At 36.8% G+C, this 144,179-nt stretch overlaps 2 protein-coding genes across 3 annotated transcripts in view; one reads left to right on the plus strand and one right to left on the minus strand.

Annotated features, from left to right (window-relative positions):
* The first annotated feature begins 54,622 nt into the window (after nt 1-54,622).
* ALDH1A1 (aldehyde dehydrogenase 1 family, member A1) lies at nt 54,623-110,688 on the plus strand. Of its 2 annotated transcripts, XM_010568593.1 has the most exons (15): nt 54,623-55,758; nt 74,174-74,245; nt 74,546-74,664; nt 84,444-84,548; nt 88,472-88,612; nt 92,026-92,155; nt 93,222-93,283; nt 95,297-95,425; nt 98,224-98,337; nt 100,008-100,110; nt 100,677-100,861; nt 104,026-104,190; nt 106,101-106,258; nt 107,783-107,857; nt 110,191-110,688. In XM_010568593.1, the coding sequence occupies exons 3-15, from the start codon at nt 74,575-74,577 to the stop codon at nt 110,261-110,263; spliced, it is 1,530 nt and encodes a 509-aa protein (XP_010566895.1). In that variant the 5' UTR covers nt 54,623-55,758; nt 74,174-74,245; nt 74,546-74,574; the 3' UTR covers nt 110,264-110,688. The 2 variants fall into 2 exon arrangements, with proteins under 2 accessions (XP_010566895.1, XP_010566894.1); XM_010568592.1 differs by lacking the exons at nt 54,623-55,758; nt 74,174-74,245 and having other exon boundaries at nt 74,497-74,664.
* A 25,772-nt stretch (nt 110,689-136,460) lies between these two features.
* Nucleotides 136,461-144,179, minus strand: part of TMC1 (transmembrane channel-like 1) — a 69,115-nt gene continuing 61,396 nt past the window's right edge. The window contains 5 exon segments of the mRNA XM_010568729.1: nt 136,461-136,489; nt 136,587-136,663; nt 138,338-138,463; nt 141,040-141,279; nt 144,097-144,164. Of these exon segments, the coding sequence (XP_010567031.1) occupies nt 136,461-136,489; nt 136,587-136,663; nt 138,338-138,463; nt 141,040-141,279; nt 144,097-144,164 (540 nt within the window).

Consider the following 144,179-nt stretch of genomic DNA (forward strand, 5'->3'; position numbering starts at 1 on the left):
ATTTCGTACTCTGATATAAATTGGGTCTACCAAACAACTTGTAAAAGGTAGTTTTGAAAGACGCTTTAACGTGCCTTCTTCTTATCTGTCATAAACCCCAGTTTTCTTAAGAGGCAGCACATTTCTGCATGATTTTTTTTAACCTCAGTTTTCATTTTTAGATTTAATGAAAAAAATATATGTAAGTAATTAACATCAGAGTAATCACGGACAAGTAATTGTCAAACCACACAACTATGTGTGATGGTGTCCACAGATCAAAGCTGACAAGTCAGAGTTGTTAAAATTCTTCTCCCAAAGGTCCATTTTCTTTGTTATCAGAAAAAAGGTATGTTTTAAAACTATACATGATGTCTCTAATAAAAACTTTAAAAATTCAGTATGTACATCTGGAGTTGCTGTGCATTTTAGTTCTATACTTCAAGTTGATAAATTAATTTTTGTTATACAGTATGTCATCTGAACACATCTGGAGTTTGTTCTGATTCTGATCACAAAACAACTGAGCTGGAGGAAAGTACAACCAAAGAAGGAGTGCCATATATTCCATACAAGCTAGCTACATTATATATCACCAAGGTAAAAAAAAACAAAAAAACAAACAACAAAAAAACCCGCAAACAACTAACACCCCCCCCCCCCCCAAAAAAAAAGCCCCAGCTTGAATAAATAATTTGCAATACAAAAAATTGCCAACTGAACTAAGTGTCTCTTTTTGGAGGGTATACTAAATGAATTGTGATAATCGTTTTTATGATATGAATTCAATTCACGCAATCTTATTGCTTAGTAGATTTCTTCTTCACATTTGGAAGCCTGCACTTAAATTTTGAATATTGACATAAAAATAAAAACATTAAAATGAAAATGCCATCTTAAGTTAAGATCAGATATCAAATTGTCTAAATTTATGCGTTTCAGGTAGGTGTCTAAAGATAAAAAACTCCCTTGTAACTGTATATGGAGAAAACCCTTGCGATCCCATGTATTTCTCATCATGTTTCTTGATTGTTGGAAGTGGCGTTTGACTTGCAGTGTGAGATTTTGTTGCTATTGCAATATTTCTGGTACCAGTAACTAGCATAATTTTGGATTTTCTGCTTAGCCAGTTTATTTTATATTATGCAGTATCTGTGTGTGTATATTGTTGTGGTTTAACACCGGGCAGTAACTAAGCACCATTACCCACTCACTCACTGTCCTCCACCCAGTGGGATGGGGGAGAAAATCAGAAGTAAAAAGTAAAACTCGTGGGTTGAGATGAGATTGTTTAACAGAACAGAAATGAAGAAAATAATAATAATAATAAAATTGCAAAAATAATAAAAGGATTGGAATATACAAAAAAAAGTGATACACAAGGCAATTGCTCACCGCTTGCCAACTACTGCCCAGTTACTTCCCCAGCAATGATCCCCCCAGGCCAAGTGCCCCCAGTTTATACACTGGGAGTGACGTCACATGGTATGGAATACGCCATTGGCCACTTGGTGTCAGCTGCCCTGGCTCTGTCCTGTGCCAACTTCTTGTGCCCCTCCAGCCTTCTTTCTGGCTGGGCATGAGAAGCTGAAAAATCCTTGACTTAGTCTAAACACTACTTAGCAACAACTGAAAACATCAGTGTTATCAACATTCTTCTCATACTGAACCCAAAACACAACACCACACCAGCTACTAGGTAGAAACTTTACCCCAGCTGAAACCAGGACATATATATATCCTGGTTTATTGGTTTCATTGGTTTATTTATTCCATTAAATATGCTCCTGTACTCCTGTTCTTTTATTATGCATCAAAAAAGTTCTAAGATGACTTCTGTGGTACAGGCTACAGACCCCTGAACTAGCTGTAAGAAACAAGTTCAAATACCTGAAGCAATCTAATTAAGACTCAGAGCTCTGTGGGTGATAAGAGGGATAAACCCATCTGGATCATTTCAGTCTTCTCCTAGAAGAAGCTTTTCTTGTGTCTTAGCCTTTTAATTTTGTCTCTTTAAAATTCCTCTACTTCTACAATAGTGTTTCTGATGGGGGGTAGATAGGACAGTATATTTCAATACTGCTTTGCTGCTTTTATAAAATTTGAACTGTGACAGTGTCAGATGGTAATTTTTCACTCACAAATTAACTGCTTGTAAATACTTACAAAGATTTAATCTGTCATTGTAGAACAATGCTAACAACCACAACTATTTAAAAATAATGCATCAGCCACACAAAAAGATCTGAGATTTTTTCTTTTTTCAGATTTATTTCAGCTGAGGTGCTCACTGTCAGCAGAATCTGCATCATATTAAGCTTAAATGAAGAAATGAAACCAAGGAAATCTCTGAAAAATCTCTAGATTTTTATAATTTACATATGATCATGTTCATTATTGCTACAATTCATCCAGCAGTATCTGTTAGCCTCATTTAAGATGACCAAGTATCAGTGTTTTGTAATTTGTCATTGCACCTACCAGACAAGTAAGGCAAAAGAAAAGCAGGCAGCAGAAGCTGGGATAGGAGATAGTGGAATTTTCCTTCTGTGACTATTACAAATTGGATTAGAAACTAAATGAATAAAACTGAGTCACTAAGGATCCTGATGCAATTTTAAGCTTAAATGACTCATTTTCAAACAGGAAAAAGATCACTTTGCCAGTTCTTTATGTATACATCTGTTTTTATTAGTCATGAATAACGCCTGTAGTACACCTTAAAGTTATATCAATTTTGCAGTTTTTTTAATTATTTTAATGGAATACAAAATAAAATTGAGTGTATTCTGTAACCAATTTGTGTTATCTGACTCTTAAATGCAAAAATGCAATCTTTTCCGCTGCTTTTCTTTTTAAAAAAAAAAACAACCAAACAAACAACAAAACTTTTTTTCTCAGTAATGATCTTATCAGGGCTCTTCTTCTTTTTCAAGAACTTTAGAATAATTGTAATGACTCTGTCTTCTGTATCCAATTCAGATCACTACAGTAAAAAGGAAGAGGTGGAGATGCAATACTAGGACCAGAAAAGAAAATCCATTTCAAGTCATATATAGTTTTTTATTCAATAGCATAATATATTTTCTAGTTGTTGAAGCCTGAAAGCTTTGGCTGGCAGTCCTGTTGGCTATTTATCTGTTTTCAAGATTAAACTCTTCACTGTACTATATCTGTAATTTTTGAGAAATGTACCTCAAAATTGTTTAATGGTTCATTGTAACTGGAGCTGCTAGTGCTCTGAGTTGATAATTTCCTTCATCCTCTACAGATTGTAAAAGACATGCAGGAAATGAAAAACAAACACATGAAGATAATCAGACAACTAGACAATATAAGGAAAGAAAACCAGGTAATTATTCTGGACTAGTAGCACTGTTGTGTCATACCATTAGTCAAAACAACACAGAGGGATAAAATCTACTTCGTTCACATTTACTTCTGCTTTCAGGTACCCATCCTAAGTCTCCAAAAATACAGTCAATGTATCTTTAAGTGTATTTGATCTTACAGCTTTGTGAAATCTGGTTTTACTTTTTTGTCTGGCACAGTTGCAGAGATTTTTCTAAACTTTATTTGTTACTAAACTTTTCTCTTAAATGACACCTTCCTCTAACGATTGACAGCATTGTTAGAATGTTTGCGTTTATGTAGGTTGTGCGTCTCAAGAATAATCTTATTGTAAAGGGCTGTGCGAAGTTCTACTGCCTTCCCTCATTGCCAAAGTGGAAAGTTTTATGGCCTCTTCCTCTGTGGGTACTTTCTCCTCTACTTTGCACTTAGGTTTGCTTTAGCCTTGCAATATTTTGTCAGTATGGTTTACAGAATGGCAGAATCCCTCCACCTGTAAACCCCTGCAAGGTTACAATGAAGATCCAGAGGTGCCAGTCCTGTGACCATAACCACACAGTGCCTCACTTTCCTTAGTTGAAGGATTTCTGCATTGTTAGTCAGTAATTCTCCCAACATGCAAAATCATGCAGTTCATTTTTGGCTACACTGTTCTGAAACCTTTTCTTGCAGCCACTGCTTCATCTTTCTGCTTATTTGTCATGTCATGCTCCTTTTCTGACCCAGAGTAAGACAGACACTCAGTTCCGATGAAGATGTATGTTTTCCATACAATAAAGTTTACTCTGGGTGCACAGAGAGAAGAGATTCAGAAATTTGTCTGGAACCTCCAAGGGGAAGTGAACAAACTCTTCAGACTGTCAAGCAAACTTGAGAGAGTTCCCTCTATGTGGTTGCAAAGGCTTAGTATCCTTTGGTAGGGAACAGGACTTATCTTATTCTCAGGTTATCACATCTGGACAAGCATTGCAATACCTGTGTAAATCCATTTCTATGCTTCAGTAGGAAGGTAACCCTTCCACAGTCACATCTTACACTTTCAATTGACTCTGTAGATTACTAGGGGAAGAGAAAGAGAGAAACAGAAGAACACAAATGCATAATAAGAAAGAATTGCCTGCTGGACACAGATGCAAACACAGGGACTATAATGATCTTTCTTCACAGAACCTCTTTCATTTTGGCTGCTGTAATGTGTTATTAATTAAAATCTCTGAAATAAAAGTAATTCCTGGAAGCACTAGAAATATCTGTGCTTTTTAAAGTTTCTGATTTGTTGTATTTCTCATAAAATTTTATTGCCTTATTTAGACGTTTCCTGGTGCTAAGAGTTTTTTGTGCTACCTATACTTCCAAGCTTTTGTTTTCTGAGAAAGTTTGATTTTTTTAAAATTGTTTGCCTATGCTTAGAGTGAATTCATTCTGGTCTGCCCTCAGAAAGACTTTCATATTTGCTTCTGCAGAAAAGAGAGAAAAGATAAATTACTTTAGCGGTAAGTTTTGCTCAAAGTCTGCAGTAGGTGAAAATACAAACCTCCTGTGATCAATAAGAAATGTCTGCAGACAATAAAAAGCACTGAAGAAAGAGAACCAAGCATTACCTGTTCTGGAAACTATTCTCTTTTTCATGCTTGACTTTTGTGTTTTCACTCACTATTCATTTTCACAATAATCTTTCGTAATACAGGAACAGACTATAACTACTATAAAGAAACAGTATGGGGAGAAAATGAGGAGTCTGAAATCCCAGTTAGAAGCTTACCAAGAGCTGTTAAATAAGAGCAACACACACTGGCAAGCTACAGTTAAGGTAACCAAGAGTACAATTTTTACATAGGGACAAGAATAGCAGGTACTGGCAGAGGTTGCAGGAACAGACTGTGTAAGTAATATTTTCTTGTTAGGGACAGACAGTCATATGAAGATGCACAGTCTGTGAAATTAATACAAAACTATGTCTGTCTCCTTCTGGAGATGAATAAAGCCTTACACAGTATGTTTCCAAAACAATTTTCATAGCTTGACCTACCTTCATGCCCCTGATGAAAACTCAGTGTGGGCTTCTCCCATACAGTCTGTGCTTATGCACTTTGAAATAGCTTTGGTTTTATGAAAAGAAAGTGTAAAATATTCACAGAATACATAGGATGTGTAATGCTTTTCTGGTGATAAACACATATTAAGGTTTATCCTGTTCCTCCTTCTGTTGTGCTACCAAGGAGAAGGTTCAGCACATTCACAGCCTTCAGGGTGGGTCTTTAGAATCAGACCACCTCTGGTCACATGTGGTTATTGTAAATCAGTCAATTTTTATTATTTTTGTGCAAAAGCCCCAGGACTTAGCAGCCTTGTTCAAACATTATGACTTCTCAACCTGTGTGGAACAAAAAAAGCCCAGACTATAGGCCTTTTTGAAAAAATGAAGCACTGGTGTAGAAACTGTAATCCCTTCTGCCTTGTTCTACTGCCTTCAGAGCCTGAGGGAAAGAAACAGACAACTGGTCCAGGAGAGGGAAGATCTTCTTCACCAAATGAAGCAACAAGCAGAGAAATGGGAAGAAGAAAAGGTAAATGAAGCTAGTTTGGGGGTTTTTTTTGGAGTTAGACAGTGTTCTCATTACCATTTCCAGTGTGTGCTGTTTCCAGGAGTTTAAGGGATGTGGAAACCACACTGTCTGTCTTTGGATATGTACATCTAAATCAGCTAAGATTGAATGGCTATGCACCTGCCTTCCTTTTTTTTCAGAGCACCCAAGTAGTTTTTTGGCCTTTAAACATCAATGAAGATGATGTATATATTTTTTGTCATACTATATTACTCTTTCCACTAAAAGTTATTAGACTGTAATTTCTCTCTCATTTCACATTTCATGTCTTTTAAAGAATTTTAAAATCATAGTAGAGTACATTGGTTATTTTTTATTTGGCAATAGCATTAAAAATCAACAAAAAAGTCACCTCATCTAAGCTACTATAACAATGCAATGCAACTAGTTGACCTAGCTGCAAAACTACCTCACTTGGTAATTCCCAGGAAAAAGGGATGTGCTTAAAATTCCTCAGTTTTTCCAAATTTCTCTGTAATAATGCAACTTCAGTTTGCTAAAGATCTGAGATGGCTGCAGGGGTGGAAAAAGAAAGAAATTTGTTGGGTTTTTATAGATAGCAACTGTGAGCATGGTCTGCTAATTGTTATTTCCTGCATAGTGTTCTGTTCCACGTAATATGTGCAAGTCTTTCTGTAATTTTGCAAATTTCCAATGTTGCTTTATAACACCCAATTTTCATTGCACTACTCCAAGACATGTATTCAGGGACATCTTAGCTAACCTTGTGCCAGATTCTCTTTTGCATTTATGAAACTGCAGATTTCTGTAGGATTTCTGAGTGAAAGTCTGAGGAAAGGTTTGGGGGTTCTTTGGGGTTTGTTTTGTTTTGTTTTGTTTTATTTTCCAAATGAGATAGCACCACCTTCCGATTAAATTTTGTATAGCACCAGTATTTAAAATTAAGGTTTTCTTTCTTCAAACACTTTCAACAAAGTCTACCACAATAATACCCTATTCCTGATTGGTAAACTGTGAAATATAACAGGTTTTACAAATCCTTTGACCTATTATTATATATGAAGGAAATGTGGCAAAAATACTATAATAAAGAGTAAGAAGTGATGAGGATACAATGTTCTAAGGCTTGTAGGAAGAAGGAATAACTTCTATTAGACCAACAATGCAGGTGAGATTTGATGCACACAACCTTTTCTTCAGGGCTGCCTTAGGACTATGCTTCCAAAAGCTTTTGTTCTTCAACTGTTTCAGGAGTCTCTGTGTGGACAAATGCTGAAGAAAATATAAGCATAGGACATCTTGGTACAGGCCTTTGTGAAAACACTAGAGTCTGAGCAGTCTCTGGTTTATTTTCTTTTCTAGTAACAGCCAATTACTGCACAACAGCATGTTTTTGTAGACTGTGCCTGTAAGTGGCAGCAATATTAATTCACTATTGTTGATTATTCTCCTGAAGTAAATATAATGAAAACTGGTAACATTGATTTCCTGCTATCTTCTTTTCTTGTCTTGCAGGTGTGGCTTCTAGAAAATTTGTGTAAAAACCTAGATTATCTTTACACCCAGCACACACTGAGTGAGTTTTGTATTTCAGACACAGAGTTTCTTGATCTCTCTATTTTCTTTCCTGTTTGTTTTTCTGTATACACTGAGGTGCATACCAGCTGAAGTCAATATAACCTTTTCCATTGCAATACTGTGTTGCAGATGGAATGATAAAGGAATGTTGAAGCTACAAATAATGTTTGTCATGACTCCTAACTCCTTAGCATAACTGGTACATTACAGTCAGCATTGGTTTTGAGTAGGTTTATTTCAGCACTTGTAGCTTTCTCTTTGGAACTTTAAAACAAAACAAAGCATGGCCCCTTTAAAATTCTTTGAGTTTTAACAAATAAACTGAATTCTTGATTATTAAAATTTATTAGTTCATTATAAAATCTTGATTTCTGAAGAGACATAATTTGGCCTGCCTACACAATATTCTAGGAAATGCAAATTTGAAATACTTAACTTGTTCTTACCTGTTTTTCCTGTTGTTTTCAATTCAGCTTTGCAGGAACTTCACAACATCAGCCTACATGTGGAAAGAGTGCATGACCTCATGAATTTCCAGATAAAAATTCTTCAGCAAAAGTCTGAAAAGACAGAAGGAGATAAAGCAGATGTCTCAGAGGTTTTAGAATTAAAAGCAGAACAAGTGAGCACAAAAATCAAGCTGACTGTAGCAAAGGCTGAAGTAAACCATGGGACTAACTGGTAGTAAAAACTGTGTGCAAATAGATACATCACTTGAGAATGATAAATTTGTGATGATTAAAACACCACAGTAATGAAATTAATTCTTATTCTCCTGGAATCACTGATAGTGTGCTATTGTTCTCACTATAATAACAGATAGTATAAACTTTGCTACAAAATCCTTTAAAGTTCTACTTTGAATTATAAAAACTATATTCTGAATGTTGGAACCAAGCAGCCCTTCTTATTCAATATTTCTTTTGCTTTTCTCCATTTTTGCTCTACCTTGCTCATTAAAATCCTGGCAATTTCATATGAAAGAAATGAAAATCTAGATCCTGGCTTAGTGTATAAGAGTTATCTTTGTTGCCCCCCAGGCAGCTAATGGAGAAGAGAATCTTGAATGGTCAATGGAAAAGGCATACCTTTGGCAAGCACACATCATGCTGCAAAAGATACAGGAATCGTTACAGAAACGAGAGAGAGAAGTCACTGAGCTCCTACAAAGTGAAAGACGATATAACAAGGCAATGAAACCTCAAATCACAGGGCTAATATTCTTGAAAACTCTTGTCAAGAAGGTAAGAACTCAATTACTGCAAAGATGAATAATGATTTACTGGGCTTTCAAAAAAGTTTGGTAAGGAAAAATATGCAGTTTTATTTATTATTGTTTTAAAAAATTGGAAAAGTTTTTTTGTATACATTGATTTAAAGGCTACAGAGAACAACACATTGAATTAAAGAACCATGAATACACAGTAAAAGTCAGCCTACAGAAAACTGGTTAGACCAACTTGCACACTCCTTAATTGACATTGTTTTAAAAGATAAATTAGTGAAACATGAGAATGACATCATGGAAAAAACATGTTTTTCTATCCTTCCAGTTACGTGAACTACGTGAATTGCAAATAGATGTGCCAGATTTATAGGAAATATGATCTAATTTTTGATCCATGGTAGGTTCATACCATGTATTGTGATGTCCCTGGGATACAACAGTACATCAGCCAGCTTATCAGGAAGAACAAGGATGAAAGGGCTGATCGGAAAGAAGCCTTTAATGATGCTCAGGCTGACATTCTGTCCTATGAAGTATTTTATGGAAATGAACCTATGGATGACAAAAGGTATATTGGATAGTTAATAAAGCAAAGATAGAAATAATGCAGAAAAATAATAAGCTGTTTTCACAGAGAGAAAATACATTTTAAAGAATGCTATTATAATTTCCATGCATAGTTATAAGGGAAAAAAAAAAATCAAAGTAGAGTCTAAATATATATTAAGAAAGAAATCAGGGAACGTAGAAACACCAGCTACAAAAAGCAGGAAAATATTTCCACTTAACTGGCTTATGCAAGTTTTATCCAGTGCATTATAAAATATGCTGAAATAAGCTTATTTGGCAAGTCTGTTCTACATCAACATCTTTTTCTTCCTACATTTTTACAGGATGTTTCTTCCTCATATTCTGGGTAATCGCATCTTTCTTGTGGTTTAAGTAACCAGTTCCTTACAAACTCTTTTTGTTTGTTTGTGTGTTTGTTTGTTTTTACAATGACAGGACACAGCTCTCAATGAAGCTTTTCAGAAATCTTGGGAAAGCAAAGTCTGATTTAGAATACGTTGAAACAGAGAAAATTGTATTTGATTGTATCCAGACAGGGGAAGTCCCCAATTGGATTAAAAGGGATTGTCTTTATGTAGCCTTGACAGGTGAGAAATCCTCTTGTCAATTCAGAGAAGCCTAATTATCCTCAGCCAACTTATTTCTGAACATAGGAAAACACAGTACAGCACTAAAAGGCATTTAGATTCATGCTGCTGCCATGCCATAAGGTATCCCATGAAACATCTTCAGTTATGTGCATTTTAATGAATTACTATATGAATTTTAATACTGGGTCATGGCTTGTAAACATATGGTTTCCACATTTATATCCCACTGTTCATCTTTTCTTTGGTATCCTTGTTGTTTTGAAAATCAGGTGTCTTTTGTATATTTGTCTAAATATCTCAGTGGGTGTCCAAGGTTAACACACCCAGAATCACCCCGGATTTGGCAGCCATGCACTGAATGCAATAGCAAATGCAGAATTCAGCAGGAAGTAACCCCTTTTGAAGAAAACTTCAAAATATCCATTGCATGAATTTAACACGTTGTCGTGGTTTAACCCCAGCTAGCAACTAAGCACCACGCGGCCACTCAGTTACTCCCCCCGCCCCCCAGTGGGATGGGGGAGAAAATTGGGAAAAGAAGTAAAACTCTTCGGTTGAGATAAGAAAGGTTTAATAGAACAGAAAAGAAGAAACTAATAATGATGCTGGTAACACTACTAAAATGACAACAGCAATAATGAAAGGATTGGAATGTACAAATGATGCACAGTGCAATTGCCCACCCCCCCACCAATCAACACCCCGCTAGTCCCCGAGCAACGATTCCCCCCGCCCCAACTCCCCCTGGTTCCTATACTGGATGTGACGTCCCATGGTATGGAATACACTGTTGGCCAGTTTGGGTCAGGTGCCCTGGCTGTGTCCTGTGCCAACTTCTTGTGCTCCTCCAGCTTTCTCGCTGGCTGGGCTTGAGAAGCTGAAAAATCCTTGACTTTAGACTAAATGTTACTTAGCAACAACTGAAAACATCCATATGTTATCAACATTCTTCTCATACTGAACTCAAAACATAGCACTGTACCAGCTACTAGGAAGACAACTAGCTCTATCCCAGCTGAAACCAGGACACACATTGTGTTCTTCTGAGGACTAGTAGAAAACCTTTCTCAAATATTTAGCTTGCTTTCTCTATGATTCTGCAACACAAAACATAGTTTGGGTGGTTTAGGTAGGGAAACGAAGGTGATTGCGAACTTCTGCTTGAGAAAATTACTATTTCTAATTTACAAGATTTGCTGGGCTATATGTTTATTATACATAACTATTTAATTACTGGAACTCTCCAGAAGACCCTGCAACATGCTTTGAGGAGACAGAGCTACCATCCAGAAGAGCTCATGCAGAACTTTAAAATGGAAATTAAGGTAATGTATTACAATGAATCATCCCACATGGTTTGAAAGAATGTATTTAAAAAATGCCCTCCTTTTCCTAAATATTCTTAAGTGATTTGAGATTTGCTCTCGTTTGTATCCTGTGATGTCTGTATGTGCACCTTTTCCCAAAGAGGCAATCTCAATGGGAATTACATACAGAGATCTGCAGTTATACACTTATAGCCCCTAAGCACATTTACATTAAAGGATAACATAGCTTTGCTGACTAGTGAATTATATGGTCACACCTTTCTGTGTGTGAAAGGATACCCAGGTTTTATTTTTATATATGTATATGCATTTTACTATTTACATACATGTCTATTTACACATCTTGATGGCCCTTGATATCTGATACAAGTAGAGGTACATTAGAATCACAGAAGTATTTAGGTTAGGAAAGACACTTGAAATCATCAAGTCCAACTGTAAACTTAACACTGCCAAGTCCACCACTAAACCATATCCCTAAGCACCACATCTATGTGTCTTTTAAATATCTCCAGGGACGGTCACTCCACCACTTCCCTGGGCAGCCTGTTCCCATGCTTGACAACCCTTTCAGTGAAGGAATGTTTCCTAACAACCAATCTAAACCTCCTCTGGCACAACTTGAGGCCATTTCGTCTCATCCTATATCCAGCCACCTGGGAGAAAAGACCAACACCCACCTCACTACAACCTCCTTTCAGGTAGTTGTAGAGAGCAATAAGGTCTCCCCTCAGCCTCCCTTTCTTCAGGCTACACAACCCCAGTTCTTTCAGCCGCTCTTCATAAGACTTGTGCTCTAGACCCTTCACCAGCTTCGTTGCTCTGCTTTGGACACTCTCCAGCACCTCAATGTGTTCATACATTTAATGATTTGGGATGCACAGATTTCCTGTTTAATAGTAGGTTACAAATGAAATACTGTCTCACCTGCATTTACATCAGAGTAAATAACTGATAGAAATAACTGTTAGAATTGAGTTTTTCTCTGCTGAAAGTCACCCAAACACATACTTTAATGATGCATCAAAATCAGAGTGCAATAGTGCGTTTACCTTATTGATGCTGTTGGATGTCAAAGCCAATAGCCCCAAAATTGCCTGAAATCATTATCTCCCCTACATAAACATTAACACAACAACGATCATGCCAAGTTAATGTGCAGAAATTCCTCATTGGTAAGTAATGAACACAAACTGTAGAGTATTTATGTTGGTAATTATTAATTATACAATTGGTTGCAGTTTTTTGTTTGGTGTGGTTTGGATTTTTTAAGTTTACTAAAGAACAAAGAAACACTAAGAAAGATACCAACACTGGAACAACATCCCCATTTTAGAGAGGGACACTGGAGAAAAAGCATGAAGCAGAAAAGCACTTTCTGCAGTATCTCTGGAGTGGAAAATTAATTAGAAGAATTAAAAGCCCATGGTTCATGAAATATCAGAAAACTTATGCAGGCATTTAAGTGTTTTGAAAATTGTATCCCTTTTAAGAAATATTTTTAAGAAATCTTAAAAAAAACCAAGCAAACAAAAAAAAACCCCCACCACACCAACCATTATGATAACCTGAAAGAGTCTGTGACTGAATGAAGTCTTTCAGTCAAACAGGTATAGATCTGCTTGCAAGTAGATGGGATGCATCTCACTAAGCTTTTGCTGTCTGAAATGGGGTATATAATATGTCTCTACAAGCAATATATGCAGAAAGGTGGCTCCAAAAGGTAGTTTTCCTCTGTGAAGCACAAGCCTCCAAAATTAACCTCACTCTGTCCCACTTCAAAATACTATTCAGTGGTTGTTTTAAAGTGCTGGCTCCTGTACCATAGTAAGTGTTTTAACTCTTCACCCTCTTTTTTTCTCCCAATAAAAAATGAAATTGAAGAAATCATAAATATGAAAAAAGACTAAAAATATAAACTTTGAAATCATATTTCTAATCAATCAAAGAAAAAATGAAGGTGAGGATTACTGTTCTTGTTATTGAAGACAATCACTTGTTGTTTCTAACAAATGATTGTTGAAGACAATAATACTTAGTTCCTGGAAGAAAACACACACTGTGAATTTAGGTACTGAATGTGCACTCTTAGAGTTGGGGTTTTTTTCTGCTGCAAAGCATAGGTACCTGGGGTTATGAGTGGTTTGTTTGCACTAGTTAACTTAGTCAAGTCCCTAATGTTACTGCCTACATGCTAAGTTGAAAACACGTTTTATTCTAGCACTGACCCTGGCATTCAGAAAGTAACATCCACAACCTTTAACTTTTTTTAACTGCATGTCTGTTCATTACATACTTCTTCTAGGTTTGAATTACCTATCCAGAAAAAGCACTCTCTACAGAAGAAATATACCTATGAACATGCTTTTATGCAAACAAATTGATAAGTGTATTGTAAATATGTACTCCTGAGAACATAATGTCTGTTCCCAAGTGCCATTAATGTATTTATGGCCTGTTTCAATTGAGCTGTTAGTCCACTTTTCTGCAGTAAGACCATTGGAAGGGAACGCAAGAGAAAAGAAACAAGAACATAGATGTCACTAAAATGTAGATGCATTATGATGATGATGCTCAAGAGAAAAACAACTAGAATGGTAAAGAAGAGGGTGATTGTGAGTGTTTAGTGATAAACATACCACTTCAGGATGCAGCACCATTAATGATAAGTCCAAGCATTAGACAGGACTGGACCAGTGCCAGTTGACCCCAGGGAGGAAAAAAAACCCTAAATATTTGTAAAAACTACATACAAACTATATGGAGAATGTACACATGGGCCACCAATTGATTTTCTGCTGCAGTTAGAATTTTGATGTATTTGGTGATGAGACAGTTAAGGGCAATTTTAAATCAACTTTAAAGAATGGAAGTCATGTAACAAGCCAGAGCTCTGTTATAAGTAAAAGGAGATTTTTGAACTGTGGTGCAGCTATCAATCTGTCTAGTGTAAAGCAACTGAATATTTTATGTATAGTAGTGTAAAATAAAATAAACTGTCCAAAAAGAAGTAACTTCTTTATTAACTTTACTGGTTAGCTTTGTAAACAAAGTCCTCGTGAAAAGATTGTATCTGTGAAGAAGGTTTGACACCATTTTTACTATTCTTTTTCTAAGCTTTCTGAATGTCTGACTCTAAAGCTTACAGTTTAGCTCCTTCACTTAATCTCATGTCTATGCAAATTTACTGAAGTTATTTCATAGCTTCATATGCAATTTTTCAAATTGCTAGCTTTTATATATGCTTTTAATTCTGCAACAGATAGAAAAGGATTAATTTCTTTACTAGATAATTTATTTTTACTAACTGTTAATGTCAATATTAAGGCTGGGAATTAAATTTAATTAAAATGATTCACAAATCAGCATTCAAAATACCAGCTGTTACCTACTTTAAACTTAATTAAATTAACCAATATACCATAAGTGACAAAATTTAGAATAAGAATATAATGTCATTTTGATAAGAATAGTTCAGGTAAAGGAAGTACTAACTGAGATTAGTGAATTGACAATTTGTCAATTTGTTTCTCTTCCCCTTGGGACAGATATTTAATTGTATTTCTGAAGCTCAAAATGCAAAAACATGTCTCTGACTGAGACAGCTGAGATATCTAGATCCTATTGAAAGAACTGAAAAATGAAAATTCTACTAAGTGCAGTAATCTTTAGTTCCTAATGTCTTAGAGAACAGGTAACTAATTGTTTGGGGTATTTTTCAGTAGTTCTCATACTTTACATTTTATTATACACTTCATTTTTGTTTTTAAACTGAAAAGAAAACCAGTCTTTCTCCCTTATCAGCTTCCAAACTACTTCCTAGTTTGGAAGGGACTAATGCATTTTAGTGCATTTTTACACACACATAAAGAAAGAACTTTAGTTTAAGCAAGATCAAAATTGGGACTTAATTACCAAAGCTGGAAAAAGGGTACTTATATTATCCTCAGCTGATAAAAGTGAAAATAAGGCCACTTTATTTCCAAGGAATTCTGGCTGTTTCTATCATGTGCAAATTTTCTCCTGGTTTGCCCTTCTAAAAGATGCTTATGGTACATCACAGCAGTATTATAAATCCTTGATTATTTTATTTTACCATCCCTGTGGTACATGGAAACAAACAAACAAAAATTAAAAAATAATATAATCAAATTAAAGGCTGGTATACCAAAAGCACAAATAATAATAATTTAGAAAAATTACACTATCCAGAAACTTCATTTAAAAATGCATTTCTCTCACCAGGGAAGAATCTTTGCTGTAGAATTCAAGTACTCTTTGTGAACACTATATAATATAACTCTTATTTAGCACATCTAAACTTTCGACCTGCAAACAATCAAATGGAAATATTTAATCTAGTTCATAAAATAGTGATTTTTTTTTTTTTAATAAAACATGATCATATCAATTTCTTATTGAAATTTTATTTGACTGTCCTTTAAAGATTCACTGCAGCTACTGTACTAAAAAAAAAAAGATCCTGGAGAAAGGAAAAAAAAACAAACCCAAACCACTAAAAAAATTAGCAATAAAATGTAAGATAAAACTCTCAGAATGTAGATATATGGGTTGTCTAATATCTTCCAGGAAGACAGTGAGGTTGAATTACAAAACACTGGCATATATGAAAAAAGAAGTAGGCCTGGGATAATTTTCAACCCCTTATTCTAAAATACTTTGAAACTTCTCATGAAGACCAATTAAAAACTTAGAATGACTTTATTAATACCGACCAGCTCAAAAGATGTCATTACTGGTACTTATTATATTATCATTTGATAAGTCTGGAGCTTTTCTACCAGTTCTTTTTTGTATTGCTTATACTCAGAGCATTAGAAATGTCTCTGCAATTATTTCAAAATGAAACAAAAAAAATGGGATAAAATTTAATCAAAAAATCTTTTGCATGATATTGTAAGTATCATAAGTAGTAGGCTTGACTCTAAACTCAGATATATGAAATCTATGGCTGCAAGTACCTTAGACATTCCTGCTAAAATTATTCTTGCAAGTGCAATTAATATTTACTTAAAGATATATCCTGACTTATGGTAAATAGTGTAAGGAGAGAATAAATCTCGGTACATTTCTACAAAAGCAATGATGATATCCTTCAGAAAAACTCTGAGACTGATGACCTAGGGATTGATCTCATTTGTGTTTCATGACTAGACAGTAAAGCCATTGACTCCTGAGTAACAATTACATATTACAATATTACAAATATATATACAAATAAATAAGTATATTACAAATCAGAACTAAGCATCTCTGTCAAATATTTTCTGCAATGCTTTTCACTAACAGAGGCAAAATGGTTCTGCCATTTCATCACAACTGAAAGGTAAAAGCACAGGCAATTTAATCTGTCTGAAAATTTGTTTAATATGTTGTTTCATGCAGATTTTATGATACAAAGCTACAAAGTACTTGTGGAAATGAGAAACAGCCACACAATTTTTCCAGGTTTACTTTAGCAAATTTCCTGAAAAAATATGTTCTTTCCTTGCTCAGGAAGGAACACAACCTTTTTAATTTGGGCAGGTTTGCAGACACACAAATGGATGTTATGAGTTTATTACCTTTTGAATATTCATAGAATAAAATGGACCCAGCTGGGGTTTTCACACCTTTGAAAACTTCTAGTTTGAAAGTCATAAAGGCAAACCTGTGCATTTCCAATGTGTGCATCTCTTGTTTGCCAGTGTGGAAGCAGGAAAAGGTGTAACAAAAGGAGAGGACATAGGTAGGAGATCTGGGAGCAAAACTGATGAGTACTGATTCTGCAAGGAGTAAGCAGAATAATATGTCAGTATCAAAACAGTGTTGTTGGAATACAGAACAGTATTTCCACAGACAATAGCCCAAATGAGTAAATATTCAATTTGTTCCTTATGTTCTTCTCAAGATAGTAGGTAAGGAATATTTGGTTTCCTGAGGCAAATACCTCAAGTCATCTTCCATTTTTACATATAGTGTTTTTACCAGTCTTCAGAAATCTGGACCTCATCTAAAACCAGTGTGAAAGGCAGAAGAAACAGCTCTCACAGTTACAAGCATGAAGCCTTCATAACATAAAATTTGACCAAAAAAAAAGAATTCTGTCTTTTCAGAAGGGAAGACTATTAGGAAAAAATTGGCAAAACATTTTTATTATTGATATTTTGGATTATGACACTAGTTGTATGGAGAAAAAATGAACCAGAAAAGCATCAGTTCCCAAACACATTTGCATTTTACATCAGCTTAGTTATGAAATTTAAAGTCTGTAATTAACTTATACAGGTAATAGACAAATTCATTTTTTGGTTACATGATTTGTTAACTAGTTGTGTACAAAGAACACATGAGCTTCATTACCATAGCATAGCATTTGTAATTTAGCTTTCTTACTAGGAAAAAAAGCTGAAAGAAATGAAATGTTAAGTTTGGCTCTTACCAGAACCTTTCTGCCCTGTTCTAACCTGCGAGGCACAGCATTTCTGATCTAGGTTGTGTTCAGGGGCTGCTCCTTAGCTTTCCAGGACACCTGACCTGAAATGCACCAGTTCCTAGGATGGTTAGCTTGTCTACCTTGGTAATGGCTTTCTCATTACCTTAGACAGTGATAAAGTTCTGGTATTACTTTACATATCTTTTTTGATATCACTGCTCCAGTAGAAATTTGACATAGTCTGTATCATTACAACACAGAATTGTTTTGCAGATGTGACTCTCTTCAGCATAAGGCAGGTTATATATAAGATAAAAGTAGTGCTCCTATGTGCAGTTCTCAATTCTTTCATGTTTTTCTGCTGCTATCACATTAAACCTTCTCAGTCTCAGGTGCTTTCTCCCACATGTGAGATCTGCCACTGACTTAACTTCTAACTAACATGGAACTCTCAATCTCATCAGACAAATTCATTTCTACTATGCTTATTTTAGCATATGTAAAAAGCATTCATGAAAATCAACATAAAAGAACATTTTGCTTTAAAGGAACCATTAAGATTCTATTTCTAATCCAGTAATAGTTTTACAGCTCTCTAACTATTGCTTGTTTCAGGTCTATAGTTTTGGAGTTTCATCTTTTCTTATGTATTTTAATGTTATTGCACATATAGTGTGATGGGAAACATAATAATAATAATAATAATAATAAAAAAGGAGAGTCTTCACGGTAAGAATGCAAGATAGCAGCAGCATGATGCAAAGTCAGCTGGATTGACAGAATATAGGGGGAAGGTGAGTTTTAATTTGGAGAAGATTGGTTTTTTTAATCTTATGCTAGATAGTCTCCTTTTCACTATGCTCAAATTTATTGCAAAAGGAGAGTGGAAAAAAAAGGTTATCTCTGACTTGAGCAGTAATATCAGTTGCTGCCAAATTGCATCTATCTGAAAAAGTCTATTATTTTTGCCTGCTAAAATTCAGACACAGGTTTCCAGACAGTGAAGGCATTAATTTATGATTTTTAAAACGTTAAAGGCAAATTTCTGACAGATTTTTCATCCATTCTCATGTTCCACAGAAAACATGCCTTTGCCTGGTGGAAAAATTGTTCATCTCCCAGAGGAATGAATCTCACTCTACCAGTTTCAGTTTAAACTGAAAATCACCTCAGACGAAATGGTCTCCATCATTAGCGGAAACCCATCCCTTCACTTGGATGCTCTTTAACGAAACAGATTTCCCTCAGGTCTGGCCCTGCTTGGCCTGGCCCCGGTGCAAGAAAAGACATGGGACCTCCTTTTCAGTCCTGGCTTCCCCTCATCTTCTCCTCCATCTTTCGGCTTGCAGTTCATGTGAAAGTCTTGCACCTTTTCAACAATTAGACCATCCAGGGGTAATGCCACCTTGTTCATCACAGAGAAACAAAAATGAATGCCATAGACATAATCTGAAACAAGTAACAGTAGCTTCCTTCTTCCTAGAGAAGGCGGCCTCTAAATGGAAGTTTACTGTTGATGTCTAATTTATTCGGCATTAAAATAGGTCACATTTTACTTTTTTTTTTTTTGATCACTTGAAGGCTACAACTATGTTAGAGAATTAGAAAGCAAACTAACAGTAGCAGTCAGCTAAACTAAACCCTCTAATACACTCTAAGAGCAAAGGAAAAGTGGGGCAATGTGTAAGTAATACTGCTAATGTAAAAATGAAACCAGAAAAAGGTGGAACTGTTAACCTTAGGGTTTGGTCCTCAGCGTTTTCCGTACAAGACCATATTTTCCACACACAAGTCATATTCCCAATATCTCAGCTATACAGAATATGACAGAGTAATACAAGTGACAAAGGAAAAGAAGAATTGGGGCAATTTTAACTCATGACCTTGAGTCCATTTTTTTTTGAAGCAGTCATTGAAAAAGAAGAACAATTCTGAAGAGACTTCTGTTTAAAGGAACTGGCATTTTTACTCAGGCTGGCAGCCTATCACAAGCAGGGCTCCCCAGGACTGATACTGGGCCTCATACTGTTCAACATCTTCATAAATGATCTGGATGATGGGACTGAAATCACCCTGACCAAGTTTGCTGATGTCACGAAACTGGGTGGTGAGCTCAACAAGTCAAAAGGGACATTTGTCTTTCAGAGAGAGCTGTACAGGCTGGAAGAGTGTGCTAGCAAGAACTGTATGAAGTTTAACAAAGTGTAAGTAAGTCCTGCACCTGGGATGACATAACCAAAGAGCCCAGCACAGGCTATGATCTGTGTGGCTGGGGAGCAGCCTTGCTGAGAGGGACCTGGTGGGCAACAAGCTGAACATGAGTCAGCAGTGTGCCACTGCAGCAACTAAGGCAAATCAAATCCTGGGCTGCATCCTCAGGGGCATTACTAGCAGACACAGAGATGTGATCACCCCTATCTACTCAGCACTTCTCAGGCTGCACCTGGAGTACTGGGTCCAGTGCTGGTCCCCACTATTCACGAAAGACTGAAGAAGGTCAAAGGAGGGCCATGAAGATGATCAAAGGGCTGGAGAACCTGCCCTATGAGCAAAAACTGAAGGAATTATGTCTCTTCTCCCTGGAGAAGGCTCAGGCGGGTCTTATCACACTATTCCAGTACTTAAAGGGCAGCTACAAAGAGGATGGAGGCTCTCTCTTCACAAGGAGCCATGCAGAAGTCAAGGGGCAACAGGTACAAGTTGCACAGGGAGAAGTTTCTTCTCTACATAAGAAAGAATATTTTACAATGAGAGCAATGATTCAATGGAACAACCTCCCCAGTGACATGGTAGAGTCCCATGGAGGTTTTCAAGATCCAACAGGACAGGGTGTTCGATAATCACATCTAGGATTCCTTTCTCATGAAATGTTGGACCAGGTGATCTTTCAAGGTCCCTTCCAACCTGGGCTGTTCTGTGATTCCATGATTCTCTTGATGTTGACAGTCTAGAGTAAGGTTGGAGGCATGCCTGGCTGCACAGGAACAGCTCTCTGCTCCCCACTCCTTGTCAAATGAATGTGCCCTCAGAAGTGCTGGTCACTGTCCGAGGAAACTGCAGATGGGCTCTGGAGCACATTTTCTCTTACATTCCCAGTGGAACTCAAGACTGCTGGTAAGAGTGATCTTTTCCTATCAAATGCAGGCAATTAGCTATCCAGTGATAACCTCTGGTAGCATGGACTTTGTTGATAGCTGCTCCCCACCTGTTTATTTGTTTGGTCCCACTTTAATGAATAGAAATCAGATAAAGTCAATTGCAGAGACATATTTTTCTTTTTGTTGTTGCTGGTTAAAGACTTATTTAAGAGCATAGAAAGTTACCACACAGTCTAATCTGTCTGGTTATGAGCTTGGTTTTCTTATTATCTAGTTAAATATTTTAATGACCATAAATGTATGTTTTTAACAAACTGCCTGGGCTCAATTTTTATTCTGTTCCATTTCCCCAGTAATTTATGAGAAAGTGGTCCTTGCTTTTCAGTTCCTCAGCTAAGGCTTGACACATGTCCCTCATGTTGTTTGCTAGGTGATCAAAAATGAATACACTGATTTCTTGGTCATTGTAAAAAGTTAAGATTGACCTATGGAGTTGCTTATTTTTAATAAATAAGATTTTTTTCATCCTGTTAAAATAGAAGTGAGGTTTTAAATTTCTTTTCTCCAATGGACTGCAAAATATTTTATTGTGAACAGGAATAAATAGGTTTGAAATCTGCTTTAGATTTAATCTCTCAGGGGACCTAGGACTCCATATCTACATGGTGGTGGAGCAGAAATGCTGTGTTGTCCCCCCCCACCTCTCCAAAGAGTGTGAATTGGCAGGACTGCTCTTTTGACCTATTAATAATCAGAAGAAACGAAGTTGTGAATAGACAAGTGACACCAGCTCCCCTGTTTGCAGAGCAAAGTGCAACTTTGGAAATGCCAAATTCCAACTCTTGGAAATGCCATAGATCAGCTCTGGATGGAAATGTCAATGACAAAGAAAGCTCTCAGAGTATTCATTCCAAAATTTAACTCCTTAGAGGAGCTGGAAATGATTCATCTTTCCTGCACTGAAGTAAAGAAGTTAAAGTAAAGAAGTTTCAGCTGCTACTGAAACTGGCATCCCTGGGGGAACTTTATAATCAGAGCCTGGCAGAAAATATTTCTTTGCTTTGCAGCATCTACTTTTTTTTCTCTTTTTCCTCATTTTACTTTGCTTTTTTCCCCTCTTTTTTCATTTCTCCACTTTTCATTTTTTAAATGTCATTAATAATTTTTTTTTAATTTGTGTCTAGTAATTATGATTTTTTACTTCATTGGTTAATTTTAAGAAATATTTCCTTTAATATATTTTATATATTTATATCCTTCTATCAGTAATGAACAGTACTATTCTGGTAATTGATTTTTCAATTTTTTTTCTTTTCTTTTAGTGAACTTGTTAATTTGGTAGGGGTTTTTTTCTTACAATTAACTGATCAGGTTAAGACGAATATTTCAAAATTATTTACATGTATATTCTTTCATTTAGTCATACGACACAAATTCCACATCAAAAGAAATAAGTGCTAGCGGTTCTTACTAATATAGCCTCTACATAGCCTAGTCCTAGTCTGCTTTATTTCTGCTTACATGAAAACTTTTTTTTCCTGTAATAGACCTTTCCTGCTCCTTGTGAGATGTTTTAAGCTAATACATTGGTAAATACATATTTTTAAGGTAGAAAAAGAGATAAATTATTAAATTGTTACTCAGTTATTATATGAAATAAATACTGAAACCCCAAATTGCTATTAAATTAGAAACCAGAGCCCCCATGTTTCACTGAGCCCAGCCAAATCTATTGCCTTCCATCAAATCCAAGTCATAGTAAAAAGAATCATTTCACAAGCTATGTTTCTCAGTAGTGTCATATAACACTATATACATGCACTACTATTTCTTTAACTGCACTCTTAATGGTAGCTGTAGATGCAGGAGCGTAACTGAAAATCATTATCAGACAGATTATTTTGTTCAAATACTTCATGCATTATATTTTCTTTATTACAAATATAATCCTGAAGTAAGTGGGAATTTTTGCCTGACTTTGTGCCTATGAGCCATGATAGCCCTGATGATGCAAACTCCAGCTATTTCTACAGGGTCCCTGGCCTCAGGCTTAACCAACAGAGCAGCTGGTTGCATCCCTACTGCAGTGGGGGCAGAGCTCAAATTTGCCTGTGCCAGCTCCCACTCCACTGGCGACAAAGTGTGACAGAGGTGTAGACAGTGTGGCCATGGGCTGAGACTGGATTATGACCTCAATCCTTAAGTGAACACAGTGTCTAGCCAAGAAGCCAGTCTCAGAGATCTCTGTGGCTTCAGTGCAGGCAGCATTACTGCTTCCCAGGAGATTACTATATGCTTGTGCTTGTGGTAATCATTTTAGTATGTTCAAGGGCAATACCAGAGTTGCATCCTCCCAGCCTTCACCTGTGCAATAAGTGCAAATGGAGCCCATTGGAGCACTCTTCTCCCACCTCTACCTTCTCTGTCTCAATCTCATTATTTCAGTGTCTCAGCTCTTTGCCTTCTCCTTACTTACCAAGTTCCTGCTGTTGACTCCATTTCATTTCCACCAGCCATCTTATTCCTTTGTTCCTCCATTTCAGTATCCATTGGCAAAATCCACATCTACAGCTTTGGGACATGAATTATCTTTAACTCATTGAAACACACAAAACTTAACCCTGTAATTTGAAGTTGTCTAGAGGCAGTCGGCAATTAAACCCATTCGCTGGTCCCGTAAGCATGTGAGGACATTAATGGCATGGTCTGCAAGGCAAACAAGTGCCCCATGTGACAAACAGAGCATTCTTTGTAAAACTACTTGCTTGGGTGCTTCAAGAGATAGCATACCTTGGTGCTCTAATGTGCCGGCAATGCCAGAGAAATTAGGGGCCTCTTGCTGTGACAGTTACATTTTTTGTTGACCTGTAGTATCTCTCTGTCCTTTTAAGTATAGTTGATTGCCTCTCCTAGATACAAAGCTTCATCAAATGAAGGTCTTTTTTTGCTGTATCCTTTGGTACTTACATACTGATATACTAATGCATAACTATTGACCACATCCATAGCGTCATATGCAGGATATGCCTTTTGTTCCCCATTTTTCTTCTGTTTACATGATCTTATTTTACCAATGGCCATGGACTTGCCACAAGCAAGTTCTAAAATGAAAGCTTGACAATCTTTTGTGTGATCATTTAAAAACTAAGTTTAGAATTCAGATTATTTTCACTTTCCTGTTTATGGACTACAATTTACGCTGCATAAAGTGAGCTCCTATGCACTGTGTAAAAGTAAACCGGAAAAATGTCAGGACCAAATACAGCATTCTCTGTGATGTTACTTTTATGAAATTGTCCTTAAATTATAAAACCAAACTAGAAGTACAATTAAAACAGTTCTGCTCAGAAAAAAAATAAGGTCATTTGATATAAAGGTTAAAAGCCTCTTGTTTGTCTCACAGAGTCAGAGATTTGCAAAGATACATGTGTCTGTGTAAAAAATTGGGCCAAAAATATACTGAAATTTATGTTCTCAGTGAGACTGAAATTTAAACTGATTAAGTTTCATTGCTAGTCCAAAATCTGAGGAGAAAGTTAAATTCTGGCCTTGTCCACTGTTGATATTCAGTCAATGTAACAACACTGTTAAGGTGAAGATTTCAATATGAGAGAAGCTATATCCCAAGCATCTTCTTTTGCCAAGCCCAAAGATCATTACTTTTGCAGTTAGGTCATTGTTTATTGGACAGTTGTCATGGACAAATCTTCCAGGGTTGAATAGACCTGTGTTTGTCCATAATGTTCTAAAAATAAACATAGTAAGGCTGGGTGTTTTCTAATTCTATGACAGGATCTGATATCAGTCTGGAATCAGGTCCGGAAAAAAAAATGGTCTACTCTCTAAAAAGTATTTACACTTTTAGAACATATGTATACCATAGTGAAGCCTAAAATTAATGCCTGAATAATTTTTTCCTTCAAAGTGGCTTTTAAGAAAATTCAGGCTTAACAACTGAAATAGGAGCTGTGAATGATGGGTGAATCTAGGTGATGAGGCACTTGCTTTTATCTTAATAGAAATTTTTTTCTAAGAAGCAGAAAGTGAAATTTTTCTAGTTTCATTCCTTTAACGTAGGAAAACTTCCATATAACCCAGCACAGACAGGTAGGCAAAGATAACTGTGGCATATCATACTGAGATTTTGAGCAGAAGTGCCAACTGGATATGATTTGCCAGTCTTATAATTTTTAAGGGTACATCACTATGATTTTGGTTTAGATTAATTGCAAATTATATTCATAGAATATAGTAACAGCCTACAGTAATAGAGCTATTATTATTCACTTTTGATTAAAATGAACAGTACCACTACAATGGAAAAGCAGACGTTCTGAATATTCAATACTGGTAATACCCAAAGCCTGTAATGACTAAATACAACATCTAGTAAAATCCAACTTTCATCCATTGTTGACTCATTGATGAAAACACAGGTATCTCTGGGAATAAAATAGCCATCTAGTATAGTGTCTTTGGTAGTACTGAGAAAAAATGGAAACAACAGAATGAGGCATTTGTGTTCACCTCGATCTACCATTCATGCATGTCCTTGGTAGGCAAAGTGTTGTTATTGGCAAATGAGATTTCCAATGGAAATTTAGTTGAATTCCATTCCATTTCTTAAATTATAGAAGTTTGATTTCAAAATAAATAAAAATAATTTTCAATAGAACTCTTTTTTTTTTTTTTTTTTTTTTAATTTCTTCTCTTCCTCTTCATGCTTAAGCATTTTCAGTATTCTAAAGTAACTGGTATGCCAAATTGTACAGTGTAGTTTGCTTACAAAGAGTCAAAATGAAAACTCAAGAATTATTTTCTTTTCCTTAAGCTCATTTGGAATATAGACTATTAATATTGTGCCTTCTTAAATAATATAAAAATCTACTTTATAAAGCATAATTGTAACTATAGGAAATATGTAGGATATAGGCACAAAAAAAATGAGTAATGAGACAGATTTCTACACTACTGAAATTAGTCTCATAACCAGGAATGTAGGACAGCCTAAGTTTTCAGCTTCTAAAAACAGGCCCTTATTAAATCTGACTGTGCTATATCTTCAAGAATCCCCATTTTCTTTATATTAAGATTTGAAAAAATTTGGCTAATCACTTGCGAATAAAGAACCGTGAAAGTCACATGAGAAGAATGCCCAAGCACTTCATAAATGAGAGTTTCAGTTTAAGAGCTATCTTCAAATCTGGGTAGCTCCCTCTGCCTGATGCTTTCATCTGGATGTGCAAAAGTAAAGAATAAAGCTGATGAAAGAGACATAAATGTCTTCATACAACATATCTGCTGCAGCTAGAAAACTTCTGGCACAACTAGTGCAGAATTGTAGCACAGAAGCTGCCTCAAGAAATGTAATCTTTCCTTGTCTAAAACTCAGAGTTGATAAAGCACCACAAAACCCTGAATATTTCTTTGCATACAAAGTCTGTACTATGATGGTTTCTACCTTTGGCACAGAGTGTCCAATTTTAAAATGTACAGTTTCATTTAAACTACAAGGAAATAAGATTAAATATATGTTCCACTTTACAATTCTAATTTGTCTGTGGCCAGAGGAGAAGGAAATTGCAGATGGGTGTGGGAATGGATTGGATTCTTTTTTCTGGTCCAGCTGGAATAGTGGACCAGAGTCTAACTCCTTTACTCATGTTGACTATTCTTTTTATATCTACATACAGAAAACACATAGATTAAACACCAGAGCAATCCAGTTGTAGTTGTACCAAAACCTGTAAAATTAAGCATTATGTTTTACCTTAGAAGTGTCATTACAATTATTCTGTAAAAAGGATTTAATTACCATAGTGCCTGCCTTTGGCCTAATGAGATGGAAATCAGTTTCATGAGTGTAAACAAGGACCAACACCTATAGACAAAAATAAAAATATTTAAAATTTTATAGGCATTTATATTAGCTGTGCAATGCAAATATGGAGGAAGAGGAAGAGGAAGAGGATAAATTTCTCCTTTTAAATTACTTTATGTGCTAACTTTACTACTCCAAATTTGAATTTGTTGGTATAACTAAAATAAGTAACTTTAATATTTAACCTGTAGGTAGATTTTTAGATTGAAAGCATGGTCTTGATAGGGGATACAGTGTTCTACATACCCGAAAAGTACCACGTACACTGAGGCTTTGATATGGATTCCTATATTGCATCTGCATTAAAATTACACTTGCAATTCTAATGATTAACAACATAGTTGAGCAGTTGGTGGCATTTAAAAAAAGTCAAAAGAAAAATTAAGAAGTAACTTGCACGCAAAACATGTTTGTATGTTTTACATGTAGATAATCTCACTGAATTCATCATGATGCAGAAAGACAGAACTCTTATATAAGCACTTTATATGACATACCAGATATAAGCATATTTATGATTTTCATGATTAATTAAAATGGCATTAAATACCGTCTTTCAGTGAAAGACAGCAAACTATCTCTATTGAAAACAAGTTATAGAATTAATTCTTAAACAGTAGTTTCAATTTTTTTTTTTTTTTTTTTGCTTTGAAATGTTATTTTAATGGCTATAATAAATAATGTACTGGAGTACACAGAAACAGTGCAATAGGATATATGTTAAGAGGGAAGTTTATTTTTTAAACATCTTTTATAGTACAGAGAAACCAACTGAAAGTAATTAGGTTTTATTATGATAATATAAATTAATTAAGATTATATTTTTAATATTACTTGTGATGTAGAATTGTACTTGATCTTAGAGGACTGAGATTGCATGAGTCCTTTTGTTTAAAAATAGACCTTGATATTATAAGAAAAACTGGCAGCTTATTTTTTAAAAGGTATGATGGTAAGACTATAGTAACTAAATTTATTAAATTTCTCTTTCTGTATAATACTAAAAGGGACTGTAATGCATTCTTTACATTTTGTAATCATAATTTCATTAATTAGTAATGAGAAATATATTGAAAAGCCAAGAAAAGCTTAAAACAAAACTTATATCAGATGTTCAGTAATGAATTATACTGCTATTACAATAGACTTCTGCAGTTTCCATCAGCTAGCACTAAAATGGGCTCAACATTTTTATTTACCATTTCTTTACATCCTAAGCTATCAATACCATGACACATAATATTACTAACTTACTAAAGAGTCAAACTGCACACAATCTTTAAAAGAGCAGTTGCTAATAATAAAACGCAGTAACAAGGCAGTCCATTTTTCATGGCAAATTTTGCCAGGCATTTTGTGTGGATTGCCATAATTTAATTGCTTTCTACTTTATCATATCTTTCAAAAGTTGAAACACACAACAGATTGTAAGTCTTTAAATTCAAAATTTCCATTGAAGATAATTCTTTTTTAAATGGAGATAGGTAAAAATCAGATGCAAAACAGTGCAAGGTTAGATCTTTAATGGTTAACTTAATGGAAATTCACACTCCTCTCTGCCCTCCCTGAACTTTCTTGAGCTGCAAATTAAGAGAAAATCTCACAGAAACAGCCATTAGCATAAGCAATTGCACTCTTATTAGTGTAGATGGGAATTATGCCATTGATATCAATGCAAGAAGGATCCAGACCTCCTAAGTGGTGCTTGAAAACTTCCCTTTCCCCATGTCAACCAAATAGTGAATTAATGTCTCCTAGAATGCATTTAATTTTGATTGAATGTGGCAGTTATTGGATAGTAAACTCAGGAGTTATGAGATCTAACAGGGTAATAGGGATGCAGGGACCCAATCAACCCTTCTGTCAGCCTTTTAAAAGCTTTCCAGTTATATGTAATTTTCAGATTGCATGTGTTCTGTTCTAAAATTCAGCTGAAATTCTCATTACTGTGAGTGGCAGCTGCAAGCATATGTCATGAGTAGGACTGTAATTAGGTTAGTGCATTCAGGCATACTATCCAGGGCTTTTTTGCCTATGTTCTGTGTGTAATATAAATGGGTCTAGATCGAATACTGCCACTATAGACTTTGAACTTCAAGAAAGAATTGGATTTGGATCCTAATGCATACTCTCATAAAATTTGTACCTGTTGAGACTTGAAATGAGCTAAACTAATGTGGAGTAGTTAAAAAAAAAAAAAAAAAGAATCCAGATCCATTTTTTATGAAACATATTCTTTTTTTTTAGCTTAGGACCATCCAGCTCTGTGGTTCCAGATATCCCCAATTTCCCAGTGTGCCTTTTGTTTTCCCTCTTTGCACAGTAATAATGAAAAGTTGAGCTTTTTGAAATTAGTAAGCACTACTTTATGTCTACAGAATCCAGGAACAGAATCTATGTTACTGTCACCTTGTTTTGTGTCAGCAGGGTTAATAGGTGAAAGCTCTGTTTAGCCCAAATCTAAACATCTTTTCTGAGCTGTATAATCAAACCCAAATATTTAGAACTGCATGCTTCTTCCAACTTGCAGATAAAACATGTTAATTATTGCCAGTGTGGCTATTATACCGAATGTTGCACAAACTAGTAGACAAAGAAGGGAAAATTTCATATTTAATATTGTATATTCCTCTGAATTTGCTTAAGGTGAATATTGCTTTCTTAGCAAGAGAAAAGATGAATTCCATAAGTTGAAAAGCTAACTACTTGCAGTTTTGGAGATACTTCAGTAAATACACAGACTTAACAAAAAGATAAAATTAGAATATATTTGAGTTTTGGAAAAGAAAGCTGCTGATTAAGCAGACTTTTAAATGTTGACAATAAAAATACCAATGTCCTTAGAAGGACAGCTTTTCTTGACCTGAAACCTTTTTCTGTTTTGCGATCTCTCCATAGTCACAAGAATGGTATTCCCTGAACCCATTTGTTGCTTTGTCTGCCTTTTCTACCTAGATGCTTAAAATTAGTTTTGACTTATTTTTAAAGGTGAAGAAGTATTTAAAAGAATTAATTGTCATCAGTGCTAGCTGTAAAAAAATAGTTCTGACTAGGATATATTATCACAACTTCTTGTCCTTTTTTCTGTTTTATATTTATTCACTATTTAAGGACACTAGAACATGCTAAAACATTAAAGTGCTCCCACTGTGCTTTCTCATGCTTTCTAATAGTGAAAGCAGAACAGGAGAAGAAACTGAAGACCCAAATAACTGACAAAAACAGTAAAGAAAACCATACCTTTCTGAAATATAAGCACACCTGCCCCAAATATGTCATTGACAGTGGAAACAACCTGCTAATTTGTCAGCGTAGCTTCACCACTTTGATTTTTTTTGGCCTTCATGAAGTACAATCAGAGTATCAGCAATATCTCAAAAGCAGTTCTACAAAACAATACGCGAATTATTTCTTTATTCTTCAGAATTTAACCTAGGAAGGAGATACAAACAGCGCACTCTAAATAGGAGACGATAAATTTTTCGGTACCCTAATCCTACAACTCTTTGATACAGCTGAAGGCCAAAAAAACTGTGACAAATAGTAAATTTTTTTATTTGAAATCAACTGGTTCTTGAAGAATTAAGAACAAGCCTTCTCGCCTGGTCACAGGAGTTACAGCATTCCTGAATATTTTTGTTCATGAAACCTTTCCTTGTTTTGAACACAAGTGAAGACACATCTCAGTTTATTGTCAGGAAGATGATGAAAAGATCTGCAGCACCACTGCAGATGAAATCTGCATGACTTTATGCTTGACTTGAAGAACTGTGAGTAACTCCCTGTCATTTTGGCTGTAGCTTTTTCCAAAGCACAGGTTACAGATAACACTTGCTAAACACCTGGTGAGGAAGCTAGCAAGATCAAAGCTACCCACTGTGTCTGAGAGGTCCCTAAATGCTCTCACAATCTCTGAAACTTCGAAGTGTATCTGTTCTTGTAGCAGACAAGAGCATGTAAGGTTTTTATCTGCTATCAATGACAGCTTTCTCAGGGGATTTTTTGCAATCTCCTTGTGAACATTCCATCCTTCTCTATATTTCTTATTGAAAGTCATACATCCCTCATTTTCAGTTGGAGAAAAACTATAAAGACCTGATCTGCCAACAGAGCTTTCTCCTTGTATTTCTAAAGCCTGCTTAAATGTGTCAGTGCCACACAGAACTACCACTGTCATGGATCCCAGCTTTGTTTGAAACATGTGTCCATATTTCTCTCTTGATTTTGTTAGTATTATATGAGGATCTTCTCCAAGTTGGGAGCAAGTTTCCAGTAATCAGCCAAGGGGTTGGACCCCGAGGTCTATTCATCCTTTTCTTACCTGTCTTCTTCCACTTCATAGCAACAAACACACCTGCAAATACAAGCAGCCCTATCATCTCATAACTGCACAGCAATACTGTGAATATTTCTGTATATGATAGATTCTGAAATGAAGTGCTCCACACAATGTGTGTCATGGCACACACAGACCAGCTAAGAAGCACACATGCTTCTATGAGAAGTAAAAGAAAAACCTAGCTATTACCAGTACGGGTTATAATTCTTCTTATACTTGATAATTCAACCTACTTTAAGAGAGTGTCTTATGCACTGCATGAAGTCTCCTTTACTTTCTGTATTGCTATGAATCTAAAAATGTAATCTTCCTCCTTCATTTATTCTTAAATAATAATCTAGATCCTTTTAGGAATTTTGTTGTTGTTGTTGTTACTTTAGACTACAGGGAGGAAAAAAAAAGCTGTTATAAAGGAAGGAAGGACAGGTTTGCATGTGAATATAAACTTTATGGTTTTGGAAGAGGAAATGTAGCAGAAGCTACCATTAATTACAGATGCATTGCAGATTTAAAGTAATAGCTGGACTTGCAGATATTACCTGCTTCTTTCATTTTTATCAGGTGAAAAACTGCAGGATTATACATGCACCACAAAAAGAAAAAAAGATCCTCAGTCAGTAACACATTTGTAAGAATCTTCAGCTGCCCTTGCATCTAAAGATGTTTCTGATGAGACACAATATTCATTAAATAATGAACAGTCTGCTTGAATAATTTTCCACTGTATAACTCTCAAATGCACATCAGAAGCAGGTCTGTTCCTACAGACAATTGCACCCCAAATATATACTAAATATTCTTCAATTTTTCTCCTTTTTTTTAAAGTTAAATTATTATTCCTCTCAGTGCTGCTGAAATTGCTATTCATTACCATAATATTATCTTGCTTATCAAAAATGTATGCAGCATATGCTAGATGTATAGTTTTTTGCTATTATTATATGACAGTTCAGTAAGAAAATCATGAAACTTTTAAAATAACATGACAGTACAGAATTAATTTTTACAGACATAAAACAAACACAAGTTCCTCAAACATTTTTTCTAACTGAATGAATTTTTGTATAAATATTTCTTAATTAGTATACTATCATGCAACAAGTAAAATTATATAATTATATAGCATTGAAGAACTATGAGCAATAGTTTATCCAGAGAGAAACAAGTTATTAAAGTCAAATAATTGTAGAAATATGAATAGATTATGCATATATACACAATTCTTTACATGAACAGTTTGGTCTTACCCAGTTTAATCTCTGAAGAAATTCAGTATTTTAAGTACCGTCTGTGTTCTCTTTGCAAACTATGATTATTAATTTTTAAAGAGTAAATGTGTCACTCCTGATTCTGTTCAGCTTCTTTGCTGGAGGTAGACTCTGCTAGGAATAATTCCTTTTCAGGATTTGAGTGAGAAGGCATATTGACTTTTTACATTGATGGAAATATGTTGTACCTTGGTATTTACAGCCGGTTCCTTTGAAGCTTCTGCAGCTGTTTGAGGCTAGACTGAAAAACTTTCAAACACTCTTCTGCTCCTAAATTTTAGGGGAGGAGAAAAAGGGAGGAGCTTGTGATGCCACAGGAACAATAGAAGACAGCAGTAAATTACAGAGCATGCAGACTGTAATTCAGACATCTATTTGCAAAATAACAGTATGTTTTGCAAAGAGTTCCAAAGAACGGTTTAAACTGCTACCAAAACAGAAAATGCTTCTCCTCACAGGATTCACATTGGCTGCATGTTTATCATCTGTCCTGTGTGCTGCACTTCTTCTATATACTTTCTTTTCTGAGAAGCAGTAAGTAGGTTTTGCTTGCATCAGAGTTAGCCTTTTTTCTATCTGTCCTGCTTGTGGCTGCATGGTCCTTAGTTGCTGGCTGGGGTTAAACCACGACACTATCCCTTTTCCTTTGTGTCTGATCTCTTATCATATTTGTGACACCTAGATGAGAACCTTCAGCCCCCTGGGAAGTGCAGCATGATCAGTGCAGTCATTTCTGCCTAGCTAAAGGTCAGAATAACAGCAAGTTATATATATGGCCTGAAAACAGAAATGTTGCTGGATATGCCAGAAACATTACAACATAAAGGTGTAAAACCTTGCTGGTTTTCTTTAGAAGATGTCATTGCCACCTTACTGAGGGAAAACAGCAACTAAGCTACTAAAATTTTAGGACACAATACCACAGATGGGGAATTTTGTCTCCCTTTACTAAACGTAGTCAACTTAAGTGTCACCTCAGTTGTGAGAACCATGTTCAGCCTTCACGTCCACTGGATGCATGTCTAATCAACATACTGCTTTACAAAAATTATTCTAGACAAGCAAACCATATTAAACTTTCCTTCCCTCACAGCAAGAATGAAAATATAGACTAATATGTTTCCTTTTTCCACTCTATATTTAACATAGTATTGATTTCCAAGAATTCCTAGTCTAAATGCCCAATAAGTCAACTTGCAAGCATAGTGCATAGGCAAAACCAGGGTATGGCACAAGAGCTACAAAGACTCAGATTTTTTGTAGCAACAGAGCTATGCAGAGCATATGTGAGCTGAAGTCAGCGTGCCAAGAGACACTGGAAGCAGGAAAATGGCGTGAACTATAGTATCTAAACAGTCCCTCAGTCTGAATGCAGTTCTGCCTGAACAGATGTTTTAACATCTTGACACCAAACTTTGGGTGATTTTAAAATTGGGCACAAGTGAAATGTGTGCTTGTTGTTTACCTTTATGGAAGAAATGAGAGTCTAAACCAAAAATACCCCTACCTTTCAAACCATAAGAAAGATTTAAACATGAGCAACGTGGGCTTGATGCCCGATTAAACTACGGCCAGTTCCTGCTGGGATGACCCTGTATGCGTCCAGCTGCAGTAACACCCACATTCAGAAAGGCTATGGCTCCCTCTCATGTCGTTTTTTTTGTACTTCATTGGGAAAGAAGGGGTAGTGTGTACCTTCACATTTTAACCACTTGAGTTTGAAACTAAACACACTCACCCAAAGTCTATGCACATGTATTCCACTAAACACCAAAAGCTTTTCTTTTTTTTTAAAAAAAGGAATGACATATCAGTCTACCTTGATCCATCCCCTGAGGGAAAAATCTGCCAAGGATGACGTTCCTTAAACCAGAGGCAAAAGGTGCTGTTCGGGCTGTTCAGTTTGAGGGAAGACATTGCAAATTTCATAATTCCCTTAGGCCCAAAGTAAGACCATCAGCACTTATATTTAGAGCCATTTAGATTACTACTGGCAATCAAGAGAGTCCCCTCAGTGGAGCCACTCTGTCTGTATAGCAAATATATGTCTCCACAGGAGGAATCTGGGCTCTTCTAGTTTGAGTCCTTCACCAGTTTTCATTTGTGCAGGTGTTCATAAATAAAGAATGGTCTTCCAGGAAAAATCCCTGTTCAATCAGTAGGAGTAAACTTTGATCAGACTGCAGAAAAATCTGACACTAGCAGTTGAAATCTTCCAACTTTTTTCTTTTATGTCCAAACAATGGTCAAAAAGCAAGTAAAGTCTACCGAATGAGTGCACCCAAAAGATGTCTGGGACAGTGTGACTGGGACAGTGTTCGATCTTATGAGTTAGCACTGGATAAGTAATGTCCTCATGTCCTCATACACATTCAATTTAGGGCAAACATAGAGAATCTCCTTCCAAAGCAAATGAAGGTCATTTGCTATAAGATTCTAAAGTTAATTTGCATACACCATTTATACTCTGGCTTACCACTAATAAGGTTTGCACATGGAATAAATCCATTTTTGGGATGAGAGACATTTTCAAATAAAGTACTTGTACCAGTACCATCTTTTTCCCACTTCGTATTGCACCAGGTGTCATTTAGAGAACAGAAAGGTTGGCAAAATGCCAGCAACATCATCCAGCCAAGTTGTGGCTCATCATAAACACTAATAAATAATTAAACTGCAACCAAGCAATGAAATTCTTGGGTGGTGAGGTCAGTTGACACAGACTTTCATGCCTGTAGCAGCTCCCTATTGCAGCACTAGGCAAGGCTGGTTGGGACTTCTGGCTTCTTGTCTACCAATTTATCTGTGCCTTTCTTGAAGCAGGTTATAACTCACCCCAGAGCAGGGCCACCAAGGTAGCTAAAGATAGGAGCACCTGACCCATGAGGAGAGACTAAGAGAAGGCTAAGGAGAGATCTTCCTGCTGCCTTCAGCTATCTGGTGGGATGTCATAGAGAAAATGGAGCCAGACCCTTCTCAGAGGTATACAGCAAGAGGATGAGAGGCAACAGGAACACAGGAAATTCCGGCTAGGTTTCAGGATAAAATTTCACAGTGAGGTGGTCAGTCACCAGGCTCCCGCAGATGCTGTGCAGTCTCCATCCTGGGAGATATTCTGAACTCAGCCAGACAGGGTCCGCCTAACTCAATGGGCCCTCCTGTGTGTAAAGGGTTGGGCTCAGCCTCCAGAGGTGCTTTCAAAGTGAAGTTATTCTGCAATTCTCTGATTTCAATTGAAATTCCACCGGACACAACTAAATCGAGTATTGTCAGGGGCAACTATTGAAAACCCTGAGACAGACCTCACCCAAAATCTGAGGGATTTAAACAGCAAAAAAAATACTGCAAACTATTTTTACTGCAAGCTTTCTAAGTCTTCTATTTTCATAAACTTTTGAAGGTTCAACTTTGTAAGCTTTCTCTGCTTTGTTGACAGCATTAAAATATCATAATATTCTCTGATGACAACATGATCTTATAGATACCAGACTGTCAGAAAAGATTATTCAGTCAGGAAAGTCCATTGCAAACTATGGTCACAATAAAATCAGTGGAATTGACAGCACTGAGTAAGAATATGAGAAGAGACTCTTGAGAAAGTGCATTGATGAGGTCTCGCAATAGCCCTGTGCAATGCAGACTGAGCAACCCCCAACCCCTAGTTAGTATGGTGCATAACTGTGGAATAATTACTAGTTGCAAAGAAACAGACATTGCTTTAATTCAGGGCCTAATATAAATGAGAATCCTGGTTATAAAGACATAACCCAGATAACTTTATAGGGTTTGTAACCCCAGATACATGTTTCTAAGTGTATCTCCCAGGTATCCTTGCTTCCCTTGCTTTCTGAAGTGCACCAGTTGCCTTCCCAATGGCAGAAGGTTTCTTTAATCTAAAAGGTTAAATCATTGGCTTCTCTTCCATGAAGACTTTTTTACTGTAGGGTTCTTGCACATGGAATCTAATCCCAGTTCCAACCATTTTTATTCAGTTTAGTTATTTTTATTTTAATTTACTCTTACTTAGTTAATTTCTGGGATTTTAATCTGTATTTGTTGTACTGAAACACATCTCCTTTTGTAGAATAGAAATACTAAAATGAATTATTTTTAAAACTAGATATTCTCTAAAAAATATGAAAAATGTGACTCTATAGAATTTTTTTTTTTTTTTAAAATTTTCATTAAAAAAACAAAATTTTTTTTTTTTTTTTTTTTAATCTCATTGGCTTGCTACCAGTGGATTTAAGATTATATAGACAAAAAGTGAAATGACGTCCACATTCTGCCAAAAATTTTGTGTGATGAACTCTGAATGCAGAGTGTCATGTTTTCCTCATCGTGACAATCTAGGAGAAATGACGCATCACCAGGGACTTGCCCTGGTGAGAAAACGGACCAACACAGATACTGTGGATCAAGGATTTCTCCGTTTATTTGCTGTGTAACATTCGGTTATATACCATAACCATGCGCAAGCCATCTACTGATTGGTTAACATGTGCTGTTCACACGCCTAAAGCAATAGTTTGATTGTATAAGGTCTTCTGATCATGCGAATGATTCCTCCTGTCTGTGTCTTGCCTGGTGTCCTGTTTTCCGTCACGTAGACCTGACTTTGTTTTACTTTTTGTGCTTGCTTCATCAAATTTGTAGCAACAGTTGACCTTCGCAGCATTCTTGAAGCCTGCTGCTTGCAGAGGCCTCTGACTCACAGATTCAACAGTCCCATTGTGTCTCTTGTTCACTATGTGTCTATTTTTCTAACTATCCCACAGCAGAGTTTTTCACATATTTAAATGTTTGATTCTTTAATGTATAAACATTTTCCTACTATAAACAGAGGAGCTAACAAACCGAGGTTTTCCTCACACAACCCACATCACACAAGGGGCTGCACCTGCATAAAGATGGAAATAAATGTTACAGAGACTGCATTGCTGCCTCTATCATTATGAAGCAAGGCAGTAGTTTGGCAAAATAGATTCCACTCTCAATCTAGGCATTCCTAAACATCACAGTATTTCTACTGAAAGCTCCCCTCATGATTGCTAGGGTGAAAGCTACATTTCCAGGCCTACTGGAGTATTAAACCCTACCATGACCCTTCTGGGAACAACGTCAGGTCATCACAAGTTGAATCTCATGCTTAGGCAAGATATGAGGGGCTTTGCCTTCATCACTGCTCCTGAGAAGCCTTACAATAGTTGCATGGAAGTTCTGGGCAGCTGCAGGAAGGATGAACAAAGTTGCATCAATGTATGTAAATAATTAGTCACAGTCTGTGACCAGTGCTAAGGCAAGCTTTTGGGATAATAACAACCAGGGGGTACAAAAGAGTATGAACCTCTCTGCCTGCAAGGACTTAATGTTTTTTCCTCCATAGAACAAGTCATTCTCTGTATCTCATTGTCCCCAATGGCAAAACCTGACATCCTCTGGCTGTGATTTGATGACAAATATGTGGCTAAGAGCATCAAATGTTATTTGAAGGTTTCTACTAAGGAAAGCATAGGCTGGTTGATAATTCAAGGAAGCTTGAGCCCTTGTCCACATTCTATGTTAAGCAAGCAGTGCTGTGCCATGCTCTCAATGGATACTCTTTGTGGAAACTAAAATTCCTTCAGATTTTCTGGACAGGGAATGAGAAATGACAGAAAAGATCCCTCTCTGAGCAAGCATTCCGGACTAAAGAGAGTATAGAGGCTATGCAAGCATTTTCTGAAAATGGAGCTATATTGTTAACTTCAACTGGAAAAAATTCTTCTGAATATACTTTACAGTATTTTATAAATAAGGTGATAGTTCAGAAAACCAGAAAGAATACTTTGAAATACAGAATATATTTCAGCATTTTTTACTTACTTTCCCAAGTAACAACTTTTAACAGTAATGAAAGAACAATAATCTTCATGGACCGCTTTCTGAATTGCTTATTTGTTTCTCAGCCCCTGGAACTCGCTGTCACGCAATAAAGTTTCTATAAATGCAGAAATTAATTTCAGAAAATATTAATCAGTCACGTTAGAGTTATAGATTTCACCTGGCTTATATCTGTACTGCTGAAAAAAAACAGACAATAAGGAGATTCCTCAAACCAAGAATATAATAGAGATTTAAAAATCTCTCTATATTTGTGTACACAATGATCTCAAATGGAGAAAATCTTCTTAAAGAAGAGTGTGAGACCAAAGCAATTGGTACAGTCTTGAGTGGAATAAGCAAATGGAGACTAGGAACACACAGCCAAAATTGCTGTGGTCTTCTTAGCTGCTTCCTACCCCAGGATACATAAAAGTTGAGCTTCAAAGCTCCTAAAACTTCATATATCTATAGCTATATAGAGAGATATAGATATAAAATTTTAATCTCTCTTTAGAGCAGCTGAGGTTTCTTTTTTTGTTGTTTGTTTGTTTGCTTATGGTTGGGGGGGGCTTTGGGGGTTAGTTGATTGAGTTTTAGTTGTTTTGGGGTTTTTGTCCCCTGATAAATTTACAGATCTTTGATATTTAGTTTCACAAAGTGACTTCCAACTAAAAGATTCCCCCTTGCAACCCCAGGGAAACACATACTTGGTTTGCTGAATATTGCTCAGGTTCTGCACCCCATTGGAAGGAAACAAGATGTCTGGAGACATCTTGTTGCACTTTTGTTTTGTCCACAGCTTGGAAGGTGAAACAGTAGCAAAAGCTTGACTGTAGGGAATGCAGTCTTTAAGGGAGAGCAAGGTACAATCAGTACTCTAAGATCCTGTGGACGTGCATGAAGACCAAATGTAACCTTAACTGCTCTGCAGTCCCCTGTGGCTGTCAGCATAGTGGAAACACCTTCTAGCAGAAGGTCTGCTACAAGAAGATACTTGAGAGCAAGAAAAAGAAAGCAAAAAGAAAAAAAAAAAATAACCTGACATGGCGCTCTTGGAAACGGGTCAATAGTAAGCACAGTAAAGGTGTGGACAGCCTTTGGGTCATAATTTTATGTAATAGTGACAATATTTGATTGTTGATTTTGATGTATTCCTACTGCTCAGAAAACATACGTCCTGTAGCCCAATACCTGTGCAAATAGCCAATAAATTATAGGCTCCTATTTAATGTAATTTTTTCAGTAATCTGCTTCAGAATCCTGTACACAGACACAGAACACGAAATACATCTCTGAAGAGATGCATTTGGGACTTTTTAACTTGTGTAATATCTAGAGTATATTCCAATAGAATTACCTTCATTGTCTCGATTTAGGGACACAAACACACACACACACCTCCCCGGTGTCAAAGATTGATCACTTTTTTGGTACACCACAAGGAGGTGCAATTGATCTTTTTTTTTCCCTTTTTGGTGTTTTGTTTTGTTTTTTAATTAATTTGGCCTGCCACGCTTTTAATGCCAATGAATGTCCTGTGAACTCTGCTGGTTTTTGCCGACATTTCTTTTTTGGCCTTAGATGAAAACAGTACATAGTCAATATTCCTTTTCTTTCTGTCTTAGCTAACTGTGACCTGTTCTTTGGATAGCACAGCTACATTATTTTTTCATCAGTGTTTCAGTTTCCTTGCTAACTTCACATCCTATGTGCTGCTTCTGCTCATGCAAGAAGAAAAATAAATCATGAGAAAATCCCCAAGCCACTCTCATGATACTGAGATTTTTTTGCTTACAGAAAGTGTGGAAGTCCCATTATATTGGATTATTTATTATAATTATAAAAAAAGATTAAGTTCATGAGATAATTCTGCACTGTAAGGAGAGAGTACTAGTTCCATGTGAAAAGTGTTTCTGGCTCTCAGTTCTGTTGAAGTTATTGATAAAAATTTGCGTTACATACTTTGGATCATTTGTCATCCATCTTGCTCTTTGATATGGTAGATGAAAAATACTTTCCATTCGACCTTGGTAGTGTTTATCATCTACATTATGCAAGTGCAATCAACTACTAGTCTGATTTAGCAAGTTTAAAGAGCATTTATATGTAATAATTTTGTTGTAACCTGCCAGGCAAAATCAGTCATATTTGTATTTAACTGTATTTCTAGAATACATCTTGTGTGGTAGGAATAAAATAAACTTATTTCCTTTCCTGAATTTTGCCTAACATTCATGATTTTATGTATACAGAAAACACAAGGCCAAAACATAACATCCCAAAATATTTGCTGCTGATAGCAACACTGGTAAGAGTTGAAGACAACAAATACACAAAACACTTTACAGACTCTGAGATCATGTCAGAGCCCTCTGTGTCATTACTGACAACTTCTCATATTGTTTCACAGTTGCTCTTTCTTAAACTTCCTTGTGCTGACTGCCAAGAATCTCGATTAAACTCACTTTGTATTTCTTTTCTTTGGAAAAGTGTTGCCTCCTTTCAGTCTGAATGGCTAACTGATCCTCATGATTCAGCAATTATTTTTTATTTCACTCATATTTTCTAGTACGTGAAAAACCTGAAGACAGAAGCAGGACTGCTACAAAGCCATTCTGTGAGCACATCTACAAAAGCTGCATGGATGTGCTGTTCCCCTTAGAATTTAAGTAATCATTCTCACACTCCCTTGTTTCTTTTGGTCAGCACTTTATCCTGAACGTCTTTCTTAGCTCTGCCTTTGAAAGACACACTAACAAGACTAATCTGACTGAGATGGTAATATCTTTGCCCCAAAGCTCCCTTAAACAGTGCCTTAGCTATTGCATTTTTGTATCAGCGTTTAGGCCACATTACTCAGTTTCCGCTCACACTTCTCCACATGTTTGGAGTGTGCTGGCTTTCATTGTTTCAGCTATCTGTTGTCACAACTAAGCTTTATTGTTTCTTCTATTTACTTTGCATGAAAAGGCATGATTACATTGCCCTGTGACTTTTCACTCAGCTTTTCTATACAATAAAGCTATATTCCCTTTTGTTCCTTGCATCTGTCATAATTTGCTTATTACTAACCTTCCTGAGGTTAATAGACTCTATTAATTCATCCTCCAGTGATGGAAAGAAATTTATAGTATTCTGTTGTTTTCAAATTTTATTTTGCTGATTTGAAAAAAAAATTAAGAAAAGCTGGTGGCATTTTTCATTTTCTTATCCTCAAAAGACAAAAATATATTTAGAAGAAATGTGAGGGTTTGTGGATTGTATCATTCAGAAATATAGGGTGAATTACTCCATTCTGTCTTCAGTCAGAATAAACAGTGGAATACAAATGGTAGATGCTGATGATAGGTGGTGGAAAAAGAGAGGAAGGAGTGGGAATCCTCCAGATTGTCTACACAACACATTAGTTAAACAGAAATACTGAGCCTCCTGACTGATGTCTTGGTCTGAAGTCCCAAGGACCAGGGTTTTCAGATTTTTAAACTGCCTCATACATCGCCTCAGCTTTTACAGGGGCTTTGGAGATACAGACGGAAGTCAGAGTGCTCCAGCAAGCCAGCAGCCAGGACTCCAGACAGGATTTTCTTCTTTCTTTTGCTTTGGTAAAACAGCATTTTGATTGACATTCTTTCTTTTGCCAAAAAAATCCTTATTGGGCCAGTGCAGTGCTGTAGGGAGAACTCCCCAGAAGGAATTTTGCCTCAGGCTAAGTTCTACCCCTAAACTAGAAGTGCAATTCTAATTAGTCCAAAGGCATGGCATACTTATTCCTGTGTGCTTATTCCTTGTTAACTGTGACTCCTTAACTCCTTATTCTGCATCTTTAAATATTACTGTACTGTACTGGAAATAGATGCTGGAAATGTAAGCAAATTATTTCTACCTAGTTCTGCAGTCATGTTGGTAAAAGGGTTACAGTACATTGGGTCACCCAGCCTTCGCTGAAGTCTGCTGTAATGCATCCTCAGTGGATGCATCCCAAGATGTTCTTACCATCTAACTAGTTCAAATACGTCTACTCATACTGTAACTATTCCTCATCTCAGTGCAATACAGATCACTGAAATGAAGTACTTCTTGCCTTTACATTATGCTCACACCTAGCCACTATGTAAGAGAGAAAGCATAAAAGATTCCTTATATCTTACTTTGCATATTCCTGGAGAAGTCCCATATCCTCAGAGAAGAAATACTGCAACAGACAGTTATTTCCCTATGAAATCATCCATTCAAAGTCACCAAAGTCACTCAGTTTTTGTGATGTTCACAGACTAGAGCCCAAGATTGCATGGCGGCAAGTTAAGCAGTAGTAGATATTTAACTTCAGCATTTAAGCACAGATTATTTTAAATCTCTGACAATGTCTTCAAAAAGCCTGTGTTGCGGGAGTTCTAGTTTCTATTGACTTCTGTGTATCTCATTATCTCAGTTTCATATTTACTTTGCTCTGCTACAGATCTCCTGTAAGGTTTCTGATTCACCACACTGTTACACTACTTCTATGCTGAATCCACTACTATGCTTAGCAAAATGGAGTAACTAAATGGTGTTATCCATTTTTTTATGAATTTCTAATTTTAAAAGGTTTGAATAATGTAATTACCAAGTCATTTAACATATATATAATAAAAACACACAGACAAATCTTATACTGAGTTTGAGTCTGGAAATGTACCACCCTGTGAGTTGAAATCAGTGCAAAACCTTATAGCTCTTAGTGGTGTAACAAAAAACAGATGCAGAAGACAGTCCAGCAAGGCAAGTAAATCATTAACAGTCTGTGAACATGAAATTGCTTTATGAGAAGATTAAGGAACTCCCAGACATTGCTCAAATAAAATACCGATACTGTTTTACTCTTAGCAGATAAAGAACAAAGTTAATTCTTATTTCTATTAACACCTGCGCTTAAATTGCAGTTAAAATCATCACACCACGACTACATCAATATCACTTCACTGATATATTATTTGTGTAAAGATCTGTCTAAAAGCATGATTTCCAGATATCGCTCCTAAATATAGGCAGTGTTTAAGCTACATATCAACTCACAGAGGTAGCTTTACAGTTGTGCTGTGTTTGTATAGTCTTGAATAGCATTCTGGGTATTTCTCATACAGATATAATAAAGACAACCACAGTAAGCAACTATGAATGAGCAAAGAAAAACATTCAGATTAAATCTCAAGGTATATATAGTAAAACTGACACTTCTACAGAAAGGATAGAAAGTATTTTCAATAGCTGCCACCTGGTTCATCTCCACTGTGAATTTCTAGAAAAGGGTGTTCTGACACCCCAGAAATACAATAATGTCCTTGAAAGGATTGAGCAAAATGAAGTTGATGAAAATTCCACAGTCAAGCTTTTTTTTTTTCTAGAGCATGCTTTAATCTGCTGCCCATGAATTCAGAATTCAGACTGAACCTTACCTTGAAAGTGGTGTCTTTTCATTGCCTCCTTCGTGATCTCTTCTGCCGTGACTCCTTAGAAAGGTGAGGATCTCATAATAATGAAAAACTGGCAGTTTTAAACAAAATTAAAACCATAAATATAATGCACAAATATAAGAGGTATGTTGCTCTGATGAACAAGTTGTATAGGAACCTTTGTCAATGATGGGACAGTCCCCCTTCTTTCCTGCCATTGTTAGTGAATTGCAGGAGCCAACAATATTCAGAAGTATTACTGCAAGCAGTAGAGCAAGGCATGGTAGGAGCCCTTCAGACTGGAAGAATAGTAAATATCACAAACAGCTATAACTTGCAATCCTTAATTTATCAATTATTTTTTATCCTGTTTGGTGTCAGATATTAGTTTTCTCATATAACTTTAATCTTCCATGTTAAGTAAAGAATGACTGTTTAAAAAAGGTAAAAATAATTTTCTAAATTAATGGCAATAGAAAGTATGGTAGCCTGAGTTCAAACAACCGTCAGGACTTTACGAAGCATCTTCCTTATGCAGCATATGTTTTTGTGTTTGAGGCAGGGAACTGTGAAAAGTGGCACCTGCACATAGTGGAGATGAGAGGCTTTAGTACCCCAGAATGAAAGATTTCAGTAGCAATAGGCTGAGGGTGGAAAGGAATAGGACACCCATTCAACCATACCTCTCCTGGGATCATGGAGTTAGAAGAACTGAGAATATTTTATTCTTCAGGTTATAGCAACGGCTGTGTGGGTGGAAATGGGAAACAGGAAACAGGTCCCTATCTTCTGTATCATTATATGTCCCTGTCTCCTGGCCCTTAGTCAGGTAAGCCAATACCACCTTTCTATTTACATATATTCAGAAAACCTGGACTTTAAGGTTAAATGAATTTTACCCTTACTTTTTAATTAGATTGGAAGTCCATGGGTTATAATATATTACATGCCTTAGTACAAAGGCAGTTTACTAAATACAGTTTAATAGAAAACAAGGCTGCCTGCAGAATCCCTTCTCTTTTTTTTTTTTTTAAGACTTTGCCTTTGGTATAATGTTGGTGCTTGGCCTCTATTCTTTAGATGTCTTCTTCAACCAAATGATTTTAGGTATTTTGAAATCCCACTCAATATAACAAACATTTTTTACCTATTTAATTCCAGGGATGCATTAATAGAAGCTGCTTGGTTACCTGAGACTCAAACTTTTGTTTCATATATAAGTATGTAGTTGAAAATCTATGCAAGAGTTTGATTTTAGCAGCCCACTTGTTTTTTTTTTCTGAGAATGGTCAGCCATTTGTCTCTGGTTATAGTGTTTTTCAAATTAATTTGAAAAGTTTTATTAAACCAGCACTTATTTAGAAATCACCTCTCATGTCCAGAATTTACAGACATTAGGTTGTTCATATTAGAAAAGTTCATGTTCACTTGCTGCACCAACTTGGTTAAATTAATCAGCATCAATTTAACAATACTGAAAAAAGAGAAACTTTAGAAACTTTAGCAAAAGAACAGAAAAGAAATGCTGACAATGAAATCTAATTAAATAAGGAATTAAAGCCTGTAAACGAAAACCTAGCTAATAAAACTTAATGCACAAGAGTCCAGGTAAGTTAATCAGTACATAATAAATGGAATTCTGTCTGCAGTATTCCACAACTAAGAGCAATAATTAAATGGTATTCAGGATTACCTTGATGAGAACAAGCAGATTACTTTCATTCACTCTTGTAAAGAACTCAAAATAGTTTGGATAGGAGAAAGAAGTGAACAGTGAGTAGCATTTAACAAATTCCTTGGTTCAGAGCTTTTTGAAGATTTAACAATCCAGTGAATACATTTTTATTCTTCCACTTATTGCCTTTTTTCTGTGAGAAAGAGTAGAAAATTTTTGAAGGAAGGAAGAAAGAGGTATTTCAAAATGTAATTACCTATTAACACAGCAGGTCTCAAGAAAACTCAATAGAGAAGAAAATTATCAATATACACAAAAGTTATTAATTTCAACACCCATGGTGAAACAGAAAATGAGGTATCTTAAAACCTCATTTGGATATACAAATTTCACAGAATGAAATGAAACTTATAATAAATAGAGATTTTTATTATGAATATAAAAATAGCCCCAAATGTGTATAAGAAGAAATGATAATGAAGAAAAGCATGAGACATTCTAATAGCAAAAATATGAATATAAAGGTAGTCTTTCTGATGAAGCAGTTACATTCTGGAATTGCCTATTAGATGTGAGTGTTACAGTGGGAAGGAAGAGAAGAACAGAACTCTGGTGGTGCAAGCTCCCCATTAACGTGTTAAATAATTTTATGATATATTTAAACTTCGAGAAAAACGTCATCTCTAGAAACTAACCCTAACTCCCGTTGAGCAGAGCAGAAAAACAAGCAGGCAAAGTCAGTTAAATTAGGTGAGTTTGTTAATGTTTTTACTACATTTTAATATAAAATTAATTTTCCAAATTAAACACTGGCCAAATCTTACCAAACCTTCCCCAGTCTCTTACTAGTTAAAGAAGGTATGTGCAAGCCTTGCTGAAGCAATATTTACTGTACAGAAGTTGGAATAGTTCAATTTTTAAGTACAGTATTAAGTCCCATAGTAAGTCAAACGTTCTTCATTTTTCTGCAATAGGTCTTCATTCTAAATTGTATCCTACACAACTGCAAACTGACATCATAGTCCTGCTATTGGATGTAAAAAACAGGAACTTGTCTCTGGACAAGTTGTGTAAATGCTAACTGATTTGCTAAAATATATTCTATTTTGCCAAGTGTTTTTTTACATCTATTTCATATTAACAATTCTAAAACAACTACAGGATTTTCTTTCTTTGCTATTTTGATTTTCTTTTTTTAATGCCCTCTTTTAGTGACAGTTTTAAAACTCCTTGGTTGGCCACCAATATTAGAGGTGCAGACACATGCTAACCGGTCTTTGCTGTGTCTGTAACAGCACCAACAGCACAACTGTACTTGAAGTCTGGCCTTTTCTTTGGTAAATATATGTTCGCTCAGAACTTAACACCTCTAAGTCTCCCACAGTTTGATACTGGCCCTTTTCTCACACCATTTATTTACAGTTCATTAAGACCCAGTTTACAACACTAAAAAGAAACAGTAGACAGTAAAAGGAGCAAAACCACTACACACTACTCTTGCTCCTGCAACTCCCACTGTCTTTTTTATTCTGTTGCAGACAGAAAAAGATAACCAGGAATAATTGCTGAGCTTTCTTTGCCTGACCTGTTGTTAGAATATCTGGACTGTTAATGAAAGTAACAATACCTGAAGTAGGAAAATAGAAGGATTTTAGGAAAGAGAGATATAACCTCAGAAGAAAAACAGTTGGAACTATTGAGCATAGCCCTTTGTAAAATAAATAGTGATTATATCCGTTGGATTAAGATGTCACTTCAGATACCATCTGAAAAGTGCTACCAATAACTATCAACAGAAAATTAAACTGCAAAAAGTTTCTCAGACAACAGTAAAAAAATGTAACTGCTTATTAGTGCTTGGTAATGTGACCAAAGCACTTTTGATAATGTAGCATAAAAATCCAAACACATCTGCTTTCATTACCACAAAGCCTAAAGGCTTAATCTTCACTACACATGCTACAAATTGAAATGATCCCACTGTTAGTCTGGATTTGCTAAGCATGGATGTAAATTAAGTGAGAACTGAGTCCTAAATTACTTTGTTTTCTTTTATTCCAAGAGAGACTGTTTACAAATACTGCCCTGAAAAACCGTAATCACATGCATAGAATTTCAAATGGTCAAAGTACACTATGAACAGTAATGAATTGGCAATGTAAGACTATTAACTACTGCAATCTTTCAAGTAACTTGAGTAGATTTGAGGGATTTCAGCCATGAAAGTCAGGTCTTAAAATCAACAGATTTTTATCAATAGAAATAGCAAATGGGTAAGAAGCAAAAGACTTGAACTTTTACTAAACATTTTGTAATAGTCTGTTATGTAATGTTTATACTAGACACCTCTGTGTCTACTACTGTATTAATTTATCAGGTTTTCAGGAATAAATGCATTTATATTAAAGATAGACTGCAAGATAATTCATTTTAACAATTCATTAATTTAGTTTTGAAGGGGTTTATTAATGCTCTTTGAAAGAAAACATAATACAAAAAGTACTGAGGATTAACTGTGTATATACCCAAAACCTGCTGTTGATACTTCAATCATTGATGAAGCAATATCATGGAATCTCTATAGTACTTTTGAGAATGACATTTAATTACAAAAAACAACATGTTAAAATGCCAGAGAGCAATGTATGTCAGCTGAGTACACAGGTAGTCATCCACAGAAGAAAACCACAGCAGAAGAGGTTTTCTTATTCAGACACACTGCTGTCTTCAAAGACAGCAAGAATTAAAAAGGCAACCTTTGAAAAAAAGCAGGGTTCATTTGTATGAAGAAACAGAAGATAAATCTTCTTGTGACAGGGTCTTCACACAGCTCAGCTCCAGTTCAACAAAGCTCACCATGACAAGGTGCAAGTATGTCCCCTCACACTTAACTCCTTTTTTCCTAACAACGAAAAAGTCAGAAACAACAAACTCCAAGATAACACTTTAAGACAGTAATTAACACAAATGCTTCCAGGTAGAAGGACAGACTGATCCCACCTGTCCTGAGTCCCATTCTGGGCATCCCAGTGAATCACCCACTTCAGAGCCAACCTCTTGGCTCACATACTGCAGTAGTCTGAACAGTGTTGCACTCCAGGGGCTTCATCTTCTCTTCCTTCAATATCTGACACTTCATAAAACTCAGGCATTTTCCTGACTGCTCTGGTGCTGTTCTTTTCGGCTGCAAGGGCACACATTATAAAAAGTAACACAATGACTGAAGCATTTCCTGTAAAATTGTCTGTTGTACTGATTTTCCAATAACTGGCAAAAATTCGTCTATTACTTTTGTTTTGGGGGACACTTTTCTAGCTGATTTTTTTTACAAGAATATGACTGTGAGTTTTTGAGCTAAAGGTTTGTCACTTGGCAAGAAATTTAGCAGTGTTGTGCCTGGAATTTTCTTAGACAACTTTTTCCCAGATTCAGATACACAAGTGTTTTATAGAAAATTGACCATTTAAACATTTTTCTCTTAATGAAAATCTGATTTACTGTGAACATAGAGCATGTATTAAATATTTGTATTATTTCTCTGCTAAGTGAGCATGCTAAATACTTCCTTTAGGGTGGCAGATATTTGCTGCTTACCTTTATTTCCAATATATACATCAGGTTAAACTAAACTGTAATTTTTACACTGCATGCATGTGATAAAATGTGTATTTTATCACTGGCGTGCAACAGATATGCAGTTCACTTCAAGAGGTTGTTTTGTCCTAAAAAAAGTTTAACAACAATACTATACTGTATTACACAGTTGTTGCATCTCCTCCAAGATGACATACATCGTTTCACCACCATGGACATAGATACGCCTGAAATAAACCCATAATAAATGTCACACTTGTAGGTTCAGTCATGCCGGACATCATATAGAGGGTGGACTTGTCTGAAGTCCCTAAGCTCCTGTTAGCTTGACTTGGAGACTGCTGATACATTTTACAGCAGAATGAAGACCAAAACTGATGGACAAGTGCCAAACAGTCCTTCATCCTCCACTGATCTGCAAATGATTAAGTCAAAAGATGATGAGTAATATGACAATTTCTCCCTGTGTTAACACACTGCTTCCCCTCTGCAGAGTGCATTACCATCTACCGGGAGATATTCAGCTTTTGTGAGCATAATAATACACCACATTTATGTTTCTCAAGAATCCACACTAGAACTAATGGAGACACAAAAGGTGTTAAAATATTTGCAAACTATGAAAACACATGCAATCCAAATAGCAAAAAAACATGCCTAAAATGTAAATCACCTCTCATTATAAAGGCCTGACCTTGTTCCGCTGCTGGAGTGGTTTAACAGTAACGTGACTAAACTCATTGAGTTTTCCTGATGTGAAGCTGGTATGACATTAGCTTCAGGCATAAGTCTACGCTGGGTGCTGATAAGTATTTCAGAGCTTTCCATGCTCCAAGGCTAGAAAAAGAAAGATGTAAAAAGGGCTTACATGTGATCAACAGAGCTAAAACCTCAGGATGGGTTGCCAAATGCTGCATCATTCAGGCAATGGACACATGTATGAGTGGGAAGACTAGTCACAGTACAGACAAGTGCTGGCATAATTTATGCAGGATGTACAGAATTGCTAGAAGTGGCTGCTAAGATGGCTGACCGCTCTGGTGTGTTCACATCTATCTGGGCACTAATGCCTGTGCTTGACAACCTCAATGACAAAAATTCATCAAGATGCTCAGTATGGATAGTTTTCAAGTTCAAGCAAGTGGCTTATACCTGCCTCTTCCCTTGGGTGTGCTCTTAGTGTGTTGGCTGCTATAGAGCTGCTTGGATGACTGGCTCAAAAGCTGCCTTCCCATGAGTATGGCAATTCATTCCCTCTCACATGGAAAGCACTAGGAAACTCCTAGGATTCCTAAAGCAACACCACACAGTGGTAGAAAACAAAATGTGGTCTGTGGCAGCAAAATGGAATCCCTTGTTAACCAATAATTAATCCAAAATTGAAGATACTGATTTCCATGCCATCTTCATTTTAAAAAGAAAGTTTAGATTTGTTATCTGCATAGCCTCAGCAGTTATAAAACACTAAATTGGATAGTGCACACTTCTTACAGTGATTTTTTTTCATGCTCTCTGAAGTCTCAGGCAGGTGCGTACTCATAGAGACTCACTGGGTTCCTACATGCAGAGTTTTCAGAACAATGCTTTTTTTAGTAAAATGGTTGCTGAGTAATCACAACATCTATGGGACTTTCCTTACCCCACAGTAGGGTACATGTTGAAGGTGGGGTTTTGTTATGATGGTTTTTTTTGATAATAGATTTCCAGAAAGCTTTTAATACAGTTAGAATATGTATTGCTTTTGAAAACAAAATCTAATTCTGATATGATTTGCCCAAGAAGCCTATTACAAGTATCATGCAGAAAACATTACTAATGGCTTGACTTTGCACCTTTCTACTCAAAACACAAATTTTGTTTGAATAACTTGAAGATAATGAAAAAAACCTGAACTTTGATATCAAGAGGAGGAATGAGTAATTCTACATTATTCAGTGGAATTCAAGCTGTAAGGAAGGACTGCTAGAGGTAAGTGTGATAGAAAGTTTTTACCTGGTGTCACTTCATTGATCCAACACATACCATGTGTTTCTCATTATTTACACTGAGTGATATAAGCCTTTCCTTCTTTTCTACATCAGCATTACACCAGAAGTGCATATTTTTCTTTCCCTTTTTCTTTTTTTTTTTTTTTCTCTTTTTGGCATGAAATGACTTTTTGTAAATCAATATTTGGGTTTTGCCTTTATATATTTTGGAAAACCTTTTGTTCTCCAAGAAGATGCTCTTTATTTTTTCCAATCCCATTACTGTGTCAGTTTGGAAAATGACAGACTAATCTAACCCTCATTTTAGCAAGCTATTCCAGCAAGCAGACTGGCAAAAGGTGCAAGTTGGGGCTGTATCCCTTCCTTATATCCTCAATCCTCTGTCCTCCCTGACCTTGACCCAGAGGATACCACACTTACAGCCTCCTTGAGAGCTGGAGAGATCGAATACTCGATGTGTAATCCTATGGCAGTCTAGTTTCCAAAGTCTCACAGCAGTTGTAAACCTACATTTCTGGCAGCCTTTTGTGCAAGGATACCCATGTTTGGAGCGGTCTGTTACAGCTTCATGTAGTCAAGAGTGATACAGTAGTCTAATGAGACCGGACTGCCTACATTAGCTTTGTGTAAATATATAGTGTAATGTGTATATGTAACAGGTTTAATGTCAGTTCTCTACAGAGTTTTGCCTGTTTGTGCTGAGACTTCAGCCAAATTGTCATCACTTCTCCCTTTTCCTTCAGTTTTCTCAAGAATACAGTTTTTCAGGTGACATACAATATTCACCTGGATTTATGAATGTGCGTAAAAGTCTCTTTGATAAGGGAAAAGTGATTATACACTGTAGAAGATCCATTTCAGAAAGATAATTTACAACTTTCTAAATTTGGTCTTTCTCATTTACTTATATGTGCACACAGGTGCAATACAGAAGGGTCTGCCAGTTAAAACTGTCAAAACTGGAGACCAAGTGTTCTTTTTTTGGTCCTTAAAAATCTCTGTGTATTCTTAATAATTATTGAGAACCATGGATTTCTAACTTGTATGTTTTCCAGTGCAAAGAGAAAGAATGCTGGCATGAGCACAGATGTGTTGTGTTCTAGATAATCGAGTGTAAAAATAGTAAAACAGTTGGCTTTTTGGCATCCTGCACCCAGTTGACTGCCTTTGACTCCAAGCAGCACTGTATGTTAACCATAATATAGCTTCTGTAAACTACTAATTCCTAGTGTGAGAGTTGCACAGTGAAATGCAGCAGCCTAAACCTACCCACTGTTACAACTTACTCTTGTATTTTTGAAACATCACTACAGGATGAAAATCAAACCTAACCTACTCAGAGCAAAAGTTTATTCTATCAGTTTTGCATTAAGGGCAACAAAAACTGTAGTATATATAGGTTGGGTTTTTTTTCTTTTCAGTAATCATTTTCTCTTAATATTTCCTTTTTTAGGAAATTACAGTAGCAGGGAATGCAAAGCACAACTGCCCTATACCTACATATGTTATCCTCCAGCTCTGCCTTTGCTTGTTTCTGAACCGTAGCAGCAGTTGGTTTGTAGTTCCCATGGGAAGAACTGTTTAATGATAACCAGGATATTCCCTCCATTACTTTTGATTTTTAAATTACAGTTCACATTCTCGTTTTTCTTTGCTTTGTCAAACAGCTAGCCTTAGGCACAGGTTAAAATAGAACAACTATAGAACATCCCTAAGTGTACTTCAACAGCTTTTCCTAAAGTTTTCAAGCGAGGTACATTTGTACGTACGTAAATTCCCTGGCCCATGTGTACCCAAATATACACACTTGTCCATAGAAAGAATATTCCCATAATTGTAGAAACACATGGTCAAGAGCATGTTCATCTTATGATCTATTGCAGCCATACCTGTTTGCCAATGCTGTATGTTAACATCTTCAGATGCTCAAAGTCACTTAGTGATTGCAAAGGTACAGGTGCTCACATACTTATGGCCTGGAAGTCAGGCTGTTTATCATTTAGCTATGTCACTGAATGCATTTTGAAAGCTACTGTTTGCGTCCCTCTCTCCTAGAGCACATAACCCCCTCCCTGAAAAGAAAAAAACCCAAACCTCTGTTGTTAATGAGATGAAGATGTGAGAATGTTTAAAGTTATTTTTCCCTATGTGAAGTGGATGTGTCAAAAAGTTCCTTTGAAAAAAAAAACCACACAAAAAAAACAAACATCAAAGAAAACCTGGTTGCAAAGTTCTGTGTCCCGTTAGCTGAGTTTATAATTAAATTCGCTTTTGTGCTCAGCCTGAAACAAGGTGTTGTAGGGCCCCCGCCTCCCATCCTCCCTCCCCAGTTCCTTCTCCCCTGGGCCCAAGCCTGGGCTGTGTCCCATCACCCTGTGCTCCTGCCATCCCTCCCCTCACTTTCCCGAAGATGTCTGGGGTGGTTAGGATTCGTCAGGTCACACCTCGGCCTGTCAGGACGCGACGCCTCCTTTGCCCTGCTTCAGCCCATCGCTTCATTTCATCTACACAGAGCCTGGCGACGAGCTGGCCTCGTTAGACACAAATAACTACAGCCAGCCAAAACGAGCAGGGTATTTCCTTCCCGCTTACCTGTCACATCTCCTCGGCTTTTGTCAAACCAGCCAGTGCTTTTATTAACCCCAATCCGGGCCACAGCAGAGAGGCAAGCACCTACATGTACGCATGTGTGCATGCGTGTGCAGGCACATGCAGGCATGGAGTCCAACAGGAGCCTCTGGTTTTGGGCTGGGATGGCAGGGGCCAGGCTACATCCCCAGCCCTTGACTCTCCCACCGCCCTCCTCTGTCCCCTTCCTCTCTCCACTGCACACTGCCTGCGGAAACTCCTCCTCACCCAGCCCCTCTGTTTTCAGCCTCACCCACCTCTCTGCATGTTGCTTTCCCAGCGTTTCCCTCATTTCCCCAATGTGAAGGTTTGACTCCCGCTTCCTCTCCCTTGGTATGACACCACGTTTTCTTCACTGCACTTGTTTCCTTCAACCTGACTCACAGTGACTCCCCCAGTCCTGCCCTCCTCCTTGTCCTCACCAGCTCTCCCCTTCCACCTCCACTTCTCCTATTGCTTCCCTAGCTTTTATCACCCCTCCTTCCTCCTGCCCAGCCCGAATCTGGACTGGGGACATGTGTTGAAGGTACCTCTGGCAAACCCTACAGCCTCAGCTGCAACCATACCAAACACACTCCTATAGTCCCCTCTGCCTCCAGCAGGCTCCTGTCCCCATCTCTGCATGTAGAGAGAGGAGGTCTCTGGCACAGAAATGTGGGATTCTTGGCCAGAGTATTCTTCTGGGGCTGGGGCAAAAGGCACCCCTCTAAACATGGCATTACGCACAGTATGTGCACACCTGAAACTCGGCTCTTATTTAATACTTGCTCTACATTAAAGTTGGTCACTACCATTTTATTATGGGTTGCGCTATCAAGCCCAACAACTAACCTACTTGTAACAGCAGTGTGAGAGCAGAATCAGGACAGCACTGAAGATCAGTACAGATTCAGATTTGTGCTTTTACATAGGAAATCTTCCAAAGAAAATCTCTCAAAAAATGTGTTGTAATATATTCTATATAAAGAAGTCTACACACAAAATAATTTATAACAGTAAAAATGAAGAGTGAAAACTTCTTGTGCATGAACATAAAATTTAGAAATTGCTCTATTCATAGCTGGGAAAATAACACATTGTTTTTACATAGAGAACATTCAGTTCTACCTTCCTCTTTGTGCATGTGTGCCTATTTCCAACTCCTAGCATAAGGAAAACTACATTTAAAATTGTTTGGTGCAGTACAACAAAACCTGACATATCCCTGGCATTTTTTGTGAGGTTTAGAAAGAACAGACAACTTTCTTCCACGGGTAGTTTACATGGTATTTTCTTGGCAAAAATAACTACATCAATAAACTGTGGGCACATGCTGGATAAAGCTGTTGATAGCAGAGCAATAACTGGATTTTGGAATCTGAGCTGTTCTCCAGTGGGTGCTGAAGTATTTCCTAACAAGCGACAATCTGACTTCAATACAATGTTGGATTACTTATATTTCTTTAGTGTTTTTGCAAGCCATCTTTGCCTTTTCTTGGAAATAAATGGCAAATCTGTTCTCAGGCCCTTCTTTTCCCCTACTTTTCAGCCTAGCTGTATCTGCACCTCCTCCCCGCCCCCCCTTTTTCTTTTCCTTTCTCCATCCTCTTTAAGTTGTAATTCAATCTCTTCCAACTCATGATCTCTTTTCTCTTTTTGGCACTCCCTCCACCCTCTCTCTCATTAGTTTAACTTGAGTTAATTAGGAATAGTAGGCAGCCCTCAATCTGTTATGTGTTAAAATAGAACAATCCAAAACAGAGAGGCACAGACACAACTATGTGATCTCATTGTCTAAGGGAGACAGAAAACCAGTGGGGATTCTCTTATCTAGACTAACATCTTCCCAATGGTTAATCTAACTGGCTTTAAAATGTTCTGCAAATGCAGATCTAGGATAACAATCTTTCCACTTTTCCTTTTCTTTTTCTTTTCTTTTTTTTTTTCATTTCATCATTGGCAAGAATGAGTGAATTGGATTGACATGGAGGTGATAGAGGAAGAGAAATAGTCTACACGTCAAAATGACAATGTATATTACATGGTTAACAGAATGAGTGGTACGTGCAATGGCTGCGGGTATTTTCATCTGCTGTGTTGTACAATGAGCTCCTTTTTTTTTTTCCCCAAGTGTATCATCAAGATCACTCCCAATTCAATGCAGATTAAGTGTTTGCTTGAAGGATCTCTTTCTATGAGTAATATCACTTGATAAATGTGGAACTGAAGTAAGAATCTAAGTATTCACTTGTTGCTATTACTGAACTGTGTATATATAGAGGTCATGCCTGGTACTCTGACTGTAGTGCTGATCACAGACCTTAGGGCAGAGCGTGCTGTGGAAGTGAAATATAACAGATCTAAGAAATCAAGCCCTGATTCTAAAGGTAAGGCCTTGCATTTTTGATTGACTACATATGGTACTGTTTGGAAGAAATGCATGCTCAGGAAACACAGGTGTTACTGTGCAACTAATACAAAAATACATGCCTTTATAAAAAATATATGTCTGTGTGTGCTTGTATGTGTACATACGTATATGTAAATATATAAATACATAAAGTTTAAGCCTTCAAAGAGAGTTGTGTAAGATTCATGGACTATTAACAGTCAAATTTACAGCAACAGTTACATTAAATTGCTAATTTTCTATGTATGTGTCTGCATGCATATGAAGATGTGTGGCAGTAATTAGTGTTAATAATTTATCCATTAATTAGCAATGCTAATGCAAATATGCTTTGAAATTAAAAGAATTCCAGTGGTCTTTTTGAAATCTGATATCCAGGAAACAGAATCAAAAATCTATTTGAAAAATGGGAAGAAAGAGAGACATTGAAAATACTGCAGTCAAAATGTCATCATATATGTTAAGAAAAATTAATTTCCTTTCTGTCAAAAACATTGCTTTATGACAGAGGAATCATCAGACTAATGGGGCACAAAAGGAATGTGTAATGAAAGACAAAGAGTAAGCTTGATTATCAGAACATAGAAGAATGTTAAAGCACTTGAGAAGATAATATCCCCTCAAAAAGACGTCCTTGGCAGTTTCTTTTGGGGGTGTGTGAGGGAATTTCTAGCTGGACAGAATCAACATGAGACCAAATAAGGACATGTTGCACTAAGTTTAGGGGGGTTTTACAGTTTATTGTTAATATATTGATTATTTATTTCCTCAAATATTGGTACAATTATGTGCAAACTGTATTAGATCCAGTGAAGACAGACAGATGTGGTCCTTATAAAGGTTTTCTGTTTGATTTTTGCTTTATATAGTAATGCAAAAGTGCAGTGATGGGTGTTGCTCTATTTTACACCAGCAATGAAAAATACTTTTAGTTTTCCATGAAGTTAAAAGAACTTACAGTAACACCTTTGTTTCAATATTGATAATTAATACTGTTTAATTTACACAATCTTTTTCTTTCTATAAGCATCATAGATCACATGAGCGTTGCATAAGAGAAAGGTATAAATGTGTGATTTAATACAAATCCAGGGCATTATGAATCTATATAACAGATTACATTAATAATTTTATGCAGTTTGGACATCTAAGATTATAACAATTCCAGTTCTACACAGATGCTGCAACATCTTCAGGAAGCCATAAACCCATAAGAACTGACACATAAAACCATTTTTAGTCAGAATGTAAAATAGTAGGGGAAAAGAGTAAAATTAAATTAGCCTAACATCTATCGAACAGATATCTAGAAAGCGGATACCTTTAGAAAGGCAGAAAATAATTGTCATTCTATCACACATACAGTAAACATACTGGTGATTTTACAAGAGTAAACATTTTTATCCCCCACATGCAGAAGATTAGAACCATAGTTTCTGTCCTTTCTCACTGTTCTCCCCACGTAAAACTGATGTGCAAGCCCCTGAAAATGCTCCATGCCTGCAACAGCACATTTTCAGTGCAATACACACAAAACCCCTGTCTTCCATCAACATATATACTGGCCTGGCAAGAGTGGGAGAAAGATAGTGCTGTGGCCTGAGAAGAACCATTTTGGTACATAGTAAACTAGGGCAAGTATTTGTAATGAGCTGAGTGGAATGACTCTAGAAGATAGTTATGTAATACAAAGAGGAATCCACAGTCCTGAGTGTTTTCGAGACTCACTTCTATCTATGAAATTTAGTCTCGACAGAGTTTCCACAGCAGGCTTGGTTTCAGCCATACTGAGTATGAGACTTTGTCAAAGCTGCAGAATGCAGGATCAGATAATAAAGAGCAACAGAACCAAGAGCAAAGTAACTTTTAAAATGCACAGGTAATGCAGGGGTGGCTGTGTCCTGTGGGAGTTAGTGGCACATAGCTATTCATACATGTGGTTATCTGACCTGAAATATTACAAAAGCATAAAGCCAATATTTTTAGAAATTATCCTTTAAGAAACTGCTTCAAGTGGATTAATAACTTTTGTACTAAAAACTGCTATAAATCATTTTGGTGTGATGACAGTTTATCATGTGTTATCAATGTTCATGTTTGTATTGCAGTTGATTTTGCCTTATTCTTGAGACATATAGAGATAGATTCAGAAAGATAAATATACATTTAGGATGAAACAATGGTATTTTGGCACTTGAAACAAGGGTATTTTTGGATTTAATATAATACTAGAATTCACCTCAGAACTAAAACTCAGACTAAGAAATATTTAAAAATGTGTTGCTTATATGTTTAGACAGATTGCTAAAAATACATGAAAACTAATACTGCTGCCTAGAAATCCAGCAAAGCAGAAAAGAGGTACTGAAAGCATAAAGGCAATAAAGCTCACAACGTTCAAGCTATAGCAGTATAACTCATGTTCTCAAAGAATTTGTTTAGGCTAAATATAGAAGAATATTAACTATGATCAAACAGCGTCATCTTACATGCTATCCAGGAACATGCAGAATATTAATCGGATTGCTAATTTCCTCAGAGGCTAGAGGTTTAGCACAAATTTTTGATGGTTAATAAGCTTTAATGTGTTAATAAGGGCACTGGAAAAGGATTTAGATAGCCAGGATAGCTTACTCTATATAGAAATATGTTACAATGTTGGGGTATGGTCCTACAGTATATTCCATCCTGCTTACTATTTCCTTTGGCAAGAAATTCAGAGATTAATTAGATCTGTACCTTTAAATGCATTTGCAGTGTTGGACTGATGCTAAAAAAATATGATATATTGGACAACGAGGCCCCATATAAATTTTATAAATCTAACATTTTCTCATAAAACATTAACTGCTCACTTTTAAATTAGGAAAAGACTTCCTGGGATTTAGATTTGAACAGATTATTTTCAGTATCTGGGTGAGAATAGCAGAGTTGGGAATATGCCTGTCCTCCTCCAACTTCACAAATTAAATGGAAAACATTGAGAAAGGACAGCAAGGTCCTAGCAGACATGAGAACCACCCACACCTTTAGGTGAGGAAGCTGCACTCAATGACAACTTCATACACAGACCCTGCCACTGTAAATAATTTACTTTCACTGATGCGTGGCATGGTCCTGTCTTCTGAAAGATGTTTTGTTTCCATAAAGCAAACCCTTATTTCAAGGAATAGTGTGACTGACATATCTCTAGTTTTAAACCTTATGCAATACTATGTGATTATTCTAACTGTTAAATGAAGTTTACTTGCTGCTGGGGTGTGGGGTTTTTGGGGGTTTGTTTGGTTGCGTTTTTTTTTCTTCTTCTATATTTTGACTGAAAAAATAGAGGTATCCAGGTAAAAATTCTCAAGATTTTGCATGGTATCTGTGTCTCAGGTGACAGTATTTTCTTTTTTCATCTTCATACAGCAGCAAAAAATCTGTGAAGAAAATATTTTCATCTTTTATCCAAAGATATTTGGGTGATTTTATATTTTAATCATAGAGAGAGATATCTGAAATTATTAGGACAAAAAGCAGACAGATTCTTACTGTAATGGAGTCACCCACCCAAAATATCCTTTCCTTTTTTGAACCCTGACCATCCCTTTTCACAAACACTCCCTTTTTAATCCACTGCATGGCATTACATAGAGTCCCTGCTCCTGCAAATGCTCACCATCAGGCAAAGCACTTTCTACCATAAATATTCATGCTGAATTTTCCGTATTGACTGTCCAGCTACAGGCACAAACCTATTTGACAAAATGTCTTTACATGATAATCAGGTTAGTATCTTTTCTTGATTGTTAGCATATTGCTTAAGCCTGAATTTAAGCAAAGGAAATTAATTTGTCTTGTTTTCTAATTCTATTAGCATTAATAATTATTCCAAAACTAGTAAAGAGAGTTTAGACCCCTAAGAAGTTCTATCTTCTTAGAAGAAAGCAAGCAGCTTTTCTTATTTTGTTGTCAGGTCTGGGGGAAAATGAAGAAGAACTCAGATAATTTTTACTTGGGAGATATTTGAGAAGTTACGAAATTCTCATGTGTTTGCTATTTTAAAATTTTTCCAATACAAATTTCCATGATTTATTTTAAGAAATATTCATTATGGTCTTTGTATAAACTGAACAATGAACCTTTGTACAAAAATGCATAGCCTTAAGAATATGTTGTGAGTGTATATTATTTAACTAACTCTACACTTCAATTCATGACAAAATGAGGGACTGGATAGCACACAAAGGGAATGGATTTGAAATGCCTTATAAAACATCATTACTTTGAAGTTCACTCTTGCAGTTACCAGAGGAAGCATGGCCAGATAGCTTTTCCTGTACTCTCATTAAAAAAAAAAAAAAAAAAGTAGATTTTTTTTGTTGACTTGCATTTAAATGCATTATTTGTACAGCTGTAGCTGCACTAAAGCCAGACAAGACACTATACTCCAGTCTAATAAAATATTCATATTATTTTGTTTTACCTGCTGTCACAAAGAGAAGAAATGGGAAGATAAATCATGAGACTAATATTGTTAAAACAACTCATGAACTTTGTCTTTCAGAGCTTCTTACATTTGTTATCCTTCATTCCAAAAACTGCTGTCTATGATTAAATACTTTTAACAGTATTAAGTGAACTGAAAATGCAATTCTCCAAATACTGAACATTTCTGAACAGTGGGTACTAAATGAATTGATAAATTCACTTACATACTAAGCGACTTCTTAATAGGCCCCTTTGACTTAATATGAACTTGCATGACTTTTCTAGATAGATGAACCTGCTCTTGTCTTACAGTTGCTCTTCCTCTTCATTGAAAATTACAGCACTTGAATCTCATGTAATTTCTCCTCAGAGAACAGACATTCTATAGTTTTTCTAAGAAAAATCCTGAGTAGAAATGCATTTTTCTCCGCTTTTTGCAGAAATATGACAGTGTTCTTTTCCACTATTAATTGAGTGCCCTTGGCAATGCAGGACACTTTGCAAACAAATGAGTGAACAAATACGTTTCTGATTCTAAGAACTTACAATGCTGGGAGGATATTAGACAGGTATTGCACAGGTATTACACAATTATTACAAGTATCTTTTTTATTTTTTCATTTGATTTCTGACAAGAAATCAGCTGAGTGGATTTTGCTGACAAACTGAAGGCTGAAAGAGCTGGTATTGATGAAAGATTGAAAAAGGAAAGCTAGACTTGTGAAAAATAGACCACAAAGTGTAAGGATTTACAGATGGTAGACTCCATCCTGATACTGCAGTTGCATCAGTGCATAGAATTGCTTGTGAGAGAAGAACAAAACGGAACATATTCTAGTGTACACCGTTTTCTAGCTGCCAGCTTTACCACTTAGACTTGTAGTGTAGTAGAGTGATTTGAAACAAGGCAGAGGAAAAGCAGATTTATTCAAGGGCCATGAAAGTGAGAAGTTGCAGTGTTTAAAAGATTGAGAGCCCCTGTATGGCCCCAACCATGCTGATTAACTGATTAGAGTAAAATGGAAGAAAACTGTTTTTAAAAGTGCATTTGCTGCAGTTCGAGCCCAAGCTCCCAGCAACTGACAAATTTTACAGTGGCTTTGGGAATATTTTTCTTCAAAAGGCATATCACAGACATATGGACACTTATGCACTGAAAGAACATGAATTTTCTGCTTGTGCTGTCACCGAGGTGGTGAAAGGAGGATTTGGCCACCATTAACCTAAAATGGGAAAATACTCAAGAGTGCTAACTAAGAAACCAAAATTTCCTATTGAGGTCCTTTCTAACAATTTTGTTTATGTTTTCTCAGCTTGTTTAAATAGTTTGATATATACAATTCTCTTCAATTCTAATGCATATCTTAGCCCACAGTAGCTAAGTCTTCACCTCATCAAGCATTTCTTTATCTTTATTAACGTTCTAAGTTTTAGCTTGTATGTAGTTTGATAATCTCTCCTTGCTTTGCTGCTTCTCCCTTCAATCTATCTCCTTTTTTACTTTCTGATTTGGTAAAAGTTTTCGTACTTGCCTATGCTGAATTAATACAAAATTCAAGGTGAAACTTTGAGATAATGTCAGAATTTTAATTAGTTTTGAGCTGAAATTGTAAATCTTTCTTGGCAAGGATAGGAAAGGAGTAGTTTTATGCAAACCTTATCCTGAGCAAAACAATTGTGAATTTAAGTTGGTTGTGAAAGACTAAAAACTGTCTTCCACAACCTGCAAAACTTCTGTGTCAATGGAGTTTGGCAAGCTAACTAAACAAGAAAGAATAGCAGTATTTCAATTTTTCAAGCTGTATTTATAACTTTAGCTATATGCAACTTGTTTTTCAGGGAAAAATTGTAAGGAATAAGTAGTAACTCTACCTTCGACCACTGTCACCTGTCTTTGACTCATTTTTGCCTCTCTGCTTTCTCGAGAATCTGCTGATTGTCCAGGTAAATTTCAGTTTATTACTATCATTATCACCACCCCAGAATACAACTTTGAGTTATAATCCAGGTAATGTATAATTTGTAGAATTTTTCAAGTGCTTAGTATAAGCGTAATTATTGTGCATAAAACTCAACATTCTTACTATCAACACAATATGTCAGAGTATATGTATTTGACAAGCCTCAGTAGGATGCTGAAAAATGCACTAATATGTTATAAACATGTACTGATTTTTCTTGGGAATAATAAACCTTGATGTTCTCCGCTTTCATATTCTTCCTTACACAAAGCAACAGCACCAAGTTTTTTAATTATTCTGTGTACTAGTAAATGGAGCAGTCAAACCAAAACAGACCTCATCTTATTTTAAAACTTTAAAAAATTTAAACTCCTCAGAGATTTGCTTTAGAGGTCTGAATTTGTTTCTTTTCTTTGGACATTTTGGCAGCAGCAGCCAGATGATGTTGCACACAAATGGTGTAAAAAAGGGGGTTATTTACATTTATAATTATATAGATTACTAATGGTCTGGATCCACTGATGAACAGAGCAAGCTTTGGAGCATTGGCTTAAAATTACATGAAACCAAACAAGATGAAAAGCAGTGTGAGACTGAAATGTACTTTTCACTTTTTAATGTGTTTATGGAAAGAAAAGCAGAACACACCCCATGCCTCTCAGGGGAAAAAAGAGAGAGAGAGAGAGAAAGGGTTTTGTTGCTCCTGTTTTCTTAGAAATTGTGTAACAATCTGAAAATATTTGTAGCCACTTTTTTTTCTTAGAATTACAATAAATTAGTTAAGTACTGGTACATTTTATTGGACTATACTGTTCCCAGGTCAAACATTCTCGCTTGTTAGAGAAAGGATTTTTTTTTCTTTTTGTAGTTTTCTTCTTAGAAGGGATGTGAAATATACTTATTGAATCAGTCCCCAAAAGTGGATCTGGTTCTGTCAATATCTGCAATAATCTACACATACATACAAATGAATACACATGTAACACATCCACAAAACATACTTCTAATTTTAGATGAAAAGTGAATAATGTCACACACCACATGCTGGGATGTGTTTTTCACTGTAAGCTTGGCTCCTTCCAAGATTTACTGTTTGTTCCTGGGTTTGCATTTGTAAATCTGCTGGTTAACATGTTTCTGTAACAAAGCAGGAATTTAGTTCCCAGAGTGTATGTTACTGATCTGACTTCTTGTACTAGGACGTTATCATTTTTTTTTCAATCCTGAGTTCAAGGGATCTTACAGAAATTACTAAGATACTTCAAATTTGTCACAACACATATTCTTTTTTAAATGCAATTATTTAATTAAATGGTACATAGGACTTAAAACTACTCGTTCACAAGACAATGGGAAAGCTCTTGACAGCATTCAGTGGAAGCTAGACTAATCACATAATCTTCTTAAAAATCATGGTCAAGTGTTTTAGCTGTGAATTCTCACTTACCAGTGATGCTAATGAGTAGCATATGTACACTAGTACAATACTTCTATTGACAAACACATGAGAATTGGATTGTAACCATGACAAAGTAGAGAAAAATGGGAATTGCAAATTACAAGCTAATGTGGTCAACTCACTACATCTGAACTTGAAATTAAGATATAGGCTACAGGACAGGGGATAGTGTCAATCTTACTAATTACTTTAAAAGGAGAGTAAATTCTACCAACAAGAAAACAGAGACTCTTCATAATGTGCTGCAAAAGTTTTATTCTACATTGGGATTTGGATTCTGAGTCCTAGTAGCCCAGACCATTTGTATGCACAGACCTACAATCTGGTTAAAGTCCACTTTTCTTTAGAAACACCAACTTCTGACAGCTTCCACAGAAACCTCACTGAAATTTTCAAACAAAGAGAGGTCTTGCTTTGTGTTAGTTGTTTGTCTGTTTAAGTTAAACTAAACAGTTGGGAAATAGAGGAGTTGGAAATCCATCAAAATCCTCCATTGGCATTACAATACAAGGAAAATACTTGAGTGTCACAGTTAATTTGGAAGCGCTGTATGATGAATCACTGTGCCAAGTTATTTATTATTTCTAATAACTTATGTTCCTACTACAAATATGGTTCTTTCCTAGCGTTTCTTATTCTACTTCAAATGTTATAAAAGCAAATTTTGACCCCAAGATTGCTTACCCGTATGTGTGGTTTCTAGCCAACTCTGTAAGAACTTTCTTGGAATAATCATGGTAAAAGCAAGTTGGGCAGGGAGAGAACAGGATGACACAAATGAACTGTTACTGATTTCATATTAGTTTTACATCAGTTTAACTGTAACTTCAGTAGACATCCTTTTGATTTCTTCTACTAATAGCAAGTTTCGAATCACGTCCTGGCACTTTACTGTCATGATGTATGGAAAAGGCACACTGGCTCTTGAGTAAGAAGGTTTTTCCTATTTTCACTGCAAAGATCTCAGGGCCCAATACATCCTATACCAAAAGATACAAGAAGAAATCTTTCATAAAACATTGTAGTTATAAACATGCTGATTATTAATATCAATTTCTAACATTAAGAATAATAAAAAGTGATATAAGAAAATTAGGGAATATACATTTAGAAAATAATTTTTAAATATCAAAGAAGAGGTAGATAAAAAAACACTTTTTACCTTTTTTTTTCTTTTTAGCTGTACAATAACTTTTTTTAGATGCTCTTTAAAACTTTAAAAGTAGAAAGAGGGTTATTTTCACACATGAGGCTTTCATAACTGAGGAACACAATCACTACACACAGGCTTATAAAGCACACATAGCAATTATGTAAAATCAATTGAGGCTGTCTAAATCTTGGCTTTGAAACAAAGGTTCATGGAGGAAATGCTGAAAATTACTTGGCAGTAATTGTTCCTAACAATGCAGGTTAATAACTAGTGTTGGGTCTGATTCTGATCTAACTCTGACTAGTTTTGCACTTGCATGAACTCTATTGATTTGCATCAAATTATTCATGATTTTCACTGATAAGAGCTTTTATCTGTGACCTGTGGCATAAAATCTACATCTTTATTCACAATCAATTATTTGAGGAAACTTCAAACTATTTCATTGCTAATTACTTGCTCTCATTTGACCTGTGTATCGAAAAAAAGTAAAAAATAAAATTTAGTCTAATTTTTAACAGGAAAAATAGGAATAAATTTATTTATGACTCATGCAAAATGGACTGTTTAATGTCACACTTCTTAAACGTAGAATAGAGACAAAAATAACAGTATTACAATAACATATTCTAAATATAAAAGTCATCCTATGCTTCCAAAACTACCATGACTGAAGCTATAGTCAATAAAACTATACTCCTTTATTAACGAAGATGTTGTAATAATACTGTTCTTTTATCAGTTCTCATTTTTACAGCCCAGATATTCTTTCATTTTCTCAAAGCAGTATTGCAAATGAGATACAAATGTCCATTAACTTTCAGCAAATAGTTAGATAGAAAAGCAATAGACCATTATTAATATTTTAATTAAATAATATCCTGTTGACATGAAAACTAGTTTAGCCTGAGTGAAAAACGCATACTTTTGTCAGTTGCTAATTTATGAATGGACTGTTTCTATCACCTTAATTTTGCAAATATTTGATGTCATGATTGAATAATAAGGAGGACTTAGTACAGTAGGAAAAATTCTATTGATATAAATAAAATACAGCTGTTTATGTTCTACATTTTAGGGCAAATGTGGACACAGACCTTTACGAATCACAGTTACATTTTTGGGGATGGTTTATCACAGTTTTGTGAGAATTTGCTTCTTCTCCAGAAAAGTAGATACGTTTTTGATGCATCAGACTCTAATGAGTTCTTTTTATTTGTTTTTTGATGCATCAGACTATAATGAGTTCTTTTTATTTGTTATTATTTGTTTATTTATTTATCTACTTGGTGGATAAGGAATTGGCTGGATGATCGCACTCAAAGAGTTGCAGTCAACGGCTTGATGTCTGACTGGAGACCAGAGATAAGTGGTGTTCCTCAGGGGTCAGTATTGGGACAGGCACTGTTTTAACATCTTTGTTGGCAACATGGACAGTGGGATTGAGCGCACCCTCAGCAAGTCTGGTGACAACACCAAGCTGTGTGGTGTCATCGACACACTGGAGGGAAGGAATGCCATCCAGAGGGATCTTGACAGGCTTGAGTGGTGGGCCCATGCAAACCACATGAAGTTCAACAAGGCCAAGTGCAAGGTCCTGCACATGGGTCAGGGCCATCCCAAGCACAAATACAGGCTGGCCAGAGAAAGGTTTGAGAACAGCCCTGTGGAGAAGGACTTGGGGGTATTAGTGGATGAAAAACCGAATATGAGCCAGCAATGTGCACTTGCAGCCCAGAAAGCCAATCACATTCTGGGCTGTATCAAAAGAAATGTGGCAACAGGTTGAGAGAGGTGATTCTGCTCCTCTACTCCGTTTTCGTGAGACCCCACTATAGTACTGTGTTCAGCTCTGGGGCCCCCAACATAAGAAGTATGGACCTGTTGGAGTGAGTCCAGAGGAGGGCCACGAAGATGGTCAGAGGGCTGGGGCACCATTCTTATGAGGACATGCTGAGACAGGTTGTTCAGCCTGGAGAAGAGAAGGCTCCAGGGAGACATTATAGCAGCCTTCCAGTAGCTAAAGAGGGTCTACGAGAAAGCCAGAGAGGGACTTCCTACAAGGGCATGTTGTGATAGAACAAGGGGTAATGCATTTAAACTGAAAGAGTGTAGATTTAGATCAGATGTAAGGAAGAAATTATTTACTGTGAGGGTGGTGAGGCACTGGAACAGGTTGCCTAGGGAATGTGTGGATGCCCCATCCCTGGAAGTGTTCAAGGCCAGGTTGGTTGGGGTTTTGAGCAACCTGGTCTAGTGGAAGGTGTCCCTGCCCATGGCAGGGGGGGGTGGAACTAGACGACCTTTAAGGTTCCTTCTAACCCAAACCATTCTATGATTTCCTTCTTCACAGCAACTGTCATCCCTTTTACCTTTGTCTGAGTTTTTCGATGATAAAGTCAAGAAGAGAGAAAAAGAACTACAAGTACTTTCAATTTAAGGAAACAATATATATTACATATTACCAAATATTCTTGCAACTTTTAGGAAATGCTGTAATGCTGAAATAGCTAGTACTTAATCTTCCAATTTGTATTACAAAGAAAATTGCTTCCTGTGGCTGAAATAGGTTCTATAGCTAACTGTTTTTAAGAATGGTGTTAATAATTCCTGAAACATTACTCTCTCTCTCTCATTGTTCCACAATATATCCAGTCCCTTTAATATTTCCTTTTATTTGTTCTTTGATGTTGTTTTTATTATTGCATTTTAGTCATTATTTTATATATAAATTGCTCTATATACAAAAGTAAAACTTCTCTCCCCAAAACCAATACACAGTATGAAACATGCTACAGAAAATATAGACCACAAAGAGTAGACATCTAGGTAGCAGAAAGACAGATGAGTGTTCCAAAAACGTATTTAGACTGATGTACATGCTTCTAATAAAGCATTTTGCTCTAAATAAACCCAGCTAGATTTTAAATAAATATTCCTGGGCTCCCAGTCAATCTTTTGAAGAGCAAAGACTCTTCAGCAGAGAGGATGTGTTTATCTTCTCCTGAGGGCCTGCTATACACAGAATGGTATTGTTAAGCTTTATTTACACTCCAGAAGCAATATAACAGTTCATAAATGGCAGCTAGGAAGCCCTCTCCCTGTGGTGGTGGGGAAAATAAAGTGAAAACCATCTCACCTGGCAATATGTATCTCCAGTAAGGTATTTGTATCAGAGGTAGATGAGTAGACTTCCTTTAGAGCCACCAACAATAGTTATTCCCTTATGGGGTACCGTTCAGTTTACTAGATCCTGAGATAGTTTAGATACCTCCTTTGGAGTGAGAGGATTTGTGCTTTAAAATATCCTGTTTCTCACCACTGATTATGGAGAGTTGCTATACAATTAACTCAGACATAGATAGCTGTATGGCTGTGACATAAATTTGTTGAAGTGCGCCCCATTCCATTGTGCTAATCATGATATATCATGTCATCTCACCCCATCAAAATCAGAGGGCGGAAACATGGCTATTTTTCTAACGGTGGTTTTTGAGTGGTTTTCTTCAGCAAACTTGATTCGCAGAACCAGCTGTCCACAGGTTAACCTTGGTACCTCTGCACTTGGGGATTGTGCATTATTGCACTGTTGCCCATGTAACAGTCAGTAGGGGTTGTGGACTTTCCGCTCTGAGCCCCAAGCTTCTTTTCTAGGTGCTCTGTTCTCTTTTGCTCTGTTGTCATACTTTGTTGCCTGTTGTAAAAGGATTTATGGTGAAAAGGTGAAATTATCCTGAAATTTGTTGTAAAATTCTATGTTCAACTTAGAGTTGAGCAGAGACCATTTGAGACCGTATGAAATCAGAAGAAATGATCTTGCTCCACTAGCAGATGGGGCTCTATGTGAATGAAAAAAACATCCAGCTGTGGTTGCACAAGCTTCTGTGTAGGAGCAGAGGAAATGCTTGTTTGTCCCTCCCTGTAGAAAGTATCTTGGGATGATAGCATCATTATGGATTCAGCAGAGAATAGGCCTCATTGCAGCATCCACTGTCAGCCCAAGCACTGATATCAAGAAGTTATTCAACATGTTTTGATACCAAGATTACAAAATTACTAGCACTAGTTTTTCTGCCTCTTGCTCTGCCTTTGCACTTGTTGTAGTGAACCAATGCAAGTTAAATCTGGCCAATACTGGAGAAAAGGTGTTCGCATGAATCACCCAAACAGTCATTAGTCTTATGATGTGTGTTTGTGGAGGCATTATGGAGAAAAATCTTCTGGGAGATTTCTTCATACACTATTATCATCCATGTAGCAAAAGAGAAAGATTTTTCACTAAGGGAGTTCAAATTTCAAGCTCAAATAAATAGTTATGTGTCTGTCAGCTGCCTCACTGCACGAGTTTATACTCACAGAAATTTTATAATGACTAAAGAAGTGTTAATTGTGCTCAGAGATACTTGTATTTATATAAAAGGAACTCTTGGATTTTCAGAAATGCAGGATACTCAGTGTGCTGCAAAAGCCAAAGGAATTTGCTCAGTAGCCTTCAAAATCTTGTCATTTTTACTTCAGTGTTTCACATTTAGAGCTATCAGAGCTTGTACATCACACCCACCTTTGGACTCAGTTTACATGCGCAAAAATGGCAAAAAGTTCACACCAGTTCTGCCTAGTTTCTGTTGTGTCTGCCTTTCTACATCTCACTAAACAGTGACCTTTGTTTCTGTTCTAGTGCCACTAATGGGATGTCATAAGGAAGATTAACAAAGTGAATAAAGCTTTTCAGAGTGGGAGTCCAGTGTTTTCATTAATCTCAATGATTTTCACTTTTTAAACATATTTTGGTGCATTTGCTACTTACCTCTTCCACTCCTAACTTAATGCCAGTTTCTGTCAGTACCAGCAGGGGATCTGTATGAATCACTGAATAATTCCTTTTCTCAATTCCCTGTATAATCTGAGTTTGGAAGAAGTGGTTGAGACAATCAGGGTTTTCAGTAAGTGATACTGTCTCAATAGATATTTTTCAAGTGATTTTTTTATGATAAGGTTTTTTAAAGTGTAAATATGTACTTAAAGACTCTGTCTAAATTCAGCACAGATGATACAATAGCATTAGCAAACTGCAGAGTGCAGCAGCCTATTCCATTCATCTCCTATTCCAGGGAACTTTTGACAAGAGTGCCCTAAACCACCATGGAAGATTATTCACCTTAAGTGTTTTGAATTATAGCAATTATAACTTTTTGGAGATTACTTAAGTTGTTATGCGACCTTTTAGAAGGCATAATTGTTATGGAGTTCAAGGTGTAATTTTGATAGATCATCAGATGCCAAAGATATGCAATTTGGAACATTGCCAGAGCTGTAAACGACAAAAACTGAAAGTAGAGAACATCTACTGTCTGTTTACCTGGAATAAAATCCTTGCACTGTCCTACATTAGAGGTGGTTCAAGCTAAATATATGCAGTCTTACCTGATCTACGTAGCTTTGAGCATGTCTGGTACAAGATAAAAGTTAGATTTCTTTAATGATCAAATATATGTATTTCGAAGGGCAAAGTCCACTTTCTGTAGAAACCTATGTACCAGAATTTCTTACTGCTGTGATTACAATCTCAGCCTTATACAAAGAGTAAGTCACCTGTCCCCTATTGCTGGAAAATGGAGACACCCAGACTGTGGGAACTGGGAAGACAATTTGGCAGTCATTCAAAAAAAAAAAAAAAAAAACCTGCTTTGAAAAAAAGGAGAGTTTGTGCCTACTTCTGGGGAAAAAAAAGCAACAATTTCTGGCCTTTAGAAAAGTCAAAGTAATTTCTGGGTAAGAGACAATTTTATTCTCAGAATAATCTTATTCTATGATGTAAAGTAAATATTTCTCTATTAAATGCTGGAAGAGGAATTTCTATAACAAATATATGGCTTGCAGGCTGTATTAGCCCAGCATACACTAACATAAGAATACCAAGTAGAATCATAAACCTGGTCAAGTAATTTCCTTTGACTTAAGCAGTGAGTGCCACTTGAGCTGTACAAGGGTTTTGGAGACAGTGATATGACTTTGGCAAGGTGACAGGATCTACAGGACTCTCCTGGACTGACATCTCAGGGCAGCTAGGAAAGGCCAAGGCATTTCAGACAGTGCTAGTATTGTGTTTAGGGAAGAGAATCCAGTCACAGGTTACCTTTGGCTGATTCTTGTGACACACTGATTTCATTAGTTAGATTGCCAGGTAGCCCAACTAAAAGCTTTGCTTTCTTCTGTGTGCTGCTGCTATTAAATCATATCTCATGTAATGAATATGGGGCTGCAACAAATCTCAAGAATATAGGCCAAATAGTTTGCCCACCTAGACTACAATGAACCCAATCAGAAAGTAACTGCTAACAATGTTGGTGATATCCCACTGTATGATCACATCTGAGAAGAAAGGTTAGTTTGGTTAGTTAGAATTTTTTTTTTCATCTTTGTGAAGAAACTTATGGACAAATGATTTACAGCTTCTTCCAACATAAAACTTTCATTTAACTTACTGACATAGAATGATATAAGCCAGACATACAGTTCATGCAGCCCTCAGTCTTGTGGGTTAGCACCACCAATGTCATGCAGCAAGGCATCTCGTAGCTTAATTATAACTTGCATGGTGAATCACTACCTTTCATTTGTTCCTTTTACTCTTGTATTGAATCGGGGAACTCAGTAGGTTTAAACTGGAAGAAATGTTATACATTAAAGGGTAGAAAGCACTATCACATAGTCACATAATATATTATGTAGCTCTCCGAGGTGTGCAGTGGTTAAGATTCATTCCTTAGCAGTGAAAAGATAGCAACAAGTAGCAATCGAATCATCAAACAAAAGAAAGGAAAAAACTAGATAGAATCTAACATTTTCCAAGAAAATATTAACAACAAAACGGTGTAAACTTACATGTGCAATATCTGTAATATCTGAGTGTTGCATAATCTACTTTTTGAACGAAAAGTACAGTCCACTAAAGTTATAGTGCTTGAAGTGCACATCTTTATCTAGGTGAAATGTGTAACAGTAGTGATGCAGGATGTGGAAAAAAAGTCACAGAATGAAAATAGCTGGAAGCTGTAATAAACAGGAACATGGGATGTGAGGAAAAGGAAATAATTTCTACACTAGGCTAAAAGGAATCCTAGGCTGAAAGTGAATAGGAGAGTTATTGGATAGGAGATGACTGGGATGGTCATGAACAGCTAGTCTAAGCAATAGTTAGAATTTCCTAGAAAAAGGGAGGGGAGTCAGGCATTCATAGATATGAGAACAGAGATAAGTTAAAGGAATTATTGACATTAATGGTAATGCTTGAAGCAAGTCTCAGCAGATAAGGCCCAACGATAGGACAAGCAAATTGTTAAAGATAGCAAGTAATCTTTTTAAGAGATGAGACCTTTTTAACAATACACAAGGTTTAGAGAGAAAAGAAAGGACTCACAGGAAGCATGGTAGTGAAGGTGATTCATGCAATCCAAGAGTGAAAGAGGGAAACAGAAAGGAAAAAACAGGGTAAAGTATGTGTTAAATGAATGAATGGTGTGGAAAATAAAGCAATGATTACCAGCATGTTTGGAAAAGTTGAAACTTTTCACCCAGGGTAGTATGTCTTAAGCCTGTCTAAGCAGATTTCAGGCTGTCCTTGCAGACATGGGAAGAGGATAAATGCTATAATTTTCCAAAGAAGTTATGATAATTCATTTCTAGCTTAATAATAATAAAAAAATAAATCAGGGCTGCAATGGTACCTAAATATGAGGATGTATTTAGAACACTCCTGCTTGAGAGAAAGATTTTTTGCTTTGCTTGAAACCAGACAATTCCATTGATCTCTGTCTTACAGCTCCAGTTAAATTCTGTTTAAGTTAGGCAAGTCTGAACAATTAGCAGGTGAATTAACTAAAGACAAACTCTATGAGCTTTAATGGAGAAATGAGTAGCGGGAAGGTTATTAGAGTAGACTTTAGTTTCTGAACCAGAAAATTACATGGAAATTAAGAAAAAAAAAAAAAAGAAAACCACAAAAATTTGCTATGTGAAGATAGCACTGAAAAGGTATACTCCAATTAAAACGAACAAACCCTATTTAGACATTGCCTTTTTTCATGACACTCAAAGACATTATCTAAGGCAGGCAAACATTGTAACCCAAAATGTTAACGTCTGAAAATGCTGTTCACAAAACTTTCAAATACACCTTTCTACCTTGGGATGTCTTGAGCCAGCCAGCTGAGGCAGAGGAGCTGAAGGATGCATCCAAAAGGAAGTAACTGAGCTAGTAACCTTGGATGTCATGGCATTATAGCAATGGCAATGGGCACCCTTCATTCACAGGGTCAATGGCTGAAACATGTTCAAGTCCACACAGCTCTTTACATCTCACTGACAGATGACTATTTTGAGAATAGAATTCTATCTTATCCAGAAATTCCTTGGACTTTTCTAAAAGCCAGAAACTCTTGCTCCAACCATATATCCAAACACAAAAATCATCAATGAAAATTACAGCATGCTCATTAATTCAGAAAGTATGTTACATGTAACTAGCGCATCATAAGATTAAACTCATGATGTGTCCTGCATTATCCATCAGTTAAATGCAACAAAGCCTCCATTGCTAGATGGTTTAGGTGATGCCTGATATGCGAATTAACTGAGCTCAGTGAGTTTTTCAGGCATCTATGTCGTTTCAATTAAAGCAATGAGATAATTTCTTTTTATTTCTATGGCACAAATCCATTGTGCATATATCAGAAGCTTAACATATAAAAACAAGTGCTAATTCAGTCCCAGTTTGTTCTGTGATACCATTCATCAGAAAAGGTAGGACTTAATGAAGAAAGGATTTTCTTGTGCCGTATAAAATGATTTGCCTGTACCAGAGACATGTTTCTCATTGAATAATTGGAACTGGAGATACATGCACCAGTGTGTTCCACCCTGGGTAGAAAAGTCCTGTCTATAAAATAATTTGTTTTGAAAGGCACAAACTCAGATTTTCCAAAGGGCACTGTAGTAAAATTTTGTCCTTAAAATTGTGGTGTTATCTGGAAAAAAACAACAAGGCTTTGCTTGGTCCTACCCTCAGAGTATTTTTTCTGGATCAATCAATTTTGTCCTACCTTCACATTTCCTGAAAAACATGTGCAGGATTTTGTATCACCATAGTCATCCCTTATCTCCGTGATCTACAAAGCAGGTATTAATTACAGGAGTTATAATGTACTCTGAACATATTAAAGCGTAACCTAAGGTGGTTTGTTTTTTAGTGAACGCTTTCCAGCTCTGGGAATTATTCTTGCCAGCTCTACAGTGAGCAGAGCTTAGTTTGTTTCCAGAGTTAACATGTGTGTCTTTACCTTCAGAGCTGCCTTCAAGTACGTGAAGAACTTCACTTAAAATCTGGGGACCTGCCTGCTGAGAGAAAGCAATTTTACAGGTAAGACCAGGAGGCCTTAAACTGTGTTGCCCAGCAAGAAATTTGTAGTGTCTGGCTAAGCAGATTGTTTCAGCAGCTTTTGCTTCATCGAGGTCTCAGCTCAGTGAAAAGGCTGTTGCTTTTGGTCTTAAAAATAAGTAGTGTCATTTTCTCTTTGCAATGAATTCTTTCATCCAATCATATTCCTGTATGCAAATATACCATAGCTGGTACAGATAAAAAAGCACAAATAAAGCTAAGAGCTCAGTCAGGACAAAAATCACTGCGTTTCCCTTATACCTCATTTCACCTGTGTTTCAGGAGCGTCCTCAAACTCCTCAGCTGAAAATATGAAGAAGCAAGGTTCAGACAGCAATCCTGCTCCAGTTTTGCCAGCGCTGCCAGAACCACTCAAAGATCTGAAAATTAAGTACACGAAGGTTAGTAGCATTTGTGTTTCTTAATTTTTCTTATGCATTCAGCCCAGACAATAGGATGTGCTCATTTTAATCTTATATGATCCATGGAAACAACTGTAAATCAGTGCTTAAAATGTTTATTCTGATTTCTTTCTGATATTGTACATATTAGCAATTAATGTTCAGTGATCCTTCTAACCTAAGTATTTCAGGAAGTGTGCAAGTGTGATAGAATCATTTCATGTTTCACTTGGAGTGGGTGCTGTTTTTCTCCTGAAACAAACTTTCTGCAGTGATAAGTTTCTCAGGAAAAGTTTCTATTACTATATTATTTTTCAGAACAGCGAGAACAAATAAAACATTAGCGTATAGCATTGTATTACAATCAGATTTAAATAATAATACCAAATAAGCTTCTGTGGAAAAGGATGTGTGAAAAATGAAACTAAAATAAAATTCATTCCACTCACAAATTTTTCTTAGAGATAATGAATCTCTTTTTCAGCTTAAACCAGTAACTATCAATAAAACAGATAAAGTCTACCATCACTAATTACTCAATATTGCCATAAACTTTCTTTTTGTAATAGCAAATTCTTTCCATATGTAGTTAGAAGTACACAGATAAAGAAGGTCTGAATCCAGACTTGTCTTCCCAGCTTGAACAGACCCTTTGCCTGTTTTATATCGTAGTACACAGGTATCTGCAAGAACTTTGAACAAACTGTTGGCAGAAAATTTTGATACTCTGCCCTCTGAAACATTCAGGTAGAACAATTGATCAGAAAGGATGTCTTCTCTTTGGAGACTCCTCGGTTACAGTTCGTTTCTTTTTCTTGTTACCATTACAATGGAAATAAATTTTATTTTCTAGAACCACTGCTTATTTTCTTTTCCAAAAGCAAGGTGTTCAGCAATATCTAGATTAGTCCTTTTGAATTCCATTCTAACCTATTTTTTTAATGGGAAAAAACCAACCAGATTTCAATGCATGTCTTTCTTGAATAAATCACACAGGACCTTACTTCGTAAATATTTAACAGGCTGTGAAAGCTATGTAGTTCTGACACGTGATAGCTCTCTACTGCTCTTCCTGTCTCAAAAAAAAAAAAAAAAAAAAAAAAAAAAGGCAGCTTAATTTAAAGAAAAAATTTTAGTACCTAGGTCACAGTGGTGTTCCAGAAACTACAGTGCTATTTATTTGATTTGCATTTTTTCAAATGAAAACAACTAATGTGAGCAAAATGCCAGCTCAGAAATCTGATTAACTGAATATGCAAGACATAAATTCCTGTAAATACTTCTATCCTTCAAAAATATTTAGTTGGCAAAAATCTATTCCATGAATACAAAAAACAACCACAAGACAGCCAGCATGATTGAAATGTCTATAGTGCGCAATTAAGGAGAGTGTCACATTGCAAATGAGTTTCTTTTGTCTTGACAATAGATACCATTTCCTTAAAAATTGCATATAATGTGTAACTGTGCAGAAATGCAATGAACTTGTTTGCAAAAGTGTGTACCTACAAGTGATCAAATCCAACACACCCTTGTAGAGGCTTGATTTTTGCAATGCTTTCCTCCTCTCTTCAAATATCACACAGGATTATCTGAAAGCCACAACAGTGTGCTGAGGGAGAGGGAGATGGGATAATAGAAATGTCATCCCATACCCAGCACTCGTCCCACGATTTAATAAAGCCTCTCCACTCTTGTTTTCTTACCCATCCTGTTCCTCTCCTGTCCCATACAAGTTAGAATATGGTGTGTGGGATTGTTTTGAGCAGTCACATTGGAGAGATCAAGATGAGGGAAGCATTAATTACTGTTGATGTATTAACCTTTCCGTCTGAAGCACCTTGGACAACAGCAGATCCCTCAGCTCTGGAAACTCAATTTTCTCTTTTTCTACCATGGCATAATATCAACAGCCATCACACAAGGATATGAAGAAAGGTAACTGCAGGAGATGTTCCAAGGACTTTCCTCTTTACTTAACGCTCTCTCTGTTTTATTTTCTATAAGAGAGAACATTTGGGGCCTTTTTCAGAGGTAATTTAACTAAGTATTTCCATATGTCTATGGAAATATGGAATCTATAGGTTGATATAGCTACATTTCAGGTATATTTCACATATACCATAAAACTAAGCAATTTGAAGGAAATTTGAATTTCAGGAATTAAATTTAATGCATTTTAAACAGTTAAATTGGCTTGGATGTTGAACCACAAAGTGATCTTGAATTGGTTTCATATCTGAATATCCTTTAAAGATATTCCAGTGAACTGAATCAGTGTTGGTAGCTGGCTGAAAATGTACTAGTAAATATTTTACTTAGTCAACACTGAGGAATTAGACAATGATTGTTTGACAAATTATTTCTGTCATGATGCTTTCACATATGCTAAGCCCTGTGGTGCTCCTTTAATCAGAGAAACTCAGATTGGTTAATTATTAAGTTGTCAAATTACATGAGGGGGGAGAAAATGGCAGCACATTCTCTCACTAAGCTGCATGTGGAATATCAGAAAGTGTGGAAGGGTAAGCCACTCTGAGTGAAGAAAAATTGTAGCTGAGTATCACATATGTTGCAATCACTAGCTTAACAAACAAAGCTGAGGGGTAAAAACACACAAAAAAATTAGAATATCAGGGAAAACATAATCAGCTATAAAGGTACTATAGAAACATACTCTTTTTAAGATCAGCTGACTTTGTAGATACAAAGCTACTAACTGAAAAATCAAAAGTTTAAATAAATAATGAATAGAAAGAATATGTTCTCTGATTATTAGTTCATTGCAGCAGTAAAATGTAATTCCTGCATCAACAATAACATACAATTCCAAGGGGAAAAAAGAAAAGTTACATGAAAGATTAGCCAAATATCAACTTCTTGTAAGGGAAAACCTAGGGAAAAAAGATTTCATAGCAGGTATTCTGTATGGATAGATTTGTTTAAAGCTTATCATTTCCATCTTTAGTAGTTCCTTAAATAATTTCACATATTTTAACTGGTGCATCTTCACTGTTCCTGGCCTCTAAAAAAACACTGGTGATGTCATTCCCTGGTTTACTGACTGCACTAGAAATCTTGTGAGCAGTCAACCAAACAGTTGTTGAGACTTGGTGATCGCTTTTAGCTCTTGTGAAATGGGCAGCTGGGCTCATTTGAAGAGCATTGTCAAGAAAAGCTTCAAGACTTGTAGGCTGTCAGGGGGCAGATTTATGGTGGGAAGAGGTTATGCTTTTTCTTGTACCATAAGTTTGGAAGAGTTTCTTGTATCTAAAGAGAAGTTATCTTAGAGATTTCATTCCATATTTATAAAGCTACCCTTAATAGCTAAGTCTGAAATAGTCCACGTTTTACAAAGTTCTATAACTTTTCGTGACTACATCTCTGTAGTATGGATTATAGTTCAAAACAATAATAGTGAATTACATAAAAATTCTTCCCTGATGAAGAATAAGTTTGTGGACAGATGCTGGATATGGGATCATGTATAGGATCTTTGCAATACAAGAAATGAAGTATTTTCTTCTCTAAACTGTACTTTTAAGTCACTTCTACAGAAGCACTGAGGTCTGAAACCCTGTACAGACTGCACAATATTGAACCCAGAAAAGGGGGATCCTTATTCTAAGGAAGATGCAGCAAGAAGTTATGTTTCATAAGGTGATGACACCTAATGTAGAGGCCCTAAAATCTACTTCAGCAGAGCTGTGGTGTGGTCCATCTGAGACAAAGCTGTCCAGAGTCAAATACTTTGTTTCTTCATGCAGCACAGACACAAACACAAATTCAGCACTTCCCATCTAGCAGATACTTTATAAAATGCACTCGCAGTCCTTTCAATATACTCAAGGACTGAAGGAAAAAAAAAACACTTGGATAAAAAGAAAGACAAAGAGCAGGTCTTGTCTCCCTGTTCTCTGCTCAGGTCATTTGAGTGACAAAATCAACTGCCTAAACAATGACTGAAATACTGTAGTCTTGCAAGTAACTTCAACCCCAAATGGTGAATGGTATCAGATTATCTGAACTGAAATCAATCATTTCGGAGAATAAAGATCTTACTGCACTCTGACACTGGGAAATAAAGCCAGTCGGGGGTTTTGGACTGCAATAGCCTGTTATCTGGGTTCTATTTTAAATACTGAGCTTTAGAAGTGTACAGTCCCATCTACAAGAAATGTGTATTTCCAGGTCTAGTGCAAAGAAGTCTGAAAGTCATTAATTCTTTGAGTTGTTGAAATAAAAAACATCTTCTCTCCTAAAAATATCAGTGAAATTACAGTTATGAAATGCCTGCAACAACATTTCTAAATCCTTGCAATATAAATTTGCAGCCCTAAACCTCATGGGCCATAGTCAGACATCACACACAACCCCCTGCACTGTGTGTGCCACAGAAGGGGAGTTCTTTTGCATTTATGTCTGACAAACCAGTACAAAAAAATACAAGCTGCCAGTGGAATTCTGACTGACAGACCAAACACTGTAACCTATTGCAAAATGATCCCAAATGTTGGGTTTTTTTCAGCAGGACAAGGGAGTTGCCAGAGGCTGCTGTTGGCCGGTACTTCAATGTTGCCTGGATTTAGAGATCCACATCCTGTGTGTTTGCAGCATATACTCCACAGCATTAAGTAAGCATGGCTGCATGTGCACTTATGAGTGCAGCTGCTTGCAGTCAGTGTAACACTGCTTACATGGAGAGTTTTGACTTTTTCCTTCTCTTTCCTGGCTTTCTTACCTGCATATGCAAGACTGCTATCTAACTTATGAAAGACATCTGGATAGTTTGATTTATACAGCCCTGATACAACGTTGTGTGTATATATAATATAATGAAGTTATGTTTTAAATGAGAATGGTATTAGAAACATTAATAAGAAAGATATTCTAAACTAATATTATGGGTGATATTGGCTGGTGCAATAAATGTAGTATTTAAACAAATACTTTAAAAACTTCCAAAAATGGTATGTTTTGCTATTATTCCTTTCACAGGCAGATATGAATTTGGCATACTGTAACATCATAGCAGTGTTATGTTAATATTTACCTTTTACTTTGTCTCTTTTCTTGGCAATGTAGCTAGTTACTAAAGATGGCTTTTTTTGTATTAACCATTTAACTGCTGTCTTTGCTTTTTCACAACAGTCAGAATTTTGTGTGGATATTCCTACAATCAACTTCATTACATATCTGAAATTTCCAGAGACTTATTTAATTCTCTGATAGCTTTTGTTAAATCAGGAGTTTGCTGGTCAGTCCTGATGGTCGGAGGCAACAGTGACACCCTATGTATGGTATCCACATAGAAACAAGCTGAAACATACAGGAATACATTAATAGCAAATTGTTACCATATCCACTTAGGGACAATATTTTTATTGGTCTTGATAGTTATTACCAAACTATTCACCAATTATTAAACAAGGATGCAGACAGCCATCAATACGATGCAAAAAATCTGTTCCCTGAAAGCTGTCATGTTTTCATAATGTATGTGGTTGTAGTGGTAAGGTTTAAATCCCAGGTCTGTGTGTCAAAAAGCATTTATCCTGCAGTTTTGTTGTGTTGACTTTGTCCTGCCCTGAGTCAACCATCATTTGCTTCATTTGCCTGCCCCAAAATATTTTCTGGTTTTCTATTTAAATGTTCCTGCTACTCTGAGCAACAACAGTGGTCCTTTATCCTAATGGAGAGGAAACGGGAATCAAATCTTTTATGCTAGTTGGTGTCTCAGCTAAGCTCCAGTGACTAAAGGTGGGGCAAGATGCCATGACCCTAGAGACAGGCCCGGTTTGAGCACAAAATACCTGGTACAGTCAGTCAGAGCCTGCCATGGTCTCGATGACAAGCATGATCAAGATCTCACACGCATGCCAACAACACAGTGGCACTGGGAGAGAGTAAGAAGGGAGGCCACCAGACCATCAGCAGCAGGAGTGTGGGCTCAGGCCCTGGGAGGGCAGCTTAGGGTGGCAAACCCTTTTCCGCACTGACCTGAACCCAGAGGTCACAGAGGATGACAGGTACTGTTAACATCATACATTACCATGTCTACTTTAAAGAGCAACCTACACAACACTTGGTAGTAGCACAGGCTCCTCTTTTCAACATCAGATCTTTTCATGTATCAGATCTTTTCAATGGGGTTTTCCTTTCTGTTTCAAGGCTAACCCACAGAGTCAGAAAGAAAACATTAACTCACTTTTTGACAATTTTACCAGCAGTGGCTCAGAGATGGCAGGCTCTAGGGTAGCACAGACCTTGTACACCTACAGGTAAGGCCCATGTTCTATTTTGCATTTGTGAACAGAGGTAAGTACCTCAAATTTCACCCTGAGGTCCTTAACCTTCACTCTGCTTGCCCCCTAAATTTTCATAGCTGTGTAATATCATATAACTTATCAGTAATCACAACTAAAGTAGAATATATTTTTAGTAGATTGGTTTATTCTGTCACTTAGCAATTGTTGAAATCAATTCATTTTGTATCATCTTTAATATGACAGAAGAGAAAATTGAGAAATATTATAGTTATTTTAATAATGGTATAAAGTACTTCTTTTTAAAAAACATTTACCATTTTAGAATAGGGTGTATGGTGCCACATTTTCCCTAAACAATTGAAAAATATTGATTTTTCAGGAACAATTGCAGTGGTTTATTTCCTTGTCTGTTTGTTTGTTTTAATGGAAAAGCAGAGTAATGTCTACAGATTTCATCAGAGTCTTATTCATATTCAGTAACCAAAAATCTAGAAAGATGCAGGACTGCTCACTCCTGAAACACTTTTTGGACATAGTTTTAAGGGATATATAACACAACTGAAATTAAGACACCAGAGCTTGAAAGAGAACGAAAGTGCCATACCAGACAACAAAATTAATAGTAAAAGTAAAGCACACATGGTGGGAATTTTGTGCTGTCTTTGGAGAAAGTATTCTTGCATGACACTGCTGTCATTTAGACTTTATAAGGATTTAAAACATTTAATTATTCCTTTAGCTGTAACAGTACCTTTGCCCATTACTTATTCCCATACAAAAGGGCTTAGCTTTGAATTTCTGGGGTTATTACACCACAAAAGGTTACGGATCATAAAAATTCAATATGGGAAAGAACAATGCCCACCTTGCTTTGTTTAGATCTTGTTCTAAGCGCACCAGCAATGTTGCAATCAAGAGTTGACGGTATTTGTTCCAGCCATGCAAAGTAAATTCAGTACACAATGTGCTTTCAGCCTGTATAAAAGTTTGATCTTTGAGTAACGACACAGTTCCTAACATTTATTAAATGAACTTTGGGTATCAATTTCATTGCTGCTGGGTAAGCTGTTATGATTAATTTTGGTGTAGGCCAGCTGCTGTGCAATTGTTCTTTTGTGCTTCTTAACTGTTAGCGATATGTTTGGCATTCTGTGAAAAGCTTGAAATAGAAAGATATTAAATACAAAGATAGGATATTCTAGCAACATTGATGAAAGCACAATTTTAGCTTATTTTCTTGGTTTTAATGTTAGACTTTTTCCAGTCCCTGTCAGGTAAAAGTCAGGATGAAACCGTTAAATGAGCAATGCATGCTGGCCTGGTTTTCCTGGCGTATAGGTGTTCCACACAAAGACAACAGATTAGTAAAAAGGCTTAGACTATGTCTGGGAGAATGGAAAATCAAGAATGGTGCTGTCTGCTGAGGGAAATCAGTGTAGATACATAACAGAGATCCTCAGAGTTGAAATGAAGTATGAAAAACTATCAAAATGGACCAAGTAATATTAATTTTCTGTAATACCCCTTGCAGTTCAAACAATAATAGTCAGACATTGGCAGTAATAGTCAGAATGACATAGTCAGAATGCTTGCATTTTATGCCTAAAGGCTGAATGGAAGACAGGGAAGTCTCACCAGTGTCAGGGTGACAAAAGACTTGATAACTGTGACAATTAAATTGGAGGTAATCAGGGTATTGATAGAAATTACTGAATAAATGAATAATGTCAAATGGTTAGGATCACCTTAAACAGAAGATAGTCATACTGATTATAAAGCAATGACAGCTAAAATGATTACCCAAGGATCATTTCCACGAAGCCTGAAGTCATATGAGGCAAGTAGCTTCACCCTTCAAAAGCAGGAATTGCAGCATTTGCTGAAGACCAAAACCGGAGAGGTTTGAATTCCTAGTGTTTTGCAGAGAAACTTTCAGGTAGGGAGGGCAGAGAAAAGAGCTCCCCATACACATGACCATCAGCTGTGATCCTGCCGAGTGATGAGGTCATATACACTATCAGCACCCACATTTACTGTATGTTTGTATGATTATATTCACACTCTGAGTGCAGGATTATGGCAATATGGCACAACCCCACTTCTGGCACCCACAGTATAACCCCTGGGAAATAACAGCATTGAGAATGTTCAGACTGAGATCCTGCAAATAGTCTTTCCAAAGGAGGAGTATGAATTAGCTTTCAAAACTATGATCATAAGTGCCAGTTTCCCACATATTTTCCTCCAGGACCTATTGAGTATTATAGGGTTATATGTATAGTTGAGGACTACAGTCATCTTTTGCCCATAGGCCACCTTTAAAATTCTGCTCATTGTCAGCTCTTGGACATATTAAGTTGGCCATTGTAAACATTTTGGTATGTGCTAGTTCAGTCTGGAAGGCTAGTCCTCCTTTCCTTGTAAGATTAGGACAGGGAGAAAAACAGCAATAAAAGAAATAGGTGATTTCATCAATAAAGTAATTCAACTTTTCTTCAAGGCATTAATTATATATGAGAAATGGCTTTTCTTCCAGTATGTGCTGCTAAGTGTGTTTTTAAGAGAGAGTGTCTGTGAAATGCACCAACTACCAATAGCAAGGACAGTCTAGGCTTTAAGGTTGCTAACAGTGTACTTCTTGTGAATACATCAGTCATTTCCTCTTGATTCACGATTCCTGTCTTTATTTAATGGAATAAATTCCACCTTTTTTGTAAAAGATTAAGAGCATTATATTTCTGCTTTTAAATCTTGATCAGGATCACATTCAATGAAGAACCAATCCACAAAGACAAAAGGATTTTTGTGAAAAATAAAGGAGCCTAACCTCTAATTATTTTTCTCCTGTAACATGAAAATAGAGAAGTATACTTGCTTGCTTTTTACTCTGCTTAAGTGGTTCTTTCTTTGTTTCATTCAAATGACTGTGGTGGGAGTTTTTAGTCTTGCCTTTAATTTCAGAAAAACATGCTATTGGTTATTTTTTGTTGGGATTTTTTGGGGGGGGAGCAGGAGAGAGTGAAGAGAAATCAAAGCAAAGCTAAATAAAATAGTGTTCTCCAAGATACTACATGTACTATATATACTAAACCCAAGGATTGGGTTTACTTCTCTTGGGGCATGTAACAGAAAGGCCCTCCATTGTTACCAACCCTGTAAGCATAGGAAACCCAGGTAGGTTTAGGTAGGTCATTTAGGGCTGTACCTCCCTTGCACATCACAGACTTCAGTATGAGAGAGGAAGGACCCCTTTGTAACAGTATCTTTTTATGCTATGAAACAAAGTGGAAATATCATGTAGAGACAGAAAGTTTGCCTCTCCAAGTTAAGTGCATATGTGATTATTCATCTCTTCAGAATAATGTAGAAACAGTTATTCCATTTTTAATTCAGGTACCTATCAATCAGGCAGCTCTCAGCTATGAACGACAGATTTATTCATTAAAACAGGTAACAGGCAGCAGCTATATATATGTTACTAACATTGTTGCACTATTTCTTCTTCTGCAGATATTTATAAACAATGAGTGGCATGATTCGGTCAGTGCTAAAAAATTTGAAGTCTTTAACCCTGCAAATGAAGAGAAAATCTGTGAAGTTGAAGAAGGTGACAAGGTAGGGTTTTCTTTCTTTCTCTTAACACTAGCTTTAAATTCAGTTCTATGTCTTAAAAGCAGGAAGGCAAGCATCCCTCTGTGTTGATGGAAAACTCCACCCCAGAGATGTACCTACTTCATGCCATATATGTCCTTCTGCAAACATAGTTCTTAGCTTTTTCACTAAGCCTTATTATTGTTTGTAAACAGACACTGAAAAACTGCTTTACTCTTAGGATCTTGCTCATATGAGGAAAGTTCTGAAGAAATATTTTTTGTTAATTTTTTTTAAATGATATTAATTCTTTTTGTTCTCTTTGATCAGTGACATCTTATAATTTAAAAGCGAGGTTGCTATTTTTTTCCTGGCTCTTCCTTACACAGTGTTGTAATCTGTTCATTACACATTTACACAAGGCTTTTCATTATAGATAACATGAAGTGGACAAATACTGATATTTTCCCACAAAGACTCTGTGAAGATGATCATTATCGTTAACATTTTCAGTTATGAATATGTCTTCTCAGTGCTGCCTCCTTCAAATACTTGGTTTTGTGACAAATGTATTGGAACATAGTCCTAAAAAAGACTCTGAAGCTGAAAGTAACTTATCAAATAGATACTAATTCCACCAAAACTGGTTTCCTTACAACATGCTGAATTGATGAATTTAAGCAGAGGACTAAAAAGATTGTTGACACCTGCAGACACACATTTATTTTTTATATTTGTGAGGTTTCTTCGCAGAAAATTACAGATAGATGCCATGTAATCAAAAGTATAAAGAACACCTAAGCCCTCAAATAAGCAGCTCTGTATGTTTGTTATATCATGTATTTTTCTGCTGAAAAGGATTTGTCTAGTGCTACCATATAGTTTAAATATAAGTTGGAAAGTAGGGGGTGTAGTTTTTTAAATAGAACAGACAGTGTTGCTTAAACAGTTTTAAAACCCATGACCAAAGAAAATTTCTTTATAGACTCTGAGAAAGTAAGTATGAGAAATGAATGTTCTATTTCCAGTTCACAGGTATACAAAAAGTGATGACTGTGACTGAAAATAAAATCGGTTTTATAATTACTGGTTTGGTTCTTGCAAATATTTATTTTATTTTCTACACTTTCTCCTTCAAAGTCAAATTTTTACATCCAAAAGCAAAATAATTTTCTCACATTTCTCACAAAATGACATCTGGTGTTCACTTTAGTCAAGAAATATACATATCTAGAATTATTTATATAGCAAGCAGGTTTTAAACTGAGCAGCAAAATGTCCATTAAACACCTTTTTATCCATGAGAACGACTATAAAACTTATAAGCCATTTATCTGTGTTATAAGTTCACCAAAAATTTACTGCAACTATAATAAGCACAATCTCTTTCAGAATATTTTAATCTACTGTACAAAGATTCACTCTGAAATGAAATGCTCTTTTGAGAAATATCTAGAAACCCAGTTCATTTAACACCCTGTGCTCATTGAATCTTAGTTCCTCTGTTCTGTAATTACATCATGAATCTCCTAATAAACTTTGGTTCAGATGCTATCTGTCTAGCACATGAGCAGTAGTGACCACACATTATTAAGGAGGTCATAGTGAAGACCCATTTTAAAGACAAAGATGGCTGAGAAAGTCTGCATGAATCTGGCTTTTGATAATTTCATGTATCTAATCATGAGTTTTTCAAATGCCTTGTTCTTACTTTTCTTTAGTGCCAGTTACCTGTATATAGTGCTCAGAGTCACTGAGATTGCTTCAGGCTCTTTTTGTCCTCAGCCAAAGAATTTCATAAGCATGCTGTTAACTTCTGAATCATATCCCACTAGAAACATACATGCTTTTGATGTAAAGTGCTACTTCTTCCACCTCTTCTCTGTTCAGTGTTTAAAATCCAAATTACATTGCAAATCAGGCTAGCCTGATATTTGATCATCCTCAAATTAAATTACTCATGACCTGCAACTGTTCACTTACCATTCAGAATTTTTGTAGCTTTCATTCCTTACAAGCAATCTAACAACTCATTAAATAAAGAGATAATGCTGTTCGACACACACGTTTGCTTTCTCTCCAATTATTTTGCAAACTAATGTGTAATGACAACTGCTATTAACTAAATTGCCAAGTGAAATGTACAAATCTAGTAAATTACACAGTCATTGTGAACCTAATATTCTAGAGCCTAGTCTTTAGATAATGAGCCAAGAGATTTTAGGAATTTAATTTGTGTGTACAATAGGGTTGACAAAGGGCTATATACTGCCTTGCAGTGGTATTTAAAAAAAAACAAGTGGAGATTACAAAGCACAGACACATATGTGGGTGGGAACTGTTTTCCTTTCAGTTTGATGGCTTTTTCAAGCTACATTCACTAATCCTAAGGGCCCCTAATAATAATAAAGCAGCTCAGCAAATGGTCAGTGGGATGTAAAGTAAATGTACTTCTGTAAAAAATCTAAACTAGCTGTGAAAGGAGCTATCAGTCTTCATACTCATGGTGTAGATTTATGTACCCAAATTAAATTTTATACAGCTGAAGAACATCTTTTTCTTCAGGTATTTGACAACATTCTACCAGATCCTAAAGAAAAACAATTCTTTTTAATCTGGTAGATTCAGCTACCTTATGTAGGTGACTGGTCAGTATTACCTTATAGTAATGACTGTGCTATTTGTAGAGATCCTCCTTATCTTTTCCCAAACTTCCTGGAAAGAACTTTGGGAAGTTCTGTGGGCTTCCTGCCTAGCAGGTCTGTGCTGGGCTTTCCAAGCCACTTACCCACCCCACTCCCAGCTTTTAAGAACTAGTTGTTAGCTACCAACACCAGTTAAATATTCAAGATCTGGTTCACATTTAGAAAAACTGACTTTGGTGTTGACTTAGTCAACTTTGCTGACTTAGTCAACCTTGATAGTGATTTCCCCGGAGCAGACCCTGACAACTAACAGTACCAAAAAAAGTTGGAAAGAAATCCTTTAACCAATGCATGCAAATTGCTCAGGGAAATGTTCCATGTATAGATTCCTCCTTTTTTTTCCTTGAAATTTGTTACTGATTTCTAACCAAAAGTAGAATAAACATCCTTTCTAGGTCATTGTTTTCCTGGGAAAACTTTTACAAGAATTGTGAAATACAGAAGAATTGCAAGTACTAAAAACCTTTTCTCAAGAGATTTTTATATCCTGGAACACCCTTACACAGCAAAGAGTTTCATATAATTCATTGTAGATCTTCCTGCTATAGCAAAAGCCAAATATTAAATAATAAACTATATTATTAAAAACATTAATGGACTAACAAATCAGCTCGCTTAATGCAAAGGCAATGCTTAGACTTCAGAATATTTAGGCTTAGCATTTTAAACCTGGTCAGCTAGTCAATTCTTAAAATTATTTAAAATACAAATGCTCCTTAAAACTTTCAAAAACAAATGCATTTATTTGTCTTCCTCAATGATAAATGTATGTTCATTTTATGAAACATTTTAAGGAACAGATTTTTCTCTCCTGGTCTTCATCCCACCACCAGATACTTTTAGATAACATTGAGTACTTAAATACAGATTTGGGCACCTCTTTGTACATAAAAGAGATTAAATTACATCAACAGTGTAATTGGTGGGTGTATCCCTAGTTCCAGACACTAGAAGGCAGAGGGTTTGAATTTCTAAATTTTAAAAAGAAAGTTCCTTAATATGTTTTTATTTTAGAAGCTTTGAGAACCCATCTGTTTCTCATAAAACTTCACATTGCTGAAATGACAGCAGAAATGTTTGAAAGAAAATAACTCATGTATTTAAAATTACTGTACTGATTCTGATTAGATTGCGGTTGGTGTCTCTTATTTATCTTGCAAAACACCTTGCATGTTTAACAACCAACAAGCCTGATGACAGAATCAATTATTGATTATAAAAGTTTCTCTGTTTTCCCCACAGGCAGATGTAGACAAGGCTGTCAAAGCAGCTAGAAAAGCTTTTGAGCTTGGGTCACCCTGGCGTACAATGGATGCTTCAGAGCGAGGAAGGCTCTTGAATAAACTAGCTGACTTAGTTGAGAGAGATCGGCTGATTTTAGCTGTGAGTATGATACGTGAACAAAAAGACTGGGAAAAAAGCCTATGTCCTGATTTTTAAAGAAAGATATAAGCAAGCCTAACATGATAAATCCTTGGAAAGTAAGGCGTTCTCAACACGTATTTTGTATCTGTATTGCAAATGGACCTCATTAAACTGGCTTGCACTCTGGTCAGTTAACACCCAACATCCACAAAGTACTTGAGTATTTGATTAGCTTTAAGATGATACCTAAGCCACCTACAATTGATGCCATTTCAATTGTTGATTCTTAAGGACACACTAACATAGATTATGTGCTTAACACTTTTCTAAGCCATGGCCTGAATCAAGGCCTAAACTCAAAACCTGGCTCAGAACTTACAAATGATACAAGTCAGAACTGGGAGAAATTTTAATTTCATGGCTCTATATTTTGTTATGACTCATCCTTCATTAACTCCAGCTTGCAGCTGGGCAATTAGTGAAAAAGCTTAACCAGAACCAAAGATAGCAATTAACTACTTATTAGTAGGAAGAATATGGGGGGTGGGGAATGATGTCCTGCCTTTATCAACTGCTGTGTATTGGCCATTTTACCACTGTTAACAGCAGACACATAAGTTGTAGCACCATCACCTACCTGTTGAGCACTAAGGCAAGAAAGAACGCTTAAAGTAGAAAGGCACCACCGATTTGACAAAGTATAGCACCACCCCCTCTTCTTTTAAACCCCACATGTGATGCTACCATTAAGATGATCTTCTTTCTGTTTCAAGCAGTTTCTGGAATTAACACTGAGACAGGGTAATTTTTTGCACTGTTCTGAAGATGAACCCTGGTTTTCTGCCAACAGTGTCAAAAATTTAAGAGAGCAGGAGGAGTAACCAACATTCATGATCACCACTCAGACTGATCTAGTCACAATTTGAAGTATTTAGCCATTAGCTACAAACCACAGCATTGATAAATGCATAAAATTTAAGCCTTCAAAATATATAAACCTGCAAAGCATCTATTGTCCATTCTGTTGTCCTTATGGCTGTAGTATAAGAAGACATTTGCATGTGTCTTAAACAGGTTTTTAAAAGAAAAAGAAAAATTCAAAGGAACTGAGGTTATTTCCTTGAATTCCAAAGACTGCAACTGACAAATTTACACTTTTCTTTAACCAAGTTGTTTCTCTAAATGAAACTTGTCATCTTGATAGGGACTGATAACTACCTAGATTCTCAGGAGAATTTTTGTGTGGCTGGAACTTATGTCCTTAACAATGCTCGATTCATTGCAGTTGAGAGAGATAAAATTTTAAGAGAGTTACATTTTTAATAGGAAAAGTATGCCCCCTTGTCAGTTAGATACTGGATAAGCTGGCATTTGCTTCTTTATTGTACAGCCTAAGGCATTACACATGCAAAGAGGATGGAGAAATAATCTTTTTTCCACAGGAAAGCTGAAACATTAAGTTAGTTTTTGTTCCCACTTGCCATTTTCATAATATGAAAGTATTGCTTTTCTGTGGTGCCCCACCCAAGTTTCTGCTTTACTGAATTTGGTTTTTTTTCCTACACCTTGGTCACATTATTGAATACTTTTCACTTTTAGATAAGGTGTGTTTGAATTAAATGCTTTTCAGATGTCATCAAAATGAAGAGAGATTTTCTCCAGAAAACTAGTACTAGTACTACAGAGTAGCAAATAGCCTTGTAAACACTAAGGGTCAAAATAGACCCCCAAAGGTTATTCCAAAAGCATTTTCCTGTGCTCATGAATCTGGCCAGGATCAAAATTATTCCATTTCAGTGTTTTATATAATGATAAGATGCCTTTCCTGAAGTTCCAGAGGTTCAACAGCCCTATAGGCAGGCTACTGGAAGAATATGTCAAAGCAGCGTACTGAAAGAGCCACTGAGAATTTTGTTTCTTAGGTTTCGGTGTGTTGTGATGTTCAAAGCTACAAAGTTCATAAGTTTGAGGCCAGGGAAGAATTTTCTCCCATATTCAAACAGAACAACACAGTGCCGGATATATTGCCTGGAATGATGAGGGCCTGTCTCATTTAATCAGTTCCTTGTTGCTGAAAGCCATCAAACATTGCTGGCTTCTCTGTTTGTTCTGTTCTCTTCCCAGGTATGATATCTGCAATGTGTCCAGTTAACTAAAACTGTGGATTTCACAGGGGGGCTCTTGGTGACATGTTTTACTTGCAGGATCAGTCTGTAGACCCAGCCTGAAATGCTAAAGAACCTTGGACATACAAAATAGCAAATTTAGAAAAAAAAAATATGTATTTCTAAGATCTGACTGGATCTTGAAACTATAGTTTGGGGGTTTCCTATGAAGTATTCTAACAGGATTATTCACAAAGCTGAAGGTCCCCAGTGTATCTGTGCTGGAAAACTCCAGAAAAAAATTCTAGCAGTGTCAAGAAGATGTTGACACTATTTAAGAACTGCACATGGTCTTTAACTAGATGTCCCAATGATTAGGGGTATTGAAATGGCATTAATCCAAACCATACTCCCTAGATTTGGCTGGAAATCAACTCTGTGCTGGTGTCTCTGTGGGATCATTAAAGCACTGTGGGTGGAACAGAATTGATCAGCTGAAAAGTTATAGAGGTTGAATGAATATTTGCTAATTATTATTCTAAAGGTTTGTATCTGCCTGGCATAGAGATCCATGGTATGGAGAGTCAGGCATGGCTTCAAATAAGACCAGTTAGTTCACTCAGTCAGGAGTTAGCCAATAAAAGAAAGTCTCTTCTGTATAAGTATTATTCATAGTGAATTTTTCTCATTTAGGAGTTCTTGATGGCTCAGATCCTTCCTTTGCACAGGAAAGACTCAAGGTATTATTTGGGGGATTTTATTCCATGCTTTGAGTCTTTTTGCTCATATATGCTGATAATCATGCATTTAGTGAGCACCTAGAAAAATGTTCCTTAATAATTAAACAGCACAGGGTCCTAAGTTAATGTGACAGTTATTTCCAGGAAACTAGTGCCTACCTTGAGTGTCAGTGCATATAGGCTAAGGGAGGCCACTCATTTTATTTGCATCACTTATTTGCATAGACTCCTAGCTGATCTTTTTATCTACGCTTGTAGAATATTTAATTTAAACTAGAACAGTGTAACTGATTCAGATGGGAGAAATGTTATTGTTTTTTCAGAACATCTCACCATTACAAATGTGCCATGATCGTCTTACCTGCATAGCTCACTGTGAATAAACCCTCACAAAAATTTCTCATTTGTAAATTGCAATGTTGGGTTTTTCAAAATGCTAAGTATCCTTCAGAGGGGAATTAATCTAAATGCTTGTACTAAAGCTGAAAACCTCTGAACTGAAAAACCAAAAGCTAAATGTCAAAGTACAAGCATGAGGACCATTATCAATATTTGATATTAACACTGTAATTGTTGTTTTCTGCAGACAATGGAAGCCATTGATGGTGGGAAACTCTTTTCCACTGCCTACCTAATGGATTTAGGTGCCTGTATCAAAACATTACGCTACTGTGCAGGCTGGGCTGATAAAATCCATGGGCGTACTGTTCCAATGGGTGAGTAGTTTTGAGATAACAAAAGTGTAGAACTGAAGCCAATGTGATCTGTAAAAAATTGCCTTTTTCTAAAAGTTATGCAACACAAAAAATATCTCAAACATAAAATATTTTAGATAGTTCTTAATACAGTTTATTTAAGATTTATAATAGTGCTCATTTTAAACATTTAGTGGAGTTACCCGCATTTATTCCTTGTTCTATACACCACTAGTAAGTACTCTTTATTGACCAAAAGATTTTAGCCTGTATATACATCTAAGAAGTCTGATAGGTTATTTTTGCATAGTAATCTACGGTTTATTCAATGGTCCAGTAATGAAAACCAGGTATTTGTTTATTAAAGCTAAGATTATGTCAAAGAGTAATATTTGTTTCAGTTATTGGATAATGTATTAGGAAGAGTACAAAGAGAAAGGAATGAGGAAACATTCTTTTATTTTGCTGAAATTTCATTCCATTCCTTCTCCCATTAAGTAGGTCTATGAAAATATTGTTTCTAGCTGATTTGTCTCAGAAGGACAAAGAAAAGAATGGTAATAAAGAAGGAATTAAGGAAAACTAGAGTGATAAATACTTCCAACTTTTTTGCATCACATAGATCTCTATACTAGGCTTAATGGAACACATGTTTATTTGAATCAAAGAGAATTTTATACTTAATGGATTTGATTTAAGCTAAGATCTAATATTAAAAAATGTCTGATATGTACCTAGGATTGCAAGTAGCTTTTAAAAGAGCACTTTCTAAAAAAAAGGTGATAAAAGAAAAAAGAAATGAGGAATGCTTATTGGTGTGCTCTGCATACCATGTTGAGAAGCAGGGTTATCACTGCAGAAAGTCAGTCAGACTGGCAGAATCAGACCTTGGAGATATGAAGAAAGTAGATATTAAATCCAGATGTACTTTAGGGTTGGGTTTTTGCATAGTTAAGATTTCGAAAATATAATTTATAAGTAGAATTTTATCCAGCTAAGTTTGGTATCCAACTTTATCTTCTTTCTGATTTAACTGTTTCTCACAAGGGCTTTGTCTGAATGTCTAATTTATTTGTTCTTTCCCTAGATGGAAACTTTTTTACATTTACAAGACATGAGCCTATTGGCGTGTGTGGCCAAATTATTCCTGTAAGTTGGAACCATTTATGTAAAACACACATGTTCCCGTTACAAATGGAAACGCTTTTGAAATTTTGTCTATGCAAGTGCATTACCAGTCAGAAACTTTCAGGTTCTGAAAGATAGAGACTATCCTGAGTACTCATCAAATACTGCAACATGGAGTATTTGATGAGTCAGTCCAGTCCAGCCTTGTCTCTCTCCTCCCTGTATAGGTAGGGAAAATAAATCTCAAAATGTTGACTGATGGATTAGTTTGAAAGACGGAATTGTGTTTTGTTGTAACTGGAAGAATTAGAAATAAACAAATAGGAAAGGGTAATATTTACAGCCTATAAGCAATAAGCTCTTTAGGACCTGGAATATCTGTTCTGCTCTGTACAGCATCCAGACAGCTGGATCTTTATTTATGACTAAGATTCATTCACCATGTTGATGGTACAAGTAACAACACAAAGAATGTGTCCAATAAGCACAGTGATACTGAGCCATATGTTCCCAAGCTCCTGTTTGGAGTGTGTAAATTCCCAGTTTTGAAGTCACTTATTTTAAGTGAAAATTCAAAAGGCCTGTCTGAGTCTGAACATCCAAAACGCTGAGGAACTCAACTTTTAAACTTATTTGTGAGGTCTAAACAGCTTCAACTGATTGCTGTGAAAATGGTTATAAGCACTAGACACTCCTAATCTGACCACCCCTTCGCACATGGTGTGAGCAGCCTGACCCGACCTGCTCAACAGTTTACCAGATTCTGAAATAGTCAGCTTGTCTATCAGGTTTGCTCAGACATGTGGGTCCCACACATGTTCCTGATATCTTTCAGCTGAGCTTGCAGATTTGCTATCTCTTTAGACCACCACATTGATTTGGGGAACATCACTGGAATACATTTTGATCCAGCCTCTAGGAGAGCTTGGGAATATGCTGTTTTAGATTCTCTTGTAGGTCAGCCACAAGATATTTCAAGTAAAGCACTCAGAGTTAAGATGTCCTAAAGAATTAGAAACACTAGATGTGTCCACTTCTAAATAAAATTGTATCCTGGAACTATAAGCAGTTAGTATAAACACTGGCTTCCCTTCTAAAATGTTCAAGGACTTCTGAGTGTATCTTTATTTTCTCTCCATTGAAATGTGAACCCACCAAGTTGGAGGCTTTCACATAACCCAAAAATTTTGAGGACTATGTGAACACTGCAAAACACTTTTACTAGCTCATCATTTCCATTTCCCTTCCACTCACACAGTTCCACTTCAGTGATGAAGATCCAGAAAACCCTGTAATCTCTTACTTTGTGTTCTTTGTGCTCCTGTTATTTTTGGGGGTGGGGTGACACTGAAATGAGATCAGGAGAGAGATAAAAAACAGTTGCCTGTATACTCCTCCAAGCCTTTCTGACATAATAGGTAACTGTTAACTGCCTTTTTCCCCACTTTCATAAAGGTAAGGCCCACTGCGGCTTTTGTGCTGAGGCTCTTGGACTCAATACTTCCAAAACTATTAGATATATTCTCAAAAGGGCAATCTGTTTTTCCCCCAGCCACATGGTCCCTCATACTGTTGAATAAGGAGTCCAAAGGAGTCACTGCCCTGCAGTCTAGCTGGACTGACCACAATAGAGAGCTGCCAGTGAAACATCCAGGGAAGAGCGCAGGGGCAGCATTACATGTTATTACCTTGTCTCCCTTAGAAAACTGAACTGATGATGCATGTGATCATTTAAGATAGCAAAACTCCCAATTTCACCACTAATCCAGCAACTTTCTGTAAGGCTTTGTTAGAGGAGTGCACTTATTGTCTCTTGAGCTTTTAACTAAAACCTTGGATCCCGTGGACTTACATAGACCAAAATCACTGGTCTTTGTATAACATGGCTTGCTTTTTCGAAATATCTTCATTCTGAAAGGAGTTCAACAAAGAGTTCAACCACCCAGCTGACAATTCACACTATTATCATAGAAAAAGCAAAGGCATTTTGGTGATATATGAGAAATAAGATACACCTTCTCATCTGTCTTTCAGTGGAACTTCCCATTGGTTATGTTCATCTGGAAGATCGCCCCTGCCCTTTGTTGTGGAAACACGGTGGTTGTCAAACCAGCAGAACAAACTCCACTGACTGCCCTTTACATGGGATCCTTAATTAAAGAGGTAGGTCATCAACAACAGAGTTTTTTGCCCTTCTCAGAAATGTAAGAGTATACTGCAGCTGAAATGCCACAGAGGTAATATAAGCCAGGCCGTCCTCTGCAAGTACTTCTCATTGCATGTCTAGCCTTGTACTATGGAACTTACCTTACTGTAAACCAGTGAAGCAAATCCAGGGCAAAAGCACGCATATCTTTCAGCCTAGTCCACACACACAAAAAACCAACCCCACAATAGTAATTTAGTAAACTCCATTCCTTGGCAAACATGTTTGTATTACAAAAGCACAGTACCTTTCAAAGCCAAAAGCAAACAAGGAATCAAGAGCAGAGTACTTAGAGGTGGTTGGCAATTACTTTATTAGCATAGTTATCACAGAAAAGGACCTGTGTGTACAGCTCATTATTATTATGTTTTAATTGAATGAACTTTTCATCCACGGGGGTTTATTATTAACGAGTAGCTGTAAAATTGAACTGGTGACTGCTGCCAAACTTGTGAACTCTCCTCACACAGAAACTGGGAGAATACACTTTGTGCTCTTGAATACAAGGAGTGTGGTAGTTTCTTCAGTGTCTCCAAAGTTACTTTGGCTATTGTGCCCAGCCTAGCAAACACCCAAAGAAGAACAGTTAAATAGTTTAGCTATCTTGCTTCCCAATAAAATCAACAAATGTAATTTAACATGTTTGAAGAGTTGGCACAGATGTCAATAATCACCAGCACAATAACCTTGCAGAGTGTTAATGGAAATGACTTGGCACATTTTATTATTCTGCTTCAAAACAATGATTCAGCAGAGCATACTGACTGGTTATGTGTTAATATTTCACAGAAACTGAATGACTATCAGGAAGGAGCCAAATCTTGCTATTGCATCACATAGTAAATGCTATTAGATAATACTGGGGAGGAGGAATTGCTTTAAAAAAAATCAGAGATACCGTTTCTATTAATTTTTAACAATAAGTATCAGAAAGTATATTTCTCTGAAAAAGCAACTTTACAAGGAAAGTAACTCTGTTCTAATGAAATACCTATTCTGATATTCTGATTTCCTGAAAGGCGAGCTCACAAGTGGGAATGTGATCAGTGGTCCATTTTATATGCACACTTACAATGGTTACAGAGTGGTAATGACTGGTATAATGCTAGAGTACTTTTAGTAAAAGGCAAGATGATTGTCATTTTACCCATTCACTCAGTGTTCCACTGGATGAGAAGCTTAAGTATATAATTGTTAAATGTCTTTGTTGTGTGACAGATATTGTAGAGCTTTAAAAAAGACCAATATTTATGTTATAAAGTCCTTCAAGGTTTATTCACCCAAAGCTAGCTGAGTTTTAATTTACACTCAGATTACTCAAGTAAAGTTGAACCCCAAATCCTTGATAGTGATCAAAACCTCAGTGATCACTTCAGTAGCTGTTTTGGACTCCCTGTGAAACTATCTAAATATCTAATTTAACTTTCTAGTTCTCAAGTGTCCATGTTAAAAAAAAAAAATTATAGTCACTTTTGGTCATTCTCACTAACCTTTTTAATAGTCCTCACAAGGTTTCTTTGCTAATAGGTAGAGAATAGCTTCTAATACAGACATGAAAATTAAATGCCCAAAGGGAGACAGTGTCCCATAAAAAATAGTCTTCTTACTTTTCTCTACAAATTAAGTGTGAAACACAATGCTAAGCAAATGGAAGGAACCTTATTGTCTCATCAGTTCTGGGGTAAATATTAATCTGGAATATTAAATGAACATAAAAAGCATTGATAGAATGTATCTGAGCATGAACCTGTAAGGAACCTAAGTTGCTCGATCAAAAGTAATGGTCTGGTGTCCACAATGCAGGACATGAGGTTTAGGAGCTGTAACTCACCAGTTGAAATTCACCATTTTCCAAATGAAAATGGAACCTTTGCATGTAATTCCAAAGTCCTGTTTAACACTAAGAAGAGACTCATTTAAGTGATAATACAGGAGATGCATCTTTTTGGTCTTTTAATTTTATGCTTGCTCTGCAAGTGCCATTGAGATCCCATAGCTGCCGACAGGAAATCCAGTTGCACTTCACACATCCATGGGAGTTTCCCTGACAAGCTGTTGGAAGAAAATAACTTATTTTGCCTATGAATGGAACATAACTAATACAGAATTGGTGGGAAACAATAGATTTGATTTGGCTGACAGGAAAAGCTTCTTTAAATATAAAACTGGAAATACTGGAACTGTGCATATCTCAGGTAGCTGGCTCTTTCACGCTTGGTAGCTGATCTGCCTTTTTTGTGCTGTAAACCTTCATGTTGCCCACTCTCTACTTTCAACCCATGTCCAGAGGAAGAAGTAAAGACATTGAGTTTGAAGTACTATTTCCATAATTTTTCTTAATAGAATTTCAATGTAAGTCAGCAGATCATTAATTAAATTCCATCTCATGTAAGGGGTAATGAGCAGAAGTCAGCAAGCACACAGCATGGGTGATTCAAATAACTTTAATGAAGCAGACATGAAATTAAGCAATCTTTTTCTTTACACATCTGACTGGGGGAGGAAAAAAATATTCTTTGGCAATGACACTGAAAAATAACTGAAATAAAATGTTCTTTTTTTAAAGAGCCAGTTCAATAGCCTAAAAGACAGGTGAGGGAAAGGGAGTGTAAATCATGTGAGAATGAACACATTTGGGGCTCTAGGGCTGAGAATAATTGTATGACTGAGAAAAGGTGGTGGGAGAAGTGAAAAGGGAAGTAACAGTTTATAAGACTTGGTCCCCAAATTTACAGGGATCTCTCTTACAATTCAGGCAGGATTTCCACCTGGAGTTGTGAACATTGTGCCAGGCTTTGGACCCACCGCTGGAGCAGCAATTTCTCACCACATGGATGTAGATAAAATAGCTTTCACAGGCTCTACAGAGGTACTATAATGAATGCAAGAAAATACAAGCAGGAAATGTGCCCCTCTGATTCCCAGTAATGATTTACTGTCTAACTTGTTCTATGTAACTATTTTAACTTTTTTCTTTCTTTTGGCTGCTGGTTTGTTAAACAAAGTCTGTTTAATGATTTGTTGGTTATTATTAACTTTAAACATATTTAAACAATGTTTGTGTTGCAGGAAAGCCCTTCAAACAAAGTCACTCCATGAGATACAATAAGTTCTAGTATACCAAGGCTATTTTAAGTCTTGTCCTTTAAAAGGAAACATTTTCATTTTTATTTGCTTCTTTTTTTTAAAGAATAATTATTTTTAAAAAATGCAAAATGTGAAACAGGCTGTGCTCTGTTCTGTTTAATTTTAATAACAACAGGATGGTAGGATGGTACTTCAGAAAACTCATTCCTGGTTCTGCACACACTTAGGTGAGGTGATGGCTTTTTGGTATTTGAATGATACTGATGATCACCTGGGTGGTCTTAAAAGTATATTTGAATATGTGTCAGTTTAATAATTGAAAGGAAGGTCACTTAATTTTCTGTAACCTTCAGTCTGAAGAACAGCAGGTGATGTCATTGAAGATTTCTCAGTGCAGGCATTATATAACTATATCCTTAATACAGTACATTATATTATCTGTCTGTATGCATGCTACATGGAAGAGCTGCCAACTGGTCTCTTAACTTCTTGGATGTACACTCCAAATATAAATGTCATTGCCTCGTGTAAAGGATCAGCAGACACCAAGAGCAAGAGTTATGTTTAGTCTTAGAAACATTTAGCTCTAAAGTAACAGGAAAAGAAAACAACCCCAAAATGTGACATCTGAGAAACACCCCACAGATGTTGCCAATGGATAGTAACAACTACAATTCTCAGTGCCACATCCCTCCAAAGACAGGTGGACCAGAGGGTGTATTCATAGACCTTGGAGGCAATCCTATTCTTCTGATGGTGTAATTTAGCAGCAAGAAATGAAGGCAGGAAGGCGGGCAGAGGGAGGAAGCTATCTGATGGTTATTACACAAGAGCAGTTACAGACCAAAACCACAAGGGTTACAAGCATGTTTTCCCTTCATAGTTTCTCCAGGACAATTCATATTAAGTAGTTCCTTTAATTATGCCATCAGTGGAAAGAAGCAGGGTAGGGGTTCTGCCTCACAGTGTCTATCTCCTCTTCTTCTTTATTCTAAGGGAGAAACTGGAATAAGGAAGAGTTGGCCATGCAGGCAGTGTAGATATCTACTTTTTCTCTCATTCACTTTGTGCTTCAAAGGGCTTTCCCATGTATGAAATATGGGAATTTCAGCCTAATGGGAGTAACTGTCAGAGCAGAATCAGTGCCTACTTTAAATCACAGATACAAGCAAGTAGAGTGGTGGTAACCAAAAAAGCACCAGACATCTTTGGCAAGTAACATGAGTGCGTCTGGGGGGGAACTTTCCTAGAAAGCATTCCTGGTTTGTAGACTGCAAGTCACCTGCACCCTGACTCTTCAATTTTTATTTTAGTTAATTTATTTTTCATTTCTAAAATTACTGGAATAGTAGACAACTGCAAACAGATTTTCACTATTGAGGAACTCAGAGAAGTGTTATTGAGATCATAATAAAGTATTTGAGAGGAAGCTGTCTTCTCCCTACCTTTTAGGTTGGCAAACTGATTAAAGAAGCAGCAGGGAAGAGCAATCTGAAGAGAGTTACATTGGAACTTGGAGGAAAAAGTCCTAACATTATATTTGCAGATGCAGACTGTTAGTACCGTTTTTATTATATAAACCTACTACTTTTGCAAGTCCCATGTTCTTTTTCTTTTCATTGTCAGTAAATTATTTGTACCTGTTTCATGAAGGAGTAATTTTTAAAAATCTCTGGTCACACCATATTTTTAAGTTAGATTGCCGCCAAAAACTGGTGGCTTCTGAATGGATATGAACCTCTGACAACCTGTCCACCCTTACTGTAATTAAGGACCATCCTAATCCAGCATGAATGCAGAACCAAAAGCAGCTAGATGGATCTTATACAGGTTTATTAACCTTCTAGCTGAATACTCCTCTTGGTACTGCTGATAGGGGAAATAATGTTGAATCTACACTTCACATAGAACAGATGAATGTGTGTTTCTCTAGGAGTACCATGCTAGTCTTGATACCAGTAGTTTTGGACATGAATAAATAGATGAATATCTGTGTTTTAAAGGGCTATAAAAATAAAAAGTGCTAAAAAAGGAACTGAGATGGCGTGACAAAGGTTTGTAAAGAATTTATGATGTGACCATTCAAGTTTATGATCTGATGAACTCTGCATTTCTTTGCAGTGGACACTGCTGTGGAATTTGCACATATTGGTCTGTTCTACCACCAGGGACAGTGTTGTATAGCAGGATCTAGGATTTTTGTGGAAGAGCCTGTTTATGATGAGTTTGTTCGCCGGAGCATTGTACGAGCAAAGAATTATACTCTTGGGAATCCTCTGTTGCCTGGTGTACAGCAAGGCCCTCAAGTAAGTAATGTTAAATGTTTCCAGTATAATTGTGACACATCACAGCTTAATGTACTTCCAAAGCTACTGTTGCATTAGTTTCAAGGCTAAGTACAGTTGTCTAGGGGTTAGTCTAGAGAATCAGGAGGAAGAAACTGGAGTGATGGTTGTTTGTGTCACTATCATAGGCCTAAGGGTGAGATTTCTTTCTCTTCTCTAGTTCCTTTTATTATGGAATGGGAACTATTATATAGAACTGAAATGTTTTGAGAAAGCTCCAATGAAACAGCTGTAAAAGTGCAAGTACAATCAGCTATTGCTAACATTATATTCAAATAGTGCCACTGTAAGTGAGTAGCTTGAGGAATTAAAATTTAATAGTGTCTGTTCCCCTTTTTCAATGTGCTAGTGTTTCATTATCCTGCTTTCAGTTTTAGAATATTACACAATTAAAATGTATCATTCTGTACTTTTTCCTACTTATGTTAAAAGGTTGTGCCAACAGCTTCCCCATAAAATGAATGCTAAAATGCAGCATTAAAAAGCATAGCTATCACAGTGCTATGGATTCAGTGGATCACATTAGAACATTGTTAAATTTCATCAAGTCTTATTCCCATATCAGCTTGTACTATGGGATATATATTTTCTTGGCAGAGCTATTATGCACATATTTGATTGCCCCAGAATAAAGGAACTGTATTAGAGACAAAGCAAAAGTTGGAGACAAAGCAACTCCCACATATTTGATAATGTAACATGTTCTTCATTGGTTATCACAGTCATTTTATGTAATCAAAGACACCAAGTAAACTGGAAAACTGCATTCTAAGCCACACAGGTTTTGGAGAATTTAAAAATAGTAAGGATGCTGTTTTGCTGTTCTACAATGTGTCTTGCTAACAAGCCAATATGTTCAGCTGAATAAATTTAAGTGCCAGAGGACAGGAAGATTGAAACAAGTAAACTCCAGGTGTCTGGTGTACAGCTAATATAAAACTAACAGGAATCTACTCTCATGTTATTATGGCTTTGTTGAGTTTGAAATTCATGCTAATAATTTAAAAGAGATGAAAGTAAACTTTTACTAAAAAAGAAGAAAGTTAAAAGTGAAAAAAAGCATTACTGAAAACATTTGAAAGAGCATGAAGACTCTTTTCTCCTCCAGTCTCATCATTTGGTTTTCTTGACCTCTTTTTTTTTTTCTTAGCAAGCTTTAGCAGAAATCTTAACTTCTTTATAGGTTAGCAAAGTTTTTTCTTTTAGAGCTGGTATGATCCCATTTAATGGAAAATTGTAACCATGCGGTTTAGGTGCATTCCTTTTGTGGTAATTATGTTAAATATCTCTCTTTGTCTTCAAATTCCTTGTTGTGCTTTGACTAATTCTTTCTAGAAACAAAAAATGATAGCCTGTATCAGGCATATTCACTGTGCTTTCTTGTCATGGAGCCTCCTAGAAAGCCATCTTTGTCCTCCAGTGCACAGGCCCTCTGGGGCAACACCTGCCTGAGGCACCAAGTTTGAGTAATGCTTTGCACAATGGGCACCAAAGAAGAGCCAAAGGCCCTAGTGGAATTCAAAAGATCATATATATGCTAATTCACACATTATTAAGAAAAATAATGATGATAATAATAACAAAGGAACAACTGGCAGCAGCGTGAGCTGTATCATCTAAACCTCATCTTCTCTTCAAGATGTTTATGCACAAGAGATATTTGGCCACCAGGGTAGCACAAATTTTATGTCTTAAGCATTCAGTAAGGCAATTGTTTGAAAGCAAAATGACAAAGGGAGCACAGAGAACTAAAAATCACCTCCCTATAAATATCCTTATAAATTCATATCCTTATAAATATAGACTTTTATCACAGCTTTAGCTGAATAGCTGTTTAGTCTAATACCCATCCAGGATTCCCCAAAACCCTTGAAAATGTTGTTCTATTCCATGACCATGGTAAAACTTGTTGCTTAAACTTGAAATGTGACCTTTTCATTGCACAAACAAGAGAATAAGACGATACACATCTACTCTGCTGACTGATGAGTATGATCACAGACAAAAAGCTTCTGTGCAAGAGTCACCCCTGGAAGTAATCTCAGTATCTTCCTAAGTGAATGCTTGAAGGGCTGGACTCTGAAAGAGGGAAGAAAAGAATCATGAAAATGGAACAAATAAAAAAATAAAAAAAAAAAAAGAGGGTGTTAGAGGCCTCTACCAAACAAGTTTTACCATTGAGTTTTTCTTAAAATAAATGTTATCTTGTGTATGATCTCCCTTCAGGCTTGAAGTGGTGATTGGTTAATTTGCAGAGGGGAGGAGAGGAAACAATGTGTGATCTGTTTCTAGTTCCCATTTGCACTATTTCCTTGTATTCACTTTGTCACTGAAAACTAGAAGGGGTTAGAGAAATATAAGCCCCTACTGTACTGCCACCATAAACTCCTTTTCCAGCCAAAGATCATGCATTTTGCTACACTATAGACCCAAACTGCAATATTCTTGGCATATATGTTCAATTCGTTAGTAGGCTTGGACAAGTGGAGGGGTAGAGATTGGCTTCACACCATAAACTATCTGCCATCTTTATTTCTTAAACTAGAGTGTAAATGTCCTTATTCCACTAATAAATTGGAATGAACTGAAAACAGCATTGAATTTCACGTATATTTTATTGTTGCTTTTTAACTTCCTTTAATAGTTTAGGAAAACAGTATGGCCAATCTACCAAACCTAGTGAAGTACAGAAGAGTCTTGTGGGCTAGATCAAACCCTCTGTTATTTCTGCAGGATCAAGTTCAGCAATTTGTATTTTGGTGAACCATTTGCAGTTGGCAAGAGTACTGTGAGAAGTATAAAACACATTTATTGTATAGATTTTTTTTTTTCTTTTCTTACTAAAGAAAACCAGGATATCAGTCCCTCTACAACTGATACTCCTATGTCAAAATTTCTGATTACTTGACTATCTGAGAAAAGCCTGCAAGGTTTTGAGAAGTTAGTGACAAGAATATTTGCAGGGCTTTCCAGCTGTTCCACTTCAACACATGCAATTAAACAAAGCTGGAACATTGTTAGGTTTCGGTTAATGAGTTAGAAGAACAATTCCTATTAGTGTATGTTGTTTTCACCCCTGCAATATCTTTTTCTAATCCAAATTTTATCTAATCTAAAATCTTTAGATTGATAAGGAGCAGTTTCAAAAAATCCTGGAGCTAATTGAGAGTGGGAAAAAAGAAGGAGCCAAACTGGAATGTGGAGGAGGTCCATGGGGAGACAAAGGTTACTTCATCCAGCCCACAGTTTTTTCTGATGTTACAGATGATATGCGCATCGCCAAAGAAGAGGTAAATAAATTCTTGATAGTCTTTACTCTCACTGGAGATCATCTGTTTAAATGTCTGTACAAAATACCCATTTAGAAGGTCAAGTGGCTATATAAAACCACTCTCAGTAAATCTGTCATTCCATCCCCCTGGTGTTTAAAATGCTTTTCTTGGTTTCTGATGCCTGTTTCACCAACTCTGTGGAGGTGAGGGAGAGGAGCATGAGGCTGGCCTGCCAACAAAGGCTCCAGCTTAAGCTGGCAGTAGATAAGAAATACTGAAGTTTGGTTTGCTTACATCACCCCATTCTGCTCATGTCTCATATATCAGAGTCACAGTAACCTGTAACAGAGAAGCAAACCTTGAAGGCACAGCTTGTGAACTCTTTGCACTGCCTAAGGAGCCACTTGAGGTTTGGACAAAATGTGCATCAAGCAGCTATTTTGCAATAAGAAAAAACAGTTAGATTGTGCTTCCATAGGCATTTTGTTGGTGGCAATTATAGCAAAGCAGAGGTTTTCCTTTGCTGGGTTATTTAACTTAGAACAGTTTGCAGATATGTTTACACAGTGTTGAAAGAGCTTTTACTGACCCAACTAAGGTGGCAGTTCCAGGCCATCAGTGATCATCTACAAGGAACAGGACAGTTAAGAGTGCAGAGCTGCTATGTCATTGAGAAAAACAGGGGGTTTTCATATGTTTTTTTACATTCACCTTGACTAACAACTGCTGAAGTTGTGCTGCAGTAGGTGTCCATTATACTTCTTCATACTAGAAAGCTCCTTCAAATTTGTTACAAATCTAGGTGTTGCTTTATATAGCCAGCGATACTGTGCCGATGCAGTCTGCTGAACATACCTAGTACATTCAGCAAGAGTCAACAGGGTGAGTAAAAATGAACACCAGAGCATCTAGAGTTAGTTGTGTCAGGGAGAGAGCTGTGAAAAAGGAGAGAGCTGTATAAGAAATAATTTGGATTGTTTCTGCTGGTCTGGGAGGCAGGTTGGAAACTGCACAGAGGTATGTTTTTTCACAGATCTGTTAGTTTCCTTTGGGTCAGCAGTACAAGAACTGATTCTCTCACGCTATTTTGAGTGTATTGAATAATGAAACCCCAGAGAGCCAAGGCAATTTAAAGAATATCCAGGTTCTGAAGCTCACAGCTTGAACAGTGGGGGAACATTCAGTGGTTTTCTGATCTGTGCAAATCAATCCCTGCAAATCTGGTTAGAAACTAGCACTTTCCAGCAAAATCAAGTGGAAATCTCACAATCTATGGGAGCTGAAGTAATTAGATGTGGTAATAACCCCCCACCCTACACAGCCTCGGCACTGTGTGGTAGGCATGGGCACCTCTGGCTGAGAACACAGAGCAGCGGTAGTGGGAAAGCTGAGCCTGGGGGACTATTATCGCACATAACACCCATATGGAAAGCAGAATTAGTTGTTTCACTTGGCATACATGCTCAGTTGTGCAGCTACCTGCAGAGATGAAAGTCTAATACAAAGTTTAGAGGAAGGAAAAGCTGAATGTCTTTCTCAACTCTAAAACTGGAGCTTACCAAGAAAATACCAGTTCATTGGTAACCAGTATAGATATGCAACACACTGTGACTCCATGCTAACTACCGTTATGGTGGGTATCTTTTAATCTTAATTTATTTGTTTTCACAATTTACTGGGGTTTTTTATTTATTTATTGTTTTAGTAATCATTTTATAATAGGCTATCTTGATTTGCTTCATACTACAAAAATCTTATCTTTGTGTGAATTTATAATCCTTTTTAGAACTCTATTCTGAGATGTACACTCTTGACTGAATGAATTCAGTAATAAGGCCATCTGACAGAAATAAATTTTAAAAATATAAATTATTTACAATAGTAAGTTATGCTAGTCTACTTCATATGTTTACATGTGTCTGTAACAGATATTTGGACCTGTTCAACAAATCATGAAGTTTAAAACCATAGATGAAGTTATCAAGAGGGCAAATAATACTACCTATGGCTTAGCAGCAGCAGTTTTTACCAAAGACATTGATAAAGCACTGACATTTGCAGCTGCTCTTCAGGCTGGGACAGTATGGTAAGTAATGGCTTTTTTTAATTCTTCCTTCAGAGCTCCAGGTGCCAATGACAGTAACTGTAGTATATTTTAACACTTCTTTGGGTGGTGTACTTTTATATTTCAATTCCTTGTAATCTTTAGAGAGGTAGATTAATGCCAGACTCCTGTGTCTCTCTTCCCTTCACCTTTCCATACTTAATGTGCTATTAAATAAATATTTCTTATAAGTCTACACACAATTGTTCTGTAAACTTAGTCTAAAAAAGGAAATTGACTTGCTAAAAAGGAAAGGAGACAAAAGGAACTACAGTGAGAGTGCTACTTACCTTTCCATTCAGGATCTGAGGATAGTCCAATACATACTTAATTTGTGGGGATCATTTTCTGTACTGTGTAAAGAAATGAATTATCTGAAGTTCTGTTGCCATTAACCTAGGCAGAACATTCACGTGTGATGGAAAAGGTTGATAAAATGTGGTTGAAAAAAGGAAAGAAATGCAAGTGGGGGGAAATGCTACAAGGACAACTTTTTCCAGCGATGGAAAAGAAAGAGGCAACCTATAAGGAGTAGGAAAGGCAAAGGCTGAGAGATGCAAGAGTGAGAGCTGGGAGGAATAGCAGACTTGAGTCTAATGACTATCACTGACAGAGACCTGCATTTCGCTGCAATTACATCACTGCATCAGAAAGAAAACAACCACTTTTTCTTGAACGCAAAACCTATGTCCAATTTACATTTTATCTGAAAGGACTTGCAACCAGCACAAATTCCTGCCCAGGTCCAGTGACCTAAAAACATATGCTTTCTAAAAATAAGTTAACAGTTTTGACTTAGGAGTTGGTATTCTTTAAATGGAATAAAGTTTAAAATAAAATTGGAATCTTTGGTTTTTACTCTTACATGATTGCTGGTCTGTCTAGGAATCCTTAAATATGAGCAGAACCTCTTTTGTTGAAACCAGTAGACTGGTAGCAGGAGAAATTATAAAATATGAAAATACAGAATACCTGAGTTGATAATGCTGCAAGACAAAACCAGCTTCCCACCGAGGGAACAAGATGCACATTCTGCTAAAACTCTTCATACTACAAATTCTCCTGTGAAATTCCTTTCTTTCTCATTATTGTATTTTTGTTTTCAACCACAATACAGAATATGGTTTAAGATTGAGTAGAACCAAACAAAACTTCCTAAAGGTATACTGAAGCAATCCTGAATTTATCTATTGGAAGTGTGCCTGCAGAAGGCTTAACTGTGACTAGTCTTTGGTTAGCACTAGTTAGCAAGGAATTTTATCATAAATATCAGAGAAAGATATGACTGTCACTCTGCTTGAAGACCCTTGATGAGTGTTAGAACCCTGATCATAAGTGTAGTTTCTGGTCTCTAAACCTCAAGCTACACATATTTTTGCAAATATATTACTCAGATGTAGGTTGTGAATATCACCACAGGTTTTTTACAGTCAACAGAAAAACACGGATTGTTTAGAAGTGAAAAACGTTATTTCACTGTCAAAAGTAATTTTCCTGTTCTTCCAGGGTTAATTGCTATAGTGCAATGTCTGCTCAGTGTCCTTTTGGAGGATTTAAGATGTCAGGAAATGGACGAGAAATGTAAGTAAATACTTTTAAAACTGTTGATTCACGGGAATTTCAAATGAAATTCCAAAACCCAACTTTAAACATTTATAACTAGGATACCCAGTTTGAAATGTTATCGAATTAGTTTATACAGTGTTTAAAGGCTTCGTGTTGTCAGAGCCAATGATGTCAAGCAAATAATTCCTCTATAAAACAAATAAGAAAACTACTTAGATACACACTTTTTCAAAATGACCATTTTTAGTAGCCTGTGGTTTATTGATAGGCAAAACTGATCATTGTGTTTATGGTTTATGGTTTACAGTTTATATATAGATAGAGTCATTTGCATGAAGGTATATATGTGTGTAGTTTGTGGAATCCCCTTTAAGTGCTAGGTTTTTGAAAACACAAGACATTTCAAAATCCTTGATTTAAATAAGAGTTTTCAGTTTAAAAAGTCCTGTGACAACAATGTTTTTATAGTACGTTCCAGCTTGGTCAAAAGTTATGATAAGAATAGTACTCTGTAGTCTTTGGATCTTTGGTCTTTTCTCAACTCAGAAGTGGAGGACTATACAGAAATGATAAGCTAATCAAATTCTTTCACACTTCTAAGGTTTACTCCAGTTTCAATTTGAATCATGTCCTGTCTTACCTGTATTCATCCTGATCTTCATATTAGCAAGAGAATCATGTAATGTGTTACATCAGGGAACATTTGATGTCATACATGTTCATTACATCGTGTAGAATTATGTCTTCTGGGGTTTTTTGGAACATAAACCACAAGCAGTCCTTTGCTAAAAATGCCATATATCTGGGAACAACAAATATATAATTTTTAAAGCAATGAATAAAAATTAAAATATGTAAGTTTTCCCTTTTATTAAGCCAAATGCATAGTGCTTCTAATGAATAATGGAAGTAATTAAAAAAATATATGTGCAGGTGAAGTGCTTCGGAGCTTCTTTTTCTCTTTTTTTTTTTTTTTTAAGAGATAAAGGCTAGGGTTTTCATGCTTGCTCATCACTGGACTCAATCTGCTCCTTATGGCAAAGCTCCCACTGACTTCAAAGGAAACAGAGTTATGCCAATGCTAAGAGCTTTAGAAAATGTCAAAATGGGAAAAAAAAAAAAAAAAAATAGGCCATTACTATCAAGGACTGTTTTGCATTTGCTGGGTGCCAAAATTGGGAGATCGTCAATTCTGAATCACAGCCTTTTGCAGAAATATTTTGGGTATTCATTTGCTGGAAATAACAGGAAAACAATAATAGGCTATCATAAAGATTGATATTCTCTATAACAGTGCATTTTGAAGCAGTTAAGCTTTTGTGCAAAGGAAGTTTTCCAAATGCTTGGTTCAAAATCACAATTAGTGGACCAATAAAAATATTCCTGCTAAAGGGTAAGGAAGGAATTAGTACCAGACAGATGTCTGCCATGGAAAAAAATTTTGTAAACATGTGGCAATCAATTTTGGGAGAGGTGGAAATATGTGTGAAACAACTGCACTGAAATAATCAGGAAGATAGTGTGTCAAGCCATTGACTTCCTTGAATCCCACAATAAAATTCCCTCTATAATTCTTGGAATAATAACATTATGAATTAAACTACTGAATGTCACATACTAACAGAATGCCTCTTCAAAAATGAAGAGAATCAGTAAACATTTTCGCACAGCATGAGAGTCCTGAGCACAGATTTCTGTTTTGCATACATATGTATCTAGTAAGATGGCAGTGAGAACTGGATAACATTATACTGTAGCAAACTCTTGTTCTATAAAACAATTAATTATGTCTAAATAGTTTGACTGTGTCAGATGTCAAACATCTAGGCACACAAGCAAGGGTCACCTCAGCATGTAAAACATAAAGGTAGATTCATACTAATAAAATGTCAGTAAGATTTAAGTGGTTTTTACTGTCTGTAAGATTTCATAGTAGACTAATTATGTCCCCCATTTACTTGAGATGAAGTGTCTGTTCTTTGGCTCGAGAAAAGTCTTGACATCAGAGGAAGGCCTTTGCAAATAACTTGTTGAGCGTGCTTGTGAAGACCTAACATGCCTGATTTCCTGCACAGAAACCCAGTTGAGAAATGCACTAAACTTATTAAATGCCATTCTTTTGCACAGAAATGAAATTGCTTTCTTCCCCACTTGTCTCAGGAGACAGCTGCTGTAGCTTTTTGAAAGGCTTCCAGCAGCAGTCTAGCTGCACAGATGTCTTCCGAATATGTCCAGTATACTTGTCATACATCTGGCCAATTGCACAGCACCACCGAAAATCCCATCCAGGACATAACTCATATAAAAAGCATTAACATAAATATTGCTCTTGGTTCTCTTTTATCTAGGGGAGAATATGGCATTCATGAATACACAGAAGTTAAGACTGTCACAATCAAAATCCCACAGAAGAACTCATAATGCTGCTTGAGATGCAGAATTCAGCATCTTCAAATGAATCTGAAAAGGCTATCTGAATTCTGGAAAGATTTACATCCCAAATTATTCATTAACCTTTTTGCTTTCTGATTGTATAAGAAGTACTTGCTTACATTAACAGTATAAAGAATAATGTAGAAAATTTTAATGTAATTAACTGAGAAAAGGACACTTTAATGCCTGGTACATAGCTAACTAATTTTGAAATTCATGTTCAGAATGAACTACATTTTATTTTCAGCGGAAGGTGTCTGTAGTGCTGTGAAAATGTTCCTTTTTCAATGTATTCTACAAGTACAGTTTGAATTTATATGCTTTTCTAAATGTTAGATGGCAAGCTTTCTTTGTATTTTCTTTTCTTTGTGGCCTTAACAAAAGCACTTATGAGTAATTAGCAGATAGATACTTTTCTGTGTCTTTCAAAAATAATAGACTTCTCTTAGATATATTTCTTAGACTACTGAATTTGTTCATTGTAGTACACAAATGTAATCTGGAAAATATTAAACAATATTAAAATCCACTTTCAAAACCTAATATTGCTCCTTTTGTTACTCTTTTCTGTTACACTGGTTTACTACTGGGCACTATGTAGCACATATTTTATATACTTAAAGAGGCACTACTGTCTCAAAGGTGTGTTTAGGTCATCAGAAGTATACTGTATTGGCTATATGGAGACTAAAGTCCCTAATTCTTTGACAGTATTATAAATGGGAAAATATGAACATACGGAACACTGGACTATATGAAAAAAGCCTACTACAATTGGCTTTGTAGTGTTAAGTATATAAAAAAGCCTTAACAGATAAGAAGCAAGAAATATTGAGGGGAAATAAGAAAGAGAAGGGGAGATAAGGGAAGGCAATCTCCTTTGTGATTTATACCTGCTCCATTTTTTCTGTGCTCATATGCCTGCCTATGACTTGCATGTTTTCCTCCCTCGTCTTTCCTCCTCTAGTCCATTGTTTCCCTTCATCCTTTTTCCTCACCATCTCTTTTTCATATAGCTGCTTATTCTCATAAAGGCCCTCTGCAGATATGTGTCCCAAGCTAATCACAGCCTCTAAGATCTCTCTGTCTGTGCAGCTTTGGTGTTTCACTATTCTCTGCTAGCGCAGCTATCAGCACCTTCTGAAGGCCACTCGCCATCAGCAGCAGCCAGATATAAACTCTGGGACAGTGGTCTACAGACATCAAGTACAGCAATTACATAGTCTGCTACTGACAGGGTCATATTTTCTCTAGACTGAATCCAGAGCTACAATTCATCTCTTGTTACGGAGGGTCAGCCTTACATACAACCTTACATACAAGCTCTGCCTATTACTAAGAACATAGAGCACCACAAAATTTTAAGCAGCAAGTATAGAGAATGTGCACAGAATTGAAAGTAAAGAGGTTTTGTTCATCTGGATATGCCTTTTTTTTTTTTTTAATAAGGTGATTAAAACAAAACCCAGATCAGGCTTTCACCCTATGACTCTTCTCTGGATGCCTTGGGTGCCTTTTTTCATGAAGTGAAGAACTGGACACAAGACTTGTGGCACAGGTATCTCTCTCCGCAGGCCTCTACATTATCTGTTCTTGAAAAGTGTCAGTTCCACATCCCATACATATGCCTCTGAAATAATTTCATTATTCACAGTTGTCAAACAAACCCAATCCCAGTCCCATATCAAGAAACAAGTAACAAAATAATAGAAGAAGGAAAAGAAGGAAGAGTGAATCAAAAGTAAAAATGTACTGTGGCAATAATTAGTAGAGATTGTTCAGCAGAGGAAAGTGTAGAGAAGCACAGAAATCAAAATAAATGCGAAATAAAGGGAAAAGAAAAAAAAATCTAAAGAAATAAGCTGCAGAGGAGAAAAGAATGACAAAACACTCCAAAAGACTTTAAAGGTGGTAGTGAACATAGTATTAGAGAAAACCTGGATACAACGAAAGATTAAATACTTAAAGAGTTGGAAAGTAGTATGTAGAGCAGGTATGGGTCATCATAATTCTCTACTGTCTAAATTCTGCTTTTGCTGAAGTCAACTGTAGAAGTCTCAAAGAAGGATAAATAAGCCAAATGACAATAAGTTTACATTTGCATTTTGGTTTGGATCAGGAATGCGCTGCTGAAATTATATTCCTGATCATCTGCACTTACCTTCTTTAGTTCACATGGAAGAGTGATACAGGGGAGCAAAATTGCGTACCTTTTTGATGACGCTAAGCCAGAAGATGCACACTTGGTGTGGTATGATCCAAACACTAATAACCATTCAGCTCTTAGAAGCGGACTAGGGCTGGTCTGAAGCAGCTCCCCTCTGAATGTGTACTACGTGGGCAGTTGATTCTCATCTCCTTACAGCGTCCTTTGGCAGCTTAGGACTGCAAATCCAGTCCTACCAGGCTATATTGCCTGCAACTGCAAGCACAAGAAAGAATGACTTTGAAATATAACCCACGGAAAGGGAAAAGCCAACATAAATAGAGGTATTATAGGAGAAGGATCAACTTCACACTTGCATGCATGTATGTATTCTTCTTTACAATGCCTAAAATATGTTAATACTGTTCTCAGCAATATTGTAAACTATTTTAGTTCGTGATTGACAGTCTTTCTCTTATTTACAGGTAAAAGAAAGCTGGCAATGGTCTTGTTTTGTCAATTTAAATGTTTCAATGTGAACAAAATGTAGCATCTAGTAGTGATGTTAGGTTCTTATTTTTTTCAAAAAATAAGTCAGAGAAGTGTTTCCATGTGTATATTACACATGAGAGACAGAGAGAGAGAGAACAGCAAAAGAAGGCAAAGACTGTAATTCAACCAAAGTGAAACACCCAACATTTTCATCAGAGCCAAGTATAGCTTTGGGTTAATCTGGTGACACACTGAAGTTGTTCCCATGAGATGCCAATGTAAAGAGATACACCTTTTGGCATCTAGTAAGTGTAAGGAATTCAATATGTGTGTGTTTGCCTAAAGCACTTGAGATATGTTTGAAGGAGGCAAACAAGGGCTCATTAAATTGCACAGTCCAGTTTACCTTAAAAGAGCACATTAGTTCACAGCGCATGGCAAAATGTCCAACCCAGACGAATTTCAGAATATAGTCCCATTTGTTCCTCAGCCGCCTGGTTACTAACTCAGATTCGAGGTCAGGAGTGCATTTCACTCTACAATGCACACATTGTGCAATAATACAAACTCCCTGTAAGAACAAGAAATGTCCTTTCACAATTAAGCGTGTTTGTAACTGTGTTCATGGATGAAAGACTCCATCTGATGGTGAAATACCTTCGCTATGTCTTTGCATTATATCTGCATATGGGTACAGTGACTTATGATCACCCAGTCTGGGTAGGAATAAATGAGGACTTCAACTCCACAAATATTACACAGGTAATTAAGGACGCCCTTTCTTTCTGTGCTGGAATCACTATCGTGTTACGCCTGTTATATGCCAAAGCAGCACCACTGAAATTTACTGGGATGAAACGCGAGAAGAGCAATAGTTTATGTAAATATTGCTTATAATGTTAGGGAAGTTGTAGTCAGCATTTCACAGAGAACAAAAATTAACAAGAGAAATGAACTTACTGCACTTCCTTTCAAAGCCCCTGAAAACTGACTGCTATAGTCAGCAGCAATTACTAAATTTATACTTCATGTTTGGATTTAAATGGTGATATTTTTCATATAGTTCTCCAAGCCAGTGGGTGCCTGAATAAATAATGTACAGCAAAATCACAGCAGATTTGAATGGGACTATTTCTTTTTCTAGTGAACAACCTTTCTATCCCCTTAATACTATTGAATGCATTACTTTAATTTTCATGAATGTATGACCAATGAGAGGCTTTTGCAGTCTTCTTGGAAAGTTATGTTTCACGCAATTTTATACCATATAGAAAAGCAAGTCCTAGAAATTTGGGGTGATAAAAGCCATTGTCTTGCCATCACAGAGGCTATCCCTGCCCCTGACACACCTTTTTTTTTAAGAGGGGGGAAGCTGTTGAATGGCAACAGCATGATAGAGGGATCCTCAGGCTATTTCAGTCAAAATAGTGAAGCCGTAAGGAATTCTCATTCTGTCTCAAGAAAGAAAATTACTGATAATCCTCGACTGCCAGATATCCAGGTCTTAAGACAGACAAGAGAAGATATGGAAAAAATATTCAGAGCAAAAAAGGCATCTGGCTTGGATAAGGAGTGAAAATTCCTTGATGAAGTAGGTTTTAGGGAGGAATTTGAAAGATGTGACATCTTGGCAGGCAAAGGGGCTTGGGGGAGGAGAGTGGGATATTCCATCTGGGACACAAAAGATAAGTGCAGAAAAGACAAGTGCAGGAAAAAGAGGGAGAAAGGAAGGGAGCAATAGCAGAACTCTAAGGAGTCTGAGGAGGAATGAAAGAAAAGCTAAGGATCACCTTGGGTTTCTGAAAGATCTCACTGTGAGATCTCATTATAATTCTGTAAGAGTTAACATGAAGGGTTTAATAGATAAAGTGTCCTTCCCCAGCTCCTCCATCATCATGTTTGCTGTCAGATTGTATTTGTCCTGTCTGATCCTTCTGCTCTCCCTCTTCTCATTCAAGTCATGCTCTAGTTCTCTTGGTGTTAATATTGTCTTCCACCTATAACTCTATTGAAAAGTGAGATTTAAATAACTCATTAGGAAAAGTCCACTTCAAAATAAAGTAGCAAAAAAAGAGTCTCTGAAAATTTGGGAATAATAGTTTCCTGTGAACTTAGTGGGAGGCCCTAAGGACTGAATTATTACCTTTGCTATGCTGAGAGAACAACAGTGGCTTGATGAATATACTGCTCTGGAAATAAAATTTAAAGATCTGGAAGTACAACATAAACTGACTCAGTCAAATAAAATGCTGCATAGTCTTGTAGGAAAGACATAAATCACTTGTTGCATGAAAAATTGGACAGGTGGTTTGACTATTGAAAATTCAACTCGTGAAACAGTCCTTAAAGGGCAGCAACAAAGATGATTCATACACAGTAAAATAAACTGTCCATGCAAGAGGAAGAGACCACAGCTGCTTTTACACATGACTAGCAGGTGTTGCAGAGAGATTTGGAAGAAGGATTAACCAAAATACAATAAGGTTGTCCTTGATGGGAGTGGAACAGAAGTAGCAAACTCTTCCAAGAAACTATATTAGTATTGAGGGTTATTTAGAAGAAAGCAAGCTAGAAAAGACAGAAGCAAGGAGAGGGTTTGTTTTATTATTTTAGTTTATATCCTCATATTGCTTATAGTACTATCTGGAGTATGAGATTATGACTAAATAATAGCTTGGATACTCAATACACCCCAATCCAAGATGGCTCTGCACATAAAGAGCAATTTGACAAACTCTGACAGGCATTTCAAATTATTAAACAAACCACTGCAACTGGGCACCATCCTGTCGCTAGCAGAGCAGAAAAATCCCTTAGCCACCAGTACCTTTTTATGGACTATTAAGAAGCTTTGATAACATAGTGCGATACAACAGCACAAATCCAGCTGTGGCAAACAGAATAATGCCTTTGTATCATCATACTTTGCCAAGTGGTGCAAGCTGTCAAGGCCTTACCTATGGGTTCCTTGTAGGTTGGTGACTCCAATAACATGGATTCTACATTAGTTCTGAATATTGCTACTTATTACACACAGTGATCATGCTTAGGACTGAGGAGAACACCATGTGGTGACAGCAAGTATGAGGCTGGCAAAATTTGAGCAAGATTAGAGATTTATTGCCTTTGGAAGAGAAGAATGTCTGACAGGCAAATAAGTGAATCAAGTGAGAACAAGCAATACTGTCCACAATTTACTACATTCAGGAACCAAGAAAGACTTTGTATGAGTGTGAAGAAAGAAATGTGTCATGTGAACATTGTATTTGGACTATAAATATGTCCGATGCACAGACACATCAGCACAAATTTTAGAACTGTTATTATGAACAAATAATGTCCATAGCAGCACAGTGCCTATTAGAGAGCTGACTCTTACATAAAGATACTTTGACCCTGCTTATCCACTGTGTTGATGGAAATCTTTAAAAGGCATAAGATTCTGTGGCCTTCTGCATTTCCAGAAATCCTCAAGGAAAAGAATCCATGCAGAGCACTTATTTTCAGCACAATGCATGGGCCCTCATATGGCACATCAGTCAAGTTCAAACTAAGGGAAAAATGCCAGTGCATACATTTGGATAATGAATGAATGCAAGAAAATCATAATCTGTCTACAGATATTTATCCAGCAGAGGAGTATATACAGTAAAGACTTATTGCAAATTACTTATTTAGTATTAATAAACTAATTATTATTCAATATTCTTAACCTATTGTTTTCTTTTATTGGGGAATTTCCAGGGAAAATTAGTCTTCTCTTTCTTCTATGTGTACTAATTCAAAATTCTCTAAAATAAAATAAATGTAAGTATTTAATTTTAATGTCCTGAGCAATAAAGGCATTCTGTTTGTTGAATACGGGAGGCCTTGGGTATAGGTTAACTAAAGGTAGCAGAAGGAATCTGAAGTCACAGCTCCACATATCCACATATTATGAGGGAGATTTGGTCTGAAGGAGGAAGGAGACACAAGCACTCACCATTAATGCTCTTGTGGCTGTAGGGGTCTAAAGGCAAACCAACATGATTAAGAAAGAGGTGCAATCTTTTACAAGACCACATCAAATAGTAGAACAACAAAGAAGGCCTTGGGTACAAAGTGCCTTCTCTATGCCACCTGCTGTTTGCCTGTTGTCAGGCTTGATCACAAGTAAGGGGAAACAATCACAGTCAAAGTAATAATAAGGAGGTTGAGGAGAGGAGCACTCCCAGCTCATATACCCAAATTCCATCTCCACAAAAAGCCCAACATACAGGTTCTTTGTTAGTCTCCCTTTATGGCATCTAATGTGCAATGGGAAAAGCAGTAAGTTTTCCACTACTTCATCCTCCTTCTTTTGATGCACATACTCCCCTGTGCTCCATGGCTGCCTCTCTGTTAACACCTACATAAAGGAGTTGTTTAATATGAAACTAACTTGCTATGTTGAATGCCATAATAATTTCAATATGATTGAGGAAAACAATTGTGGAGTTATTTACATGGACAATTAGCCATGGCACTATAGAAATGGGCAAAAACCCCAGTCCTCTCTATAGAGCTAAAGAAATTTCACAGTCTAATAAACAACATGTTTCATATCTTCTATTTTGCTGATCTGTTGATGGAAAGGTTAGGTTTCATTACGTTTCTCTCCAGACCTCAGCAAGCAAACAGAAACAATTGGTGCCATTAACACTAAGGAAAGGTCGATCTCCATGAGAAAGTATCCCAGGAACCTAAACCTTACACTTAGCAAGGCACGTGTGTGTTTCATTCACAATATGCTTCCTCAGCCTGCTCTCAGTTACTGTAGTCCTCTTCAAAGAGGTCTTAATTATCTTTAACAAAAGGAAAAATGCCCATGCATTACACTATTCACTGATACAAATTACTTATTTAGTATTTGTCAGACATATGTCAGACAGATCATGTCTGACAATATGTCGCTATCTCCTATTGTTTTCTTCTCTGTATGTGATGTATTAGCCCCCAGTAAACAAGGGAGCTCTTGCAAAACCTTCAACATTTTATCTGTCACTTTTCCCTGCCTCCATTAATATGTAGGCTTAATAGTTAACTTCCACTGGCTTATTCACTGCTAGAAATTAGGCTACTTAAGTATGTGGCTTTATGGACACTGGAAGACACTTTTTAAACTTTATTTAACCAAGTGATTAATTTTTTATGAGATCTCTTTGTTGCACATGTTTACTGCCTATTTGCTTCCTTCTTATTTTTTTCTGTAAACACTTTCCTTACAAAAACCTACATTTAAGTACTAATCTTGTGCAAATGATATAGAAATATGAGCTTATATGTAAATCATTGTATTATGGAATATATTTACCAGAACAGAACATGGCAGAATTTGGTTCATAAAAGGAGATTACGAAAGTTTAAAACTTTGACATACTGGACATATAAGACAAATACATATGCCTTCTCCTTCACACCAAACATACCTGTCCAGACCAAGGTCATAGCACTTTCATTGCTGCCTTCTGTGCCTACCTCCCTAGCACATGGGCAGCTGCCTGGGAAGAGAGTGGGGTGAGTCAGTTTGACTGAGATTTTTGTGTGGTTTTATGTCACTATTGCAGCTGGAATGAAGAGATTCATAGCTCATTAGGAGTTCCTTCATGTCATATGAAGAACTGTACAGGAGAAGCTACCTGTGTGTTAAAGTGATCGATTGCTAACAGACGGAAACTTTCTACAATCACCAAATCTAGAAGAGTCTGACATAATTTTTGACTGTTAAATCAAGCACTCCACACTGTCCATGCTGGCACTGACTTGTCAACGACAGAGACCAGCCTGCTTACTCTATAGCCTGTACAAAAACTTCAGTATCATCCATGAAGAGACTAAACTGAAGATTTCTAGTGGTGTCAGTTGTCACTAGCATTAATTTTGACAGGTGCGGATATCCATGTGATTCAGGTAAACATCTCCTGTGAGCATTGCTAGGCTCTGTATAGAAGAACCAGTTATTCATTGTGGTCTGGTGCTTTACTGCCTCAGGGCTGCTTGAATGTTGTTACTGCTTTAACTTCCAAAAGCATGTTTTATCTGAAAGATGCATTTTAGCTCTTTAATTTTTAAACAAACCAAATGGACATCTTTAAAACTAATCTTTCTCCTGAATGCTGCATAGAATAAATTATTTTGAAGGTGAGACTTTTAATAATGGTATTCAACCAGGGAAATGTATAACATATGTGATGACAGAAAAAAGAGTACACCAGTTGAGAGAATCCAGAAACAAGTTAAATATTTAAAACTAAAATTCTCATTGTATAAATAAGACACTACATTATTAAACAGAAAATATCTGTTTACTTTTTAGTCATTGCTCTCTCTGTGAGAAAACCCGCTGCTCTAAAGTACTGATGCAAAAATCCATGAGTGTGAGTGGCAGCGGACTACAACCACCTAGCAAAATCCATAATGCCAAGGTCAAATCTTGTTCATAATAACCAGCTGAAGGCAGAGGGGCTCCAGTGAATATGGTGGACAAGATTTTATCTCCCCAAACCTTTATGGACTTAAAAAGTAAAGCTCAAAGAAACAATCAAAGCAAAGCTACAAAGTAAATTAAGAAACCTTACTGAGAAAGGAGAAAATATATGCCCACAGAAAAGTCGATAGGGATTTGATGCAGAAAAACACACGGAACCTTTTGCAGAGATAGAAAGATAATGTTTCATATTATGTAATAGGCTGGAAAATTAAGGCAATAAAGATATTTTAACATTTGTAAGAATGAACTTCTGGTTACAACATTTGAAAGTAACAATAAATTAAACATTCCAACCTATGATATTTTTCTGTCATCTTCAAAGAAGTCCAGCTCTTAAGCTTTATAGCTCTTTCTTATATATTTCCTTAAGAAATACATATCTCAGAAGGCTAGAGATTCAGCATATATAGGAAGTATTCAGAATGGAGAAAAAGAATTACATAGAACAAATTCAGCATAACAGGCAGATTCAGAGAATTCATAGCTAAGCTTAGACTTAAAAGAAATGCAAGTACGTAAGGCAAAAAAGTCACAATGTAGCCCTTGGATATCAGTAATATTTAGAGTGATATTCTGTAGTTAGCAAAGGAGAAGAAGCCATTTGAGACCCTACATAGCCAAGTTAGAGGAACTAATTTATTTAATTTAATTTATGTTTCAGCTTTTTATATTTTTCTCCCTTCTCCTCAAGGGGAGAAAATTGTTAAGAAATATCTGTGTAAAAGAGTGGAGTCATCCACAGATAACCTGCTAATGGGTAGGATGCCATTCAGCCCAATCTTTGATGTAGTTATTAATGTAGATCTCAAGAAGGTTTTGACCAATGGCTTATCTGTGAAATCTGATTCTATTGCTATGACATTTGTGACAGATGGGTCTTGTTTGCTCTTCACAGTAAATATGTTTTTCCTTTGCCATAATGCAATACAAACACTTCCTCAACAACAAAAAAATATATATATATCTCTGTATATGAACAAAAATCATCTGTCAAAAGAATACCTGCAGAAAGTTTTATATAAAGGAAATGTTCCTAGCCTCAAGGAGTTGATGGCACAACATTACTTTAACTTGCCTGGTCTGTCAGTGAAATAAGAAACACATGAATGAACAATGATATAGTTACTGCAGAACCAGGAATGATCCTATTTTAACCTAGGATTGAAATATTCTTTATTTCATTGTCTGCCTGGGAGAACATCGTACTTTTTATGCCACAATCCCATATAAATTATGTGTTGCGCTTCACTACAATTAAATTAAAACTTAAAAAACCCCCAACTTTCTTCATTGAAATCCCTCCTAGAACACACTTGTGAACTCCTAGGAGACTGACAAAACAGCACAGAATTTCCTGTGCTCAGGGCTGCTGTCTAACTAGAAGGCACCATGCTGTCCATTAACACTTCCAGGAGGTGCCCTGATCTCTCAGTATCCAAGTGCGTATATTAAGAACATCGAAATGAAATCTGCAAAATCTTGTATGTTAAGCACTGAGCTAACAATTGCCAAACAGTCAAGAGTAATGGGACAACTAAACATAGTACGGACTAAGGGCCAGCTTCCTGCATTTGTAAAGAATATTCAGTATAATTACTAGGCTCTGAAGTCATATTGGCTCAGTCTCTGGCACAAGGATGCTTTGTTGCAAGTGAAACAGGAGAAAAGGAGAAAGTGCCATCTACGGAGCAAGCTGCCGTATTGGCGTGTCCTGGAGAGAGAAAAGACTGGGAAAAGTCTGGTACCAGGCATTTGAAACTGGAGTCCTGCATATCAAAACCCATTTACCACCAGGACCCTAGTACAGAAAAAAGGGAGCGCTGGCCTGACTGTTCACACAGTGTTAGTCACACTCTGCAATGGTTACACACTTAAAGCTGGTAGGATTTAAACCTGAATCTGAGTTTGTTACTCTCAGTATAATTTAGGCATATGCTGGGTGACCTGGCTTTTGGCACTTGTAACAGTCAAGTTTTAAGCAGGTCTGTGCATGTCCTAGTAGACATTTGTGTACCAGGGTAACTTTGCTGGTGGAAAGATGTTTTCACAGAAAATTCAGATAACTTCAGGCAAGGCAGCAAGAAAGGGAAATTTTTTATTCTGTAATTCTGAATACACACAATGAAAGTGGAAGTTAAACGCCTATCTTTGTGGATTCAGCTACTGCTCCTTACTTCGTATCTCTCAGCTAGGTGCAGCTGACACAGGAAAAGTATCCACTAATTCCTTGACCATCCAGCAGACAGGTCTCAACTGAGTCACTTTGGATGGCTATGTATTTGTTTGCAGACAAATCCTAGAAAGAGAGGCCAAACTAAAAGAGCAGTTTCAAGCAGCAGAGTCTCCTGCAGCCTTGCTGGGATGTAACCAAAGTTCACCACATGTGCAGAGATGGTACCATCACTTAAAATGTAGCGTAAGCAATTCTGCTGTGTATCTTTGGCACATCATAAAACATTACAGAAAAATACCATACATAAGTAATAAAATATTGATAGCAATGAATACAGTGAAGAAAATTATCCTGATGATGCTGGGTTTTGTATTCATACTTCCCTGGAGTTAGCTTTCCTTGTTACTTGCTGTGAGATTCCCATACTATTTTAGCTTGCCTGTGACCCTTAGGAGACAGAAAGTACTTACTCCACATTGCGAAGTGGTAGCTGGAGTTAAGGTGATATTTGTCTTTTCTAGTGCAATGCTAGAGGTTTTCTAAGGGCAGTATTGTTTGCTGCTGTACATTTATTTGTTGTAGTTAACTGAAATACAAAGCGGGGACTGGATATACCACTGCTGTGCACAGAACCTGGCTGCCCACCAGCCTTATATTGCATTGGAAATAAGATCCTTCCTGTACCTTCATACTTGTTTTGTGTTAGGGAACAGAAAGATGTAGTCTGAGGTTTTCCTGATCCTGTTCATTCATGATGTGGAAAAGAAGGGATAGGTACCTGTAACCTCCTGCGATGGATGTTTCAGCATTTGGAGCTGTGTTGTACTTACCTACATGGACAGTTTGTGCGAGGCAGGCCCATCTCTCCCTCCACCCTATTCTGTCACAGTTTATAAAGGCCGTGGCTTTTTCTTTAATCCTATCTCTGCATGTGATTTCTCATTATTGTGGTGTTTAGGGCATTACAGATGCTCTGTGATATGGAGTAGTGCTGGATTCTTTGCAGAGCTATTTGCTACCTGCACTAAGGGAATAACAATTTAGAGTTTTTCCAGACATCTTTGCTTTACAAAAACGTTTCCCAAATTATTCTGGAAAAGGCTTTTCTATTTTAATATTTCCACATATCTATGCATTTGTCCAGCAAAATGAAAATCATTACTCAGTTACTTTAAACACAACATGTAAGACAGTAGGTATTACTTTTCCTTCCCAAATAGAAGCTCCTGAAATGAAAACTCACTTTGATGAGTTTAAAGTTTACCTTTTTCTATGTACTTATAAATAATGTTTAAAACTGGCTTTTTGAACAAGCATTACGTATTGTCATGTTTGAAATGAGAGAATAGATGGACTATTTTGGCCTGCAAAATACCTATGGGTCAGACTATATGATTCAGCAATGCTGCTTTTAAAAACAGAAACCAACAGACTTATTCCCAAGCAGTTATACTGCCTGTTATTATATCTGAAAAACACACTAATGTTGGAAAGATGATTTTTTTCACTTAATTTTCCCATGCACTATTTCAGACAGCCTATTAAATTCTTTGTTCCCTTTAGATAACAACAGCACAGAAAATTTTGTACTTTAGTCCAAACATCGCATCAGCAAACTTCTGGTGTTCTCATGAATTCCTAGTTGATCTGAAACCCTACTAGCAGCCTTAGTTCTGTCAACTTTTATGAGATCAAATAGTAAAGATTTATCCTTCTCTAAGGCAGTTGCTCACATGGATGCAGAGCAATATCTTATGTTGTTGTGACCTCTGCTGGAGAAAAGACCAAGGCACCTCTAATTCTTTTGGGGGGGGGGGGAGACAACTGGAAATGAAATGAAAAAGGCACTTTTTACTTCACTGTAAGCTTTAAAACCATTTCTTATTATGCATTTAGGTAATAGATTAATTCATATCTGATGGCACATTTCAATGTGAAACTAATGGTTAAGTACTTACGCACCTAGATGTTCACTGTACTAGTAGCACTCAAAGATCCTAGCAGATTTGGAACAGCTCTGCAGTGGGAGCCTCACAAACAGATAAAAAGGCCAAGCTACCCCAAAGGGTTTACATGGGACATGATGCAGCCTGTAAGTTTGACAAAGAAAAATAGCTGAAAAGGAAGTGGCTGGGCAGATTAAGGCAAGAGTAATATTTTTTTTTTTCATGAGTTAACATTAACTTAAATTCAGCAGTTACTAAAGTGAGTACACAAGGCATCCTTCTGCAGTCAGTGAACTATTTACTAAATTCATACTTAAATGCTGGATTATGATCTCTGTATCTATAGCTTGCAGTGGTGGAGTGAATAAGGTAGAAGGTAAACTCCAAGTGATGTCCACAGTTAGCAAGGAGAAAGGGCAAGGAGCAGGATTTCAGGAGAGGGTTGAAGGTTGAAAGAAAGGCAGGGAGGAATTCAGGGACACAATTTCATTAAGTTCAGATACTGACAAGAAAAATGTGACATATTTGTCTTTCTTCAGTTAAAGCTGATGAAGTACTGAGACAAACTATCTCCTAGTGCAAACACTCTGGAATATAAAAATGCAGAAGGGATTTTACCAACCTAATTTAATTTGGTTTAGGGGCACAGAAACAGGCTAAACATTACAGCCATGTTGGAGATATCATATAGGCTTTAAAAGTAAATCTAAGCAGCCTGGGCTTGCTCAGGTAAAGGCCTAAATAACCCTACATAAATCCAGCAGGTTTTTTTCTAATGGTATCCTGCAAAATTGCAGCATAGAAGTGAGTATGGGAAGTATAAGGCAATGCAGTAAACTCATACATTAAGTAAGCAAATATAATTTTAGCCTCTGACTCAGTTAGATTCTGCTCTGAACTGTAAAGTGAAACAGTAGAAAAAGAGCAAGCACAAGAGTACTGGGGCTTCTCTCAGCAGTTCATCAAAAGAGGAATGAAATGCTGGAGTCTCCCAAGTGGGAATGACTTGGAGAAGATTGCAAGCAAAGAAACCACTATCTAGACGTGGTGAAGAAAAAGAAAAAATTTTGAATTGTCAGGGTTTCTTCATCAAAATGCAGTCCAAAAGAAACTTTCTCTACTGATTAAACCATACACATCATATACAAAAGAGGGAACAAAAAAGAGACCTACATGAAATTATGTAAACAAAACATTGACCCCTGAGAGCTGATCCCATGTGTGAAAGAAGGAGGACTTCTGATGTCAGAAAAAGACTGCCTGGCAGGGCTGCTTTTTCAAAAGCATTAGTTAAAAATAGGGCACCTCCCCTCCTGCCTCAGGACCATCCTAGCATAGTGCCACTAGTGTAATATGGATAGCCTAATACACAGGGATTGCCAGTCTCGTGTTTCACAGAAAGCAGACAATTATGTAGCATGAACAGAGAAGAAACATGAACATACCTCCCCTATCCCAGCTACGGGGCTGAGCTGTGGCATAAGGGAGTAGTAGCTGCAGGGCTGGGAAAGGTGGGAAGCCTCTTGCCATGCTGCAGGCAGATTGTGGCAGTCTCAGAAAAAAGAGATCCTGCTTCTGCTGGGCCTGGGTGGTCCCACAGCACATGGCTGAACCACCTTGTCACTAGGGTGTTGGGGCTACAGCCAGAGCTGCACCACCACAATGCTGTACAGAGAAGGGAAAGCAATTTACTTCCCTGTTCTTGTTAGTGTCTGTCTGCTCTTCATTGTGCCTGCTGCATCCCTCCACTAAATTCTCATCAAAATCCTTGTGCAAAGTGAAACCAAACCAGAGACCAAGCAAAGGTTAGAGGCAGTTCTGTATGGACAGTGATGCGTTCGTACATTCACTGAACAAATCTGCCAGGAGGCAGACCAGCAATAAACAAAAGAATGTTCCTTGTGGCTTAGTTTCTTTTAATTTAACTCATTCTTCCATAAATTACTGAACAAAGCAGGACAGAGAGATATTTCCTGTGTTGATGCTCACTTTGCTGAATCAGATCAGGCTCCCTCTCTGATTTAAGGCAATATTTAGAAGAGAGGGGCCCACAAGCTGATGACAAGGATTCCTAGTGCCATCAGCACCCTGATGTGGAGGGGATGGCTGGGGTAGAGGGCAGCTGCCTTTACAACCTGCCTTAATCACAGGTGATTCGGAAAACCCCAGGGAGACAATACTGAAGCAGGAGAGGAAATCAGATGTTAACACGTAATGTGCTTTGTGTTCTTTATTATGTCCCATTTTCTAAGCTGTCACAGAATCTTGGACACAGGCTGTTTATAGGTAGGTAAACAGATAAATAGATAGATAGATTTATTCCTAGTCTTGCAGCGTGATGAAAGTAACTTGGTATTATACAGGCAGACAGTAGGCACTCAATTTCTCTGAAAACTGCTATTTATACTAATTTGTTACCACGTCCCAATGCATGTTTGTTGTGGTTTAACCCCAGCCAGCAACTAAGCACCATGCAGCCGCTCGCTCACTCACACCTCCATCCAGTGGGATGGGGGAGAAAATCAGGAAAAGACACAAAACTCGTGGGTTGAGATAAGAACAGTTTAATAGAACAGAAAAGAAGAAACTAATAATGGTAATGATAACACTAATAAAATGACAACAGCAATAATGAAAGGATTGGAATGTCCAAATGATGTGCAGTGCAATTGCTCACCACCCACCGACCGACACCCAGCCAGTCCCCCAGCGGCAAATCCCTGCCCCCCACTTCCCAGTTCCTATACTGGATGTGACGTCCCATGGTACGGAATACCCCGTTGGCCAGTTTGGGTCAGGTGCCCTGGCTGTGTCTTGTGCCAACTTCTTGTGCCCCTCCACCTTTCTCGCTGGCTGGGCATGAGAAGCTGAAAAATCCTTGACTTTAGTCTAAACACTGCTTGGCAACAACTGAAAACATCAGTGTTATCAACATTCTTCGCATACTGAACTCAAAACATAGCACTGTACCAGCTACTAGGAAGACAGTTAACTCTATCCCAGCTGAAACCAGAACAACGTTACACCGCTTTCCTGTGTGTGTGGAAATGACAGAATATTTGCTTTCCACTGTGCAGCAAAGTTCATTTTGGGAAAGGAAATGCCAAGTGCCCAGGAGCTTATCTTAGCAGACAAAATTAGTGAGAGCACAGTTTACCATCTGAGAATACCCATCTCTATGATGCTAATCCACCACATGAGAGCAGCAGTGGCACAGACAGGGCTGTCAGTCTGCTTTTGCACACTACGTGGCACTGAGGCTGATCTTGACAAAAAGAAACTGCTTATTAAAAAAAAAAATACACATCCATATTTTTAATGTGGTTGCAGCTGGAGCATAAGCTGATTTATGGTCCACCAGCATCATTGCTATGTGTGGTCATCAGAGATACTTGTAGGTGCCAGACTGGTGCTATACACTGGTGACAAGAATAGGCCTTTAGAGTAGTATAAGAGATTTTAGAGGTTTTCAGACAGTTGTTTACAAGCAATAACAAAGCTTACAAGGTGTTTGGAAAAATGTCCTCAGTATTTCAAATATGATTCCTTTAAACAAATGAATTTAGCTTGAAGACTTTCTAAAAATGGCCTTCATGCAAGGTATCTGGAGCTGTGGCTCTGTCTGTGGAGTGGTCATTAAGTGATTTAAAAAAAAAAAAAGAAAATAAAAAAAAGGAAGGGAATGGTCTTGACAAAAAACAGTACAACACTGAGAATACATTTGCTTCATCCTTCTAGCAAAAAGGAAGAGCGAAAGAAAGGTAAAAGTTTTGAAATATCACATTTATCTTCAGCTAGCAAGAAATTAATCCCATATTGATTACAATGAAATTGTGCCTCATACTGTAACACTATAAGGATTGAATTGTTACTTTATATAAGATATGTATTAGATTGATATCTTCTTACTGGTGGATATTGGTGTTTTGCTGAAGATTTGGCCATCGTAGTTTGAGAACCTCTGAAAGTATTTTAGATTTTTTTTTCCTACATTTATTACATAACACTTTTTCTTCTATTCACTTTTCCAGGTCTTAAAAAAGGCTTTCTCTACTGGAAAAACCAAGACTTATCCCTTCTCAGAGATGCAGACTAATGGTTTTAAAGATCTGTTAGCCATTTGACTCTCTTTTGCTTAGCTCATTGCATAAAAGTAGCTTTTAGCTTTTAGCTTTGTGAGTCAATCACTTGGGATAAGCACAGGTACAGTTTTGTAGTCAGGAAGTTCAAAATTTTAAATTAATAGTTTTCATGAGTAGAATTTATATTGATTGAAAACTATCTGCTCTAAGAATTGTGCAATTTAAATATCTCCAACATAATTGTTTTGTTTCCTGCTCCAGTCTTTCGAGATAATGGGTTGTAACTATTATTGACCACAGATTACATATTGGAATTTTTTCCTGATCTAATTCCAAGGGAAAAAATGTTCTGATTCTATTTTTTAGGAAGTTATTCGCAATGGGTTAAGAGTATGAAATATTAAAGCTTTCCCCACAGCTATGGAGAGCAGACAAGGACACAGACAAAATAGTCAAAAGGTAACTGATAAACATAATTTACTGCAAACCTCATTAGTTATTGTATGATAGCAATGTGCACATGATAAGAAAGGATTTAAGAAAGAAATCTACCACAAGTTTTAGAAATTCTCTTTTCTTGTGCAATTTCAAAATTAAATAACCAATATTTTTTCAAAATATACTTAACTGTGACGTTAACTGCGACGTTAACTGCACAAAGTAGTATGTACAAATACACGAATAATCTTTTTCATGACCTGACCAGCACGCTACCCTGGGTAGTGTGGAGGTCATGGAAAGCTCGAAATCCCCTCGGAGTAGATTAAGGCAAAATGATGCCAAACAACCAATCAAATTGTTTATTGAGCACAAACATAAACAAAACCCAAACAATCGTACGATAACTCAAGAAATTGCTGTCTGCCAAGCGAGTCACAAAATCAAAGGGAAAGGGAACGGGAGAAGTTTGCCCGATTTTACCAAAGTGGTTCAACATGAAACTTAAACTCTATGGATGCACTATTCAGATGACTAACAACATCAAACTATGTATAGAAAGTGAGATAAACACGGCGAAAAAGAGCAAGAGCAAAATAAGGTGCTGGCCGCAAAGAGAAAAAGAAGAGCAAGGTAGGAAAGAGAAAGAGAGAGAGACAGTGGTAAAAGGTATCAGCACCCTAGGATCCAGAGATGTTCTGTTGGTCCTGTTGATTGCTGGTGTCCTGGTATTCTCAGCTGGGTGGTGGTGGGGTCTCCCTGTGTGTCAACTTGGTGATGGAAGTCTCCCCGTGTGTTGGATATGGGACATCTCCCCACTTCTGTTCCCAATGGTGCCCTTTTATGCAGTTCAAGTCCCCAAAATCTCTGCCCAGTTATAACTTGACTAGTCAAGGTAACGGAGACCCATGCAAAGATCGTGTGGTGTCTCCAGTCCAACACGCATGTCTCTGCAACTACCCACCGAACTTTTGTTGCACCTGCACTGTCAAGATTGTGACAGATTGCGCCAGGCTGTGGGTATCATTGTTGGGGTACAGGTAGACTGCTCTGTCCCTATGGTTTCCTTCATACCAAGAAACGTTTATACAGTCTCGTGGTTTCCTCGGTACCAAGAAGACAAATGTCTGACACCTGTCCCTTACAATCTTCCAACAAAAAGTCAAGGACAAAAATAAGCCTCAGATAAATTCTGCAATACTCTTCTATTATTATTTTGCTAACACTTCAGAATGTGGTTCACAGCTTTCTATGACTATGCACTGCGGCTGAGAAGTTATGTCTCAAAGGAAAGAAAAAATTCTGATGTGGTATACAAGCTCCTTTCTTTAGATCTTCATGTTAAGCAGGATAAAAGAATCAGACCCCTGAAGTGGTGGTCAGTATATTCAGGTGTACCCCAGACATGTAGGGAGGTGATATTTATTCCTACCTTGAATTATTATTAATGCCAAACATCTTTCAGCTCTTTACACTAACCTAAAATCTTCTAATAATGTAAACACAAGCAAATATTCCACTGAGAATGTTTATACCCAAATATGATACTGGTAGTACATTTGAATCCTAACCTTAGCAACATTTCTATTTGCAAGCTGTCAATAGGGTCTGTAATTTCTGATACAGTGTCCTCCCACAGCATTTAGGCAGTAAGATAAAAACTTACTGTGATAAAAATATCTTGGTTCTGTGGCTTTTGTTAACACAGACACATGTGAATTCCCTGGATAACCTTGCTATTTAAGGAAATGGCCACCTGTCATGTACAGTATGTAGACAGGAGCTGTGTGTAGGACTTGGTGGCTGCATGTGATGGAGTATGACCATGGAGAGACAGCTTCTTGCTTGTGGTACTGAGTGAAAGAAGCTAAACTAAAAGGGGACAGGAAAGAGGGGGACAAGGTGGTGACTTGTTTCCTTTGCTGAGACCCCAGGAGAACAGCTGCCTGGGACCAAGATGTGGCAGCCCTCATTCAGAGACACTGGTCCTTTCCAAAGCAGTTACTACAGTGGCCAAAGCCCTGCCGTTTCACACAGTCCAGTTTCACCCAGGAAAATGTCTTAGTGAGTATCTGACAAGCAACCATGATGGCATTTGAATCTCACAAACCATTACCACAGCATCCTAGTGACTCTGACCTTGTCTCCTTTCCCTTGTGCACAGTTTTAGTGTCACTGCATGAATCAGCTGTGTGAGAAAGAGCTCATCTACACACAGCTCTGGCCCAAGGAGCTGAGTCTCCCACCCCAGCACGGCAGGGCAGCATCAGTGAGCTGTCAGAGGAAGCTCTCTGAGTCTTCTGCTGTGGCTTGCAAAGCCCTCTGCACTATGATCCTCTGGAATAAGCTTGCTGCTGAAATCACCTCCACGTTCTCTTGAGCCAGCAGGCTGAGCTACAGCCGAGCTACCAGAGAGTCGCACCTTCCCACCTTGCTGTTTCCTCTGACACAGTGCCCTGGAAACACCTTTGCTTGCACCCACCAGGCAGAACAATAACAGTGAAAAAGTTTCTCCCAGTGGTAGCTGATGCACCACAGCGGTGTAGCAGTGTCTCTCCGTGGACTATGACAGTCTCCCTGTGGAAGGAGAATGAGAACTGCATCCTTTCCCTCACACCTACAAGTTGGGCAGTGGGTGCTTATGTGTTTTGTCTCTCCAAACTATGCTATAGTTAGGTCCCACATCCATAACGTAACCACAGACCACAATGGTGAGTGCTGCTTCCTGATTACCAGGTGATAACTAGGCTCATGGATGCATTAGAGACACTAGCTGATCAGAAATAGATGGAGAAAACAGACAACTCACAGAAAAATATACATTCCATTATTAACCTGACTTTCATATCTTGAAGCACAGCTACCACTGAGTATGGTTATAATCTGGTAGGTAGCATCAATTATACAGCGCAATCACACACTGACATTTTTATAGTCTAGTGTTTATGGACTGTAAACAGCACGTTTGCCACATCCATACAGAAACTTCTGTCACAACCCCCAGGTCACTGTTTAGTTTAGGGAAATACTGTTTTTCATAGCTTTCTTATAAACACTAGGCATGGGTGCTCTTCGGATTATAATAACCTTTTGTACAGGAGGTAGGGGAATATTGTTTGTGTCAACATATTGTTATGATTTTTCTTTTTTTCTTTTTTTTTTTGTCCATTCAGTGATTTCAAGGAGTTAATACAGACTGGTTATGTGGCATGGACTGCAAATAGCTCCTAGTGAGCTCACAGCTTCATTTTTCAACAAAGGACAGAGCAGATGTTACCTGCTTTTGAAGTTAATCTCTAGCCATAATGAGTTTAACAGCCTGGGTTTTCACAGAGGACTAGAAAGTGAAGCGAAACACAGCTAAAAACTGCACCTAATTTTCCAGTGAGCATTTTGTGTTTTTTTTAAACAATGTAAGGTAACAAAATGATTCCTTTAATTTAAATCTCTATCAGCTTTACAACAGCTCTAAATTTCCGCAGATCTCCATGGATGTTATTATTGCATATATTATACTTGTTATTTTCAGGTCCCAGCTACCACATATCTAGTGTTGAAAAGGCTATGTTATAAAATGTTCTGTCTCTCACTTGTTGTGAATTCAGTCAAGACAGGACTTGTCATCCTTTTGCTTCCTGTTCATCTGAGAGCATTGCACACTCCCAGGGTAGGACTTTGTCACTGAGTAAAAATATTTAATTCAACAGCAGAAAAAAGGCAAATAGGAGAAGGGATATATGTTCAATAACCATCATTTTACAGTAATAATAATTTTCACAGATCAGTGAGAAATTAAATCTCTAGCAGGGACTTCAAAATGTTTTGAAGGTCCCTCTGTACCGGTACACTAATATAGTGAATTGCGCTTTTATTACACAGAACATTATACTAAATGCTCAGCCAAATGTTATGAAGATGGCATGTAGATTGTGCAGATGAAGATGTGGGACATGGTAAGATGCTCTGAGTCCTGATTTCACTAAAAATAAATGCATAATAGAGCTCAATTTGCAGGTCTGAAAACATAGAAGAAAGAAAATGGTATAGGTGTCACCAATGAAAACAAAATATATTTTGTTTCTATAAGTAAGACCATTTGCCATGATTTGAATCACAGTAAGTATTATTCCTACTGTCAGGAGTATTTGTTAGCTGTTCAGCACAGCACAAGAATCAAACAGAGGAGTAGCTGTGCAAGTAAGCAAATGAAGGTTGCTTGAGGTGCTTTTTCAAAAAAAAGCAGAGACAAAAAATTTTAACTGAAAGACTCAAAATTTAGGAGACATAGAGAAAGGTTGTACAGAAAGGAAATGCGACTTGAAATCTGATCATGCAAAATTATTGTAACAATCTCAAAATTACTTTTACCAAGTAAGCAGCATGATTTCCTAAAGGTAGACTTAGTATAGAACATTAAAATGTATAAGATCACATTTTGTCAGCTAACTCAATGTTATGTTATCAATAAGATTGCAGACAATGAAGCAGAACTAAGCTAGGAAGCATTGAAAGCACAGCTTCATGAAACACAGTGATGAAAGGCCTTTACTTAGAAGTACCAAAGAATAAGAATAAATATTTCATTTTCAGTCACAGCAGTCTGATCTTGATCACAGGGCATGAGCAACTGTGTCTTGTTGTTGTTATTCATTTTGGCTATTAATGATCATCACTGCATATACAGGTGCATTCTGAGAACACTTTTATTGTTGAAAATCAATACAGCATACAGATCTAACAGAAAGTTCCTCAGAATAATTTCAGCTGGTGAATTCCTTACTGTGTCGTTCTCCCATTCATGATGTAAAGCAATCCCACAGAATGAAATACTAAGCTTGCTAATAATGAGAAAGCCTTTAATACCCACAGAAAATTTTCACTCCTAACAGAACAAGGAATCCTTATTAAGATCTGTGTACATAGCATAAAATTCCCTCTACATTTCAGGGAACCAGACTGCATCAAAACCAGTTTACAACTCCAATTTATTCCAACACCCCTTGAAAAAATCAGATGGATCACCAAGCCACAAAACATCTTTAAAATCAGTTTCTTCACTTCTATAAACAATATTCCTTTTCATAAGGAATATACTTTTTTTTTTGTTATTATGAAATATTAACAAACAGTGAGCTAAAACCTCTATGCAAATCAGTGTCTCATGACAGATCAATCCCAGCTTCTAGAAAAAGTTTACCTTAAAAACATGGACACTTTAGACCACTGGGGCCCATGCTTAACTGCAGTAAGACTACTGACAATCTTATGTTTCTGGGCTAAAAACATATGCAGTTTAAAAATTAATCATGTTAGTAGAAGATTTCAGATTAATAGACAGTTTGAATTACTGTACTTTTTCCACGTCTGAAGTCCATAGATTAGAAATCTTATCTGAGAAAGATGAAACAACTTACACTGCACTTAGCTGTACTTTCTGTAACATAAAATGCAAGACTCGCTGCACCCCGGATGCAGACATGTCTTGGGATCCAGTCTTAACTCATTTGTCCTCTCCTCTAGTAATAATAAATTTCCAGCCTGTCAGCTGGAAAAGGCCCTCCCTTGTAGTTGTTGCAATACACTTATCTCTTGACTTCGTTATCAGTGCTTAGTGTTTACATGCAGAACAGCCATGCTGGTGCCCACTAAGGTCTGATTGATCTAATATCTTCTCTCCAGCTGATAGCAGATGCTTATGGAAGCAGTACAGAGTCAAGTCAAGTATAAAGTGAACTTTCCCTTGCTTTACCCATCCAGGTCTTGGCAATTGTTAAAGACTGCTGGAGCTGGAAATTGCATCTGGATCATTGTGTTTTATGGGGATACATAGTATATACTGTAAGCCTTTTTCAGTAAGTTCCACAATTTAGTTACATGGAGGTTGTTTTGTGATGTCACAGACTGGTTTTTATACTGAGATACGGTTAAAGTTTTTCCACTGTACAAAACGGACCTCTATTTTACAGAAGGCCCCCAATGGAATTATATTTATTTTTTAGAAAAGAGTCGGTTGACTAATTTTGTTGTTATTAATCTTGTGAGTCTTAAAAATAATTATCAAGGCCCAAATTCTGGACAAGGACATAAAATCAGACATAAAAATAAAGCTATCTCATTGGAAAAAGTAACATCAGCTTGTGCATGGGCTTGTAGCTATCTTGTGTTTCCACAAGACCTATCAGACTAAGGACCTTTTCCGACATGGACTCCATAGACGTCAATGCAAGTATACAATGATAAATTCCCAGAGTAGGTTATACAGCACATAATCTTATGCAATAATAAGAGTCTCTGTGCTATAACACAATCCTGCAGAGTACTTGGGGGAGATTATTGCATAACTGTCTTACCTCTAATCCTCAAATACGTTTTTCTGCACAGGAGAGATTTCTTCACCACTTTGATTTTTTAAATTTATTTTTAGTCTTTCAGAATGTGATAAAACTTATTAGCTAAAAATGGTACTGTAATAGGAGTTAAATTTTCTTCATAACAACAGGCAGAATATTGGTTTTCTTTTACCTTTTTAATACTTTCTCAAAGACTTTAGAGGTGATCATCCAGTTTTTGGAAAGATCCTAGTTTTCCCATGTAAAATCTGAAATCTTTGGGTAAGCATATCTGACCTGCAGAAGACAAGCTGTATGCAGTGTTTAGATATAACTGACTCTCACACACTTTGTAGGAAGCTATGTTTTCAGTGAACTGTGCTTCTAAGAAAAAGGAAAAGATGTTAGGGACACACTTTCAGGCTTTTAAGAAAATAATCAACTGAATACAAAAGGTTTTTCATTCTTCTAATAAATATCTTCCAATAAAAATCCCTAAGTTTAGTAACCTATTGACACAGATAACACATTTGTACAATGCCTTCAAATGCAAAAAGATATATGCAACGTTTTCTTCTGAAGCCTCCCATCCTGCAAAAACTGAAGCTCATGGGTAACTTCTATGCACATGAAGATTTAGAATAAACACAGCAGGGTTCTGCACTTGCAGGAGTGTGTTTGGGTTTAGGATGACTCTTCTGTCCCTCAGCATCCTTCATCATATCACAATGTGCTTGAGGCTCCTTATCTGTAGTTGGCAGAGCCCCTGGGCAATCCTGGCTGCGCTCCTGGGAAGCGTGGGTTTCCAGGTGGATAGCCCATCATTCCATACCCCCTGGGCCCCGGTGGCCTTGTCACAGCTATGGATGGGGGAGGAAGATTTCCTCCTCTGCTCTGGGGGGGATAGTGGCCGTTTGGGGCAGGGCCTGGATGCTGGAGTGCCTGAGAGGAGCTGGCTTCAGGTGGCTGGCCTGTCTTCTTCGCCTCATTGCCACCCTGTCCTTTCTTGTTGTCTGAAATGTGTTTGGAGAACAGAATTAAAAAATGAACATGCAAACCAGAAATCCCCTGAGAGGAAAATCCTGCAGCCACCTGTCCACTCCAGAGTGTGCTGGAAAGTCTGGTGCCTCCCCTCCTAGCAGCCTGAAGTCTGGGTTTATGGACCTTCATGATCTTTGCACCGGTATTTTCTCTCCAGTCCTTTCTTGAAGGTCCGAGTGTAGGAAAGTGGAGGCTTTTCCCAAGTAGCTAGCACTTAGATATCATCTATAAATGATGGTAAAGGTAGCTGTTTCAGAGTTAAGTGGGCAGGTTTTGATGCTGAAGATGTGCCTTGCACGTGGTTCTTCCAAAGACAGTCATCTCTACTCTTGTGTTTCTCTGCTAGGTGTGAGCTTATACTGGCTGTATGACATGCATGCATGCATGATGGGGAAAGTCTAGCAGTGTCCAGGGGAAAGGAAACAGCCTGCAAAATCCTTCAGGACAGACTGAAACCTGCCTGACCAAGCTAGGCTTTCTGATAAGGGTTGCTACCAGTCTGCGTTCTCACTATACCTTCTCCCAGTGAATCTGGCACAGAGGACAAACATTGTCCTGAGCAGTCTTGGATCAACAAAATATAATAGGAGGGTGCAAGATTTGGTTTGTGATAGGTAAGAGGGATCACTGATGTTCAGACCAGGCTTTAAGTGTTTTTTTTATGGGACTGGGACCTTGCGATTCATTATAGCTGTATTACAGGGTTTTTTATTTTGGTGTTGCCTGGTATGGAATAATGTTACAGTATTTCTTAAATGAGCTGAAGAAAGAAAAATGGACTGGAGATTAGGCTAATACTTGTGATTCAGTATTGTGAATCTCTTTCAGGAGATTATGGCAAAGGAAACAGTCAAGATAGTGAGGAACACTATGGTCTGGCATATATTAATTCCTCGTCCTGAGGAGTTCAAAACAGTCTTTACCTTGGTTTGGAGTGGGTTCATCTTGCTTGCCTCCTTTTTGCTTTGGCTGCGGTGGTTCTGTCTCAAATGGATTTTCCTCCTGTTCATTTGATTTTTGTGCCTTTTGTTTATTTCTTCTTTTATTTTCTTCTGCTTGCTAATGTGGGGGGAGAGAGAAGGCATCTTTCAGTGACCTGAACAACTTCTTTGATATTTAGTAAAACTGAAAACCAGTAATTCTTTATTTCTTACACTTTGTAGCTTCTTTTTAAGTTCCAAGTTAGCTTCCTTGTAGGATTTGGATGTCGCGTTGAGATAATAAATACTCAAGCTAAATTTAAAGAAAAATAATTTATTGTTATGTAATGATTTAAATATAAAGACTCTTACAGCTTTCCTATAGCAACAACTACAGTTGTGCTAATATAAAGTCTGTATATTTTCCTCATTTATCGTGCCTAATCAGCAGTAGTATTTTGACAGCAAACAATGTGCTTCCTTACAGTATGAAGACGACACTGTTATTTCAGGGTCAAAAAAAGCTGAAAGAAATTATTCTGTCTTTTAATACTCTACATGCAATCTTACAGTAGTTAAGGAAGATGTTCCAGAAAGCTATGACTCACTATGAAGTGTGTTCTAAAGAATAACTTACAAAAGTTAATTAACTTGTATGACATACCTTAAAAATGAGTAAATCATATTTATAAAAGCTTTTGAACTAATACAATAGGCAAATTCAAGTACTGCCAAGAAAACAGCCAAAAGCATAAGTTTTCATTTTTGTATTAAATTATGACCTACACCTTCTACTGAATAAAAACATAACTGTATAATGCAATTTTCATTTTTCAGTGTATTGTATTACTTCTTTGATAACTCTATGAAATTAATATTTTTCACCATGCTGACTTAATTAGAGAAATTCTGATATGAAGTCTTTTACTGATGTAAGCAGTAAATAATTAATCTGCATATGCTATTTTCTCTGTTTTGCCTGATTTTGCCTTGTATTTTCCTTCTTTTTTTTTTTCTTTTCTTTATTTATTTTCAGTATCTCTGCCTTGGACCATTCCAAGAAGAGAATAGTGCTCAAAAAATATCTGTAGGAGCTGATCATGTATTTCAGAGGACAGTCTGGATTCTTTGTTTTTCTAGCCAAGAGTTAAAATAGAATTTCACGTTAAGTGAACCTTGGAAAAAATTCATCTCAGAATTTCATTTTGCTCATGTAAAATCTTTCTGCAGTTTGTATTGTATTCTGTAATCTTCTCTATATTTATTGGCAGTTCTACAATGGAGGGTTAAATCCCAGCTCATCTCTACATAGAATTAACTTTTAGTTCAGCAGTATGCTAAATAATCCGATATACGTATACAGCAGTTTAAAATGCCTTTATAAAGCAGGACTCAATACAGTCTCTGAGAAAGGCTATTCTGGGGTCATTATTCTTTACCAGGTACTGACTTACAAAAAATCTCTACTAGCCCTATGTCATAAAGTCTCCAACACCCTGTCTCACACTTCTGTCCCAGCACCATAGAGTACTTGGTTTATCAAGGAAAGGCCAAGGCACTGAAGATCACTCACTGAAAGTTACTGACAAATAACTCTGCTTCTTGGTGGTCATGTTTCTATTAAACTTGCTAAGGATTTATGATACGTTGTTCTGCCTACTGGACAAGCTGATAAAAGTCACAGTATTTCAGATCCCCTATAGGCTTTTGCCTTTTAATAGCTTTGCCGTTATTGTGGCAACAACAACTTTTTTGAAAAGCAATAACAAGACCAAAAAGAAAGCCATTGAACAAAAAAGAGATATTACCCCTTGTTCAAAGGCATATTAATCATCATGAAATAAAAGGCTTGTGAATTGTTTAGGTCCCTCACCATAGGGCAATCAGGACTGTATTTAATTAAATATTCACACAATGAAGATTCAGAGTGAAAGAAACTTAACAGACCTTAGATTAAGCAAACTTTGAGTTAATATTGTATACGTACACCATCAGCAATATAAAAGGTAGGATGAGTCCAGGGTTAGAGGCATAACCAAATACCTTCCCGAACCAGGAAGGGAAGTCATGCTCCAGAGTTTCTGATATGACTTCAAACATTCTAGTCTTCCCACTATTAAACAGAAAAGTTGACAATATATCACACACAAATATTATGACATTGTCAATGCAGTAGTATGAATATATGTTAATCACATCACATCAAACCTGGGAATAAGTCAATGAACTATATGTTTACATTATTTAAAACTTGACAGTTTGAAAGGAATATTATTTAAAAGAGCATTTATGTTTTTTAAGGGGGGAAATGGACACCAATATTTTTATCGTATGCTAATAGATTTTGCCTGCAGTTACCACCAAGATTACCCCTCAAAGAATCAGTGTACCGTGTTGTGAACTTCATGCCACCAACCAAAGAGTGAAGTGCAATTTGTGCTCTATGAATTCCTGGTGAAAAATTCAAATCCCACCTTTTTATGGTTGATAAGCAAAAACTGCTCTGCTTGCAATTAGTTTCCATCCAGGAGTGTTCAGCCTAATTCTCCTCTCTCTGCCATATACCAATGCTATAGAAGCCAGTGGCTGTGGTTTAGGAGAATTTTGTTATTGTTACAGCAATCTAATAACCTTCATGCATAATTGTTCCATGGCCAGTTTATCTAGAAAGTATTTTCTCCCTAGACCATTAACATTAAGTTTTTCTTGCAGAAGCATTTTAATGGATGTTCCAAAAGTTGCTTCCTGTTTATTTTGCTTTTGGCTGCACATCACAATATAGAGTTTGAAGTTTTTTACCTGAACAATACCAGCAAAATAGGTCTTTATATGTATTGATACTAATTGGTAGTTTTAATTGGTTGAAGGAATTGTCACAAAATTGCCACCTGATATTCCAGTCATTGAGGTCTCCTGTCACCTCTTTTCAGTTCTTGTAAAGCATTTCTGACAACCTTCCTGGTAATCTAAAAAGGCTGCGGGGAGAATTCTTCAGACCAATTCTTTTTCTCCACTTCCCCTACCCACCCATGGTAGATGAGAAATTCCACTCTGTGCTCTCCTTATCTTTTCCCCAGCACACACAAAGCTTATTCTGTTGCAACTTTGCTAATTCTGTCCCAGTTTCCCTACTCCGGGCAAGTCTCTGTTGATTTGTGTTTGTTGCCTTTAATGACAGATTAAAAAAAAAAAAAAAAAAAAAAAAAAAGAAAAAAAAAGAAGGAAAAATAACCCCCAACAAATCAGAAGTTTCATAATAGATGAGACAGTGAGTTACCAACAGGAAAGTGGGGTTTGGTTTGTTGGGTTTTTTTTTTTTAATATAAAGCCATGCACTACCAGTATTTATCTACTGGCTGTTCAATAGTAATATTACCTATACTCAGCTTGAAAGAACCTTCATTAGTTTCAAATCCTCCCCTATTAAAAGTTACATTGAATATTTCACACTTTTTATGAAGAACAGAGTATCTCTGCATTTGACAGAGAAAAAGTTGCAGGCACTATTATCTTTCTCATTTTCAACAGTAATCCTGCCATTTCAGTAATATTCAATTAGTAACTGCAGCTACTCAGATCTGACTCCAGATGTCTCCCTCTGTACTTTGTTTGCTATGACTCAAAAAAACCCTTTACTTTGCATCACTTGCTTTGTTATCATGCTTCCATAAATTAAAGCAATTTTCTGTCTCATCAGAAATTTTGGCATGACATGCAATTCTCCCTCTTAGGTGACTGCGACTATTGCAGGTGGCTGGAAACTATCTCCCAGATATTTTGCCTTTGGCCAAAGCTAATGTGGCAAGACTTCTGCTCCTTTACAAAGTGCACTGGGGATTATGCAGATATCATTTTACTCACAACAGTAATGTATTATTCAAACCTTTTATTGGAATCAGGATGTCTTTTTTACTATTCTCCTACTCTTTCTTTGCTAATACTTTGTTCAAAACCAAAGACAAAAGTCTTTAAAAATTTTTAATTTCATATATTGAGTGTTGTTGTGTATTCATTATAGTTGATGTCATGCTACCTGCCAAGTAAAGATGATAGAAATGGCCCTGGACTTTCCAGGTAGTGTGCACAGAAGGAGAAGATGTGGCAACATCTAAGCTAGCTTGAATGTAAGGCACATGTTTCCACAGGCAAGGCAGGCCTAAGTTTTTAGAAGGGGCTAATGAATGTTGAGGTCTTGAAGACTGAAGAAACAGAATCATCATCACAGTGGTAATACAGATGCATGGAATACTGTGTCAGCTGGAGAGAGTCACAGCAGTCAAAGACTACACCACCATATATTTAGCACACCACCATACGTTCTGATATGCCCTTCCTACAAGGCATGTGCAGACATTTCTTGAAAGTCATGGCTCTCAAGCCAGCAGACCAGACATGCATAACAGGTCACTGGTCTACTTCTTAAGAATAATTTCTGGCTTAATTACAGCAGTAATGACATTTTTTTACATTACAACTAACTAAAAGAAAATATATTCTACTCTACACTTCAGATAAATCTTTCCAAAGAATTACTCAATTTTCTAGGATTCCAGCTTCAGGAATTATCCATAATTAAACACTTAGCCTATCAGGTGCTAACACTGTTTTTCATTACTGCATCATTCACTGTGATGTGATGATGCAGTACATTACACCAACAACAAAGGATGGATGTAAAATGCAAAAAACCTGAAAGGACCACAGTCAAAAGATGGTGGGATGGAAACAATGGTGTACACAGCAGGCAGTGTAGAGAGAAAGAGGATGAAAAGCAGCATGGCCATGTAGAAGTTATTGGATCTGGAAGCTTTGAAGACCCTCTCTTGGGGGACGTTGCAGCACATCACTGCCCAGCACTGCAAGTACATCGAAGTGTGGAGGCGGAACACATTGATTGCTGGGAGACATGGAGCATAAAAAGATCCCATCCTAGAAAAGAAGCAACAAAAAAAATAACCACTTTTTTGTAGCATTTCTGTCTTCCTAGATATGCCAGCCATTCCCTATGTCAATGTGCTTTGCAGTCATACACACTGTGCACTCAGAAATCAAGTTCATAAAACCATCTTTATACTTTTTTACTGGTCTTGTCTCTTCAGTCTTGCTTTAAGAAGAGTAGGACATGTACGGAGAGAAGCTACAAAGACCTCTTTGTCTGCAAATTAAATGATCATCTGATGAAATGTTATCCACTCTTACTTTGTCCCTTTAGTTCAGGTAGCGTCTCACTTGTGTTTTATAAACAAGGATAGTCCTAAAGCTAGGTATTACCAAAATAATCTAGTTTATTCTTTATTATTTTTCTTAAATACTAGCGCCATTTTAGGAAGGATATTTCTGCTTATTTGACAATTGTTTTACTTCTGTTATCGTGATTGTTTAGTGCTTCATTCCAACAAACTGTTTATTGATCCTGTTAAATATTGGTTTTTTCCTTATTATGTATGGTTGCATGGTTATGACACTGAAACAGTTGGGACCATTTTATTTTTATCACACCTTGTTTCTTGTGCCCTGCTGATTGAAGAGCAATTACTTTCATTTGCCTGGTCAAATGATCTAGAATGTAAGAGATCAGGAATCTACTTTTTCCTTAATCATTGTACAGGTGACAAAGGGCTGAGCTGCTTTGCCTCTGAGTGCCTCAGTTTCTCTGTTATATTAATATCTCTTCTGTCTCTTTTCATATATCTTCAGTGATAAGACGAAGGGTTTGCTAGTCTTACAGTCAAAGGGAGAGAGCACCTCATGGCTCTGTTCCTTACTCTCATGGAAATCAGTTGCTAAATACCCCTCAATTTCAACAAGTTCAGAATCTGGGTAACTTATGGCCATTATCATATTTCAGTATAACATTTATTATATGGTAAACAAATTCTTGCCAAAGCTTATTAATATAAAGAAGACTTGCAAATGATTTGCATCCCACTTGCTTTGTGAAAACAGAGAAGGAGAAGAGAGTTTTTCTAACCACGTGGTCTCTGTCTTGTACACAAAAATAAATGCACATATACATGCCTCTTGTATCCTTTCTAGCTATGTGATAGTGCCAGCTTACCAGCTGCACCTGAAACATTTTTTTAGTCTGTTTCAGATGAGCATGAACATGTGCACTAGAATTTGTAAAGCTCAGATGAAACAGAAACTGATTTATCCTATGTATTAATGATAAACATGGTTTTGGCAGTGTATGTTTATTATAAGTCAATCTACCCTTTTTTACTCATCTGATGTATTTGGTTCAGTTTAAATCATCAGACATTATTTTGAAAAACACTACACCTCTAGTGCCTTACTCAGCCCTGCAAATATCAATTAGCGTATAAATGTGGTCCCAACCCTCCAATAAGCAGTAAACCAAAGGATGCTGTATCTAAATAGCATCACAAAAGCACAAGTCACAGTTTCTGTGCCAGAATGTGCATATTGGGTCATGGCAGCTTATAAGTGCACAGAGTCTGTACATGTAATGAAGTATAAAAATGATAAGTAGGTATAGAAGTTTCGTTAGAGAATAATCAGGAATTGACTCCCTCACCCAGTCCTCAACATCTCTCAGGTAGAGAATGATTTCCAACCTATCTTCCAAAGTGTTAATTACAGCAGTAGAAAGTATGAGTGCCATCAGTTGTGTATAAAATTGCAAGGAGAGTTTATGTTTATGCTGCAGTCTCATCATTTTGATGAACAGCAGCCTTAGAAATGTTTCTCATCAGAAATTAGAATGCCAGTCCTAAGGCAGATAGCAAGATGTGAATTGGAAAGCTAAGCAGCTTTTCTAAGTTGCAGCACACAATATAGGTGCTCCACATGCCAGCAGCAGGTCTGAACTCCCTCCAGCCACACTCTTATGGCATGCTATCACTACAAAGCCATAGGTGGTGCCATGCTCAACCCCAGCATTATACCCTCCTTCTGAGCAAGCCCAGAGTGCTGCTGTTGGGGCCCTCGGTGCATCCCCCCAACAGGGTTTGGTTGCGGGGACTCTAAGAAATTTACAGCCTCTTTCTTTGCCATATTTCTGCTGCATTTCTTTGACATGCACAGAGCACACAACCTTTGGCTTTACAGAAGTGAGGACGTTCACCAAGCAGAAAGTCGGATCAGCAAAGTCATATTAAAGGTGAAAAATTAGGCCTTAGCAACAATTTACTTTGAGAAGTCAACAGTGCTTGAGGAGGACAGTTCCTGAGGAAGACTGAGTGTCTTGCATGAGGGCTCTACACACTGGTATTCTTTACCTCTGGTGTAAAGTCCAAAAATGGGATGAAACAGACCTCTTCTCTAGAGCTAAGGGCTAACAGTGCAGCAGAAGCATTTTATGCACGTTCACATGCCTGCACAGATAAGTGTACATACTTTTGTTTTAAGGCCTTTTTTCACAGGATGTGTGGGAAAAGAGTGGTAAAGTATTTTGAAAGGCTGAAATTCAAAGCAAAACAGGACAGGACAGGTGCTTGCTCTAGCAAGCAGTCAGTCAAAAAAAGGTAAGTCATCTACACAGCTTTTTATTGGTTGGTCTTACCAGCTTATTGCAAAATCCTGATGCATCTGGTCTCATAATCTTAGCCCAGAACTAGTTTTGAAGTAGTCCCACTGATTGCAGCGTACCAGAGTTTGATATATATTGGATTACACTTCCATCAAACTAAAGCAATGGGACAGGATCAGAATTTCAGAAGACTCTTTCACAGATACAGCTAAATCCTGCAGTCCTGCAGATGCAACATGCTTTGCCACACCTACCAGATCATGCCTTGGTTAAAGATCAGTCCCAGCACATTTCCACTTATATCAAACTCAGAATATGATGGCTGAAAGAAATAATA

Source organism: Haliaeetus leucocephalus, unplaced genomic scaffold, assembly GCF_000737465.1.
Source record: "Haliaeetus leucocephalus isolate CR32 unplaced genomic scaffold, Haliaeetus_leucocephalus-4.0 Scaffold251, whole genome shotgun sequence".
NCBI classification, from domain to species: domain Eukaryota; kingdom Metazoa; phylum Chordata; class Aves; order Accipitriformes; family Accipitridae; genus Haliaeetus; species Haliaeetus leucocephalus.

What these genes read in the sequence shown, in the direction of transcription:
- ALDH1A1 (XM_010568593.1), top strand. Translation starts at nt 74,575, where the DNA reads ATGAAGAAGCAAGGTTCAGACAGCAATCCTGCTCCAGTTTTGCCAGCG. An exon ending in TGGGCGTACTGTTCCAATGG is followed by an intron (nt 92,156 to 93,221) that starts GTGAGTAGTTTT and finishes TTCTTTCCCTAG; the next exon opens with ATGGAAACTTTTTTACATTT. An exon ending in CTTCAGGCTGGGACAGTATG is followed by an intron (nt 106,259 to 107,782) that starts GTAAGTAATGGC and finishes CTGTTCTTCCAG; the next exon opens with GGTTAATTGCTATAGTGCAA.